Here is a 121,896-nt window from a genome sequence, read left to right on the forward strand (position 1 = left end):
ATATACCTGATCGGAATGGGTTTTCTCATGGCATTCTGGTTTCAATGCGTAATCCAAAAATGTGAGCTGGAGGCTAATTGGTGGCTCTAACATAGTGATTTGAGTTGACGGCGAGTTTGACACAGCAGATTGATGAATGTTATGTGGTTTGGGTCAAATGATAGTGAAGTGATTAGCACTTGATCCCCTGTTTTGAGTGTCGGGGTGATTATGTATGTGATAGTCTCTTGTGTCAGCCCTGTGATGAACGGCTGACTATCCCCTCATGCAGACTGCATTTCGGTCCAGTTTCCTCCGAAAGAGGCTCCAGCTCCAAGCACATCTAAGATAAAGCTGCTAAACAAGAAGGACTGAGGCTTTATTGTCTTGGAAATCTCTGTCACCTCATTAGCCTGAGTATTTTTAGCAAAAACTTTATGTAAGATGTGCCAGACATAAATTACTCAAATAAATCATCATTATCAGAAATTGGCCGAGATGTCCGCAGATAATCCGGACCAGCTGATTCATCCAAGTACCAGATGCTGAGCAGTCTTTGATTGTGCGGCAGAGGCAGACACAGGCCGCTCAGTGTCACAGCTACTTTTCAGAATGCCTCCTTTCATTCTAATTTCATGCTTACTGCAGCATATTCATAATTACTCATGCTAATCAAGGTGGGAGTTCACAGTAAGCCGTCCCATTATGTCAGCATCTCTGAGTGGCAACGGAGAGTCATCAGCCAAATCACATCTGTGCCATTTGGCAGAGATTACAGAGACGACCCGCGGCACTCCGCTGTCTCCTCCGACCACTTTGCCGTGTCAGACAGTCAACAACAAATCACACACGTGCTGACTCTGACTGGATGGACACGACGCAGATCATACATGACTCACTTACCTGAACAGGGAACAGATTTTGTCAGGCTTTTGAAGTGACTGAGTTGTTACTGTCACTGTGATGACAATGAGCTGTAGGAACAGTTAGTAGCACTAACAGCAGGACAGTGACACATTTGCATGTTGATTATGCATGAAAATGGTAATAAAGACTATTTATACGAAATGAGTTGCTTAATCACTTTCATAATATGCATTTATAGATGAAGGCTTGTCACATAAATGCTTTTCAGAGGTGCACCGAGGAACTATTACTTTCCTGGATTAAGAAGTGGTTTTCTTTATTGAGTTTTCTGTTCTTTCTCACTGCAACTGTCTGAAATCAGTGAATGTAATTTACTATCAGAGCCTCGATTAAAGAAGTCATTCTCCGTGAAATAGCATTGTGGCCAGCTCAAAGCCTAATGTCGATACGGTATGGCAAAATTCTACCTCTCTAATACGGCATGATTGGGAAAATTAGTATGCACTGATGTTAATGAAGATCCATATGTGCAATTTGGCAACCTTACTTTTGAATAACAAGAAAACTATTTCAATGCCCTCCTCAAAAATACGTCCTTTAAAACGCCACTCCGAGTCCTGACAAAGCAGGGGGAAAGATAATGAGTGTTAAAATCCTCAAATGTCAACAAATGACTTTCATTAAAGCATCAGTAACCATTGAAGTCTCAAGTCAAACTCCGTGAAAAATGAAACGGTAACAAACCACTTTATGATCTTAGACGTTACAGAGTGAGACACAGCTGACTAATGGTTACAAAATGGGAGAGTGCAGATGAGTCCGAAATGAGTCCCTTGAGTTGCATATTGATCTTCAACTACCGCCTTTTTTTAAATTCATGAATGAATTAAAGGTGATGTAAAATGAGAGAGTAAAGAGACTGCAGCACTTTATTTTCCTCAGACTGTGAGTCTTTTTGGAAATTTATACTGACTTGAAGGTATCTTGCTGAAGTAGACTGTACAACCCTATTAAAATTCATACAGAAGTATAACAGAAGCTATTTATCATAAATCAGCAGGCATGTTTTTACCTGGCACTTCATTACCAATATATTGCATTTTTCTACTTCCTGAATTTCACTACTGTTCAATAAACTGTCAGGACTGGTGGAAACAAATGATGAAGATGATGATGATGATAATGATAATTGGTTTACAACCAAACATTGTAAATTATTTTGAACCCTAAAAAACACACATTTGAGGCTCATTGATGGTTCCTACTCGCTGTGGGTGTGACTATTTCTCTGTGTTTGCCCTGTGATGAACTGGTAACCTCAAACCTGTCTTCTCTTTAAAGGTGCATTATTCGAAACAGCGTCCCCTGCAGGCCATGGGCGTAATGCACCTTAGTGAAAAACTCGTACCTGTGGCTTGCGTGCACGGAAGAGGGGAGCTACTTCCTCGCTCTTTTAGTAGTGCTCAAGTAAAGTTTAAGTTTCTTTTACCTGGTGGAGTCTGTGTTGGAGCTGTGGCAGTGCCAGAAGCCGGTCTTTTACTTTCTGGAAGCTCCTGCTCAGTTGTTGCTCACTAAGCATCTGGCGGAGTAATGGCGGACAAAACGAAACCTAACTAAATCAAGCCAGCCAGAGCGTGCATTACGTCATTCCTTTCAAATTCTCCCCAAAAAAAATTGTGGTGCCGGACCGGCACTGCAACTTTCAAGTGACAATTTTGGCTGTTAGCGGTACTTGCAATGAGTATGTCAGGGCACATTGTACACATCATTAAAAATGTGTAACATATTTATGGTGGAAAATAAGTATTTTTAAAGTTGAAAAACTCCTTAATGCACCTTTAAGCTTCCCACATATCTAAACTAGATAGTGAGGGAATATGTGGCTACCGTTTCTTATTCACATTTCTGAATGTTTTATCTATGGCTGCACAACATAAATGCGTTATGCTTCATTCTATCCTGTGCAGTGATTCTGAATTTTCAAAAAGAATTTTCTATACAATCCACTTCTAAAGAAGATATCAGGCTGAATACACACATTAAGTTGCACAGAGCGAGTAGCTCTACTCTGCTCAGGAAATAACACCGTGGCTGCACAGACTCGGGGCCTCCCGTGCCGTCTCGCCTGCAGCTCTGTAGTATTCGCTCTCACATCTGGTACCTGTCAAGCCGGTGTGCCATCAGTCATTACAATATAAGATAATAAGGCATTCAGGGAAAGATGCATGGAAGGTATATATTTCATCCTGCTCGTATCTTTCGGTGTACAGAGCCTGGCTACCCATAAAATGTAATCCTGATGATCAAGTGCTGTTATTGACTCGAGTTGTTACATCCAGCGTCCGATGGATTTGGACAGCCGGGCGCCTCTCAGGCTGAACTGCTTTTTATGCTCAGGGGTCTCGTGCTCACTCAAGTGCCTTTTAATCTCAAAAATAATCAACAACTTAATTAATTGGAAACCAAATATGGGATCCTATCTGGGCCCATCAGTTTTACTGTGCAGTTCACTGATGTATGGTATTGATTGCAACTGGGAGCCCTCTAATCAGAATCATGGTAAAATCAATACCTGGCATGGCCTGGAGTCCCGTTCATGCTTCAGTGTACACATCTGAAGTAAACTCCCCGGCGCTGAAATAGTCTGGTCATTTGCCTAAAGAAAATCGAGAGGCGCTGCGATGGAGAGGACTGCGGTGATAAACTGGATCAGACAAACAGAGATACGAGAGGAAAGCACGGAGACGTTCTGAAGGAGAGGGCCTCTGCTGTGATTGACATCTGTTATGGAGGTTTTTCCTCCCTAAACCTTCAATTCATCTCGTTGTGAGGGTTGCAGCACAGGACCGCCAAGCTACTGACCTCCACTTGATCCAGAGCCAACGTGCAGGCAGAGCGCGGTCCCACCGCTGTCATGTCTCCCTGCCTGTCTGCTCCAGGGCCTTGCTCTTTTCCCTGCCTCTTACAACCTCAGTGTGGGAATAAGTTAAAGCCTTCTTGCTGCGTTACGTATACTATGACAAGGAAGAAGCGGAGAGGGAATAGGTCTGGGCTTATCAATTTAAAACACAGGTTTATGTTTCCTGCTCAATGTATCCCATAAAGGGCTAAATGAAGCAGATCTCTGGCTCAGAGGCCCTGCGGGGAAACGACCAGGGCTTTCAGCAGCTTCTGGTGCGATGCCAGGGCTGCATCCACCCCCCTGGCATCCTGTACCAAAGCAACTCAACCTTGCAGCTCACCTCCACCAAGAGAGGACAATGGAAAAGTTGCACGGGTTTTGAACCAGAGAGTCCAAAAACATAAAGTGCAGGATTAAATGCATGTAAACCCACAAATACATGGCAAGAATATGCAAATTGAAAGCCAGGAATTTTAGTTTTGTGCTTTAACCACTGCATCACTTTGCAGCCCCATCTAAAAAAACACGTACTAACCGAGGCATGAGCAATTACACTTCCCAAGGGGGGCAAATGAAAAACTAGGACTACTGTAGTGCCCGAGTCATTAGTTAAATTCAAATCTTCTCATATGTATATCTCTAATAAAAAAAAAGGCAGCAAATAAAATATTTTCAATAGGCTATTGTTCCCGCTCTGCTCCAGTTCCTGTGAAGTTCTGATTTTTCTTTGAATTTTTTGTCTGACAATCATAATTCAAACTGTTTCTGACTTTCAACTAGTCAAGGTGGGTGAAAGTGCCCAATAACTTGATGCATATAGAAAGGAACAGGAAAACTGCTTATATAAAAGCAACGCAGCTGTACAGCATGCATCATAGACTATTAAAACTTGTCATTGACCTCAGTCAGTTGCGGCAAAAAGGCCACACTTCACCCTGGATTCCTGTGGGTGATGTTATGAAAAAACAAACTCCAGATAAAATCCTCCTAAATTTGTTCCTCCAAATAAGAAATGACTTTCACAGGTTGGTATTTAAATGGGACACCGTGGTGTGAAAACAATGATTCCGAATATAAAAACTGCACTGTTCTACAACGGGTCACTCATTACGAGATGATTACCTCCAGAACGCCGCAGTATTAACCGGGTTGGAAGCACCACCGACACTCAGTACCAATCTCCACAAGGGGAGCAATTACCGCAACATTAAATAGTGATAAACACCAGTGCACCGCGATCGTCAGAACATCAGAGCTGTCACCGCATCATCCGTCACAGGCGCACTTCGGGGTACCAACAGTCAGGTAGTGATACATTACAAGGGACAAAAACAGGTGCTGCTGTAGATTCTAATTACTTTGTTCTATCAATTATGTACAAATCCATGCATGGCCCGGGGTCTGCCACACACTGCTGTGCCTCCTACACACTCCCTGCGCCATCCCAGCTGTGGCGACGCGGCAGGCAGGCAGGCTTTCTTTTGGTTGTGGTTTATGAGGATGCCTTCAGGTGACTGAATCAGTTTATTTTTCCAAGGCTGAATTCATGCAGAAGAAACCCGTTCTGCCGAGGGAAAAAAACAAAAAAAACAAAAAAGAAAAAGTAAAGAGGGAGGGGAAAAGATAACATTTTGCATCTCCCACTGACATTTGATTGCATTATATCCTCTCTAGTAACAAGAGTGGATTCTTTTCTCTTCCACTCAGCGCCGTTCGCGTCGGTTTAGACACACAGGTGCTTCTGCTGTTTTGTGTTTTCAAGCTGTAACGGTCTTCCAGGCACTTGAGGTTTCTGCCTTTGTTTTGCACACTCCTCAAGTTTTTCTCCGCCACTCGGTGCACAACAACATTATGCTAATGAGCGGCTCGACATCTGCTTCCAGCGCAGGTTTTCTCTGGGTGTTTAAACATGTGTTTGTCACTCATATAGGGGAGCTGCCTTTGCCTACAGTAGGTCAAATCTTTAAAATGGATATGTAGGCAAAGGAAGCAGCTGCTGCAGCGCATTCGCCGCTGGTGAAAAATGATGTTTTGTTTCTCTTTTTTCCTTTTGCCTTCCCAACACGACGCGGCACCATAGCAGGATAATACATCAGGTTCAGTGTATGGTGTGAATTAATGATTCATGCTCCCGGCATGTCATTCAGCAGCGAACGCGAATGTCAAAAGTTTTACTGAAATGAATAATGTTGCCGGGTTTTTTTTTTTTTTCTCAAGGTTCCAGAGTTGTTTTTTGTGATGTGTCCAGCGAGTGTGTGTGTCTGTTTAGGTGTGTATTTGGCAGGCTATACAGCCAAATGTTCAAATATGCATGAGAACTTTTCAGCAAGCCAGTAGTTGTCTGTCAGTCTTTAAAGGATCTGAATATTTTTTACTAAATATAAATAAGATGATGAGAAAGTGGGGAGGTTTAATCTGAAAGTACAAGAAGAATGTGTGAAAGGAGACACACTCCAGATGCATCAGCAGAGCTTTAATCATGTAAATCTTGCCTGCAGAAGAGTGAATACTGCACACAACACAATCACAGTGCGACAGCAGAGAGTTCGTGTTAATAAAGCAGTGCTGTAATTCTGGCATTTGAAGGAGTGTCTTTCAATGATTTTTATTTTCATTTTCATTCTCAAATGGCCTGGTTAGTTATTTTACATGTATATTCATACCCGGACAAGCAGTGAATCTCTTGTCTTAAACTCAAATAACACATAAAGTTATTATGTTCACCCAAAACTATTATATCCACAAATATAGTAACAGTGAATAATATGACTTTGACCTTCAGTACCACAGTGAGGAACATGGGAGTAGCTTTTACCACGACTCATTCTTCAATTCTCACATTAAAGCAGTCTGCAGAACTGCTTTCTCTCATGGGTAATGTCTTTAAAATTAGGAACATCTTAGTTCAGATTGATGCTGGCAATTCAATCCATGCGTTTGTCTCTTGAGTAGGTTATTCTAATTCCCTGCGATCAGGATGTCCCAATAACTGCTTAAGAAGTCTTCAATTGATTCAAAATGCTGCAGTGAGGACTACTGGTGGGAACTAGTAAGAAAGATCACACTACTAGCTTCTGTTTGACTTTCTCATGAATACAGAGGAGAATTTGAAATCCTCGAACTCATAAAACCCTCAACCTGTCTCCATCATATCTTAAAGAGCTGTTAGTCCCATATCATCCCAGAACATTAGAGTGCTGGTTTGCTGGAGATTCCTAGGATAACAACCTGGTCTTTACTCTGAAAATGTTGCATTCAATCAAACTCCAGGCTGATTTCAGGCCATATTCTAGATCAGCTGCTACAGGCTTAGACTGCTGGGGGATCTTGACTGATCTTCTCTGCCCTCATTTTCCCATCATTTAATGTTTATTAAATCTCACTATTCTGTGTTCTCTCGGTACCTTCCTGCAGGATCTGAAAGTGGAACTGGAAGTTTGTGACCTGAGTGTCCTGTCCCATCCAGTCTGCAGCGAGTGGATTATCTTACCTTCTTATGACAGTCTGCTTGTTTGCTCTCCGTCTCTGTCGTACCCTTTACTCTCTTTCTGTCCTGATGCTGCTGGTTTCTCTTTGTTGAAAGAGAATTTTTCCTTTCCACCATTGCCTTTGCTTAATAATGTGGCATAGTTGTGTCGTCATTGATGCTACAGAAATGAGATTGAATTAAATTGAATCATCTACTTCAAACATAACAATAAAGAAAACATGATAAACCCTGCATTCAGGTGTGTTTTCTGAAATAAATTTGTCATGATCTGTTGATAAAGAAGATAGAAAACACAACATCTGTGATATAGTTTGCTTTTTAAATTATACAGAACTAAACGTGTTTTATTAATCCCTTTTCCACATTGGCCAATCCTGGTTCTGGAGTCGTCCAAGTGTTTCAATCTGAGGATATGAAAAGTCAGGAATTAACACACACACACATACACACATTAGAGGTGTGTCTTTGTTGTGACACTGAGGTGTGTGGCTCTTATGAAGTTTTTTTTTTTTTTTTTTTTTTTTGAAGTGTGGTCTCTCAATTGACAGCATGTGTTTTCTGAGCTTTGCTCATGTTTCATATTTTCATATTCCCTTGAATGAGTTTCTAAATACGCTTAATTTTAGTGTGACTTGAATACTTTTTGAAACAAATCATTCAATAAAATGTTGGAAGAGAGCAAACTGGTGAATCACTTCTATTTAATACAGATATATTCATGACCACCACAGAAAAACACACAAATACGTCTATCAATTATCAAGATATTTTATATCTTGGAATCAGTACATTCTCTCTAAAGCCCTTTTTGCCTGCCTCAGCATAACGTATATCATCTGATATGATTGAAGAGACTTAAGCACAGCAGTCAGTCAGCACACCTGCCAGTGAGGAGCAGTCACACACTGTTAACCTCAAGATCTGGAAGTGTTTGTGAGTCAACGGAGCTTCACAAACTCCAACGGCCTTCTGATTTTGTCAAACTTGAGCTGCAAAAAGAGCCCCTTAATTTCATCAGAATGGCCGTACGAGCGACACAAAGGTTATCTCAAGACTTGCTGTAAGGTAAGGACCCTGGAAATGTTCTATCATATTAACTGAATTAATGATCCCAGAGCTTTTGAAATGATACTGTGCTTTTTCAGTTGTGGATGTACAGCTCAGGTCATAATGTTACTGAAGCTTGAAAAAAATCTTTATTCTGCTGAGAATAGTGTCAATAAAGCCTCTCCCAAATGTATTTGTGCTTCGATCATAATGTGGTCAAAGGATTGTATACAAAGAATACCATAATATTTCAGGAAGAAAATAGAGAAAATGTTTCATAAAGCAAACTATTTTAGATAACATGACATAAATATCCTATTCATAACACAAATATGCAGTGTTGCTGATGTATAGCTTCCTTCAGATAATAGATAAATTGGGAAGATATTAAAATATCGGTTTCTGTATAGTAATGGAAATAAAACTGCATGTTACTGACATTAATTCTGGTTTAGTCCTTTAACATACTCATTTATATTTACTTTATATGCCATGAAGTATTCAATAGTGTTCAAAATTCAGTGTTTAATGACTTGGATATGGTCATTAAATGCTTCGTGGTCTCCCACATGTTACTTGAGCAAACAGGAAGTAAAAAAAATTTAAAGAGATCTGCATGAAAACAAACAACAGCTGACTTACACATTTTGTTTTTGTGCTTCATTGCTGTTTTGATGCAGGCACCTGCCAGAAAATGACCATGCAACCATTAACTCCAGTGAACTGTGCAGGCCTTCTGCAGCCCGGCTGCTCTCTGCTACAGCTGGATGGGGAACTTCTCCTGTTCGGCCAGAAAGGTTGGCCCAAGCGCTCGTGCCCGACGGGAGTGTTTGGGGTGCGGGTCAAAGGTGGCGAGATGAAACTGAAGCCCATCTGCTTTTCCAATGACTCGTGCTACCTGCCTCCGCTACGCTGTCCGGCCGTCTGCCGCCTGGACCCCCATGACGGGCTCCCAGAGAGCTACCTCATCCATGGCGGCCGCACCCCAAACAACGAAATCTCATCAAGCCTGTACCTGCTCACGATGGACAGCCGTGGCTGCAATCGAAAACTAACGCTGCGCTGCAAAGAGAAGGAACTGGTGGCGGAAGTTCCCGGGGCCCGATACGGTCACACCATGAGCGTAGTTCAAAGCCGAGGGAAGACGGCCTGCGTGCTGTTCGGGGGACGGTCCTACATGCGCGCGGAAGAGCGGACCACCGAGAACTGGAACAGCGTCGTGGACTGTCTCCCGCAGGTGTTTCTGTTTGACCTGGAGTTTGGATGCTCCTCCTCTCACACTTTACCTGAGCTCAGCGACGGGCTGTCGTTCCATTTGGCCCTGACTCGGGAAGACTGCGTCTACTTCATCGGCGGTCACTCGCTGGCCTCCGACTCCCGTCCGCCCCGCCTGTTTCGCCTGCGCGTTGAGCTCTTGCAGGGCAGCCCTCTGCTTTCTTGTGAGACTTTAGAAAACGGGTTGTCCATCTCGAGCGCTATCGTCACTCGCACGGGCCCCTCGCACAAATACATCATCTTAGGAGGGTACAAGTCAGATTCCCAGAAGAGGATGGAGTGCAACACTGTGGTTCTGGATGAGAAAACCATTCACTTCGAGCAGCTCCAGTCACCCGAGTGGACCCCAGATATCATCCACAGCCGCACCTGGTTTGGCGGCAGCGCTGGAGAGGGAAGTGTCCTGTTAGGTGTGCCAACTGAAGGAAGGCCGGCTCAGCCTGACATGCATTACATGTATCAGATCAGCTTTCAAACCGAGGGAGAGCATGAAGAAGAGCAGGGAGCACAGGCCTGCAGTCAGGAGTCGACAGAATACGATGACTCCACTCCTCTGGAAGACTCCGAAGAGCTCTACTTCGGCCGAGAGCCGCACGAGCTAGAGGACAGCAGCGATGGTGAAGGGGACACTTACAACGAAGACGATGAGGAAGATGAATCCCAAACCGGTTACTGGATCAAATGCTGCTTGGGCTGTCAGCTGGACTCCAACACGTGGGAGCCGTACTACTCTACTGAGCTCCATCGACCCGCTATGATATTCTGCTCCAGAGGAGAAGGGGGTCACTGGGTGCACGCCCAGTGCATGGAGCTGTCCGAGACGCTGTTGCTCAAACTCTCTCAAGGCAACAAAAAATTCTTCTGTTCGGAACACGGAGGGCTCCCGTACCAGGAAATGACCCCACCCCGACCAATTGCACCCCTGAGGCGCACTCCAATGAAGGTTATGGGCAGAAGAACCCTGATGGCGCTCAACATGTCCCCGGCCAAAAAGAGCTTCTTCAAAAGGCTTTTTGACTGACTCCCGTTTTCCTTGTGAAATGTGGATGATGATGTTTGTTCAGAATATTTGTTGTTCGTACATAAATAAACATGATGTCAAATGCATGTTGTGGTGATCTTTAATCAATGCGATGAAATTCTGTTAAGAAATGAAACCTTTTATTTTATGTATGTTCTCACTTCTGTTTTGCATTTTATAAATATGTAGGACTGGGCATTATTCCGAGTTGTGTTCCTTCACTGGCTGTAAAAGCGTCCATTGTTATTTTGTATTCTAGTTAATATCACAGGTTTCACCTCCACACTCTCCTGAAAAACTAAATGAGGCTAAATATTCAGACTGTTCTTTCTGTCATTAAACTGTCAATTTCTAAAGGACATTCATCATGACAATGATAATAAAAACAGCTATAAATCAAGTGTTTTCCTGTTTATTTTTCATTTCAATGCATTTATATCATATTTTTCAGCATCTCTAAATTCACACTATACCTACATCCCAGTGCATAATGTACCTGTATCTTAAAATAATTGTACAATTCCAAAAGTTATGCTGCCTGGACATTTTTTCATTTAAAAAAAAAAAAAAAAAAGTTAAATCTGGAATGAGATTATATATAAAGATTTCAGCTCTCTATCAAAAGTATTTGTGTATATTTACATGTTACATTTCAGCAGAGTTCTCTGCAGTGTTTGTTTCCTTTTTCATTAGTTGTCTAGCAGTTGATTATTTATTTATTAATTCCATGACAGTTGCAGATGTCAGTGATGTCTTTTCAAAGCAAATAAACCTAAATTCTGTACAACTGATGAAATTTTAATTCAACAAATAAATCATAGAACATTTCTTAACAAACTCAAACGTGAGGATCAAGTCAAAGTTTTGTCTTTATTTATTCTTTGAAGAAACAGAAACAAGGAGTACAAAAAAAACAGTTTGTCACAAAGAAAACAAGTTGTCTTGCTCATTTCCAACACAACAGAAGTATCCACATAGATGCTTTAAAATCAAAGTAAATTTGTAAATGTAGAGGAATCTTTGAGTGATATTTTGCCATTATGCAAAACAAATCACCAGAGGTATTCTTCTGCAGCTCCAGTAAACTGTTTACCTGATGTTTACTGTATGTGCGGAAGCAGAAAATTGAGGATACACTCGGAAATGTGCACAAGTGGGATTTTGCGAATCATCCATCATCCATCATATTGGAAATGCAATTCATTATGGCAAAAACAAATGTGAGACGAGTTGCAGCATAATGCACGGTAAAACATGGTGTTATTGTAGGACTGTGACAACTATTCAGTGAAAAATGAATATTTCATAACTGTCATTTGGTTAAACTTATGACAGTAAAATAAAATCAAACATTCAATCAAGTAAGAAAACAAAATTGCCTGTCACAATTCAAAATGGTGAGGGCAGAAAAAGACAATATAATCAATCAATCAAATAAATAAAGTTGCCAACAAATCAGTTTACATCAGGTCTTCCTGGCTCCTGCCCATCCCTCTCTGCTGTCAGCCGAACCAGAGGAGAAATATCCGCAGAGAAAAAGAGGCAGGTTAGACACCGAACTTAAGAAAAATCCCTGCCTGGGAGAGAGTCCATGGGGTATTAGGCACTGTAATGGACCATACTGTATTTCTACAATATCAACAAAAAGGTCAGTATATGCTTTATTTCAGAAGAAGGATTCAAATAAGCATCATCTATCCTCCACTGTGCAAAAACTAAAAAAGATAAAAATTGGTTCAAAGTGACCTAGCATCTATTATACCCCTCAGGGATCCCACGATAAAGCACTAAAGTAATCTTTTTCAGAGGGCACTCATGAAACAAAGAACATTTGGGTCTCTGTGATTGCATTTTGCTCCAGCAGAAGTGATATATTAATACAGTGGCCACAAATGTGGTCTTTTTAACACAATTTCACACCATGACTTACAGCGCTTTCATCTGTTTCCATAAATATCCTCTCTATATAAATTCATAAATGTGTCATATCCTTGCAATACAATAAAATGCACCATATTTCACAGACGATGAAGATAAAAAAAGAACTGGGGAGGGAAAAGCAATGAGACGAAACCTGTTTGTAGCTTACATAGTTGGACCCTTTGCTGGACCCTCTTTACAGTGCAACTGTATAAGTTGATAAAACAAGGAAAACTGACAACAGATAAATGCTCAAAACAAATTAAAAAGACAGGAAAAACTCGAACAACCTTACTCCTCATGAAATGTTCATCAATAAATGAATAGACTTGCCGCTTAAATCACAAAAGGAGCAGACAGCAAGAAAAAAATATCCCTATAGATACAGATAGAGAGAAAAAGAGAGAGATATAGCGCTACATATATAGATATAAATCTATAGATATATTGCTATCATCTCTTTTTGATAATGAGCGGTAACTGGAAAAATTGCAAAGTTCTCTTTAATCATCAAATGATAAAAACACCTGATGAAAAGTGAAATCAGGTCAAAAATCTAGAACATCCAGAGGCATCTCTTCATCATCCTGATTCTCGACGGGGTCAATAGTAGCTTGCATAGCTCTGGCCGAGTCCTTGTGAGCCTCCATAAATTTCTGCAAGTACTTGGAAGTGTAGAGCCAGTGATGTTTGAGCACATCCTCCAGCTCAAAGGCCTTTGACTGGCGTGCATTCATCTTTCGGAAACGCCTGAACAGTTTGTTAGCGGACTCGTTCCCCTCGCTGGCCCAGGCTCCAATAGATCCATCTCTCTCAATGATCTCAGGGACATGAGCCAGGGTCTTGTGCAGATAATTGGTTATCTTTCCGTTGTACCTGTATTTGAAGGTAGAGGAGAGGAGGTCGGCAAAGCGCTGTGAGTTGAAGCTGTAGCGGCACAGCTGGTCAGGGCACTCTTTCGCTGGGCAGGTGGCGCGCCACACGGGCTTCATCTGCACATACAGCCTCATGAGTTCCCTCAGGGCCTCCCTCCTCTCCTCGGAGGGCACCAGCTCACACACCACCTCCACAGCCTCCTGGGTCATTAGCCTGCGGGCGTAGTTCCCATTCATCCTCATTACTGGTTTAAGCTTCATCCTCTTCCTCAGCTGTTTATCTAGGGCTGCCCTCCAGCTGCGCCGTTCCTCCCGGCTGGGATTGACCTTTTGGTAAACTTCCCCAATCTCATCCTGGAAGATTTTGTAGAATTCAGTGGCATTGCCAATGTCACAGTGCAGTGCATCCAGCGTGGGATGAGTCTCCATAAAGGGCTTGGCAGACACCCCTTTGACTCTGTCTCGAAGCTCATCTGCAGACTCAGAAAAGGGGTTCGTTCTCCATATTTCATACCGCTCCAAGTTCTCTTCGTGATTACGTGTGATTGAGTGCAGCACCATGTTGTGAGAGGCCTCCGCTCGAGTGGCGTCGCACAGCGTGCAGACATATGAGGACCCCGAGGCTTCCAGTCCCTCCATCTCACGCACCATCTTCTCATCATACCCCGTGCCCCTAAAGTGGAAGCGAAAGGAGCGAAGTAAGCCTCCCATGGACAGGATGAGCCTGCTCTCTTTCATTGCGTTACGCTCTGCGACTATGGGCCCCAGGACAGCTGTGAGAGTCTCATGGTCTGACTCATCCACAAACATCAGGCAGAGGGGCTTACAGGACAGTTCTGAGTTTGGCTTTGGCTCAGTGAAAATGGAAACCTCCTCCTCCTCGTCCTCTGCCAGGACCGAGACAGACATAATGGTGAAAGAGTAGCGTACGGCCTTCTCGGGAACGGCTGGTCCCGCACCATGCTTCTCGCTGACATCGCCCATGCCATCACAGCATTCCTTGATCATGACACTAAAGCCTGAGGTGCAAGCGCTGTCTTCCAACCCGTTCTCTCTCAATCCGTCCATGATGTCCTCCTCCAGATCCTTTAATGCTGACACCAGTGCCACATCATAGCGAAAGCGCCGAGTGATGGTGTCAGCCAGGGCATCATCCACCGAGGAAGCACATCCAGCGAACCCATTAATAATGCCTACACTGCAAGTTGTCGACACATTCTTGAGAGCCGGCTGCCATTCAAACGGGTGAAAACCGGGGAGAAGTTCCTTCTCCGCGGCTCGGAGGGTGTGCAAGGGCTGAAAGATCTGGCGGCCGCTTGTGGCTTTGACGGTGCGGTACATCTTGTGATACTGGCTGCAGCTCAGGAAAGTGTTGACCCGAATGGCCAAGCACACAGCGGGACTCAATCCAAAGCCTCTGCCTGCAGAGAGAGAAAATGAAAGGGGAAAAAGTTTCAGAGAGAGACAGAAAGAGGCAAAATGAAAACATAAAAAGAAAGCGACGGGAAAGGATTGACACATGAAGGGAATTTTTTAGCACCAAACCGTGGAAGCCGATTTCTAGTTCTTTGAAAAGAGCTGCTGCATCTAACATTTCCTCATTTGATATCCCACCCCATTTGGAGTAATTTTTACTATGAGACAGAAAGAATCGCAAATTTAGCATCCAAATGTGAATGTATCATTGTCAAAAGCCCACAAGCCCATGATTACAAAATCCAATATTTCCTAATTTCCAAATGTTATAAGGGGACAGAGGGTGAATCAGTGAAGCTGGCAAAAGTGATGTATTGGCTGCAGATGAAAACAGACACCAGCTGGCTTCCATTCCCCAGAGAGGAGGATGGTGCTGTCTGTGTAATTTGCGGATACAAGAGCTGCTGATGTTGTTTTGATTCTAACAGCCCCTTCACAAGAGTTGTTATTGTGCATTAAAGGGAGTGTGAGAATGAGAGACTGACAGACAAGACGAGTGAGAGTGGGAGAGAGTCAGGGAGGAGCTGGGCGTGTAACAGCGTGGTTCAATAGACAGAGATGGACAATAATGAAATGCTTTTCAATCAAAAATCACAGAAAAACTTTCTTCTCCCTCCTCTACAGTGAACTTTTCAACTCATTGTTATTTATGAGATGACTGTTCTCCCTCAGAGGTGGGTGGAAATATTAATGAGAAAACACTATCATAATTTTCATTTGTTTATGTCCCTCTGCTGAGGCTATGGAGGGCTGTGATGATTGAACAAAAGGCTTCTAACGGTTCCTTACCTTGCATCATGGCCTCCAGCTCATCTGCCTGTCGATGTTCATTCCCAGATCTCAGCGCCAGCAGGAAGAGAGTCAAACACACAGACTTCAGGTCACCACCTTCCTCTTTGTCTGCGAAAATCCTCACTTGGTTCTTCACCTCCTTCAGCCGATGCTTCTGGGCACGTCGGGTCAGCGAGAGCAAGTGCTGGCGGGGTCTTCCACCTTTATTTACTAGCAGGTAGTTGTCAATTTCTGATGAATTCTGGCTTGCAACTTCCTCCCGCTCGTGGCTCAAACAGTGCTCCTTAAATGAATCGAGCCTCACCTGCTTGCAACAGCTTTCGAGAGGGCAGTGCAAAGGCAGGGAATACAGAGCGGATAAAAAGGTTTTGGCAGGTGGCTTGACATTGTCAGGGGCACAGGGCAGGTTACAGACAGGGCAGTGAGGTCCCAATACGTGGGTAAACTTGACAATACAGCTGCGGCAGAAGAGATGCCCACAGGGGGCCTGAACTGGATCAGAGAGCAGGTGGTCGCACACAAGGCAGGTGAAAGAATTGATGAAGTCCACAGGGAGCTTCTCCCGGATCAGCTTGTTGCTCAGGTGGTCATTCTGGCAGTGGGTGATGTTCCTCACCCACTGTTCCCTCTGGACACTGAGTTTCCTCCTGACCCGGTGCACAGGAGCACGATGATCCCCAAACGGTCTCAGAGCCCTCTTCTCACCAATGACAATGCTGTCGCCGTGGTCCCGCCTGATCCGTTTTACCAAGCCCTGGGTTCGAGGAAGAACTTTCCTCCTCTTTCTCCCAGTCCTCTGGAATGAAGTTTTCCTTGGGGAGCACAGGTAGCAGTGGGAAGAGTGAGGTTTCCACTCAGGGACTTTGGTTCTGGTGAAGCTGCAGAAGCCGCCCCCTCTTATGGCCACCGTCCAGCAGCGATGACAGAAGGAAAGAGGGTTGATGGCTTCTGTGTCCTCACTGACGTCTAGGTTAAAGACTTTGAGGATGACCTCTGGCCAGCGTGTGAACTTGCAGCCCATTTTACGTAGGGCGAATTTGCTTGTCTCGTCCAGATCTCCGTGAACGTCATGTACTGGCCCTTTGACTTTTGCCAGGGTCCTTCCACAAACACGACACAAACACCTTCACACAAGAAACACAATTGAAAATTGTCAGCATACAAAGTAAGAGAATAAAAAATAAGCTATAATATATTGCTCTTGCTCTATTGAAACTCATATGCCATCAATAATCTGATGTTGCAGATTAAAATAAGAGTGTATGATTACAAAAATCTACACAATAAAAGATCTATATTTGTATGTGGCATCGTGACATTTGATCACCTGAGGTGGTCCATGTGGGCTTCCATTTCCAGCAGTTTCGTGTCCACTCTCCTGCCAGGTCCCTCAACATTTTCCTTGCTTTTTCCTCCAATGCACATCTTCATAACACTCCCTGGACTCGCTCTCTGATCTGTGTGTGAAGCTGCAGGAAGTAAGACCTCTAATGAGAGCTCTTTCCCCGGCTGTGTCTCGCTGGGCAGAGGTGCTTTCTCCATGGACTTCACCCTAAACAGTTTAAACTTCCACTGGGAGTACTTAGAGTGGGGGTGGCAGAGCTCAGCCGGCATGAGGGATCTGGGACCATCTGTCTCTGGGCTTTCTGCCTCCATGATGCGACTTAGAGCTTAGACCCTGAGGAGGAGAGCCGGGGAGAAGAGAGAAGAGGAGAGGGGATGGGGGTTACAAATGATGCACTGTAAAAGTGGGAGAATGATTTTCAGCTGTCCATGAGATACTGGATATAGAGAAAAAGATTTTAAGGTTCAAATCCTCATAAGGGATTTGAACCTAGTGCCTTCTCAGGGTTGAGCCTTTGACACAATCTAAAAGCTTTACTTGAATCCAGTTGAATTTATACACCGTGTGCCCTGAAATCCCAAGGAGCAGAGAGTAGTGAGCCCTGACCCAGACTGCTGTATTATACCATAAGTGGCATTTAGATCTTGTGTAAAATGCATGAGACAAGCACTGTGGGATCGATACAACACCAAAATCTTCATTTCTTTCATCTTCACACACATCACTCAGAGAACCATTGTGACTTTTTTTTTTTTTTTTTTCTTTTGACACAGCAAGTTTGGTAAATGGACAACCTCATCCCTGCAAGACTGTCAATCATTTATATTAGTCATTTTCTTGGCTGGAGAAAGAATTGGAGCCCTGGGAGCCTCTGACGAGCATTTTAAATGCGAGGAAAAATCGGAGGCACAACAAACATAATTCATAATACATATATATTGACACAGCAGAAAGGGAAAAAGAAACAAGAAACCATCATATTGAATAAACATCATAAAGAATTATTCCAAAACACAACACATTTCACCAGTCAAGCTCTCTTTTACGGCACAGCGCAGGTTAGATCAATGATTCCGCCGTACAGACGAATCTTATTTCATCTCTTCTCATACTGTCTGCGTTCCATTACCAAGTCTGACAATACAGCAGTCGAACAATCTTAGAGACTATTACATCCAGTTGTGGGTCTTACCATTGCACCCCTATAGTGCACACACTGGAGAGTCTTCAATCTATCCATCTTTCAGCGTTCTCAGTGTGAATTCTCCTTTGGAGTCTTGAATCTGTCAGTCTCCTTCATTCCTAGGCTCCCTGTGTATACTTCACATGCTGAACTCTCCTTTGAGACAAACAGCTGAGCCCCTGTGCGTGTGTGTCAGCTGGGCTCTTACCTTGTTTTTCAGTCTCAGCTGGCGTCAGCTCCCTTGGGGGCCCTCTCTGCATGAGAGCACAAGGGAAGCCCTGGAGCCAGACCCCGCGCGTCGCATATACTGTATATGTTTGGGTTTGCCGCAGCTTGGAGCCTCTGTTACCAAGAGCTGTGGTTTCATACTGTGGGATTGCTCCTGCCTGTGTCCCCGTCTCTTGTATTTATACCCTTCCTTTGATGGGATCCCAACAGTCGATTCCTGCCACCTGAATCAGCCAGCTGCGAAAGAAAACAAAAAAACAAGGCCAACCCCAAAGCACAGTTGAAACATGTGCATTATGAACAGAATTCAACTGCACACCACAAACAAACAAGGCTTTGCTACATCACGCTGGTTCTCAGCTACAAAAACTTAAATGTCATCTTTATGTCCTCTTCTTTATATTAATATGCATTCAGACCGAAGAAAAAGCATTGTTCAACTTTTGCAAATAATGAAAGAGCAGAAATACGCTCAAAGCAAAGACAAACTTAATAGAAGTGCTTGATTTCAACAGCAGAATAAAAATAGTATGACTTGCAGCGAGTGTAATTACTCTTACTGCTGTTATTTTCATTTTAATTAGAGGTCCAACTTTCTCCGTTGTCATCGTTCTGGATTCGCGTGTGATGCATCAGCAAATTCACGTGGAGGCTGCTGTGAATCTGAATGACAAAGGCAGCAGCACAACTGAGTCATATTCGGTTGAATTCCAATTATCCCGTGTGTGTACTGTTGTGAATGTTTCATTCAGCAGTCACTATTCTGATAAATTAGCTTTCAAAAAACATACGCAACTTACTGAGGTGGAAAGTGGCAGCAGAGCCACAAACCACAAAATATACTGTCGGTTGTGATAACTCCCCCTCAGACAACTGTGTTGTCATGCAGGGTTTCGTCTAGTTCTACATTTTAACAAGCATTTCATCTTTGCAAATAATGTCGGTGCTAAAATGCCATATTTCATTCATCTCTTCAAATTCTGTCTCACTGTCACTATTCTGAATGAGTTTAATTAGACAACATTATTTGATGTAATGTCTCAGCAGGTACGGGGAGTATTTGCCCAAGATCATTCTTGTTTGTAATTATCCAGGGGATTAATCTGGTGTATTCGCCACGGGAGCCTGTTGCTGTTGCATTGGATTTGCCCGCCAAGTCATTAGATACACAGTCAGTGGGCACCAAACAACAGTTGGGTCTCTCCCACTCTTGTCAGCTTAACAGGGGAGCCGGATGAAAACTGGCAGGCTTTGCGGCTTATATTTCATGCATATGGCCAAGTGTGACCTTAGACCACACAAGCAGTTTCTATTTGTTGGGCTCTTTCTTTCTCTCTCTCTTTGACAAGCATACCTATTCACGAGAAATGCTGAAGAGTAAACAAGTTGGTGGCAAAACTGCAGTTTTCTTCGCCTGTTCAAATCCATCCGCCACAGCCGAGAGATCTGAAGTACAAAGAGCTTGATTCATTACTTTTCCAAGCACAAGCAAATGATGGATTGTAGCAAGATGTTCTGAGCCTATTTATAGTTGATATTTAGATTTATGATAGCCAAGTAGCCACATGTTTCCAAGGTAAACGGCACACCTAGCTCTGTGGCAGACAGGGACAGAGCTGCAGATGTCTGTCTGACAAACAAGCGCTGACCTCTTGAGACCCTCATCTCTCTACGCCTGCTAATTGACTTGTTATTGATCAACTCAAAGACAGTCTGATTTATGGGGAAAAGGACTTGTGGAGACAGCCACCTGGCATGGAGCGGAGTGTTATGAATGTGAGGAGCAGACCCTGTGGGACTGGAGGCTGCAGTTTAGGAGGACATGCAGGAGTTTGCAATGCACCGGTGAACTGCGTGTTTGTTTTTGTGTATGCATAGGAGCTTACAGCAGGTGTGTGTGTAGCGGGAAAAGATGAGTGTGAATATGGCTGGGCCCGTACATGTATTTGAAGGCGGAGGGTGATGCGGGTACTGTGAGGTTTTAGAGCAACACGACCAAATAAATATAAAATAATCCTCCTAATCCACCCTTGGGAAAATTCACAGTTGCTACTTTTGGTTCTCTTTGTGTAAAACACAGAAAAAGAAGGACGGGGGAACAAGAGTGAAGGTGTGCGAGGTGAAACACAGAGACGGGGGATATAGTAGTGATCTTGTGTAGAGGAGTTGCACAGGATAACAGGCTAAGCTCAGAATGGAGAACACAAAAGGGCTTAAGGCTGATTGCAAGCTGTGACAAGGAAAGGGGGAAAGAGATCAAGCCTTCCAGGCAGAACTATGTAAGCCAAAGGTCCAAAAAGATCCTCTGACAGCCGGAGTCGCATAGCAGCTTAAGGAAAAGTGTCAATAGCAGAAATGGACAATGAACGAATTCCACCAGCAGCACTGGTTCCTTTCTCACCGGGAATAAAATGTCAGCGATGTCCACATTTAAATACACCAGCCAAAATTGCTGCATGATATTTCAAAATGTCATGAAGAATGTGGGCATCTTTGTGATTGCATTCAGGGTAAAGGGGACATTTCGCTCTCATATTTCTGTGGTGCGATGTGCAGTATATTTGGTATGCAAATTCTTAATTGAAATTTCACAGCACGTTCGGTAACTTCTCCAGCTTCTCCCAGACAATCCACGTTGCGTCGCCTCCCACTGTCCACCACTTCTATCCTTCATCCAGAGACATGATTTGGTAGATTAATACTCGAAGAGGTAGACTTTGGTGCAGAGCTATTCGTCAAAGCTGGCTGCCAGAACAAAACCCCAGCCTCACCACTCAAACATCCCCTCATTCGTCTCTCCCGTCTCCCTGGTTCAATGTCTTGTTTCCCCCACATCACCCTTCTCCTTTGTAGGGTTTTACTAATAATCAAATATGTGTTTATTCCAATCAGGTGATTAATTGCTGGCCCTCCCTCCCGCTGTAGCACAGGTTGGAAGTGCTTACAATCACACAGTGACAGCCAGCTGAGCGATGCTATCTGGGGGCCTCGCATGACCCCGTATGACTCGGCTGCATTTGTTGTCGGCTCATCCTGACTGATGCAGCTTTAACAGAGAGCAGAGGCACACCACAACATCACAGCTTCTCCAAATAGCATCCCCCACAAGCTGCTGACAGCCTGACACCACAATATCTTCCATGTCCAGCTTTCAAAATATTCATTTCATCGCAAAGTCTAGTCTTGGGATCATATTAGTTCATTCCAAGTCTTGCATTAGCTGTAGCTTTCCCCGAGGCACTGCGGAGTTATTTTGGTTTTTTGGACCAGTTCCATCTCCTCCGTTCTGGTGAGTTTGACAATACAATATGGAGAACAACTTAAGCTAAAGCAATTGACAGAGCCTGCTTTTTTTTTTTCTTTTCTTTTTCCTTATTGGGGGGGGGGGGGGGGATTTAATCTAATTACAATGCAAGATAGGCCATGTAGAGGTCAATAGCATGCAGCGATTACAGGGCGAATACATGGCAGCATTGAGCAGGAGTACAGCCCTCCGGAAAGTGAGACCTGCATCTGAACAGACAATCCAGATGGATGTTGATCCACTCGAAGTATACCAAAAGAAATTAAACCCTAAGCCGCATTCAGGAGCACTAGAGTAGAATAGGGAATCAAGATCAGTGTCTTTAATCAAAATAACAATGCTGTTTAATTCCGTGTTGATTAAATGCAGATTTTGTGGACTGAAGAGCAGTCCTCTTTATATCAGGGGACCTCCAGTCACGTAAACATCCACTCAGTGAATTTGTTCCGTGTTTAACCATGCATTAGTTCTCTTTTCTCAAACTGTCTGGTGTTGGTTTACACAGAAGGTCTGTCAGCTGAGGGGTAGTATCTTGCAAACAACTCCGCACGATTTCAAGTATTCAACATCCTCAAAGCGGGATTTCTCGGCAAATTGTTAAACACCTTCATAAGTGGGTTACATCCACATTCTTTTTTTAATGAAATGGCAGCAACGGCAAATTCTGAGCCCTAAATTTCACACAGTTTGTCTCCTGACTGGTCATTCTGCTTATTCCTCTCCTCTCTCCCTTCTTTAGTCCCTTTCCATCAATGTAATGAGCAAATCATGGCCACTAGGGAGAGATGTAGAGAGAAAAATTGGTCCCATTATGTGTCAAGCAGTGTGAAAAGAGCAGCTCTGTTGTCTGTCAACCCTAACCCCCAACTGTTCCTGGTCTTAACTTCCCACCAAACACAAAGAGGCCTTTTCCCACACATAGATCTGCTTATTATTTCCCTGTCTTTTAACTAAAAAGCCCATTATAGGAAATGCCAGGACAGCCGTGCCCTTTTCTGCTCCGGCTCTGCCACTGCTCAGACAAGAGAACAATGGACACAGTAACATGCGCTGATTCAGGGTGATTTAGAGTGACTGCTCTTAAACCTGACTTATAGAGTACAGTAATTATAAGGGGTGAAAGGAGGGGCTGTAAAGGATGCATTGGATAGGAGGGGGGCCTGTGCAGGAAGGTTGTTGTCATTTGGCAGCCAGTCCGGTTGGAGAGAGAAACGGCTGCTGGAGCCAGAGCCCGGGTGGCGGAACATTTATCAACCAGTCATCACAGTGATTCACATGATGCAGCAGGGAACCATTATTTTACCAGTCCGGGCTCTCAAACCAACCTGCTGGTGGAGAGGATGATGATAGCTATGAGCTTTATGAGCGCTGAAACCGACACATACAGCAATTGTTTGAGTAGAATACTTTGGAAAGGCCTATCTCTTTCCGCACAATTGCGTGGATCCGGCGTATTTTACCAGAATTGAACAATTGAGCCCGACACGGTGGCATATGGTGTTTCTTTTTCTCAGAAGCAGACCACCGAGATGCCTCAGGAAGGGACGGACAAACATGTTGTCCCTGTACTTGGAGGGGGTAGTAACTAGCACTGAATACATAAAAGATCACAAATAAATAGACCATCCACCTGCTGTGGCACCGGGCAGATCAGAAGGATTTGACGCAGTTTTGCATTCGCAGGCCTGCCTGTACAAGCGAGTACAGCATAAGCAAATAAACTCCTAACTGAATAGGGAATAGGGGAAAGCGACGAGGCAGACTTTTGATAGCCTCCTCATAATAACTATGATAAAAATGCTATTCTTCCATTCATTCTCTCCCCTCACTTCCTCTTTACCAGCTTTCCCTTTTGGCTTGTGCGGGAGGCACATCGCTGTAATATACACACATTTTCATCCCATCTTTTTTTGTGAAAGACCTGCAGGAGAGACAGAGAGAGAGAGAGAAAGAAAGAGAGAGCAGTGGGGACTGTTTATTTAGTCAGATGGTCTAACGTGTGTGGAATAGATTTGAGCTGATGAGGAAGCTGTCTGCACAGTGGCAGTTGGCATCCGTAATTGAGTGAATGATGCCGTCTCAGAAGCTGCTCCGTCCATTTCCTACGGAGGTAACAAGGAAGTCATGCTGTATCCAGCGTGGCACATTGACAGTCTGAACACATATGAATCATTATCACTAATTCGTTTTGTAAAAACCAACGTTAGAACGTGTCTAAATTCATCATTTTGGTGAAATACCAGATTGCAGACCGAACTGGTCGCCTGAGGTCGAGCAAAAAAAAAAAAAAGATAGTCGTGCAGCAAGTAGTTCTGTAAGTTTCCAGTCATAAGTCATAAGTGTTGGACAGTTACAATTTCTAATCTGATCAGGGAAGGACAACGAGGCAAAATACAAGGCAAGCCGTCCAAAAGCTCGATGGACAGACATATGGCTGTCTGCAGTATCTGCTCAAAATCTGGTACCAATCCATCAAGTCGATGCTGAGATATTTCACAAATTCAAAAACTCTGCCCTGCTGTCACTGAAGGACAAGTAAAGGGATTTCAAGTGGTTATTATTCTGTCGGCTCGGACTGTTTGCACAAAATTTCATGGCAGACAAAATCCAGGAGAACAACATGAAGCGATGCACATCATGCTATGGAAATCCTTTGCTCTATGTGTCGACCAGGCGCCGGGCATGAAATTTTGCACTTCATATCAAAATAAAAAGCAAATGTGGTGCGAAAGGCCTGGAGTCTGAGTGATTTCAGGCATGGCCTAAGTGAATGTTGGTCTTTTGATTATCACTAATCTCCTCACTGCCTTTTAGATTATTCACCCGTGCTAAAACATGTTTTCCCGAGATGGCTGCTCCCGAGTTTCATGTCTGTCTTGTGTGTGTGTTTTTTTTTTTTTTTCCCCTTCTGCCTCCTCTTGCTTCACATCTCTCTGCCATTCATTGTCACTGTGAAAAGGTGTGTGACTTCCAAGTAGAGCAGAGCCCATTATCGTAAATAGGCCAATAAGTAACTTCACACAACGTGTCCCGAAAGCTGGCGCACTCTATATGCAAAGCAGAACCGCACTGTTAAAGAAACTGGCGCCAAGTGATTATATTTGTAATTTAATTTCCTTGGTCTCACTCAGATAAGAGAAGGGAGAGGATACAGTTGGCCAGGAATGAATAGAGTGAGGAGAATGTGGCTACAGCTTCATTGTCTGAACTGAGACGTCCAAAACGACACCACTTATGAACGAGGGTCCCGGCAGGGGGACGGAGTATACGCAGAAGAACCCACAAGTCGAAATCCAATGACACAAAAAAACAATGTTAATGCCAAGGACTTTAGAGAAAAGTTGAATAATGCAGAAACACCTGCACCCGCAAATCCAGTGTACGAATTTAAGTGCAGAGTATACAAGAGACTCTTTTTCTCTGATCCCAAGCTCTGTCGGTCTGTTTATCCTCGACACACTCAGTTCTGCTAAACAAATGTAATCAGCAGGGTGGTCTGGGTGGGGTGTCAGTCACAGAGACTATTGGCTCATTTCAGATTCTTCCCGCGAGATGAACTGAGTCAGTACAAGAAAAAAAATGAGTGAAGGACACAAAGAGTACTCTCCTGATTCCCCCCCCCCTCCTTTTTTTTATATATCCCTGAGATTGTACTGCAGACATCAAATTTCCTGACTTTTCCATTTTCATAGAGTGTCCACTTATACTGATGACAATGCAGTGGAGGGTACAATACCGCAGTGGTCAAACTCTGATTTGGCCGACGTCAGGCCGTTCAGGGCGACGGAGAGTCGTCGGTGAGAGATGGAAAGAGAGAGGAACAGTACAAAGTTCATCAAAATCTGACACTACACGAAGCGCCGCAGAGTACAGGGACAGTGTGAAACTATTTTGTGACATCTCAAATCCCCCCCCCCCCCCCCCCCCCCCCCCCTTTGTTCTCTTCTCCTCTGATCTTTCTGTCTGTTTCTCCCCTGCTGTCTTGTCTTTCTGTGTATTTCCTCAGTGTCTTCACTTTGAACCCAATAGCATTAACCTGTCAGGAAATTTACAAATGTTCTGAGTGAATTATGTAAACCACTGAGAAATAAAACTGCAAAAAAAGAAGAAAAAAAAAGCATGGAGTTCTTGCTTTATTTCATAATTCATCACGCTCCCACATCGAGCCAAATAAAACTTGACTTATTAAGTAGTCCGGCACATTCTGGCTCAAAATTCTCTGAAATATGCTCGAGAATATTAATCACACTTTGTCCACCTCACAAATATAAAAAAAAACAAACGCAGGCGTACACAAACACACACGCATATGCATACAGTACATGCCCAGACTTTTTGTGATTTCATTACTCATCAAATGAAAGCAGCCTCTCCTCCATTTTCCCAGATGCTGCTGCAAGACGCGCAGCTATAGATGTTACACCAGCACCATCAAAAGGCAAAAGAAGAAACAACAGCTTCTGGCTTGTCTTTCTCTCTTGTTTCTTTCACTTCAAAATACAAACTTACGGCTCTTAAAACACCATGAACAAAGCTTTACCCTGACACCATGCAACTGTATTTATTTATCTCCTTAAACAGACACGCACGAGCGTAGTTCACAGGGCGGGAAGGCATCGTGGCGCTGCAGCATAATTAGTAGGACATGGTTGTATAATTGGTTTCTAATTCAAATGAAGAGCCGCGCCGTAGCCCAGGTTGTGTTCGACACATGCTGCTCGCCACAGCCAGGAAGCACTCAATCTTCGTGCCATCTCCTGATTGATGTCTCTGTAGCAAATGCCCTTCAACAATCGGCCGCCACCATCTCTGTGTGTCTATCAGGCCACCGGTCTATCTGTGTGTAACATCTTCCACCATTCATCTGTCATTTCTCCCTTTGTGCCAGACTGTCTCACTATCTCTGTATTTTTATCTCCATATTGATTTGGCCTGGCCGTTCTCTAAAGACATTCTCAACCTTTGGTCTGCTCCTTTGAGGCGGGTGAAAGAGCAGCGTTTGTGGTCGCCGAAGGTGAATAGGGGAGGGTTTGTTTATGAGATACTGGCAGCCATAAAGAGATGAGAAAAAAAAAGTGCTGTGTGCTTTTAAGGGCCCCAAACAGAAACTTCCAAGGGAGATAAAGAAAACTTAAGATAAAAGCGAAAATTGATTTCAAAACTACTTTTATTTAGGAAAGAAAATTAGCTACCAGCGTTCTCATTTTGTCAAATTAGATTTACAAATGATTCCTCTGAAAATGACAGTGGGAATCAAATGAGCTGCCGCTGAGAGGCCCAGCTGGATACAAGAGGTCAAAGTCAACTGAATGAATTTGAAGTTTCAATGAGGAAGGTCTTTCGAGCAATTGTGTTCATGGATCGCATGCTGATGCAACACGACCTTCAAGGACATTCTCCTCATTTACACAGCAATTAAACACTACCCTGTTGGTAAATTGAAAAAGAGACAAAAATCCTCTGTGGATTTAATAACAAACTCATTACCAGGGCCCAACAGGGCGGAACTGCCTTTTAATTAGAGCAACACCTGATTAACGCCCAATTAACAGAGCCAGAGCCACTTAATTCTCCCCCACTTTGGCAGGTTGAGAACATAAACATAAGCAGCCCAGCAACAGAGTGCTTCCTGTTCTCCTGGGAAGGTGTGAGAGAAAAGTAAATAAGGACTTTGGAGACGGTCTGTTGTCTGGAGGGCTACATGCGCTGCAGAATCGGTGACCGTATGCTAGGAATGCATGAGGTGAGGTTTTTTTTTTTTTTTTTTTGAAGAAAGAGACAGATGTAGGGCTGGCTGACAAAAACTGTGCTTCAGTACACACACACACACACACACACACACACACACACACAAAGTCCTAGTGGGCTGGTGGTGGGTAACTTTCCAAACAGTGAACAGTGTTCAGCTGCACAATGTGGATTCTTCCTAAAATTCTGTTTCCTAAACAGTTTAAACCTTTGTAGAAGAAAATAGATGCATCGATTTCATAAATTGAAAAAAGTTTGAAATGATTTTCAAATTGAAATCAGTCTGCAATGCTTTTTTTTTGTCTTCTCGGTTTGTGAAGAAATTCTGCAGGTCGTTGCTCCAAGCATCGCTGAGGTTAACCACAGACGTTCTGGAGATAACGGCTTGATGGAGTTCCTCTGTCACTTCCAGGAAACACAGACATACTTCAGACGTACAACTGATCCACCGTTTTTGAAAGAAGTTATTAGTTTAGCTGCTCAGAGAGGAAAATGGAAGTTTGTCCCTAACTTTTTTCCAACTGTATGTATGCATATGATTGTGTTTGGAAAAAAAAAAAGTCTTTTCAGTTTAATCAACATGTGTTTTATGTAGGTCAATAGATTTCACTAATATGTTTTTCAGCAGTCTGAAAAACTCACACTCACAGTGCTGGTGGTTGTCACGCAATTAGGAGCATTTTGAATATTACTGTCTTTCTGAAGCACATTTGGACATTGTGATTGAAAGATGATATTAACTCAGAGTTTTCTCGCTTGGCGGTAGCACACAAGCTGTTTCCTGTATGGATATGTTTTCCTCTTTGGTAATGTAGTCACTTGGTTGAACTGCAGGTGAACTATTGAGCAGCATAAATCCAAAGTTCATGCACTCAGACTAATTTATTCATTCGCCATTTCCTGCAGAGTGCTGCAGACCTGAAAAAGACCCTTTTTTTTCAGTGATGAAAGCTTTGCATACTATTAGCAGCATCCTTATTAGTGTCTTCAGGGGCTTTTTTAAAGTTGTTGGGCTGCATGTGGTGTGGTGGTCGACACTCCCACCTCACCGCAAAAATCCCCTGGTCTGAGTCTGTTCAAAATTAAGTATTCAAGATGAAAGAAATGCTCGACCTAAATATTTATAAATATGAGTGTGCTGTCAGCGCAGGTAATGCAAATCCAAACTGTGATACTCATATAGAAATGAGACCGTTCATAGTGACATGGTGATACTTTCAATCTCTTAGATGCAGTGAAATAACATTTTAATGATAAGTAACCTATAATTACAGGTAGAAAAACTGAAAATACTATTATATCTCTTGTTTGTTGAATTATAATTAATACAAGTAAAAGTACTGTGGTTTCAGAAAGGTTTACTGCATTGTCAGGCATTTGGTTCACATCTGCACTTCTTAGACAAATAAAACACAACAAAGCAATTTGTTTTCTAAACAGATGTAGCTCACTGAGAGGAAATGTTCTCTGTTTAAAGAATAAACTCATTGCCTACCAAAAGGTAGATAAAAACGATGTAGATTAGTGAGTGAAAGTACAAGCACCCCTCTTAAATCCAGACATTCTCAAGCTTCTCAAGCTTCTACAAATATGGACAAAAACATAAATAAATGTGACAATAATATTCAGTCTCAAGGATGATATCAACAAAATAGGAAAATAAAACAAACTGACATCAGCTGTGGAGAAGTTCAGGGAAACTAGCAGCAAGACATCTCAGTCCATGTTTTCTTTTTTGTCTTGAGAACAGTTTGAAGTCTCTCATGATCATCACAAGGTGGCACTATTCTAACATTCATGAAGCGCACTGCAGCGCCTTCATGAAGGAAGACAGTCAGTGTTGTTTGATAGTGTTTTGTATGTCGGTGTTCATCTATTCCCAGCTGAGAATAAAACCAGACAAAAGATATCACATGTTTACAGTTAGGACCTCACATTCGATGCCCAATCGTCTCGCGGCACCGCTGGGCCCCACAGCATTTTCATTTCAATCCAAAATGGAAAAATAAAGCGGGGAATAGCCACAACAGTCAGTCATGCACGAAGCTGAGGCCTTCAATTCCTTTGCCCTTTAGGATTCAGATTGAGTCCGTGTGCATCAGCGTGCAACTCGAACACGTACTTTCATTTTCTCCGCCGTGTCCTTATTCCTGAACTCTTGCTCAAGGTGACGACATATACCTCTTTAAAGCCAAGTCGCTTCCAAGGTTGGCGGAGAAGTAACTGTCGCTGAAAGACCGCTTCGCAGCTTTAAGTTGAGAGGAAATCCTCCATGACTCCACGGCTTTTTCCAAGTCTGGCAGGATGTCCGGTACGATAATTTGCTCCGCAATGAAGACGGCCAGCTCCACGATCAGGAGTAATGTCCAACCTACAGCTCCCAGCCAGTACGAGGAGCCCAAGCTGGAGAAGTCCTGGCTGATTTCTGTCCGGTGCTGATAGGTGAAAAAAGCCCAGCATAGGAGGAAGAAGAAACCTGGAGACGGAAGAGGAGGAAATGAGTCACATCAAGTGTCACCGACTCCAATAAAAAAAAGTCATTAAGATCAATTATTTCATGCGAGGGCCGCCACAGAAGCGCTTGCCCGATCACGAACTTCAATTCCTAGGAAAGTGATAAAGTCCCTTGCTGGAGGGCATGTTAATGACGAGCGCATGAGGAATTCATGTAGGTGTGAGTTTGACACAAACAATCCTCCCAACGGAGGTTAGATTAGCATGAGTGTATTTTTACCGCTTTACTGTGTGTGTAGAGGATTGTTCCATACCTGTGGAGGCCATGGTGAGCAGCAGCAGCGTGGTGGGGTAGAGGGCCTGCCCAGCCATCAGCAGAGAGCGGGTGTTGGAGTAGGACCGCACCGTCTGAGACGTCCAGCAGAAGGCAAACACCAGGCACAGGACGCCGGTGCTCACGGCCAGCAGGACGGAGACAACGGCAAACACTCGTTCCGCTTCCAGAGCTGCAGAATGAATCGATTACAATCACTTTTTACATTATATCTGCGGGGAAATCAGCAGTAATAAACCACCACACAGATCTAAGAGTTCATGAACTCAGTGTGTGTTTTCTTTCTCTGCCTGACATTCTGAAAGTGAAATGAAAGAAACGCCAGAAACACCAGAAGCAGTGAAACTTTGAAAAGTGAGTTCAGGGGTTTTCTAGGTGGAGAAGGGACTTCCCCACAGAATTTCAACCATGATGCTATTATTAATGGTCATTGGGATCCACAGCCAAGAGAAAAGGAAAGCACGAATTTGTCTGAGTCTGTGTTGAGAGTCGGGTGCTGGGCTTTTCTAGTCGCTCAGTTTCTTTTCACAGTCCAAAATCTGTATTAGAATTTAACCAATGACTCCAAATTAGCCATAAATGTGAGGAGGTGAAGTTGTACGTCTCTTTTTGTTATCCTTGTAATGGACTGGAAACTCTGTCAGCTGGGATTCACAGAGTTTAATGGTTTCATATAGAATGTGGATCCATAAAAGGACATTCTCTCTTTTAAACTTGCAACAAATTCAATTATTCAACTGTGATTTATTAAAATATTTTACTGTTTTACCCTGGAAAAATGTCTCCCTCAGACCCCCACATTATTTCTCTGGTGCCCCCCAGGGGAGGCCAGAGCCACAGTTTATGAATAAAATACTGGCAAGTACATTTTATGCATATTTGATAACTCCGTTGTACTTTGCGTACTGCCTTATCATCCTTGGTGGAACATTTTCTGCAGATGCGCTTATTCATCTTTATTCAGCCAGTGATGATTAATTTAAATTTTATTGTGCTTATTGCTAACCAAGCTGCCCAAACATGTCTCCATCAATTACCATTCAACTTGCAGTGAACTCTGTTAGATTTTATTATCATACAACATAAAAACTGTTTTTCGTGCTTCCTCCCTGAAACATCGTATCTTGTCATTCACTAGTTTTCAATTATTTTTATCTGTTGGGAAAGTGATTTACTTTTGTCCTTTTTCTTTAAATTATGGAGGATATAATCCAGTAAAACTCTCTGGAAAAAAAGCCTTCAATCCTCATGCGAGTGAGTGGTTATCTTTTTCATGTACGGTACATCTGCAAATATATAGGGCAGAGGGAGTTTTATACTTGATTAGATTCCTGCTGAAAATGAAAGAAAAAATATCACCCAGAGAGCTGCTTTTATGGGGTAATGACAAGAAGAAGACATAACTGACAGAGACTCGGTTTCGGGATTGCAGTGTATTTGCCTTCAGCCAAGTGTAAGAGCTTCAACAGAAGAATGTAAATCTGAGAGACAGGAGCAAGCTCAAACTTGTTTACTACTGCTGGGAAGCTCTTCTGCAACCCAGCGTTTTGTCATGTGTTCCTTTTAATATTGATCCCCCTCCAGAGATCCAGAGAAATAAGCAGTTTGATTCCTAGCAGATCCTGTGCCTTATCAAAACAGCCTTATTAAACATGCTGCCTTCCCTCACACATATTAATTCAGTCGAGCGACAGCTCCAGACTGATCACACGCCTTATTTGTTGACTTGCAGAGAGATGCCGGAGAGATGAATGCAGCTGTTTTTTTCCCCCTCACCATTCAAGACAAAATCCTCCTTGCGGTTGGTCTGCTCGGTTCTGGTGTTGTTCCACTCAGCCCACAGCCCCCTGCCGTTCAGCCAGAAGGGGGTCCAGACTGCGTAGCACACACACAGACACCCTGCTAATCCCAGACAGGACTGAGCAAACCTGAAGCGACTGATGGAGTCATCCAGCTCGACAAACTTCATCTCTGCACCCCTGGGAGAGCAAGACAGAGAGAGGCGAGGGCTGGAATTAGATGATTTACAGAAGGAAAATGATCTCCTAAATTTATTATTCACATCATCATCATCAGGATTGAGGCTATAGAATTGTAATTGAAGCACATTCTTACCTTTTTTTCCTTGAAGTTGAGTTGAGCCGATATGAAGTTTTCCTTTGATTAATGCGTCCAAGTTCAACCAGATCTACTGTAACAATACAGTGCAAACCATTTCAACAGCCTGACACAATGTTGCTTCATGATCACAAACACTCCTCCAAAAGTCAGACCCTCGGTGTAACCCCGCCTCTGCTGCAGTGGAAACTCCCCCGGCTTGGGGTAAATATTTCCCCTTCTACTCTCCACTGTGACGCACCAAAGAAAGCGAAAGCTGCAGCAACGACTATTTGATATTTGAGGAAGCAGAAGTTTGTGTTTGCTGACAGGGAGTTTCATAAAATATCTCAACACGAACTGGAAGTTAAACTGTCAAAAGACGAATGATCAGTTTACAGTTTAGCGTAATGCATTACAAAGACATCTGTTAATGTCAAGTAGGAGCGATGTGTGGGAGAAGGGGGGGGGGAGGGGTCACTGGTTGATTATGCACGACTGAACATGGAAATCCCACTCACACTTTTTGCACACTGAAGTGCAATATGTTGTGGGTGATAGTGTTTTTGACCTCAGATATCTCCTCTACTCGTCAGAATACCACCACCTGAACCATTCCCCCCCCACACACACACACACACACACACATTTTCCTTCCATGCAACGGAACAGCAGCCCACAGACCACCCAAACAACCAAAGGCTTTCATGAACATCGCTATAAAAATTCCTTCGGAACAAGTTTCCTATAAAAAAAATAACAGTGCGATAATGCTTTTCCTATAAAACAAAATGAATGAAAGGCAAACGGAATAATAGAGAACTTTATTCATAGTTCAGTGAAGTACTACATTCTGATAAAACAAACCGAATATGACTGAATACTCGGTAAAACTGTACAATTCATAAGGTTGGCGACCTACAGGATTTCAGAGTACAACACCGGCTGATTTATATTTGGCATACAGTTCAAGTAAATAAAGTTATTTGTAATTCTACATTCCAAAAGCAAGATCCCAACGATAAGGCCTCAAGATGTGTAAAAGTTCATCAAATGTCATATGGTTCTTCACATGGTTCTCTTGCATTTCCACACATCAAAAACAAGTCCCTTACTTTAACTGCTGTCAGGCGTTTGTGTTCAGCTTTTAACCAGAGTTGCAGTGGAGCAAGCGGGACGCTGAAGTGCTGCCTTTCAAAGCCTGGCAGCTACATCCATGCCCATTTATCCTAAGCTTACTTTCTGGCTCTTTGCAGCAGAGCCTTGAATACGTCGAGAATTTCTGGGTCCTCCCCGGCAGGCAGCTCCGGAGTGTTTTTCTCCAGCCAATCGGAGGAGCCGATCTGATGCCTGAGAGTACCAATCAACGAGGCCAGACCCTCCGCAGGCTTAGAGGCTTGGCAGTCCAGCGACGCAAACTCCTCGGTGGCAGGAACAGGACTCTCCTTCTCCTTCGGCCAGGATGACGAGTTGCCGTTGGGCGTCGACGCCGCGTTGACAGTCGCGGCATTGTCTGAATCGGCACTGTCCTCTTTCACGGACTTCGAGCCGTCCTCAACTGCCTCTTTGATGGAGAGTGAATCAGAGCCTGTCTGTTTTGCCTCGGCCTCTTTCAGAGCCTCCTTAATTCGCTTCAGGCCTGAAATCACACAGAACATTACCATAAAACTTCCAGTAACTGTTACCCAGTCGATACCAGTTCCCAATAAAGGGTAGAAAATTACCTGGAACAACAAAAACTGATACTTTAACTAATGGATTAATGCTTGATCTGATGAATTTCTGATGTAATGCTGAAAAATTAAAATGAATACTAAAAGCATCAACTTTTCAGCGCATGAATTTATGAGAAAAAAAGCAATGAAAGAATAAAAGGAAGATCTTCTACAGAAGTCCTTGATCAATACAAAACTACTGCCATCAGGTAGGAGAAATTCTTTACCTCTGTGTGGATATAACAGATATAAACACTTATATATCTCCCAGTTAATAAAATTGAACACAGTGTGAGATGCCACACACTGCACTTCTCTAAGTGCAATAGATTTTTGCTTATATGGTATTTCTTGCAAATAAAGTAAACCTTCAAACTCCATTTATAGGGAATATAAACAGCAGTTGATGCACCATATGTATAAACACTTATTGATCACTTCAGCCGGTTTATTTCACGACGGTCAAGTATGAAAGCTACACCGTAAATTCTGCCTTAAGTTGCAATTCACACTGGTCTTAAAACTCGGCTGCGCTAATTCAGTGTAATACTTTGGCCGGACCACTAAAATAAAACGAAATATCATGAACACCTCTCAATATAATGAAGCCGACTTCAGCAACACGACTTGAAAAATAAATCCACTTCTAAATTAAAAGCTCTTCAACGATTTTAAAAAGCACATATATTACAGACTATAGAGCAGAGCAGCTGCACTTATTCAAATCAGAACATACAAGAGGAACTAATGGAGTGGACATGTGTCTGTTAAAGAGCCAGACACAAGAATGCTTCTTCTTTTTCATTATTTTACCTTTTTTGCTTTCACTTGATTGAGAACCTTTAAGGAACTGGCGCCGGACTAGAATTTAAGAGCTGTAAAATTGATCTTCTCTATAGATTCAGCCTTGCGGCACAGTGTGCGGAGGCTGTTTCTTTTTATTTTTGATACCGTCTGTAAATCATCCATATAAATGTCCTGTGCTTAAAGCTTGCCGGAGAAATACAAGAAAAGTCTGCAGGTAAACGAATGTCACAGAGTTGTTTTGAGAAGCTGACTGGCTGCGATTAGAGCATCTTCACACTTTTCGCATCCTTCAAAGACAGGTAGAACAACTGCATGAGGGTGGAAAATGGTTTTAAAGAAATGTCAGTGTAGCGAATGTTGAAAGAGAGACTCACCAAGCTCAAGGTGATGGTGCTGATCTGCAAAGACGATGCGGAACCACCCAGGCGTGGAGCAGGAAAACGCCTGGCCGCAGCTCAGCATCACTTTGTGTCTTAGAAAACACCTCCACAGCGACAGCTCCTCCTCGAATGAGGACTCTCGCAGATACTACAAAAAAAAAACAATTTTGAAGGCGTGAGGAAAACACAGGGTTCGGGTGAATTTTCCCCCCAATGTGAGTTAAAACTGAAGGTGGGAGGTAAGTCATCAAGTTCTTACCTTTCTGAAGTCGGCCCAGAGATACATGGCGGCGGGACTGTTCAGGTAGGAGATGCCCATACTGAGCAACTCTCCGGTCACATAGCTGTGTGCGGCCTTCAGTCTGCGTCTGTTCACCGGCAAAAAGTCCTCACTGATCCAGTCTGCAATGAAGGAGGAATGTGAAAAAGATAGGAACTGATGGAGGAAAAAAAAAAAAAAATAGGGACACTAAAAACAACACATACTCAAACCGATCGCTTTGCGGTGTGTAACCCAGTTGGCCTGATGTTTGATTTCTTCCCCCAAGTTGTGTTAAAAATACCCAGCTTGGCTCGTACCTCTGTCTTTAAGCAGCTGTGCTACCTGGTGCTGGGTGGTCCCAGGAAGCCCGTGGAAGGAGCCCAGCTGTGCCAAAGCCTCCACCAGGTCTCTGTTCTCTGTGTACAGGGTGCCTATTCGGATCCCTGACATTGCAAAGTCCTAAAAGAAGCAAGATTGAATGAATCGGGGGGAAATAGAAGCGGGAAGGCAAACATTCGAGGGAGGGAAAAATCCTGGTGGTGTCAGCAGGGGTATAAAAAGATCGGCGCTCTCAGAGCGGAGCACAGAGCGTACCTTACTCATTCCCCACATTACATGTGTCCTCTGTGGGTCAGGCAGCCTGAAATAAGGGGGAGTCATTAGGAGACAAAGGGGAGTCTTCAGCCATAATTGTGATGATGAAGGGTCTAATGGAGTAATCGGGCTGAGGTGAGGTTCATTCACTACCTGTCTGCACCGAGGACACTGTGAAAGGTGACAGATTCATCAAAGACCGTCAGCATGTACACTTCATCAACGATGGCGTGGAGCTCATTTCTGCGGGAGGAAAAGACCGCATGAATACAGGCGCAGCATTAATAAGTCTCGCTTTATGTTTTTAATGACCGTTTACGGCAAAGAAATTGTGACACTAACGTCAAGTGACTCTTTGTACGTCTTATGTCAGTTTTAAAAGTGCTGTGGTTCATGGTTCCAATAGCTCAGAGCCCGGAGGCGTCTATAGAGGGAATCACTCTCGCAAGATCATTTAGAAAACAATAGATGATATGTGGGGGAGGGGGCTCCTTGGCACATGGCTGCACTTGACAATATGCTGATGGTTAAAAAGAGGTGATAACCCCCCCCCCCCCCCCCCAACAAGTCCGTTTGATATTCCACACACGGGACAGAGTCCTTGGCGGTAAAATAAAAGAGTTCACTGTAGGAACGACTTGGCAAGGTGCTTAAAGGAGCCACAGGACTGCAGACCGGGAGGAGTCCAGCGTCCAGCCCCGGTGAGAGATACTAGTGGGGAAAGGTACCTTTTGGCAAACTCCAAGAAGGCAGTCATGTCCTGCGGGGTGTAGATCTCGGCCAGCGGGTTGTGGGGGTTCATCAGGATAACGGCTCGGACATTTAACCCCTTCAAACACGGTTGGAACTGAGTAAAATGATGGACTGGATCCTCACAGTGATAAAGTTAAGCCATAAACCTTAAGGTAAACAGGAACACTGAAGGAATTTATTTGCGCCAAGAACATTTTCTGCAATGATTCTGTCTGTCCTTGAATATTTGTTAAAGAGAACGAGCGTGTGTGAAGTACCTCTTGCTTGGCCCTTCTCAGACCTTGTTCTAGTTTCTCCACAGTCAGGTGGAAAGGTCGACTTTCTTTGCCATTTGTCTATCAATAAACAAACAATAAACACATTCATTGAGATCTCAGAGTATTCTCTATGCTGGGTGTATAAAGTACAGCATTCTTACCTCACACTCAAGAGGAACGTGAAAGAGTTTTACTTCACTGTATAAACCCAGATCTTCAGTGATGACGCCATAGAAAGGAGTAGGAATGAGGATGGCATCTGCAACACAGAAAAATACATATAAAGCATGAACACATGTATTTATATATGTCAAAAGAATGTTTATCAGTCCATCACAGGGCAAACACAGAGATAAACAGCTACACAAATACAAAACAAATAGTTGATGCCAGAGAAGAACGGCCAGACAATATAAAGGCAACATTAACTCACGACTAGTCTCAAAAGTCATGATTTGCAAAACAGATCGAACAGAAGAATGAGGCTACAGTTCACTCAGGATTGACAGAATTAGACACTGAAAGAGCAGAGAAACACTGCCTGGTCAGTTAATTCCCAATTTTGACATCTTGGGAGGCAAAATCCAGAGAGACACGCCCTGGAAGGCGTGTGCCATGCCACACCTGATGGTCATGTAAATCATTGTACAAAAACATTGAGGAACTTCCTGTAATTTAAATGTCAATACTTACGTAGAACTGCATTGTTTTTCTAAATTTTTACATTGGTTTGTGAAATATACTCTCTGTATTTCAATTTTAAGTTAAAAAATTGAGTTACACATTTTGTGGTTTCCACAGTATAAGAAAATCTAACTTTTTCTAACTCTGATTGTTAGTGGTTTGGTGAGTCTGTTAGTTATTGTGCAAAACAGACAAAATATATTGCTTCTGAGAAGGTCCTCTGTGTAATCCTGATAAAGAATGTGAAATATATTTACACTGCCTGAGTAATTGTCGTACCTCCATAAGATGCTTTTTTTTTTTTTTTCTCCAAAAAACAGGCCAGAAAATGTGACTTGATTACCACACACCGGTGCACGCACATTTATATTCCTACAGCGGAATTATGGGTGTATTGTACGTGTGTGTAGAGTATGTCGGCGTGTTTATGAACCTACCTTTCGGGTCACAAATTACTGCAGCAATACACGAGAAGAGGGAAGAACAGCCATTCATCACCACAACCTGAACAAACACGCACATCCGCCGCGTTATTAAAGACCCAATTAGGACGCACAAGGAGGCCTGATAAATACGCCACAAATTCATCCAGCTCGTAAAACAACTATTCATTACCTCTGTAAATTAAGCTGGTCAACCCTTAAAACATTGTTTGTTCAGTTGTAGCATTTGGCATTTATATAATAGTGGGCTCATCAAATGAATTACTTTGGCCCTATTGTCTCCGCGTTTGATAGTGAAAGGCTGGGATTGAGAGCGCTGTCGGCAGGAATTAGTGCAACTGTATAAAACTGCGGAAGAAAAGCAATTATGCAATATGACGGACGTCAGTATCAATAAGAAGAGAACAACTTTCTTTTCACTACATAGATTCGAAAGGACAGGGACATTTTTTTTCCCTTGTCTTCTGTATTTGTGGAATAAAAGCTATTTAATTCATTATAAACAACCAGAAGACATGGTATGGGTTAACTACAATACTTTAAACTCTATTAAACAGAAAGAAAACAATTTCCACCCTGTACGTTATGCCAGTAAAATATATTGTTATAGTAAATCCACGTTGTAAAATGTGCTGAATTTCCCCTACTAAATTCTGGAAATATGGTAAACACTCCAAGAAAGAACTTTATACTAGTGCTTACAGCGCACACATTTCAATAGGAGTTATATATGTTATTAGTGTGTAGCCTTTTCCCCCAAACTCACATCGAAAGCTAGAATGTACTAACATGACTGTTTTCTTACTCCTGATATTCATTTCATTGATGCCGGGTTTCAGTAATTGCGGCCCTACTCACGTTGTCAGCATCCAGCGGGCGTGGGGAACGGCAGTAGTGACTCAGGAACTTTGCAACTTCCTCCCTCAGGCTGAAAAGATGACAATGGAATCACTGTCAGATGGCGAACCTCTATCCCAAATTGTTATTGTGTCTGTGTCGTTTTATTATGAGCTGCACGACAGTTGTAATTTGGAGAGAAATGCTCCAGTAAAGGTTGGCGTACAAACGGCGTCCCCTCCAGTCTGAATACTGCAGCAAGGATTCCTCCGCATACAGCATGTCAGGCTTGGTCAACTGGAGCAGAGGGAAGAATTCAAATGTTATTAGTGAAGGTATATTTATTGTATTTGACAAAAACACAAAATAACATATTAGAGAACATTGCACTTCACATTTTCACATCAGGATATGAGTAAAATATTGAGCGTACCCGTCTATGCAGTAGATCAAAGCAAAGTTTGTTCTCACTGGTACCCATGTTGATTATTCCCTGGAAAAAAAAAAAAAAAAAAACAGTCATGTGTTTTTAGAAATGTCAAATCATCTATGACTGACATTTCTAACAACAAGGATGGAGGCTTACATCAGGGTTGTCTGTGTCATGGTATTTGTCAATTCCATACTGGATGAAACCCTCCTGCAGAATGCCTTGATGCTGTCGAATGCTATTACCACGGTTGGACAGGTACACGCTTTGGCCAGGTGCCTTTGGGCCTCTCAGCGTTACCAGGAGATTTTCAGACGTTTTGGAGGTTGTGACAGACGCCGGCTGTGGCTCTTTTATCTCCTGAGCGGAAGCGGCCTGCGCCGCAGGACTTCCTGAAGGGGGCTTTGATGAAGATGACGAGGCGGACAGAGCAGCTGTGGTCATCTGCGGAGCTTGGGGTGAGACGGAGGGGTCGCACTGCGCTGCGGTCGGAGTGCCTTGTCTGACAGCGAACAGCGCGCCGGTGAGCATGCTGAACAGGCGGAGCTCGTGCTGGCGGTCCTGCTCGGCCCTCCTGTCCTCCCGCTGCTCCCTGCGCTCCTCGGCCTGCAGCTCCCTCTCCAGTCGCTCCTCCTCCAGGGAGAGGAGCCGCTCCTCCGCAGACTGCTGCCAGCTCAGGAAGCTGGCCAAGGCTTTGTCCAGGCTCTGCTGACCGCCGTATCTGCAGCCCCTGTGGCCCCAGGATGCCATTCCGCCCCGCCGTCGCTTCCTCTGTCTCAGGGAGGCTGGACGCTCCCTGACGGGCTGGTCGGCTGTGTTCTGTGATGATGGACCTCCACCTGCCTGGCAGGGAGCCGCCCCAGAACCAGCAACGTTTAGGTCACTGAAACCTGAAAATACAAAGCAAAGAAAATACTTTTTAACAATTTTTTATGTTTAGGTAATCTAAAATGATTAATATAGAGATAATAGGATTTGGACTGACAACCTGAAGGGGAGATCCTAGGATTTGTGGAGCTCCCCGCCTGGCCCAGTGTGTCCTCTGTGTCCTGATCGTCTCCTGATCCATAGTACATCTCAGGAGGAGCAACCCCGGAGTTCAGCATGCTTTCATCCACATTTTCACATTTGATATCCAGCTGTTCCCCGGGTTTAGGCGGCTGGCCGAACAAAAATCCACCTGAGGACGTGGGGCCAAAGGAGCCCACCGGGACGCCCTGCAGGTATGCCTCCTGTGCCCCGGAGCTCTGGAACACCTGTTGAGCGATGACAGCTCCGCCCAGGGAGGAGTAAGTGATGGCCGGGCGGTTCGCCAGCACCCGGTCCATCACGTCGTAAAACTTCCACGACCTCAGCTTGTGGTTGTCCTTGATGCGTCGGTACTCCAGCTTCATCTTCTTGATCTTCTCCCTGCACTGGTCGCCCGTGCGGTAGATGCCCTTTTCGCGCAACACGTGCGCAATCCGGTCGAAGACGCGCTGGTTGCGCAGCGAGCTCTCCAGCTCGATCTGGACCGACTCGTCCGACCACAGCTGGAGCAGCTCCACGATCTCCGAGTCGGTCCAGTTGCTGCCTCGCTCGTGCCTCCTCCCGCAAAAGTCCATCATCTTAGTTGCAGGGCGTTAATCTGCAGCACAGGACGAGACGCCACACTGAGAAAAACGAGCACAACACCGCTGTCATCTCCAACTTCCAGAGCCCAAACAAACACGGGGCTCTCCATGCACTTCTAATTTGTAGAATGCATTAGTTTGAGGCGGCACAAATTGTATATTTCACCCTGTTGTGTTCGCTCACCGTAAAAATAAAGTGTAGCTCTTCGGACACACACTGTTGTGGAGCTGTCACCCTCTCGTGACATCCGCGCAGGTCGACACATGTCACGGTCTGGACGGGTTTAGGACGGGACGGTTCTGCCCAGCCTGTGCTGAAATAAATGTCTCTGTTTCAACAGCAACATTTGTCATAACTTGGAACAAATCGGGGATTATGCGCGCTCCGAAAACATCTACATCCGGGTTGACGGCACATGCGTGCTGTCCTTATTCCGGGATAACTTTGGTCCGTGTTAACGGAGGAGCCTCGGAAAGCGAGCTTGTTCGCATTGGTGCCAGGCTGTAACAGGGTAGACACAACCATGCGAGTCAGACTGGGGCTGGAGAGCTGCGCTATGGCCCCCTCTACCGTGCGGCATGCTTATCTGCGGGCGCGCATGTAAGTGCAGCCTGCGTCCACTAGATGGCGCCAACACACAGCGGTGCTGGTCAGATGCCGCCACAGAAAGAGTATGTCTGATTTATATTTAAGCGTAGCCCGGATTTAATTTGCCACCAGAAAATACACACAAAAAAGAATCAAAGCAAACATAAGAATGATTAAATTGATTTTAAAAAAATTGGTTTATTCTTTTAGAATATTGCTTATGTTGTGGAGTTATTCAATTCTCTATTTACATGACTGAAATCCATGTATTCATTAATACCATGACATTGTTGATCACCGTGTATCATTTAAGTCCCCACGCTTGGATAAGAGGGTTTGCTTTAAATATGGAATTGATAAATGAACTAATAGATGAATACAGGTGTTCTAAGGTGAGCCCATTTGCTCTCCATTCCATCTGAGAAGACTGATCCGCCCCTTTCGGCGACTTGGGCAACAGAAATCAAGCACACACAATACTCGCCTCGGCTCCACCGTGACGTATTTCCTGGAGAAAAGGGTTTGTGGCATTTTGTTGTCATCTCCGTCCAATAGTGAACCGCTTCGTTGTATTGGCACGGAGCCGCGTATTGCATCCTTTAAACCCGTCTTATTTTTGATCATTATTACTATTATTTCGCGAGTGTGAATTATTGGCAGCACGGCGTGGTCAGCCCTCGGTAGAAGTGAAAACCTCTGAAGAAGTAACTGGGTGCGGAGGCTGAAGTTAACTGTTAAATCAGAGCCATGGTGGTTTCGGTGGCAAGTTGGTGGCGGATGGAGAGCAGGACGGGATAGCTGGATCCGGCACTTTGGGATGAGGATGGGTGCGTGTGGATAGCATTATAACTAAAAAAAAAAAAAAAAAAAAAACCGGAGCAAGTGGAGGAGGCACCGCGTCAGGTTAGATGTAAAGTTGAAAGTCGGATCGCAGGAGAAAGGGGAGTCTCCGACCGGAGGAGATGTGGAGGCACGCCGTCTCAATCTGCTCTCACGTCTGAGGTAACTATCAACGACGGACAATTATCTGTGTTTTTCTCTCTCTCTCATTAAAATCCACGAGTTTGGCGTGTTGGGAGCAGGGAGGGGAGCCGTGGCAAAGTGGGTGGGAACAATGGGAGTATTTGCGAGGATGATTAGAGTGTGTGTGCCAGGCTGCCAGCATCCCTGTCCAGTCCTCCCAGTCAGGTACCAGCTTCCAGCTCCCAGTCTGGAGACCCGCGTCTTTTTCTCACTCACGCGCAGGTTCACCTTTTTTTTTTTTTTTTTTTTTATTATTTGTTGAAGGCAGCGTGACAATTGAACCAGCTTTTTAGACGAAACGCCTCCTCCGTGAAGTTTATTGTTGGTAAGATAACAGCATGTTTGTTTTAAGTGGTGTATTTACAGTGTTTGTTCTCCGCAGCACGTCTCATTTGACTCGCGGCTAATTGACCAATTATGCGCTTTCAACCCTCTTCTTCTCCTACATTATCTTTCTTTTTATTCACCCCGAAGCTTTAATAGGCTAAAAAACCCCTCATCAAGTACTTTTATCTGTGTAAGGTGTGAATTGGTGTAATAAATTTCTGTTAGTTCTGCTTCCCAGGCAAGGCAGGGATTGTGAATACATTGCTACGCACTATTCCTCTTTACAGCGGCATCAAACACAGAAGCAAATGCCCCTGGTTTGTGGAAACAAGCTGAATAACTACATCCTGAGTAGTCAAACTTGTCTATTGTTCTAGTTGTCATTGCTCTTACCTTTAGTTTATATGCCAAAAGGGTCTCAACAGGGGAGAAAGTCAAGGTCACTAATTATTGAGGCAAACAGCATGGCTCCAAGCATCTCTCCCAGTGGGATTTCTACTGTGAAACAAAAATTTTTGCTCCTTTTCTTTGTGATGCCTGCTTCTTCTTCAAACCACCGACGCTGCCAAAGTAACTATAAGATGCTGTTCTTATGTTGCTGGAGGAAGTTTCATTGTCTGGCCAGAGCAGCGGCTGTCTGGCATCATTGGTCCAGGCTTAACAGAGCTGAACACAAGTCTGAACGGCGCTCGTACAACCATGCCTTTTATATAAGGCATAAAACAGGGAAGCAGTGGAGGACAAAGAAGCAGGAAGACAAACTTGTCAACAATATAACTCATCTATAAACTAGGGCAGACAGTGTTGTGGATGAGGGGAAGTTTTACACAGGGAACAATGCCAAGATTCAGATCGCTGTTAGAAATTGGGTTGGATGTCTCTATGGGACATTACTTATAAAATTGATTCTTTCTCCTGGACACAGATTGCCACCGCCCAGGATAACATTTTATCAGGCTTTTCCATCGGACAGATCATGCTTTAGCGGCACTCAGTCATCGCTTGCTCGCTCTGTTCACGGTGTGTCTCAGGTGATCACCTCCAGCTGTGCACTGCCGTCCTCACACAAGGCAACATGCCTGCGCAGTACTTCTGCGTTTCCAATCGCACTTTCACTTGGAGCAATTTTCTCTCTCAGGAGAGGATACTTGGCTGTCAGTGATACTTCACAAATGCTGCAGCTCAGTTGTGTGCCTTGGTTTCTCAGTGAGAGGGCAGCCCAGAGCACATGGTGGGTGTTGATTTGGCTGCTGGGCAGCCTGAAATAGAGCCTGAGTGCCGCATATGGTCTGTCACAGCTTCGTGTGCATGTCATTACCCATAGAAATTGCTTGTTTATCCCGATCAAGAGTAGATACCTTACTTTCCTTACTTTGTCACATTGTTTTCTTTTTTTTTTTTTTTGTTGTTCTCTCAACACTCCCAACTGGAAATGCAGAAAAAGTGATGCACTGTGTTTACTGTATTGGAGACGCTCATGTGGCATTCAGCTACTGTTGTTCACTCTAGAGCAGCTGGGGACAAGTGTTTTCCAGATGGATGTTGGAGAATTACTTTGGCAACCCTGTGCTTTCATGTAATGTGTTTGATTCAGTGTCATGACATCCATAATATGGCAGCATTTGAGTCACTTTTGGGTTTTTTTTTTTTTTAATTAGCCTTGGAAATAATGAGCCAGTCATTTAAAATAGATTTCATTTAGCCACAAATATATTTTATTTATTTATTTATTTATTTTTTAAATTCATTACTGGTGCGAATGTCTAAGAGGCATAGGCAGGAAAATGATTCACCGAAGAATATCGTTTCTTTGGTAAACAGTTTCTCAAGGATTCCTCAAATTTAACAAGGCCAATTTTTTCAACAGTTGAAATAAAAAAACTAAACTAAACTTTTCTATGTAGAAAAAAATCATTTCCAAAAAGTTAAATTAATGCATACGTGTCAGTCTGTCTCTTTGCTAAATCCTCATCCAGCTTTGGTCCAGACTGCCGACAGGCGAAGACAGGGCACGCCCTGCCAGTCTATCACAAGGCAAATACAGAGGGACACACACACACACACACACACACACACACACACACACACACACACACACACACACACACACACACACATACACACACACACACTTCATTTATAAGGTCAATCATGAGTCACCAATTAAAGTTTTTGGACTGTGGGGGCGGACAGGGAAAAAGCGTGCATGCAGAACCTTGAAACTGCACTGAAAGGCCAATCCAGACTGATAAAGAAAGAGCAATAACCACCAACTAACCCAGCGTCAGTGACAGGAACCGTTCCCACATATTAGTCTCAGCCTTTAACAGCAAATGTTTGGTTTAGACCTTGATATGACGCTGAATAATTGCAATAAAATCCGTATTATAATAAAAAAAAAAACAACCTAATAATATCTGTCCATTAGCAATGTTGATAAGAATCCCGTCAATATATTTATATTTCTGTAACAACGCTGTTAGACCTTGTGTTAGAATCAGTTCTCAGCAGTCTGGATTACAACGTTCTTAAGTCTTCCTAAACCTTCAAATCTCTATTCTGCAGAGGCTGTTGCCTTCGGGCTTAATGAGGTTATTTAAACAATAATTAATGTATTGTGTTGGTGCACCGTGATGATCCGTCTTCCCCCGCTTCTCGAGGCAGTCGGACAGTTAGCTGATGTCCAAACCGAGGATTTATCTGTGGTTAGCTGGTACAGCAGAACCTTGTTCTGCGGGGCCACAGTGCAGCTCCACTTGAGCAGTTTGGAGGTGAATTGTGCTTCTCAAGGACACATCAGCCGTGGATGCTAAGGGAGAGGAAAGGATTGTTCGTTAGGAGCTTTCTCAGCAGAAGTTCTGCTCTGAGTTTTGATTTGACGGCAGAAACTTGCTGTTGGATTTTTTTCTTTGTGTTTCAGTACTAAAAGGAAAAAAAAAAAATAAAGAATCTTTGATCAAAGTTGCACTCCCTCCTCATCATCATGACATATGAAACCATATTCAATAGTCTGAAACAGAAGGTGCAGGATAAATACAACCGATATAAGGAAAAAAATGGATATTATCATTGTCTCAAAAAAAGAATGAAAATGCTTAGCAGCTAGAAGCCAGCAATGTAAACTGAACATGAGAGAATGTATATTAATAGTGCACAGACCAGAACTGAGGACTTCGTTGCACTTCACTTCTTGTGAGGGAGAGTTGAAAAAAATACAATTTAAATTTAGCATACCATCGGTCACTTATCCACCCTTAACACTTCTACTTTACTTCAGTTTGGAGGTTTTCCAAAAGACACAATGCAGCTGACTTTTTGTTTTCACTGTTGTTTAGATTTTAAAGTCTTGACTCTTATGCGGTTCCAAGGTTGAAGTTTCATCTCAGTTTTAGGCCTTTGATGTATATTGTAGGAGTAAGCAGCCTCTTGTTAACGCCTCTCCGGGCTGTGTTTTGGGAAAAAGGCTTTTCGGGGTGTGTTGTGTTATAATGCGCTCGTTATTTTCCACGACGCTGCCTGGAAAAGGCCTGTGGACCCTCACCTGACTCTCCTCCTTCCCCTCTCTCTCACTCATTTACTCTCCCTCGATTTTTTTTTTCCTTTCTTTTTTAGCCATCTCAGTGACAGCAGACCCTTTGCTCTTGTTTTTGTAGCTCCAGCATAGCATCTAATGAGCTCAGAAGAATTGCTCCACGGGAAGAGTGACAGCCCCCCGGTCATGTTTTCACCACTTTCCCTGCTGCGCTCGAAACACACCCACTCTATCCATGAAGCCGCAGATCTATTCAGTGTGCTTATCCTATTCGAATAGTTTGGATTCACCTAAATCTCTTGAAATTGAATAATTGTTGTAGGATTGAACAGCGGGGGCATTTTCTGTGATACAATTCAACCAGTTTGGGTTAAAGCTTTTCAAGGGAAAGTTAATGCAAAAACAACTGGCTTCAATAAGCCTACCGCCCGTGGCCATTAATGGCTTTTGCATTGAAACGTTTTGTTTTTTTCAAGTCCTCAAATAGGAGCTTGTGTTGCAAAACCCATTTGCTGTATGGACGATCAATATTTATACACTATAAATTCATGTAAAAAGAAGGGTTTGATTAAAAACACAGTTGTCCCTCTTTAGCCGGCAGTGTTGTGTTGCCTTATGTCCTTTGTTGTACTTTTCCTACTGCCATTCTGTGCAATCTAAGCAGCCAGACTGCTCTTAGGCACAGCCACCTTTCTATTTACAACATCTACACTGACAACAAAAAGTCCTGTAACAGATGGCGTGTCTCCCTGAGAGCTATGATCTCAACATCATTAAGTCAGTCTGAGATTGCATGAAGAGACTGAGCAACTTCTCCAGTGTACTCCAAACAACCCGCCTAAGTATTTAAGAAAAAAAAAAAAAAAAAAAAAACTGTGCACAAGCGTGCCTTGGAGAATGGGGTGGTGGTGCGTCTCGAAGAAAAGTGTCACCTTCTATTTATAGAAATGTGATGGTGACTGCAGATGACATTGGCGATGTGTTTCGCGTCCCATAGAATGCAACACCTGTAGGCCTGTTCAGACAGCGCCATCCATCACTGATCAAGCGCTTGCCCGGGCATGTTAATAATAATGTATTTATTTATCAGCGTCTTTCAGCACAGCCAAGGTCGCTGTACACAATGAACATGTGACATACATGTCGAGGTTATTTTCAAAGCTTTCGCCCAGACATCTTGATATATTGCTGTAACTACTGCTGTCTTCCTCTGTAAACTGATTTGTTTTTCAGAGGGATGAACTTGCCATCATTGCATAAGTTGAAAAACAGAATGACTACAATCCACTCTCTCTTTTTTGCACCGTCTGAGAGTTTGAAATGCAGCTCTTGTTTTCTTTCACATCAGTTGGGGGTCTTATAAGGTTCGACTCACTGAATTGCATTGTTGGTGGGACAAAACAGGCATTTATTCTGGCACTATCCCCCTTCTCTTCATCTCGTTCAGAGTGGACTGATATACGTAGTCGTAACCCAAACCTTATCTTTTTCGCACAGTGAATCAGTTAACTTACCTCAAAGCGCTCCGTTTTATGGGTGACTTATAGGCTCCTTTGCTGTGAAAGTGCTACAAATCAAAGGCAAGGAGAGAGCTGCAGTATGAAAATCTGGGAGTTTTTTTTTTTTTTTTTGTTTGTTTTATTTTTTTGAACATCTGCTCAAATAACAGTCAGTTGTATTGTAGTTCTTATCATTGCTATTCATTTAATCTATATAATACTGAACATTATGACGCCTAATAAGTAGTTGGTTAAATTAGCCCTTTGAAACATCATAAAATTAACAGCAGGGACTGAATGAGAATTAAAAATGTCCTCTCCCTCTGAAGCCTTGCCTCTCTTGTAGCCATTAGCTGCATATTGGTTTGCTTGGAGCGTTTCCTGTATTGCAGCAACATGCCTGCTGTATATCATTATCATATATTACCATTTTCTGCCTGGAAAAGATGAAGGAGAATTGAAAAATAATTTTGTTTTTGCCAGCGCTTTTGTCAGTTTTGACCTAATATTTATGCTTTGCACATTTATTAAGTTGTGGTGCTTTGGTGCTTTTTTTTTTTTTCTCTCTCTCTCTCAGCTTGACAGTGGACGTTGAACTGAGGTTGATGGGCGATAAAGCCCCTGGTTGGCTGGTTATTTTCGCTGCAGTTTTCGGTCTTTTTTATGAATAATGTCTGCAGTAGGTATTTCAGGTCCAAGAGCGACCCAGTTAGGAGGGCCACAGTTTTGTTTATAGCTTGCTCTGTCCTCTCATCTCTAGGCCGCTGTTCTACTTTGCCGCTGTGAGGTAGAGCAGCCCCACTCTGCCCGGGAAGCAGCGACAGACGGACGGACGGATAGACTGGCCCCGTCAAGAGTTCTCCTTTTAATGGATGCCAGGGTGGCCCTGCTGCTCTTACGGACAGGTCTTGTCCTGCTGACGCTCGAACTGAAGTGCACCGAGGCTGCAGAGGTCTTCACAAACACCTGGGCTGTCCAGATCAACGGGGACTCGCAGGAAGCTGACCGCATCGCCAGGGAACATGGCTTCATCAACCATGGAAATGTGAGTTCTTTATTATGAGTATCACGATCACAAAGCTGCTGCATTATACTTTTACCCACCTGATTCACCTCATCGGCAGCGATGGCTTGTACAGTAGCTAAACATCGCTATTAAAAAATGATTGCACATCAAAGCCGAGCATCAGAGCGCCTGACACGACACCTCCAGGCTTTCCTGTTTGCGCAGCAGATTGTTGAAGTGTGGCCTCCTCCACTTCTGGTGGAGTAAGTGGGGCATGCGTGACTTCCGAACCGCCTGGCAGACAGTAGTGTTTACAGAGTAGTGTCAACAGCAGTTGGGGCTAACAAGACTGTTGTTTTAGGGTCTAAGAAAGTTTTGCCGTATTGAATAATTGGATGTATAGGTAGTCTGACGGTATTGCTGCGACTTCTGTTTTCCCGTTTATTTTTGGTTTGCTAAGCCACTTTAATTAGTTGAATTGCTGTGTCACATAGTTTTCACATTGGAGAAAGAAATAAAAATTGTCAGGAGTGAAAAATGTGGAGGACCGAGAGAGAGAAGCAGAAGTGACTTATTGTTTTTTGGGGGTTTTTTTTTTTTTCCAGTGATGTGTTAGGTCCCTTGAATATCAAAATGCTTCCAAGGCTAAGCTTTTTCATATTTGTGCTCAACACTTGACAGTGAGTTGCTATTTGGTCCCCCCCTCCTTCCCCTGTTGCTCCACTTGAGACTTAAGTTCATTTGCATGTGTCTTTGTGGAGCTGCCTGAGCACTGCACACACCAGTGAACAGCCCTCTGGATTACTTCTTAGGAATATGTGTGGGAGGTTCCGCAATATCCCCGTCCTACCTCTACCCACCTCAAATAAAGAGGATTTTCTAAAAGAGAGGTTTGCAATATTAATACAAGCTTATCTTTGCTTTCCTTAGTTTGTCAAAGATAGTTCTTTCTGGCTTTCACAGTCCGGTGTTTTTTGGTTTTTTTTTTCTCCTCGGTGAACAGTTGTCCAATGGGTTTATCCCAATCTGGACATGATTAGCCTTGTGCTATTATAAGTCTGTGTTTTTTCTTCCTTCAGCTTGTTATATTAAATTATATCTTAGAGCTTGTCTAAGATTTATATTCTGTTCAAATCTGGAGCTCCTTTAGTATTGATCTGGATCACTGCAGTTGTTTTGGGTAAAACTGAGGAAAAAAACCAGTGCAGTGCGGAGTGAAAGAAAAAAAAAAAAGAAGCTTACATTAGGTTTATTGTCCCATAACAGTTTTTGCTTTCATATGCTTCTGTTAATTCTCGATGGAGAATCAATCCACAGTCCCAGTGAATTGAGTGAAATGCCATTTGGTATTCAGCTCACAGAGTACACATACATATTCTAGACACACAATACAATAGAGCAAGAAAGGAGTCTCTCTCCGCTGAATGAGGCAATTCTTCCTTCTTTTTCGCATATTTCCCCTACGTGATCACTTTCCCTACATAAACTTTAATTGCCTTCTTTCACTTGTTTTTCTCTTTCTCTCATTTTCCCCGACCACAACGACGGTATCGAGCCGCCATTCAGCTGATTTAAACCCGTGATTAATGGATTCATTTTTAGCTTTTTTGTCAATTACTGATTGCATCAAAGGAGGAGGTGCCGGAGGATGTCAGAGGAATAAATCCTCCCCGTTGCCGAGTCTGTGATGCCATATGGCAGCTTGTCAATTTAGTGCACATGAAAAGACAAACCACTCGTGTCACCCCAACCAACCGCAGTGGTTTTGGGTTCATGACACACCCCGAGGGAGCCCTTCTCTTCTCTCTTGTGCCGAGAAACAGATATTCCAATAGTGGGTGCAATGCCTGCAACTTTGGGGGGGGAGGGTGAGTGTGGATAATGAAAGCAGAATTGGAAAGAGTGTAGAAAGAATTCAGACTGTTATCATCATTTTCCAAAAAAAATGAGTAGCAGTAGGAACGAGACGCAGGAACCGCTGGGTGACTGCATATGAAGCGCGTTATGGAGGAAACTATAATAAAGCAGAAATATCGACTGAAAAACTTGAGCACCGAATGACTGGAAGGTTGAAAATTAGTATTATCCACTCTCTGAAATTAGGTTTGGTGGGAGTACTTCTTCACTCATTGTTTCGCAGAGGCACACAAATAAGTTTTATTTTAGTCTTTGGTCCCTGAGTGGGTGCAACGAGAGAATCATGATCTACAGGCTGCGCTCTGACTGGATCGTGTGGGTTATATGAGGGAATGGGAGAGGCAAGCCTTTTCAGGGCTGGGGGCTCAGAGAAGAATCGGCTTAGTCATTTTCCCATCATCCTTGGTGGCCGCCCTACAGGCCACTTGATGAGAGCAAAGAGGTTGACGTATAATCGGAACGTAATGGGATTTTTATCACTAATGTGATTATAGGCTCATCATGTGACAGATTTTCTTATTTACTGCAGTGCCTAGAAATATCATATTGTCTTGTTATGTCTGTCAGTATTTGCATTACCACCTTTTATATTTCAGGCCTTTTATTTGAGTAGGTGTAAGGAAATGAAATTATATGTGCCTGACTCTGTATGCATGTGTTGAATTTCAGGGTTTAGGAGTAAATGTCATTGAGACATCCCAGTGTGCATCAGCATTTTGCAGCTTGTCACAGAATATTGTTGTATCTGTTTCTCTGTAATGTGTTCAATTTTTTTTTTTTTAACAATGCTTTGTGTTTGTGTGGGCGTTCCAGACCAAGGTTTAGAGCTAAATGTCATGTTGTGCTCTTGGTGAGCCGAGTCAGAATCATTGTTTTTATGAGGATGGGCAGGCTCTGTGGGCGTTGACAGACTGAATCACCCCTGAGTAGATGTCTGATGCCAGAGCCGCTTCCCGTGTCTCTTTGTCTCTCCATCTCTTTTTACTTCCCTCAATAGGGGTCTTCTGGTCTTCTATTTATAGCTAACACAGTTAAAATGCTTGGCATTACTGTAATTCCTGGTTTCAAAAATAAAATTAAACTCTATCCTCTTTGTGCTGACTGCTTTGCAGGTTGTGTCTTTCCTCTAGCTGCATGGGTCTGTAATGTCGATCTAACAGGTCGTTTCCAGGTACTGTATGATTACTTGATTACAGTAATCCTGTTTAAACCGATTGAACTATATTATCCTTTCAGAACCCATTGACAGATAAAATGTAAAACAGTCCAAGACCGCTGTCCACGCTCAGCATGATACCTTGCCAATTGGGCGAAGCACCGACCTGCCGGCTACTTTTTACTCAATCTATCTTCATTTGATTCATTGAGTTCTATTGGGATGAATTGCAGCAAAAAAATGATTTCATCAAAATAAATCCTTCTCCCAGTCGATTTCTCTCTGTCATTAAGTGATCCGAGGGATGTGAGAGATGCTGGAAACGCATCAGCTCTGGGAGCATGCAGAAATGATACTGCTGCTTTTAATACGGGGCTGTGGGGGGGGGGGGTTGTGTATATGAGAAAACTTTGATTACTTTCTATTCAGATGTGGTTTGTGAAGTGAGCTGTGAAGTGAGCTCGCAGATAGACTGGTTACATCACGCAGCGTCGCTGCTTTATATCTTCTGTGTTCATTTGCCTTAAGTGGGATCGGGGATCCCGTGCTTCACGATCTGTCAATACAGGCATGTGTGTTTCCATTACTGCTCTTTTTTTTTCTGCTAACCCGTGTTTTTGTCCCTACTTAAAGCTGATCACTTCGTGAGAGGATCATCAAAAGCGTCTCCCTTCAGTTATCCAACACACTCCCGCTGTTTCCTCTGCAGTGCGTACTTACTCGGAGATGTTCGTATCCTCGAACTTCAAGACTTTTGTTTCACATATAAAAACTCAGATTACAGCATTCTGCAGCAGCTAGACCGGCACTCCCTGCACCTGCAGTATTTTCAGTCTCCTGTTTCCCACAGGACTCTAAAGGGGAAAATAGAAAGTGTCTCAGTGGAAAGCTCACCATTGGCGCTAATGAATTTCAGTGCAGACATGCTAATGCATCATAATGGTACCAGGAGATTAACATGAGAAAGAGGAAGATTGTTTCCTTCCCAACATCCAAGGTTTGTTGCAAATCATTTTTGAACAGCTTGTTTATGTTTTTCTTTGTTTCTTTATTTTTAGCATGTGAGCAATTTTGCTTTGGAGAAGTAAAAATTTAGGATGAGTTTGTGATGAGTCTGAAGGCCCCCAATAAAAAAAAGCAACCCTAATTAAATTCAATCACTGTATCGCATTTAAATCAGTTTAAACACGTTTTTTTGGCATCGTTTTTCTTTGTTGTTTCCGGCTTGTATTGAATGGACGTGTTTCTTTAAAAAGTCTTGGATGATGAAGAACAGAGGTGTTTGCCAAGTAGCAGATGCAGTGTTGCTGGGTAATGAACTCCTAATGCATTAATCGTTAGGTCAAAATATTAACATTGAGTCTGATTGATTGACGGAGACCTTCATAATTTATTTGAGCTTTCTCTGGGCCATTACCTCCCAAGCATCATTAGGCTGCATGAAATGAGCTTCCAAAGCCATAGTAATGCCAGAAGAGCTCCAGATCACATCTCATAAACATCAATTGTTTTTAATTCATCCTTTATTTATTTTTTTTTTTCAGTTGCTCATTCTGTCCCGGCTTGTCTTTGCTCAGTGATCTTCTGTGCATCACATTCTTTACTGCTCAGAAAATCAAGCATGAGCTCTTCTTCTTGTGTAATCTCACAGCCGTCTGTGACTGCAGATTATACACATACACATATTATCACAGTTTTATTTGTCTTTTCTGCTAATGTCCAACCTGCTCGGTTGTTCAGTAACCCTTTGTCACGAGGCGGTGAACATTTTACTTCTAATTTTCTGTCCTTGTAAAGTAATTTTTATTCTGCGTCCATCAACAGCTACAAAACCCTTCCTGGGAAATTAATAGTAAAGAGATGGGTATCATGAAAACATTTATGTCTCTTAAAATATTTGAATATATTCCTCCTTTTGCATAACATCTTGAATATTCATGAAAATCACAGCTTTTTCTTCCAGACGCTGCCTCATTCTCAAATCTTTGCGACAGATGAATTTTAATTAGCGTGTTTGAAAATGTGATCAGATGTTCGAAATCTGCACCACATGATGGAGTGGAAAAAAAGTTTAGTTAAAATTTAAAGGACAGAGCCTGTTTAGCATCTCTGCAAATGTTTGCTGCAATCGAGAGGCTGTCACTGACTCCGACAGGGCTGCAGGGTATGAGTTAAACATGAGATATGCTATAATCCTGTCCAGCATTGCAAATGGCTTTCCTTTATTAAACAAACAGAAGTCTATGAGGCTGATATCTTTGTGTTTTGTGCTCTTTTTTGTGTGTGTCTTGAATCTAATTTTAACCATTTCTTTTTTGCTTCAGCATTTTTCACCACTGTTGTCTCAGAAGAAGTGGAGCAGTGTGTTGACTTTGTTGTTTTTAGTTTAAAAAAAAAAAAAAAAAAAGTGTTTGTGTTTGTACTTATGAGTTCTGCGTGGCCACCATGTATGAAATGACGCTGAAGGCTTCCATCGAATATGCCAAACGTGTTGGCATTCAGAGCATGAATGCACAGTGAGCGGAAAGATAATTTAACTCACCTCAGTCAGTCTTTAGCGATATATAATTGTATATTTTAATGTCTGGGTGATGATCAATTTGCAATATGCCGTGCACAGAAATTCCACACTATCTACACTTAACAAATGGAGATGTAGCTTTTGCAACCAGTTATGTTTGTGACACTATTTTTCTAAATAAATTATGTTATTACTCTCACTTCAACTTTGCAGTAATGCGGTGCTTCCCAGTCCTGAGAACTGGAGCAGAGAGACGTCTCAAGCACGCAGCACAGTGGTCCTCGAGGAGCAGGATCGGAAAGTGCTGCATAAATGCCATGAAAGAAAATGTTGAAGGAAAAAAAAAAACCCAAAAGGATAGTTCTTAACTGACATTATTCAAATTCTAGAAAGTATTCAAGCTTTGGAACTATTATCATGCCGACTGGCATGACAGGTCTTTGTTACACCCTTTAACCTCGCTTCTCTCTTCTCACGCCGGATGTACTCTCTCGTCTCTCTTTTCCTGCGCACGCTTGTATTATTCATGTTGAGGAGACATAAATGTCTTTTACAGAGCTTTATTGAAGGTACTCAACTTCTTTTGAGAGACTGAAAGCAACTGCCCATGAAGCGAATCGATACGTCATTGGGTGAGAAACCTGGGTTTAATTGTAGTGAAATGGGTTTCAGTTAGGTTAAGGTCAATCGCCTGGAAATTGATACAAGTGAGTGCAAGATCCTGGAATTGAAGGAATGTGTGCGAGTGCGTGCGTTTCTTCTTCTTTCTTTCTTTTTTTTTTTTTTAATGTTTTGTTCGTGGAGGATTTGGCACAACCTTTAGTTTCTGCTCTGTGCCCTAAAGCCAGCCTGTAAAGCCCATGTGACTATCTGCAAACTGGCGTGCCACGCTGCAGCCTGTTCTGGCATTGGGTTGCCATGGAGAAAATTGCCAACTTATTATTTCCAGCAGATTGACTCCAGTGTTGGGAGGGGAGGGGTTCATTTTTTGTTGGCAACACTGTCTCATGGCTTCTTTTTTTTTTCTCTCTCTCTCTCGACATCTCATGGCCACTGTAGTCCCGCCAAAAGCTTGCAGGCTATGGGTGAGAGCATTGTGCACTGATAAATTCTATAATTATATATTTGAAACCACAAACTGATGAAATTATTTAAATGGAAAATAAGAATATTGCATATAATTAAAATATCTGTATATTTTCATTGTGTTTCAAGTTGTCTTTAATTAGCTTTGAAATAACACTTAATATTGTTGGAAAAAATTATATAAACGTAGACTTTGATTTCTACTCCTGTGTAAACATTACAGAACTAGTTTTTTTGGTGGTGATGGTCTTCTGCGGACATCGTATTTTTCTGTTGACTGTTGGTGACGTTTCAAACAAACCAGGAGGTGTAACATCTTCCTGTGAGTAGTCAATTGGTGTAAAATGTAGGACAATTGAAAATTCCTCAATATTATGTAATTTCCCCACCACATTCATTATAATCACAAGGAAATTATTTTTCGCACATATTTGAAGTGTTTTTTCTCCTCATCTTCATCTTTGAATCATATCCTATATAATCCACCGTAAAAAACTGTTTTGCAATCCTTTCATATCCGTTATCTGATCTTTTTGTGTTTCTTGCCTGCTGTCCCGTCTTTAATCTTAACTTCCCTCAAAATGTCCAATATTCGCTGAATGTTTGCAGGCCAATTCTTCTTTTCTCTGTCTTCCTTCTGAAGCCTCTTTCCTTTTCTGTTTCTTCATCCTCGAGTCTCTGCTTTATTCCAGTGTTTACTGATCTGAGTGAAGTGTACCTCCTTGTCCCCAAGCTGTCTCTCATTTAAATGCGCCACTTCATTATATGGAGCCGGCAGCTTCAGACCTTTTAGCTATTTCCAAAAATGTCTTCGAGAAATTGGTGGGCGCGATGCCAGAAAACCACTGAAATGATTACTCAAAATGTTCTACAAACTATGTTTTATAACTCAAGAATCTTTGACCTATAAAACTCTGACTCTACGCCGGATACTAACAGTCCACCAGCCACAAATTTGCAGTCAGCATTGGGACTGCAGGAGAAGTGCGGTTGTTTTACTGAAATAGGTGGCTGAATGTGCTCAGAGACCAAACTGCATAGATCAAGTGTGTGGAAAAGGATTAGGTCTATCAGGCTGCCTCTGCTCCTGTGTGAGACGGAGCCAGTCATGCATGTGCATTGTCTGCCTTCTTTCAAGTGTCTCTTGGCCGTGAAGCTCGAAAAAAAAAGTACCTTCATTTATAATTTGGTCATTATTTAGTGGTTTTGAGTAAACTTTGCTGAAACTCCACTTTTGCTAGCAGTTCTGCTTGCTGAAAGAGAGGAATGTCAATAGGTTGTAATTCAGTTCGTCTTCACTCCCGGTGCATTGTGCTCTTCCATCAAAAACCGTCAGTAAATAACTTTCTGAAAAATGTTGTACCTCGTTTAATCAGATGATCTGGTATATACCACCGGGGACCACTAGATGACACTGTCTGACAGCAGAATGCTGCTACATTACCACTGAAAAGCCTTCATTTTTACAGATTTGTCTGACAATACAAGCAAAATGTTGGGAAAAAAATGAACTCTAGACAGTGTCTTGTACGGTATAGATCCATCCATCTTCTGCACCACTTTATCTTCTTCGGGGTCATGGGGCGCTGGAGCTGATCCAACTATAGGCAAAGGCAGGGTGCATCGATCACAGGGCAAACACAGCAAGACAGACAGTCATACACAGGCAGTTCAGGCTTTTGGACTTCACGACTAAACGTGAGAACCTCGGGAAAAGCCACACACGCAAAGGGATAACATGCAAACTCCACACCATTCTCATGATGAGGTGAGACCACCCTTTTTTTTAATGCACATGTCTTTTCCTCTTTTTACAGATGGCTCTCATATTTATGGGTGACGACTCATAGTCTGAATATTATAATTCCTGGCGGTTGTGGGAGGGAGACTCTAAATTTAAAGATGGGATTATCTGATATGTTGAAGCAAGCTGTCAACCACACTGGCAGTATGTGACGTCGCTCCTGTGCCGCTCGGATTGAGAAGTCAGATTGAATTATGAGACACTTTTGACATGAAAATGAAAAAGCAAGCACACTTTTGCTTTTTCTTTTTAGTTGTTATATAAAGTGTGCAACCGAAAGATGAACATTAAAATGCAGTCTGCATGATTGACTCATAATTTCAATTATGGGTCACATAATGCAGATATAACCGTAAAATGAATGTGCATTTTGACTAATGCTTTTTAATTTTCAAATTTGACATTTCAAACTGAATTTTGACACCTTTTTGCTGGGGCATGTTTTAAAAAGTAAATGTCAAATGTTATTTTCTTTTTTATTTTAATTAAGTCACAAAATAAGCGGTCTTGAAGATTAAAAATAAAATGCAGTTTGTTTGATTGATTATTAATTTTAATTATGAGTCACATAAGCAGCCATAACCTTAAAATGAAAAACCAAATTTGGTTAGTGCATTTTAATTAGATTTTTGATTTGCTTCCATAATTACACATTTTCACTTAGCTTACCAAAAAGGTGGAGATTTTGATACTGCTGTAATTGTAACTTTATTATTAACCTGGTAGCTTTAGCATCAAAGTTAAGCTGTGAGGATGAATTTGAGCAAATATTTTACCCTGAGAAGTGACTTTTTTTTTTTTTTTTTTTTTTTTTTTTACAAGATTGAGATCTTTTTGAAGTTTGGCCAAAAAAAGTAAAAAGTGAAATCATTTGCTGTAATGTTAGATTCAATAGAATTCAAAAGGAAAATATGAGTCAAACGGAGGACGTATTTCACTGTATGAAGCACAAAATAGCACATTCAAATACATTTTCAGGCACAGTGAAAAGGTTTGCACTTGAATGGAAACCTTTTCATAATGTACTCCTCAGTGAGCTAAAAAGATAAACATCTGAAGTTGTTTTTAGGTAAATATGAACTAAACTGTTATTAATTTGGTCCCTCTGCTTTAAGTTATTAAACTATAATAATGTTTGTTTTTTTTTTCTGTACAACTTTGGTTTAAAAAAGAAACGAGGTGTTTGGGAACCTCAGGTAATTTTAGGTTCTGGGATAATTTGCAAAGTAAGATGTCAGAATTTAATTAGCTGGTTGAAACTTTGACTTGTTCAAACTCATTTGTATGAAAGACCAGGTGATTGAAATTCCAAGGCTGGGATAAATGCAACTATTTACACAGCAATTAAGTAAAGTTTGGAAGGCCAATGAAAGAGATTATAGCATTTATTTCGGCAATTAGTAGTCAGGGGGTTCTTTTAGTTCAGTGTCTGTAGTTTTTGGCTAATTTATAATCTTCTGGAAAGAACACAGTAAAAAGCGAAGGTATACTTGGAGGAAATGAAAATGTGAAGATTGATGAAAAGCACACCTCTCCAACTGTTAAGCACGTGGGTGGATTGGTCATGCTTTGAGCTTGTGTTGCAGCACTGCACACATCTCACTGGAAAGAAGAGTGGGTTCAATTAAATACCTGCAAACGCTAAAAGCAAACATGGTGCAATTAAAAATTAGGTTGAACAGAAAACCTTAGTACTTGTAAAGCATGAGGTGTATTGCAAGTGTTTTTCTTTTTTTTTAATGGTACAAAATGGATATGCAAAAAGAACTCTTATATTATAATATAAATCAAACTGGAATACCCCAAACCTGTTCTATCTGCTTACTGCCTTTTGGAGAAATGGTAATCTTCTACTCCCTTAGCTCTTCACAGTACTGAAATATGACGGGTGGAGCCTATGGTTTGCATGTTCAGCCATTAATTAATCCCCTATATGGCTTAAGGCTCATTTATGCTCCACACTAGACACCCATACATATTTCCACAGAGCCATCCTTCTGCGCGCTGCATTCATTATATCCGTATTTCTGTCAGTCTCCACCACGCTTACAGATACAGAGCAAAATGTAGCCATGAAGTCAGTGTCACCATCAATTGCAATGCTGCCTCTGTGTTTGCGTGTGTGTCAAGCCATTCTTCTTGGCACCACATTGTGAGACGTTAAAGATTTTACGACTTTGTTGCAGTTTCCCCTACAATCTGGATTGATAGTTTTCAATAACAATTTCAATCAGTGTCCTCTTCATCCGCAATATCTTGTTAAAATCCTCTGGGAAACTTTTACTGCCCGGCGAAATAACGTACGCTTGAGTCATGTCACTATAAAATGCTTCAATGCAAAATTCAGCATCCCTGCTTTGCTCAAACGGCCACATCATTTATTTTTATGACAGCGTGTGGATCATCATACACGTGTGCCGCTACATTCCCTGCCTATATTGCCCGCTCAGCTATCTGCTGATCAGCGCTCCTCTGTCCGCCCTGATATGAGACACACGGCTGCTCATTCCAGCTCACTCCCCCACGCACTCACTCCCCCGGTTTGCCATTACCTGGCCCGTCCTGCTTCGCTATGTTTTGCAGCCTGCGTCTCCATATCCTGACCGGCACCCTGCCGACGTGCCCACTCAACCTCGCCACTCACACTGCCGTGTGACTGTAGATGGACTTATTACACTAAAATCCCCAGAACTGTGAAGTTTTTGAGTCCCGTTCAAGGTCAGAAAATACATCTAAATGCGATCGTAGGAGAACTTGCTAAATTGTAGCAGAGTATCGGATGAATGCATAGATGGATGGTGCAACCAGTGAAAATGCTTACTTTCACATACTTGGCATTCACTCAGGCAGCCTCATGAGGTCTTGAACTGAAATGCATTTCCAACGCCGCTGAAGTACACCCCACATACTGTATGCTGAGCACTCGTCGGCTGGTTTTCCTTTCCTGTGTGGCCCAACTCGTTCCTGAGCTTATGAAGCTCCGGTCATGTACTGCAGCACTCTATCACACTCTTTTCTTGCTGAAAAAAGTCCCCCATAGCCGGGAGGTGGGCTTTGTCACTGCATAATGTTGTGATAACCACGCTCACAAAGTGTTGCTGTGAGTTCCTAATAAATGAACAACACTGTCACCAGCAAAGCTTCTTCATTCCGTCGCACCTCCTCGACTGTGCTTCGCGGTGGGCACCACACATGCAAATACCATCCATTCCCGTTCTTCCATTTTCACAAAAAAACACCCATCTGAAGCTAAGAATTTCCCTTTTGGACAGCTCACAATGGAATTTACTGCTCTGTTGTTCAGGTATTGTCTTCCTGGGCCAGAGCACTCAGCCATAAGTCTGCAGTGAAGGCGGGGTGTGTGCGTTGTTGTGGGTTCTTATCCGAGGCTGCTGAGTCTTCCAAACTCTCATCTCCAATGAGAATGAGCCATAAAATGACTAAACGATAACATTCTTCTTTAGTGCCGCTGTCATCTTTAGACCCGGTTAACTTTTACATGGTATTGATGGTCTTTGCTGCTCTGAAATATATTTCACAATTTTATTTTTCACCAACTTTATCGCAGCAACAAAAGACTGCTGTTTTTCCACTTTGCAAAATAGTTTCTGTCATTACATGTGCTACAACCCGCCTCCCCCCCAACCCCAAACAGAGGATTTAATTGTCTGGCATTTCCTGTTTACCTTGTCACCTTTCCACTGATTTCCCCTAATGCATTAAGCAGATGATTCCTGCCATTACCCTCAACAAGGCACATCTGTTAATTGAAAGCCACCGCAGCAGACGGTCTAATGAAGCTGGTTGAAGTTCACTCAGTAGTGTGCAAAGATGTCATCAAGGCAAACAGTGATTACCTCAAGGAATATATTTTATTTTATTTTGTTTAACACTATGTGGCTCGCCACGTTTGTCAGTGTCTAATCCAGTAGTGTCTAGATTTAAACTCATAATTTAAAAAAGAAGGATATAAATCCTTCAAAGTGTGTGCTTGTGTCTGTACATCCAGAATTGTTACTAGTAATAAACATCATTCTGCAACAGAGTACATTTTTTATGAACAATGTCACAGACTACATCTGCACGCTGGTTTTGTTCTCAGAATAAATGTAACTGTCACGGTGACGGTCTTCACATGCAGTACAATTGCTTTTGCAACATTCGACGACAGCATCAACAGTTCAGCAGGATGCGGCGTGACGCGCCGTCAGGTAAACGTTGCCGCAACGTCTCAGGCGTGTGAAATCCCGCGTGTCAAAACGGTCTGCAGACAGTTGAGCACCACATCTGAATTGAAATTGTAGAGAATCTGTTGTGGGAGCGGGCCATTAATTTTGAATTATGGCGAATCAATACAATTGAGCTCCTTCGAAAAATGAAAAAAATCCTTTGGTTTTGGCAACAGTCAGTAGGAAAGATTCTAAAAGGCAATAATAAATGGAAATGGAAAAAAAAAAAAAAAGCTATCTTGTTTGCCAGGTTTGAACAGCTGAAGCTGGCACTGTCATTGTTAGCACCATTACTGTCACTACAATCACTGCCACTGTCAGTAAATGTTATGACTACTGCTGCTAATGCCGCCACTAAACCAAACCATGAGTCATTTTATTGTTCAAAGTCAAATTTGTGCTTAACCCACTTTAGGCTCTCGTAAGTACACACATTTCTTTAATGTGTGTAGATTTTGGATGCTATATTCATTAATCAGTCGTAAAGAAACAGTTTTGTTTGGTTATCAACTTGTGTTAATGTTGAGCCACAACATATCAATAATGTGATGTGACAACAATTCCTCTTGAAGTGAATTGCCAGTTTGTATAATTAAATTAGATCAGATGAAATTGCTGCCAGGCGACCAATCCGCTATGTTTAATGTCTGATAAAAGCTCCACTTTTCACAGTTCTGCCGCCGCGCCTAGGAGCTCCTTTCTTCATCCTGCCCACAGGTTGAAAAGCACGGGCACGGCGATGGCCTCCGGCTCTAGATATGAGCTGTCACCTCCAAGCACTCTGCATGCCAACAACAGGACGGTGCAAACTATAACAGCTGCATGCAGAGTTTGTCCTTTGCACCATGAGTTTTGTTTCTTTATTATTTATATCCAATTGAACAGGTTCTCTGCACATTTTTTTTTATTATCATCATCAGATCTCATCACATTTCCTTCACCATTATTTCAAGGGAGAATTCCAATTTTAGCTTCCACAAAATATGATTACAAATGTAATATGTGTGGGTATCAAAGACGGGGATTAGACCATAAGAATTTGAAGTATGACGGTTCAGTTGTAGGTGAGATGAGAATTGTTGCCCAGAGACATGAGTGAGAGATCAGATTAGTGCTCATTCTGCTGAGAACCCCTGAACCACCTCATTTCATCCCTCTTCCACTAATGAAACAGCAACAGCAGTGGATTCTGAACCCTGAGAGTGTAAAAACAGTAAGTAATTTGACTGAGGCTGAGGACAGAGGGCAAGTTATTACGAAGTTATTAGTTTTTTTTTTTTGTGTTTTTTTCCCCCGCCGTGTGCCCAGATTCTGTCCTCGATCATGAAACCTCTAATATCTCTGAATAACCCATGTTTTCTTTAATTTGATATTTTAGCATCTCATTTTTCACTTTTTTTCCCTGCTTTGGTTGCCAATATAATATCCTGGATTCCTCTTGTGAGTATTTTTTTTTTTCCGCATGAAACCAGTCATTTGGGAATGAATATTTTAAGACCCTTATGAATTGTAAATCAGAGCTCAGAACACAGTTAATTTTGATAAAAGAGATATGGACAGGAATTCAGTGGGGGGTTCACGGTTTGATGTGTGCACTGCATTCAGAATAACTTAGGCTCCCTTTTAATTTTAGCAGATATTGATTAAATCCCCACCAGCAGTGATGAGATATTATAGCCGAATAAATGTTTCAGGAATTTACTGGGAGCGTTGGCACTATGTACTTTTAAATAATTTGCACACGTTTCTCCTCATTGTACATTCACAACGAGCTCTCGAGTTGACACGGGTTTTTCAGCGCGACTCTGACGCTTCAAAGTGGCAAATGATTCATCTGGCACACATAGGGAAGGAAAAAAAGCTGGTTTACATGTCATGACTGAATTCATTTATGATGGATTTCTACACGTTTTGATGCCTGTGATGCTTCATAAGAGACACGCTCATCTGTCAAGGGCCGGCATGCCCTGTGTGTGTGTCTGTCTGTCTGTCTGTCTGTGTGTGTGTGTGTGTGTGTTGACGTTGACATATCGGGAAGCAAAAAAGAGCGCATGGCAATCATACGAGTGACCGACGATTCTGACCTGCCTGTTGTGATCTGCAGTGCTGAAGCGATCGTGTAGGAGGGGAACAATAATGTATTCATTTTTCTTTTGATGAGCACAACAAAAATAGAATGAATGCTTCACCAGCCAGTAGCAGGGAATATTCACTGTCATACACAGGAAGGCTCCAAACTACAGTCTCCCAGCTTTTGTTCTTTCCCTTTTTACTCAAATACTAAAGAAAACACTGACAAGTCGATACGCTGGGAAAAAAAAAAAAAAAAAGTTGTGCAGAGAAACGTGGGCTTTGTGCTGCTGTAAAAGTATGACCTTTTGAGGAAAGCAGAATGGAGAAGTAAAAGGTCTGCGAGGCAGGAGATATCAGGCTATCCTGTGAAGCGTGACACTTGGTCAATTGGAGACTGATGCGATTTAGCAAAGACAAGACAAAGAGTGATGGTGAAATAACAAGGCTGCTGGCCTTTCCTGACGGTGGCACTATTTGTGATCATCAAGCCTCTTCCTGGAGTTTACAGGAAGTAGGTGGATTAGTATAACATCAATAACTGATTACAGTGTTGTTCAGTATTTATTGCAAAGTTCTAGTAAAATGTATCTTTTTTGTTCTCTTAAAAAAAGATGAAAAGACTCCTTACGTCTATGCAAATTTGAATATTTTTGTAATTAGTGGCTAATGATGCCTGGGGGGCTATTAGGAGGCTCCTCAGTGTGGACGGATGGGTGCGTAGGTGCCGTTACGCGCCGCTCCGCTCCGCACCCAGAAATTGGAGTTGTGTGTGGCACTTATAATCCAGCCAGATCATTCTCAGTCTGAATAATGTAGAAAGTGTGCCTGCCATGTGGGAAGAATACAATTTGCAGGAGAGGATGAATGCAGAATAGTTTTGCAATGTTCACTCCATTTTCATTCCACTTTTCACTCCTTTGTTGGCAAAAAGCGAGCGTAGCGCCGCTTGAGCAGTTCTCTGAAAATTTTAAATGATGCAGGAGTTCTTCAAATTATACTCAGCAAAATAAAAGTGACTTGAAAGAGTGGAGTATTTGACCCGGAACATATCATTAGTTCCTCATTCAAATTGTACTCCAACCTTTGGGAACCAAGTTAAAGAGTTCTCGATAGAGAATTTGTCTCAGTTTTTAAGTTATTTAAATGTGACCGTGGAGAACGTCTTCTTTGGGGTTACTTCATTTAAAACATAATCCTTACTCTGTAAAAATTCTTGTCTTCTTTGTTCATGAAGGCTTTGAAACTACAGCACGCTTTTGATTCAGACTGAGTTCTAGTGCTCTCATGAAAAAAAGAAAAATCCACATGATAGATTCATGGTTTTTTCCCAAGGACTGGACGGCGAGTTTATTTATATGAACTAATGGATCTCGCTGAGGAAAAGAGCTCCCACTGCTTATATGCTTCTTCATTAAGAAGCTGTGTAGAATATAGCAAGCGCCATGAATTTCTGGACCACATTATGGGGAAGATGAGTACATTACTCATGTCTACTTTTTTGTGTACAGTTCGATTGTGTTGAGGTGTTACCATCATAATCTAACCTCTGATTTACTTTGTGTTGCATTGGAGGCTGCAAGCTATTCTGGTGTAGATGTTGCTGTGTGTGACTGACTGGGAGCATTATCACACAGAAGTCGTGCTTTTTTTTTTTTATTTGAACAATGTCTTTTAAATTGGAACACTTTCACTTCATAGACGTCGGGCATTATGCGGTTTTCTCTATAACTGCATTGTGTTTATTTTGCAGAAGGCTTTTGACAAAGAAACGCTATTTTGGTTTTGATTATCAGGTCAATAAACATGATGGCCACAGCAAGTATTGCGTACGCCCACCTTTAAAAGGCAGAATTAATTTTAGTAAATTTTCTTGAGACGCAATTTCACCCAACCGAGATCTGTTTTTGTGTTTTTTTAATGCTTCTTTTGATTAGGTTTCATTGTACATCTAATGGCATTCTGTTCCTGGTCCCATTGTTGTTCTGCATTGTGAAAGAACAAACGGCACGGCACGCCAGGCTGTTTCAATCCAGCCCCTCACAAAATGTCACTTATGGATGCATAAAAACGAAATTGAAAAAGCAAATGAGGTTAAAGAAAAAATAATGGATCACAGATGTTAATCCCCCCCGTTCTGTTTTGCAGAAATTCCTCCCTGTACTCTCATCCTAAGAGCAATGGAACAAGCCCTAAATGTACAAGTCGCATGATGAAGCTTTACAGAGCGCTACAGCCATTTATCATTGTTATGACGGCTATCATGGGACCTTGCACGACGGTCCTTTATTGGAAGTGCTTTCATGTTTTCTGTGCTACCACACAAATTCATCCGCCTCACACAGCTAATACGAGCGCTCGTTTAGTCCCCGTGTTTCTGCCGCCTTGGATTTATACACCCCTCCGTAATGCAACATCCTTAAACTGTTAAATCATAAAGAAAAACCTGCTATGCCCGAACTCCGTTTCCCCCTATGAAAAACAATATGCTTCTGAATTATAGTTCACCAAATGTAACCGTCTCACTGTTCTCTACTAACCTTTGTGATTCATTGTAAAATGATTATTGCCATTTAGCCTATACAGCCCTGCTCCTGCTGATCGCACGATGTTGGGATCGAAATGGGGAGAAATGTCGTGACCTTTGAGGGGCCGTGCCTCAGATAGCACAATAGCGAGGCTTCCCTGGCACAGCTCAATGCTACATGGGAAATCTGTCTTTATTAGTGTAAATTATGCATGAACACTTTGACAACAACACCGTCAGAGTCCATGTTAATGCCTCGATGATAATAAACAGAAACACAAAGAAATTATGAAACAGAGCAATCAAATGCAAAATGTCTTCCTCCCTGTCAGCTCTGGTGTGGGTGTGAGTTAAAGGGCAGGGGCTTCACACTTGGATGAGCATAACTATTAAGCAAAATGCAATGTTCTCTTGTGCTGTTGTGCCATTGAATGTCCGTGTAACAGTCAATTCTGACCGGAGGACCACAGTCCTATTTAAAGTCCTCCTGCTCCAGCACACCTGAATTCAATGACTGTGTCATAAAGCTCTGCAAAAAAAAAAAAAAAGCCCAATAACAAGCCACTTTTTATAATCAGGTGTGATTTAGCAGGGACACATTGTGACCATGGAGGAGGCCAGGAACGTGTGCTTGTGACTGCTAATGATGTGACACAGCTGGAAACTCTAATCCTGTCATGAGAAATACATTGAGTATGAAATGATAATATGGACTGAAATTATATATATATATATATATATATATATATATATATATATACATATATATATATATATATATACATATACATATATATACATATATATATATATATATATATATATATATATATATATATATATAGTTCCTATTGCACTTGTTGCCTACATTAATAATGATCATTGAATCGATCAGACTTGAGGTTATTTACTCTGGTCATTTCAGGCTGTAACAAAGATATAGATATGTAAAATTCCAATTCCTGTTCTCAGTACACTGAGACCCCAATTCTCGATCTCGGAAGACGTTGGGTTTTGATGTCGTCAACAGTCTGTACTTTTGAGGTTCAAGGAGGGGCCGTAATGTTCCATGAATTTGAACGAGCTCTTGGTTCAAAGGCAGAGGCTCCTCTCTTCCAGTCAGCATGCTCTTCTGGTTCACTCTTCGCTCTTGTTCGATGCATCTTGGAAAAGAACTGGAGCTGCAGACTTGATTCATGAGAGTCTTGTTCTTTTGTCTGTGGAGCCACTGTGAAGAATCTTGTTTTTCTAAGTACCCACTCTTTGTATGTGCAAGTTGCTGCAAAAATATGTTATGTAAGCCTTGAACACTACATTGTACGCTTGGTGTAGATCTCGGGTTTGTCACTGCTGAAATGCAGTGATATTTGGTTGTTTTTTTATCACATTTTTCCCATAAGTTTTTGTAAGGTATTCAAACCTTTGCAGAGTTGGGTATATTAGGTGAAATCCATTGAGACACTCTGGTGGAAAAACTCACTTGCATCCAAAGTCTTAAATATTGTTTGCAAGTTAAACTTTGTGATATGAATATTTTCATTTAGAGGTGGAGTCTTTCCCAGCTGACATACATTGGAACTCATCAAGGAAAGACTTCACTTGTAGTTTCAAACTCAGAACCTTGTTGCTGTGAGAGAGCCATGCTAAAAAATCTATTAATGGTTTCCTGCAAGTTGTTCACCCTTTTCATACATTGAGCCGTCCCCTGTACAGACTCTATTATAATTGGAGTTGCAGAGGAGGAGAGCTTTAGCCAATACTGTTTGAAAGGAAGGGCAGGACCTCAACAGTTCGCTGGTCATTTTGAAGTTAAAATGAATAAAGAATAAATTAGATATTGAATATGTGTTGCCTTTAATGAAATGATTTTAACAAATTGAATGTGTTTTTTTGTTTTTTTAATTTGTAAGCAATGATAATATTAGAGTGTGGTTAATGGTGCACTTGACTATGCATGTGCCGTATGCATAAATCTATGGTAGCAGTGGCACATACACAGGATGAAAAGAAAGAGAAAATTGAGCTGTCACTTCGTATAATTAACTCTTCGGAATAGGCTGCATACCCCTATCTGCATTTCCTGCCAACTCAATTATGTAGCATCTTAGTATTAAAACTGGGAACTCGGGGAGACGCGCAGTGCAGTTAGATTTGTGAGCGAAGGCGCCAGGTGAGGGCCCGCTCTGCCAAGAGTGCCAAACATGGGACACGCATGGCAACAGGGTGAGATCATGATCAATTATGATGTGCAGCGAGCCAGTTTGTCAGATGTTTGTACCAGTTATGGCTAAACGGTAAGACTTTTTGTGCTTTTTTTTTTTTTTTTTTTTTTTAAGTATAACAGCAGCATGTGCAATCAGTGTAAACAAAGCTTGTTGTTTCAGGGGTGGACCGTCAGGGTTGAATCACTTCCAACATTTGCTGTAAAGATCAAAACCACAAAGCAATAAGTCTGCTTTTATATATTGAAGCTATTTCTAAGGATGTTGAATGTGTCTGTTACCATGGTTCCAGAGAGCATTGGTGTCGGAAAAACAGTGTTCCACGATGTTTCCTACAGAACCGCAGTCTATTTGTGGCGTGAGCTCCTATGGGGTGCTCATGAAGGGAGGCACACCCACGCTCTCACAAAATTAAACATTTAACAATGTTGTATAGGGTGCGTTACTAAAACTTTTCAATTGCCAAATGTCTCACGACAACTAGATTTTCCATTATTACACAAATATTGCTTCATCTTGTATCAGACCAATATCACTTTGTTTTTTTGTCTACATTTCTTTGCTGCTAAAAGGCATTTTGTTTTTCTCCCCCCGTTTCTCATTCTCTCTTCATTAGCTACCGCCATCCCTTCCAGAGTGTATTTTGCTGCCTCAGCTGCCACGGCAGCACTGGTTGAAGCCTGAAAATACTGAAATTGAGTTAATTGGGTAGCTAATAGCAGTGGTCAGTCTGTCAAGCTTTCCCATGTGTGGTTGTTTTAGTATCGGCGATCTTTCTATTCTTCTTCAAACAAACATTCAGCGTCAAAGTTGGATAGTGAATTCTGTTTTTCTCTCATTTATGATCATGATTTTCAGTAATGTTAGACTTGTTACCCGAGGCGATCATGCTGCATTTAAGCATTAGCTAAAACCAGTCCTGTCAAAGCGGCTCAAACGGCAACATATCAGTGATCTGAAGTGGTCGACTTCAGAGATTGAAAGCAAAGACTTAACAAGTTCAACCTGAATGTGGTTTGAACCAGTTTGTACGGAGAGGAATACTAAACATTTATGATCTCCATTCTCCAGACTGATTGAATTCAGGAATTTAACCAGCAGCCCTCTCATGGGGAAAATCTAAAAACCGTTTTTCTCCCTGCATATCATCTTGTGTAGATTGAGTGTGTGCATGCAGTGGCGGGGTTATTTACTGATCGGTCTGTTTCTCTGTGTGTGTTTGTGCAGGAAAGTGAGTGAGCAACAGGGGAGTTTGGAAATCAACACGCCGTCTGCTGTTCCGTGATAAAATAAGATTTGACACCTTTTAAATATGCAGAAAAAGAAAATTAGTATGTTCCAGTTATGTTGATGCTGTGGCACGCTGTCACAAATAAATAATTGGGTGTGGAACACTCAATAAGAGTTGTGTGTTATGCCTGAAAGCAAACATTGCGATATGGAAGTTATCGATCTGTCAGTCGTGGTATGCATTGGAAATGTTTATTTTTGTTTTTTGTCGAAATGCTGATAACTCCAAACTATCACCAATCTAATAGTTATGTCACTTGTGTTGAAACTGACTATCATTATTACTTTTCTTTCTTGGCCATTCAAATTTGTCTTGAAGGATGATTAAGGACAGTGAAGCAGACATGCAAATTATTGCTGATTGATGTGCTTTTTCTTTGGTACTCTTCAAAACAGTAGGATGATGAATCCCTCAATTTGGTGCTGCGGTGAAAGAACTGACCAAACAATAGATGTGTGCTGTTGACTGCGAGCAAACTTGCAGCAGACAGCACAATCTCAGGGCTAAGAAAGCAGTGTGCAACTGGATTACCAGTGACAGAGCTAGCCTACTGCTCTCTTTGACCCATCGCATCGCTGCAAAGTGCCAAGGCAGAGTACGCAAGCAGTACACACTTCAGAAAACAAAATCCACGATGTCCAGGAGTACTACAGATAACGCTATCATTTGTAATCTTCTGCGCAGTGAAAATCAGGGTCTCAACATGGGAGAAATAAAATAAACGCAGCAAATGTGTCAGTACTAATACATGAAAGCGGAGGAAGAATCCGTAGTGGGGCTGAGCAAAAGACAGAGTAAAGGGATTAAATTGACGAGAGCTGAATGGAAATGGAAGTGGAACCTATTTACTTCAGTTGCTGAAAACTAGTGTGACGGAGTCTGACAGAGCCTGTTCTGGCGCCAGGGAATTCAACATAGGTGATGTGGAAAAGAGCAGTGGGCTGAATTACACTCTTCAAATGAATAATCCAACAGCCTCGCGGAATCCCAGCGCTCCATAGCAGGCCACCGTCTGAGGAACAAGCCGGAGGGGACAGCTGGAGGGCGGAGTTGTTTTTTTTTTATTGACCTCATCACACGTAGACACACGCAGAGGTGCGAGTGTGTTCCTATGTGTTGTGCGTGCAGCTTTTTTCCTCATTGCTTTGTGATGGTTAAGTGAGAATGTAAGGTGATTTTGCTCACTTGGGGTTTGTTGGGGGTTTTTTTCTTCGTGGGGTTGCATCGTCGTGCTGTATGTCTGGAGGTGCTGACAGCTTCCATTTTCCCCAGCTGAGCCCTTGAAGTGAAGGGCACACACTCGGCAGAGGACGTTCTGCACAAATTTCTTTTCAGCAGTCCATCACTGCGGCTATACACCCACGGTGCTTTTCTCAGTTCTTCTGACTCCCCTCTTGCATCCATTGATAGATTGACTGATCTGAGTCTATGAAAAATCGATGGGACAACCCTTTTGAGTGCCCTTCATATTGATTTTTCGCGGACTGTAGTTTTTAGGCTAACAAGTCGCAGGATATTCATTCTTGGGGACAGTGTGCTCTTTCCTGACCTTGTGGACAATAGATTTGAAACAAAGTAATACTGAAGCATGGAGGTACTATTAACATAAATAAGTGGAGGAGGAAGAGAAATATTTCTTTGCACGACAGAGTCAAGTGCAGCCTGTGTGTGCTGTGCACCTGAGATAGCGAATGCTTTTAAAGTTTTATGGCATGGCAATCAAGGCAACATGCTGCCTTCAGGCATAAACTGAAGGCCAACAGCACTCAAGTTGTACTTGTGCAGTCCCACACTTTTGAATACCAAACGCAGCAGCCATACTCAGGATTTCAGCTAATCTCGTGTCACAATGAGGTGTTGTCACTTATTTGAGATCAGTCGAGCGTTTTCTCTTCATTTGCATGATGATATACTTCACTGCCGGAGCTCTCAGCTGGGCGCTCTCATCGCAGCGGCATATTTGTTGCCATACCTCATTCCGTTCTTCTGAGCAGATTGTGTGTTTTTTCCACTCCTTCTCCCAGTGGTTTGAAAATTAACCCGGTTTGATCTTAATCCTCAGTCTCCTGCTGTAGGTGTTTTTTTTAAGTATCAGGAAATCTGTTTTTCCTCGCGGCAAGACGAAGGACTGAACCTGTTTGAAAAAAAAAAAAGAAGTGTTTACCAGTGCATTTAAACGTGTATTCATATATCTCTCGTTCTCTGTCTTAGTTTTTTTTTCCCCAACATGATGTCCGTCATTCTTTTTTGCCCGCTGTATCTACTTTCTGCTCAGTGGATTGTGGCAGCGGCATTTCATGGACCGATGCCGTGCTACCTCCGTCCCTGGGCTGATGAGGCCATCGCTCAGAACAGGTTAACGCTGCGATTACTGATATTACCCATACAAGAAGAGACAGCCGCGAGAAGTAATGGATTCGACTCTCCCTTGGCTACATGAATATTCAACACTCGAGTAAAACACAGTTAAAGATGAATCTGTACTAATTTGGTTCGCACGTTTCCTCAACCAGTCCGGGGATTTGAGACTTGCGTATGTCATAAATTTCAAATTAAAGCACAAGGAGTGATTTGAAATGTCTCTTTCTCATACACACACACATTCTCTCTTGCTGTTTCGCCTGTGTGTGTGTGTGTGTGTGTGTGTGTGTGTGTGTGTGTGTGTGTGTGTGTGTGTGTGTCTTTGTGTTTATTCGGCTTGCACATGTATGAATAACTTTGAACCCCAGCATGCCTGTGAGTCGGAAACGCTCGCTGGCTGGATGTATCGGTGTTTCTGTTCGCAGAGTTTGCCTGAAAAATGATGTAGCTCTACACCTGCTTGTACATGGGTGTGTGTGTGTGTGTGTGTGTGTGTGTGTGTGTGTGTGTGTGTGTGTGTGTGTGTATCTCACTGTGTGATTGTGAGTGTGTATGGGGGATTTTTGATAAGCCCCCTCTCCCTACTCCGTCCCTTATCTGTTCTCTGAAAAATCACACCACACAGATAAGCTACATCAGGAACGGTACTTTTTTCTACGCGTTTTCACGTCTGCAGCAAATGCATAAGATTCATAAACTACAACCATTTAATTTCCTGTTCTAATCTAACTCTAAGAGTCGCTGCAGTGAGATATAAGAGATCCTGTTTAGATTCATGTTGTCTATTCATGTGTATAAAAACAAGAAAGGAAACAGGATGATATACTCACTGAATAAGCTTTCAAAGCAGTAGTAACTTAGAGCCAGAACAGAGTAAGTCCGTATTTATAAAATTAGTGAAAGGACCGGCATCAATAGCGACTAACTATTTAAGCCCTCTTAGTGACGCATGCCTTTTGAAGCCATTTCTTACTTTATTTTTCCTTTTCTCCATTCATCTTTTTACCTGTGACGCATTGTTTGTCCTGCCTTTTCAGTTTTTTCCCGGCCATTTTCCAATATGTCCAACACCCCCACAATAGGTTGAGGAGGTCTTGGTCAATACACCAATGATGTAACGTCTCTTTACCTTCAAGAATATATATATATTTTTGTACTTTTTCGGTGAGAAAATGTGTTTAATAGTTCATGTCTTTTTTTAGAGCGTTCATACTGCTCCTATCTTCTTTTTTTTTTCCTCAGAACTACTGCAGGGACAGTCCTCGTAACATTTTGTTCAATATTTGCTTTTCAGCCACGTAATTAGCCAAAACTGTTTTTGTGGCTCAGCTTTTCCCCAGACAGTAAATCTCCTGGGCTGGGTGAGTAGAATAGAGGCGGGCAGTGTTCAAAATTAGAGTTAAGATGCAAACAAATAATTACCCTTCATTTGAAAACACTCAATTAGCATCTATTCCAGTGTAAAATAATGAGCTTCTCCCACTAAGAGGAACCCCAGTGCTTCAGCTGTAATTAGTCCTGAAGATAGCCCAGTGGCTCAGTGGACACCAACAAGATGACTGTTTTAATAACCAAAGCGCTGAAATCACACCATACAAACATCCAAACAGAACATTTGCCATGTAGTTAAATTGTGGGCTACCCAGAAAAGCACCCGTTACTCTCGATATTGCGTTTGAGTGTGTGTTTGATGTAAATAAGTAACATAAATAAAAGGGAAGGCAGCAGGGAAAAGCAAAGGGGCTGGTGAGCTGTGTGGCAATCAATGAGCGCCGCTGTGCCGTTGACATTTCTATCTCAGATGTGCAACAGAGGCTGCTGAGTGCCTTCCTCGAAAGAGGAGAGCATTGTGCTTCTCACACATTTATGTGCCTACCGAAGCGTTTTCCATCAAGGTTAGAGGGAATTATATAAGGGATCATAGGTTGGGGATTACGGTCCTCTGTATTTAGAGTGAATTACTGTTATTGCCGCTGTGTGTCTAACTGTCCATTGATGCCTGTTTTTCTTTGAAAGATGGGCGTGATTGACGCCACTTCCAATATGGCTGATTTGCCACGGTGCACTTTTTCTAAGCCCGAGGGGAATACGCTTAATGTAAAACTCTGTCACAGTCAGTATCAGCATATTAGATCTTTAAGCCTCCATGCTGGGTACTGAATAATTGTATTCAGTCAGTGTGCTGAATGCATACAAACACACACATCGTACTGTATTAGCCACTTGGAATATACACACACATACTTTCATTCTCCCAGCTTCTGCTCTGAATATTGGAATTCTTTAGAGTCTCCCTGCAGATTCACAATTTGGTGATAACAAAAATTAGATTTCATTGTGTACCTTTTCCAGCAGCTCTCACATGAGACAACTACAGAGTGCCGAGTGTGAAACGAATTTCACGCACACCTCTCAACAAGCGCAGGGCATAATTTCATCCTTACCATTTTAATGATTGTAAAAAGAAAACTTTCCTTCCGTTTGAAACCAGGTTGTAACATTGGAAAGTTGCCGAAACACTTGTCTGCACATACAGGGCAATGTGAAATAACACTAGATTACATCCCAGTGAAAGTGTGCTACATTTCTCATTTCAGCACCACTGATCTGAAGCCAATCCCCCTAGCCAATATTTACCTAACAACTGTAGCTGGAGGTGGCTGCAGACCAAAGCAGCCGCCATTGTACAGATCAGGACAGAATGGAGCAGAGCGTGGGGTGCGGAATGGGACTGTGACATCGCGTTCAGTCACCCTGGCGTCTCAGCCCTCACCCCTGGCTGATAAAGTCAGCAGATTGCTTAAATTCTCTGCACTGATGGCAGTAAAATGGGTCCTCTGATATTGAACGTCCAGCAGTAAACGGCGTCTTTTAAATTTCACTGTCCAACAGTGAATAGTGGTTTGAGAAAATTGCATTGGTAAGACATTATTAGAGAAAAGAAAAGCCCAATTGAAAACATTGATCTGGTAAGTGGGCTGAGAAAATTGTGAAAAAAATAAAAGTGCAACTAGTTGATGTGTCTTTCATGTCTCATGTAGCTTTCAGACTAAAAGGAAGCTGTTGATGAGCGATCTTAATGTCGGCTGCTCTCAAACTCAGCCAACTTGTTAACTCCCACATCCATCTGTATCACAGAAGTGCACACTCTTGTAAGTTCAAAGTAGTTCAAGTACCAAACTCCAAACACTTGACGTGCACATCAGATGAACCCGGTTTAGACAACTGTAAGTTCAGAAATAATGTCATTTAAACATGCACAGAATTCAAGTCCTCCCTGTGGTTGCACAGGCGGATCCAGCAAGAGCGGACTCAGATGAATAATTTTTCCATGCTTAATCCTAATTAACATAATAGCACTGATGTAAGAGGATCTGTCTTGGCGTACGCGCCTGCAGACTCAGACGTATTCCCGCAAAGTCCACGAGAAGAGAGCCTGATCCCATTGTGGCAGCTACTGTTGCATTTAGATTCTAGTGCTGCTTTATGCCTTTTATTCGCTCTTAATACAAGTCTGGATCTCAGGAGATGGTCTTTAAGTGAATCAACCAAAACTGACCACATTGGGCCCTTTTTATATTTAGCATTCAGTGATATAATTCAGACCTTTAAGGTGCCATAGGAGAGGAAATTCAGAGATCACTGAGAAGTCACAGAGCTGGATTTTATCACAGGTCATTTGGTATTGCTGACTTGAAGACATAAGTCTAATATACGTTACCATTTCACTCTGCTTTTTGTGTCTACCAGCTCCACGGGGAAATATGCGGCTCCCTAATTGCTACATGCTCTGCTATATTCAACAGCTAGTTACTGTGTCTGTTTGCTGTGTGGTAGTGGATGTTATGCCTGCTCAGAAGTGCCTCGTCTCCTCCGGGCTGCGAAATGTTTGACCAGAAAATTCACCGCTCACTGCTCCTGGTTTTTAATGTTGTGGTCACACGTTTCGACAGCTTTCCTAACTGCTTTAAATTGCTGTTTCCCCATCAAATAATAGACCAAAGGGATTTCAGAATACAAAATAAGAAAGATGAACACTATAGAGATCAGGTGTTCAGAAGACATGAAACTGTTTATTTTCTCTTTTTGTTATCTTTCATAAAAGTATACACTCTTTTCACTGTTTTTGACAAGGAGAGTTTTGCTGTGATCCTTCCTTTCTACCATCTATACTCATTTGTGAGCATTTATGTGAATAAAACATGGTTTAGGATCAGATGAAGGGTGGGTGATATAGCTTCTTTTGAAATGCAAATCCACTCAAGAGCCGTTCACACTAACTGGATGTTCTACCTTTGTTTTCCTATAAATGAAGATGAAGGTTGAACATTGAGTTTAAAACGAGTGAAGGTCTGTTTTAGGATGACTTAACACATATAACATATGACTAGGCTCGTTTAGCCAAGGGTAAAAGCCTTGGTGAGGTCAGTAGATTTCTCATGGTTTTAATGTTTCTGTCATTGTGTAATGCAGCTCAGATTTTACTACTGAGGTGATTGAAATCACGAACTTACATTAAAGGGAAGGGATCTTGTTTAAAGCTGTTGTAGTGGTGTGTCTTTAACAACATAAGAACGAGAAAAAAATGATAATCCCATTGCAATGGAATCAAAACTGTGCTTTATTGTGGTGATGATAGCTAGTGTGTACCAGCAGCCTCAGGCTCTGCAAGTGCACTGTGACCCAAGTCATGGATCAGAGTGTAACAATTTCTGAACTCAGCAAGCAAGTGACAGAAGAAAAGCAAAGCAAGTCCAGCCCCCTCTTTTCACCTCAATCTTTAAAAGCAGCGCTGCTACACAAAGCAAGAAACCAAAGCGACAAAAACAAGTTTGGATAAAGCCAGAGGCCAGACTGGTGGCATTTCAACAGAGGGACAACCAGGGCCCAACGTTAACACCCACAAACTCACCAAAAGGGAAGGAAATGGTCTTTGACAAACCTGACTCGTCACGACACCAGATGGAAATTTTCTCCCCCACTTTCTGTTAGTGTCATTTTACACAGCAAGAACCCGACAACCTTATCACAACACATCGGGAAGGGGCCACAAGTCCGATGAGCACTGGCTGAGCACATGACTGCTTATTTGTTTTCTCGTGGGTTAAGCTGACACAAAAAATTTCAATCTGTGGTTAGAAAACAGAGGAAAGTTGTCTGATTACTGCCTCAGGTGGACAACAAGTAACATCACACCATGAAAGTGTCTGACAGTTAGCGGAACAATTAACTCACTGCTGTGAAGGACTCTACCTGTCCAGGGTGCAAACCTCACACCTGATGGGAATCTGCTTTGTTTTAATGGAATTGAGTGGAGTCGTTGGAGTACCTACAGGTCACATGGAGTTCAGAGGAGGTAATTTATGATTGATCATTTCAAGCTGGGTTATTGAATTTACTTGGCAGAGAAGACAGAACAATTTTGTAAATGGGGAAGAGATGGTGGCATAACACCAATAATAATAACAATAATAATAATTGAATTATCCTCTTAATTTAAATGAGTTTTCAGATAAATGGTAACAATGGAACCAACTTTATTCGAATAATGATTGATTTTCAATACAAAGTTGAATCTAAATGGCCAGTAACTTTTGGAATTACACGCGCGCACACACACACGCACACACACACACACACACACACACACACACACACACACACACACACACACACACACACACACTGTGGCTAATGACCAAATAAATTAAGTGTTGAGTCCTGGCAATAAGGACAGAGCTGAAGGGAATGAACATAACAGTTTTATGTGAGTCTAAATGATGACAACAATATATGTTGCTCATTTTTTTCTCACTTTGAATCATCTGCACCTGCAGTCAGATGTTTATCACGAAATCGTGGCATGACATGTATCGCTGACAAGAGTGAATGGATTTGTTTTGTTTGTTTGTTTTGCCTACTTTAACTTCCGATCTCAATTTAGTTGGATAAAATTTGATTGTTTCTGTAAAGGGAGTGATTTATTTTTGAACAATGTGGCGATATTGAATAGCAGAGCACCAGTAGGAAACTTCAGGCAAAAGTGAGGGACGAGCGTAAAGGGCAGTGTGCCTCTAATGCAGAGTCACAGTAAAGTGGCAGGGTGACTAATGACCTACGGTGCTCTCAATTATTATCGCTCACACACACTCAGACACGCACATACACCTCCGTATGATTTCCTCTGGTTCGGGCCTCGGTGAGGTATGACTCAGTCGCTCTCATGGGCAGTTACACCAACATTTCTATCTTAATCTCAATTTCCCAAGACCCGTATCGGCTGGGCCTAAATGAGGACATCGGCACTCTAGGAAATGGGTTGTCCCACAGAGAAGTCACCCCGGTTGAGGCGCGAATTAGCTCTCTGCCCCGACGCAATCAGTGTGAAAGCGGGTGTCATTAATTTCTGGGTTCGCATCTTTCATCACGCCTTGTTCTCCGCATCATTCGGGGGGCTTTTTAAGCTCTGACAAATTTTAAAGACCAGGTGTCTGTAAGGTCGTTTGCTTATTGTCTAATTTAATGGCGGTGTCATAAAGTCAGGCTCAGCTGAAGACCTGGCACCGTGGCGTCTCCGGGGGGGAGTGTCCTGTTAGAGTAATATGAATTCACCTTTATGCCCTCCTTAACTACATTACTTAAATTACTCTGTATTGCTTATTTGGCATGTTTATATCTGCTCGCTTGCTTTGGGTATTCGATCAACATCTTTTATTGAGGGATTTAAACACAAAAGCTGTTTTTCCATGTCTGTATAAGTTAAACATTCTTTTCTGTGGATTTTTTTTCTCTTGTCTTCCAAATTTTTAATCACTCCATGATTGTCTCTTCGCAAAATTGTCTCCTCACGAATGGCGCCTTATTCATCCTTTCAACCATAATTGCATCTCGTCTGGACTCCAAGGGGAGGAAAAAAAAAAAAAAAGATAATTTTCAGAAAAACACTGAGTAATTTCAGACTGATACGCACTTTTTAATATTGGAAATATCACACTAAGTGATTCAAAACCAAGTCCTAATTACAAATATTTGACAAATGAAGTCAAATTGGCTGGCGGAGGATGGCAGCTTTATATCAGTGCTGCCAGACTGGGCCTCTAAGCTCCAGCCTCCAGTCTGCTCGCATCGCAGACAGCCTGCCTGCGCAATCAGCTCGCAGCCCCAGGAGAGCCTTCCATCCTGCTGCGTCTGCTCTTCTCCGTCCTCACACACATCCATCCTGCCTGGTCGGCCTGTCAAACCCTGCTTCACCCCCCTCCCTCTTCCCCCTCTTGCTTCCCTTCATCCCCCGCCCTCCTCCCCCTCTTCCTCTGCCCCCCACTCTTCCTCCGCTCCACTGGGCTTGTGAAGGTGAGCCAGTCCCCAGTGGCACTACTGTACAGATTGCAGTGCTTCCTCCTCAAATGGACGCCCCTCTCCCGCGAATTCCCGTGTAAAGAGCGGCCGGGATGTTGTTCGTCGTCCTCTCCTTCCACTTTTCGTTTCAGTTATTTTCATCACACTTTTACCGCTGGGCATCCTCATTAATTAATTGCTATCTTGCTCCCCGGTCGGCTGTCCTTGACATGGCCGGGAGAGGCTCGGACCGCTTGGTGTGTCACTTAAGAGCAGAGCTGATAAAAAAAAAAAAAAAAAAAATACAGCCCCCGAGGTTTTAGGCCTGTTTGGTGACAGCTGTCAGTTGTCCTTAAGAGCTCTTTTATGAGCAGGACGTGTGAGCGAACAATGACAGCCATACGCGACACGCTTCCAAATAGCTCTAAAGTGACTTCAGACTTCTAATAGATGCCTCTGATCACTTTTGATAGATAGTGTCCATCTGCAGCTGTTTCATGGACGTCTTTAGGTTGGTGCACTTCTCTACGTGACATGTTTAACAATTTGATTAAAGCTGAACTCACATCCTAATTCCAGGTTAATCACATGTTTGCTGCCGTGTTGAATAAACATGTTCTGTTTTCGTCGTGTGATTTAAAAAGGAAAGGCCACATCATTGGTTTTTTTTTAAAGTCTAACAAGTCGGTTACAAGCACTGTGCTACCAGTAAACCTCTTATTACCAATATGCTGATATGACTTTGCTGATTAATTAAACCAAAGCAGCACACATCCCACAACACATTTATCTCCCGCTTTATGAGATCCACAGGACTGCAATATATTGAGAGGTGTTCCTGATATGCCGCCACTCTCATATAGGTTATTGAGTTTCCAGTATATTAGAATTCCCTCCCAGGCTGATACAGACCTGCTGAATGCCACTGCAAGGTAAAACCTCTTGTATATGTTTCAAATAAATCCTTTCTGATTGCTTTAAAATAAAACTGACCATTGTATGGTCAGTATTTTCAGCAAATCTTTTACTCTACATCGTAATGGACTGCAGAAGTCAGGCTAATGAATTGACCAACGTGTTTCCATACAACGCTTCCAAAGGTCAGAGAGCAGGAGGGCTGAAGTGTTTTCCTCAAGGACAGCAGAGTTGGAACCATTGACAGATTTTTGTGTCCGGTCAAGCCGCTTATTTGCTGGGTTCACATGTTATTTCAATAGAAATTAGACACAAAGAGAGAGACTCAAGGTCCAGCAACTGTCCTGTGGATGTCCAAAGACTCTTCTAGATGTCATGCGCATGACATGTTATAATAAAATACTAGTTAATTTGTAGTGACACATATTTAGACAGCCAAACACAGAAACAGATTCTCGTGTATTTATGCGTACCTGCAGGAAAAGCTACATTGTGAAGTCTGAAAATGAACACGTCTGGTTTAAGCTCTTTCATGAAGAACACCCTCTGCCCATTTGCTTGTGTGCACATGAATGCCTTGGTGAGCACAGAGTGTTATCCGGCCATCCTGTTGCAGCAGGTGAACTCATTGCCTTTCTCTTTGTGTTTGTGCAGGTTTTTGGAGATTATTATCACTTCAGGCACCATGCTGTGGAGAGGAGGGCTTTGTCTGGCCACCGGGGAATGCACATCAGACTGCAAAAAGAACCACAGGTAAACTATTGTCAGCTCTCGCACACCTCATTGTGGAAGTCCGTGTCGGCAACAAAGGCCAAAAGACAGATTGGATTACACACAGACAGAGCGTATATCACAAAGGAAAAGGGAATGCCAGAATCAGTGACAGCCTGTCAAACTCTGTATTCTTTGCAGTCCTTACTTGTCCTTCCATCTGTCCCTCTGACCCAGTCCAAGGTACCACATCGCAGTAAATATGCAAAATAAATTCCTCCAACAAACAGCAGCTGTAGCTGCCTCTGTGTTTGGCGCTGTTTTTTTAATAGTCTTTTAAAATCATTATGTGCAACTATGTTAATTAAAGAAGAAAACTGACTTTAATCAAACGTCCAAAAGCAGGAGCATTTTCTAAATCATAAATTCAACCCTAATTTGGACATCTGGTTCTGGATTTAAACAGTGACAAATCACCGATTCATAAACAATTCATAAGTGGTTGAAAAAAATGTGTGTTTTAGTATGTACCGGGCATAGTGCCACCAGCATTTAAGTGCCAAGATAGAAGGGAGGGGTTTTTTTTGTCTCTTCCAAGGGATTACAAGATAAAAAGTTTCACTTTACACTTATCTACAGTGCTGTTGCCTCACATTTGCTTCACTTTAGTATCCACTAATCAAAACAGCCTGTATTGGTTGGGTTTTTTTAGCTGAACAATAAACTTTCCCAAATTTTTATAATGGAAAATTGTTTTTGTTTTTTTGTTTTTCTGCAAGTTTATGTACTTGAGAGGAACACATTAACCAGTATTGCAAGATAACAGTCTTCACACTGGTTCACATTATCAATATTACACTTGAGTTTTGAATATATCTAAATATGCATCTCCAGCCTCCAGATCAAAACTCCTTAGCCACAGAGGAAATACTGCTCTTCAACGCGCTAGATATGATCTTTACAGAAACATTTCTGAGTGACTAAAAATGCTAATGAGATGAAAAATTTATAGAACGCTACACTGCCGTCTTTTGAAGGCAGCAGGAGCTTTTCTGAAAAATCTAATTGTGCTGTCTGTGCCACGCTCTCGTTCTTTGGGTTTATTATTCAATAAGGAATCCACTGAAGGGTTGCGCTTGAAAACAGAGCAAAAGCGCTTTATACTCTGTGTATTTGTGTGCTGAGGCAACAACTATTGTAAGTACCAAGGTTAATACAGTACATTCTTGAGTCCAACAATGTCTAACCTTTCGCAAACCCTGCTCTTGACCTTTTCTGTTTGTATAAAGATGAGCTGCTGACAGAAGAGATGCCTCTCAGACCTGGGTGGGAAAAATGGCACAGAGGTCAGATCAACAAAAGCAGAAGAGCTTCACAAATGTCACTCAATCTTTCTTTGAGATCTGAAATGATGCATGAATCGGCAAGTGAAAATGGAAGAATAGGAATCTTTTTTTTTTCTTTCCTCACATAAAGAGTTAAGATCCTAACATTCACAAAATGTCATCCCAGCTGTATCTAATTTGGAACTGCTGAGTTCAGAATAAACCAATTCCGAATTAAAAACCACCCACGTAACCACACAGCGGCCTGATCGGACAGGGGGCGGCCGAGACATAGTGACGTCTGCCGGAAGTAAACAAAGCAAAGTGCTTTGCTTTGATGCAGCCGTGGGCCGCCATCTTGGAATAATGCGTCATCGCGATTAACAAGCATGCACAGAACGACCAGAATAAAGTCACACCTAATTTCCATGTGATTCCACTCTCACAGGAGAATGAACCAGTTGGTTTATTTGCAAACAAAGTTTTCAGGCATTTAATGGTTATTTTTAGAGCGGAATCAACCTTTATTTTGATTTCAACAGGATTAAAAAGCCCCATATAAAAGCACTGATTGATGCAAATCAAATCATATACTGCAGCTAAAATGTGCATTAAAGGAGCGCATACCTTTTTCTACAGCTGCAGGGTGTCGACCGACTGTGGAGGAATTCTTAAAACAGTGTAAAGTAAAACTGGCTGGCCAGGTAAAGTTCTATCACAGGGATAAATATAGATAAGCTTTTTAAAATCTGCCATACATAAGGCAAGCTTTGGATTTTAAACCAGAGAGATCAAGCATTCCTTCACTTGATGTGAAAAAAAAAAAAAAAATGCCTCTCTCAAGTCAGGGCCAGACTGACTGGCAAGCTCCAAAAGTCAAATATGTGTCAGGCCTGGGCAGGGCAGCATCACTGCGTCTGCACTCATCTGAATGCGCCCTCTCACTATTTTCAGCATAGCTGGCACCAGACTCAGCAAGGTGCTTCCGCCATGTTTACTCTGGAAACAAGGGAGGTAGCAGTGGTAATTGCTGCTTTTAAAGTGAATTAAGAAGCACTTGACTGGCGCTAAAAAGGGGGCAGTAACTGAGTGAGAGCGGACTCGGGCCATCTGTAGCGAGCTAGATCTGCCAAAGAGAGCCGGAGGACTGCAGCCCAAGACAGGCGGGCTGAGGAAAGGACTGGTGTGGCCTGACAAGCACTGAAGCCTCAAGACATCATTAGTGAGATATGGTGACATTCCTCAAGACCAGTGGTGTCAGGGGTCAGGCTAAATGGACACTAACAAGTCTCTCTGAGCACATGGGTTCACAGGTATCTGTCTGGGCACCGCAAGAGTACCATGGCTCACAAATGGTTATGAGATTTGTTTTGAAATCTACAGAAAATGAGATCTGGTGTTGTAGTCACAGAGGTATAGATTTTGCCATTGCTATTGTGGTGGGTTTAATGACTTGAGATGCTTGCCTTAAGCTTGATACGCAGTAGAAAGGGACAAAAAGCAGACTGGATTGCAAGTGGACTGCACAAATGAGAAGCACTTAACTGAAAAATGATGTGTTCTTAATGCTTGACAGATGAGGGCTAGAGCCAATCAGCACGATGGACATTATCTATTCTGAATGTCACTTAGCAATACTAAATGAGAGATGGCATCTTAGAGTTACAACTTGAGCCCTAACAGCAGAGCCTCTGTGGTAAATCCTTATCTTTTTCTAAAAGCATTTTTCACAGAGGAGATTGTATCTCACAGGTTCATCACTGCCAGAAAACCATTAGTTCAGGTTAACACACCACTTGAACCTTCAGCTTTTCATGGCATCGGATTTCTGGCTGAGAAACAACAGTTTACTTACAAACCAACGCAGCCAGAAACAGACAAAACCTCAACAAAATAGAAAAGGAAGCATGGCCGTTGCCAACAACGTTACAAAAAAAAAAAAAAACTAACCTTGTGAGGTTTATGTGTGTTTATTCAAGTTAGTATTTGTTTGTGTCTATGAGACCATCTGATCTTCGGGGGGAACGGGAGAGAAAAGGTTCTGCTTCACTTGATTCAAAGAAGCCAGATTTAAAAGGCAATAAAAACATAATGCCTGGATTTGGATTAGTCATTGCTCAGCTTTGAGCTTGTTATGATGCTTCCTCCCAGTAATCCAGCAGCTGTAGCTCACATTACCTCCATTGTCTCCTCTTCCCTGCTCCATGGCGCTAACCTGCCACTTATCACCATCCCCTTTGAATAATCACACAGTGGCAAGATGACATTGGCAGCGGCGTAAGCTTTTACCATTATGCTTGCAAAGGTTGTTTGTCATCACCGCTCCACGCCCCGCATTCGCTCTGTGAAAGGAAGAATCGATTTGCTTTTGGGTGGCTGGTCTTGGTTTTGTAGAAGCTGCACTGCAAGGCAGCTTACCACATATCATAATTTGGAGGGACCGGCATTACATCTCCCACATCCGCTCCCCATTTAAAGCAGTTGGTCCGTCTGTGTAAGAGCACAGGGAGCTGCTCAAGGCCATGCTGGAAATAGTCAGCAATATTCTAAATTTATTGTCAGCAGGTCCCAACAGGACAGACTAAAAACCAATAATGCATTAGTTTGTGTGTCAATATTCTCTGACCTCCAATGCTCCACCCTCCCACCCAGTCACAAGAGAAAATAAGTTCATTGTTTTATGTGAGTTGGTTCATCTGACTGAAAAATGGAAATATGACAGTCATTTCATGAAGACCCTCTTTAGTATTATCAGTAAGTTCTGCCCTCCTGGATGGAAATCAGTGATTTACTGTGGCAGAAAAGCATATGAGAGACCATCTCAAGATGAAATACTCAGAATAAAATCATCATAAAAGTGAAAAATAATTTGAATTATTTGCCAGGAATACTGGTAATGGGATGCAATTTATCATGTGGCAAGCTGTTTTTCATCGACTTACCCCCGGGTCCACTGGCATATGTTATCTCTCTCACACATTGTCAGAATTAGGGAGTCAATTTCTGTTTTTCAGTGTACAATTTACACTACCAATACCGGAGAGGGCTAATTATTGAACCTCAGTGTCCACCTGTGAGATTTAAGTGTATTTCAGTATACAGAATATGCATCATCTCTTCAAAAGGTTTAGGAAATACTAACAGAGGATTGGCTGAAATGAAACATCTATTAATCACCATGTGAAGCAAAACATGTTGATGTTTGTGTTTTGCTGTAGCAATGGGCAGATTCATGTTAGTATTTCAAATATGGGTGATCACAGACACAACAAACCTTTCATTTCTATGGAATTCAGTCCTAAGCTGATTGTGGCATTTCTTGTCAGAATTCAAATTAAAATGCTCCCTGTGGAGTGTACTGGTAAACAAGTGTGTTTATGTTCACTGCTATTCATGAGAACACGTAGCGGGGTTCCTTTAGCTCCAACAGGCATGTTGCACGTGTTTTTTTTTCTCGCTATTGATTATGAAAAAGTCTGTTGTGAGGGTTATGAGCAGCTATAAGGAATGTCATGAATGCCTCTGTTTTTTATTTGTAAAGTCTATTCTCTTTTATTCGTAAAAAGGAGTTCCTTGTTATTTTTGGGGTCTTCATTTCATTTGGTTGTAAAAAGAAAAAGAAAAAAACCTCAGAATGTAGTTGAGCGTACACTTTGACATGGCGCCTTTCTTTTTTGCAAGCTTTGGTAACAGTTTCAGATCAGAGCACCGCATGGTTTTCCCCCCATTTTTTTCTACATTACAAGCAATACCAGCATGGCCTCCTCTTAGTCATCAGGCAGCAGGAAAGCCCTGAGGACACTGTGCGAGAGATGGAACAAACAGTTTATTGCTCAAGCAGATTACAGTCCTCGCCCATGTGGAGATCCCTCCTGTTTCATGATTGCTTCTTCTGTGCAGTTGTGTTTGTCTAGTCTTTGTCCTTGTCCGAGACCGCGGGGTAGTGCTTATTTCTCTGTCTTGTAATTATCCTGGATCACTTGGCCTGCAGGAAGCACTGGTTTATACACCTTATCTTTTTTTTTTTTTTTTCCAAGGTTTCGAGAGTGTGTGATCTTACAAAAAATCAAAAATTTGCAATCACCGAAGAGCTTACGCACCATAAATTTTACTTGATCTCAATTTTCCCAAGATGATGCTAATTGACTCATCTGTAAAGTGATTGCGCTGATGTTTAATTATCAGCCGTAATTAATTGTATAGATGAAACCCTTCATATCCTACCCTATATGGCATTGTCCAGATTATCATTTGATTCATGTATCAGGTTGTAACTCCGTCCTGTTAATAACGTGGTGGACAGTGGGCAGCGGTGCAATGAGGTCGCCCATGTGCAGTTATAAATGTAATGAAATAAGATAAATGTTAATTAGCTGAGGGTCGTTTGAATAAGGTTAATGGTTTCATTCTCTAAGGCTAACTTTTCAACTGTGTGCGGCGCTCCAGTCATGGCAGCTGCGCCGAACACATTTCCATTCGAGCCATGCACTTTATAGAAGCGTGAAATCACGAAATCAACCAAGTAGAGGAGACTCGCCACGAGAACTAACGCCGAGTGAAGCAAAGAAATAGCCCAAAACATAAAACTATGGGGGGGAAAAAAACAGTGAAATACCTAAATAACAACTTGTGCTGTGACAATCTGCCAGGTATTGTAAAAGAAATTCAGTTCTGAACAGCTTCACTCCAGTGTTCTACACAGAAAAACAGGAGCGGGTTTAAGCTTCGCCACCTTCAACAAAAATCCAGAAAATGAAGCGTTTACCGTTGACAATAACATTTTCGGCAGTGTTTGGCTACACTGCTGCAGAAGATGAGGCTTTGTGCCACGAGCTCTCTCTATCTTCTATATGCAGGTTCCCTTTGCTAGACTGTTGCATCAGTCGAAGTATTATTTTGAATGGATTCCTCATTAATTTACTAACAAATGGCTGAGTTGCCTCCTGCCTAATTAGAATAAACTGTAGCAAAAGGCACATTAAATCCATCTTTTCTCTGATGTTTGCTAATAAGTTCACTCTTTGTTCTTGGATCACACTAATTCCACTTCGATTTATGTCCAAATCAAAACACAGGAAAATTGAGCAACAACCCGTATTCCTCTGTTTGCAAGACAGCACTGTTTAAACATTCACCTGTGTCCTCCCTTCTCCAGCTTCTCTAATGTGCGGCACAACAAACAAACCAGATGTTGTCTTTGTTAATGAGAACTTGACAGATGTTTGTTTTGGAGATGCCAGCGTTCTGAAACACGTCCCCGATGAGGCATCACCTATTAAATTTAGAGAAATGGCCGCAGTTGTCAGTCATGTTTTCCAGCTGAGAAACGAAGTGCTAAGATGTTGCCTGTACAAACGGTAAAATGGATCAAATCCTCATGTCCTGCGGCATCTTTTCAATAGCCCGTCGTGACCACGGAGGAATATACCTGTCAAATTGTATAAATGCAAGCCTGAGTGCTAAAAGTGGACAAACATTTAATTGCTGTTTTTCACTCTTGACTTTTGACAAAATTGTGTTAATTTGTTTTCTCGCGTCCTCAGATGCTGGGAAATGGCTGTCGCCTTACCTTACCGAGCCTGTGCAAATCACAGCGGCCAGGATGACTTCAAAGGCCTGTACTCAGGCTCGCCGTACAGTCGCCACTTTGCCTTTGCATCTGAGCAATGAAATAAATGAGATTTTCCTCACATCTCTGCTCCTCTTTCTAGTTATTGCTTTTTGAACACAGCTGGGACCGTGCTTTTCAACGTCTTCTTCTGTGGGAAGTCGCTGCAATGTCTGAAAATAGAACATTAGTAATGACACAAAATCATGTGAGAATAAGTGTTTAAACTGTGAATTTTCGCTTAGAGGGTTTTGTCTGTGTGTGTGTGTGTGTGTGTGTGTGTGTGTGTGTGTGTGTGTGTGTGTGTGTATGTGTCTTGGCATCGCAGGTCCTGTGGGCAGAGCAGCAAGTGGTGAAAAAAAGGAAGAGGCGGGATGTCTACGAAGACCCAACAGACCCTGATTTCTCCAAGCAGTGGTACCTGGTGTGTAACGCTCTCTTTTCTTTACATAAAACGGCATACATGATGTAATTTTCAACAGCACCCTTGCTGATGTATAAAAGTGACATCTAAGCATTATGAAAAAGAAATTCAAGCGGGTCCACAGCCAGGGAGCCTGTGTAATGATTTTTCATCTTTATTTAATTCATTCAGAATGCCACTTTAAATTGTGTGGTTCCAGAAACGGGCCCGCTCTGCATTGAATAACAGCTCTGAAGCCACATCTATGCATACCTGATTGAAAGATGCGTTCGCTGTTATTGTGATGGAAGTTATCAGTTTGGGTACGGTGCGTCAGATAGTCATAAATTGAATGGCTGGATGTCGGGCCAAACCTCATTCTTGTCATCTTCGCCCCCTCCACAAGTTTTTCTGGGTGTAATTTATAATTCAGTGCATCCAAGGATGTTAGGTTGAAAGTAAAATTACACGTCAGGACGGATCCCCCACCGAACTGTATCACCTGTGAAACATTGATAGCAAATGGTCCTGGCACTATGTCTGTTTCATTATTCACAGCTTTTCTCTGAGATGCTTCAATTTGCCCTAATCTCCCCCTTTCTTCCTTTTTTTTTTATGTGCACGAAACCTCCGTCACAGCAGCGGATTAATGACAAGATTGACTATCCCAGACATAAATCACCAATGAAGAGAAGTTGTAAAACAACCTCTGCCATTCAGCATTAGGCCCTTTATCGTCTGGGGTCTTAAGCACTTTTTCTCCTTTGTGAAGTATTCTCCAGAGCGCTGACTTCAAAATTAATTAATTAATTAAAATCAATAGAACACGATTAGCTGAAGGCACAGAGTGTGAAGTTTTGTCTTGGTGGTAGACCAAGTTCTGTTATTCTGGAGGGGTTTTTTTAGAGAGCATTCCCAAACCTCCATCCATATTTTACACCAACCCTCTGCACCCACAGTCACACACACCACACAGAGGGGCAATTTAAAATCACCAGTCGGCCTCAGATTCACGTTTTTTTTGGACTGTGGTGAAGTGCACAATGACTGACATGCACTCGAACTGGGAATATTCTTGGTGTGAGTGAGCTAGCCACTTAGAATATGCATTGAACAATTATTTCAAAAGATCAATGCATTGTGGATGTTGCAGATATCCTGGACCTTAAGCCGCTTAACCAAAAACACTGGTTCTCCTCCCAGAAGTGCACATGCAGGAGTTGTGTGTTTTAGAGGAAGTGAATCAGCAGGAAAAGGAACAAGGGGCAGAGAGGCTTTTCGAAGATGTCTTTCTGTTCCTCCATTCGTCTATGTTTATCTATAAACATCTCTGTCACCTCTGGCACTCACCTCTCCTCACACCGCTCACCGTACAAATTTCCCCTTATTCACCCCAAGCACGTATTACCCCCAGGTATGGCCTATTTGTCTCCCTTCCCCTCCTCCCGAATGCTTGGAGACTGTTGTTTCTTGTGCAAGAGGTGTTCCCACCATGATTCCTGACCTGCAACAGGTTGTCTGTCTTTTTTCCTGACAGCGTAAATGGAGTAGGATGTTCACACTGGGCAGGCCAACCTGAGCAGCTCGGCGCGTCGTGTGATGCATTAAAATTGGATTTTAAGTGTTGAAGAACCGCCTCCCTTCTTGCTTTTTACGTCTTCATGCTTAGTTTTGTTGTGGGCTTTCCTGTGCTTTTAATTAAAGAAAAAAAAAAAGTAATAAAATCTCTTTACAGATGGTTTAGCTGCTTCATCAACCGATTTCAAGAAATACTGACAGCTGAGTGTCTTTTACAGTTCAACCCAACGCATCAAGACCTGAATACACAAACCGCCTGGGCTCAAGGCTACACGGGGAAAGGTGTAGTGGTCACCATTCTGGATGATGGCATTGAGAAAAACCATCCTGACCTCATCAACAATTATGTAAGTAAAATAGAATTGCTCAGAAGTGTTAATAAAAAGAGAGAAAAAGGGTGCAACTGTACTTGTATTCGCCCCAAATCCTTTGATACTTGATGCCCTTTGAAAACAGCAAACAAGATGTCTTCACCGCTGCTGAAAAGAGAGAAAGGCAGCATTAGTTTGAGCAGTTCTGCAGCTGAAATTGCTCTTCTGGCCTTGGAAAAGGGAATTTGTTGTGGGCACTTTGTTATTTTATTTACTTTGAGAGAAAACAGGTCAGTCTAATAAAGGAGCAATATTGCCAATATTTCTGCTTCTCCTTCTTGGTGTTATTTCTGACTGATTGCATTTAGATGGTTACAGCAGGTGGGATGTTCATCAGTGTTTCAATTTTGTGACGTACATGGTGAAAATATTTAATCCTTATTTCATCTCAGCTGTATCCAAAAACCAGCTGACCCCAAACCGGGCACATAGCAAGCAGCGAAGGCTGCGTATTGTGAAAGAAAAGTCCCTATTTGATGCTAACATTTGCAGTGAATGGAAATTAAAAACAGCTAAATGACATAAATGAGGGATGGCAGCATTATAAATGAGCACTTGAAGAGCTGCGTTGGCGTCTTCACCCTCTTTTGTTTGTCTGTAGGACCCTGAAGCCAGCTACGATGTCAATGACGACGACAATGACCCCCAACCGAGATACACGCAGAGAAATGAGAACAGGTAATTTGCTTTAACTTATTCCGCATGAAATCATGCAAATGCAAATATACCCTGAAGCTTGGGAACGTCTTTCTAATGGGATGCCCATTTTTACTAAGCACCTCTCGTTCAACACCGCTTGTTTTTCACTTCTCATTCTCTTCATTTAAATGTCCGTCGACGGGGAACGGCGCCGGCGAGAAGGCAGGTTTTTTAAAGCTTTTGGTCCAGTGCTTTTGGAGGAAAAAAAAATTTACATTCGGAAGCCAATTATATAAGTTTGAAAGCACTGGTGCAGTCTTTTTGCAAAGTCTTGAAAGACCCTTGCCTTTTTTCCTGCATCAGTACACAAGCCAAGCTGCTGTAGCAGCATTTCAAGGTCCAGTTTGTACAGCCCCACAGCTACACTGCCACATTTGCTGCTAATACAATGCTTGTTTACTTGCCCCCAGCGACTCGTGCGTCTCCCTCTCCATCTTTGGCGATCACTTTAAAACACGTTTGCCCCATTTAATGACGGAACGCTAAAGCCCCCAAGTTTGGGTGAATCCCGGCCATTCATCCCCTCCGCTACTCCCATCCCTCCGACTGCTATGGTCTCCTGCTTTAGTCCAATCCCCCCCGGAGCAGATGAAAAGCTACATCCCGCTTTCGAAATACACAGCAGGATTTGTCTCAAATCTCTCTCTTTTCTAGGACGATGCCGCTAAGCCTTTTTGTTAGTTTGTTTGTCTTTATTGCTGCTTCAAAGTGCAACATCAACAAGAAGTTGGTCTCAGAGAAAATAAAAAACTAAATACTGTAGGTTCACCATTTTCTTAAGAGATAGTAGAAGCCATTGTATGGAAATAAATTCATTACTGCATAGTTGCTCTGATTTGAGCTCTCTCACGGCTCATCTCTCTAAGCCGCTTTAGCTGCACAGGTAGCGTTGTTTGTTTTTCTGTCCTCCACCAAAACACGATCTATTCATCTACAGTATTTATTAATCTTGAAAAGGAAAACATCAGTAGTCCTCTTTTTAAGCTGGGGCCTTGTTTCTTGTCCTTGCCGACAGCTCGGGCAGCCATGCAGAGCGACCCCGGCCCTTTCTGTCTCTGCAAAAGTAGATCCCACTCCGTCCTGCTGATGGAACAAAGCTCTACTGGAGGGGATTACTTCCTGACCGCGGTTCACTGCAGCTCCACGACTGCATCATGCTATTACTTCACAAGGCACACGTAATAGTAAAAACACAGTAAGGAGGTTTGCGCTCGCACATTCGCTGTTTTTCCCTGTCAGTGGAAGCGCCTCAGCAATTATCTTAGACGGGATCAATTTACGGGCATGAAATGAAAAGCAAGGGTGTGTCACCGTGTCTTCGGCGCTGAGCTCCGGCGTTTCGAGTGACCTGCGGACAAATGATCACCAGAGTTATGTGAATCACCACACAGTAATGCAGGCTGACAGTGAGTAATGCTCGCAACCTCCTCACAACGAGATTATATGAATATATTCATAGAAAAACAACAAGCTAAGAAGCCTCTGATGCGGGCATTTCCCAACAATTGTGAAGGCGGGTTCATTTGTACTGATGAAACCAGAGGATAATTTTTGGATTCTCCCTTCTGGCTTTTTCCACACTGATGCTCTGTTTTTGAGTTGGTAGTTATTTGAAGGGGGATGCAGGCTTTGTTGATGGCAGGTGGGAAATCTGGTCAAGCAGGTAATCCATTTATGCTTAATCATGCTTTTTTTTCTACTTCTTCTTCTTCCTTCCTTTCCTTCCCTCCAGTCTCCCCCCCTGTCATCTAAGTGTAATGGAAAACGTATGGTGTTGGAATTTATAGTGGAGGATATCAAGATTAAATTCAGCTCCGGTATACAACCTGCCGGGAGGCCTGAAGTATTTTTTTCATTAATCACTAAGAAAACAGAAGCTTTGCAGTTTACTATGTCATGTATTACAGAAAACTCCGAATCTCTAAGAAAAAAACAATTCTATCTATGGTGCTTGTTCTGAAAGTGATTGAGCAATAACGTGTCTAATTTCATTTATTGGTATTCAATTCATAATCTAAGCCGAAAAGTCAAGTCTGATGACATCTTTATACTGTGCATTTTACTGTTAAATTACATAATCACAACATGATATCAATTCACTCGTCTTAATAATATGATTTAAGGTTTGTACGCCACAGTTGTATATTATTAGAAAAAAATTAAACTGAAACATAATTTTAAGGCAGTGAACCAGATTTCCATAAATTCCTGGACTAAATATGTAAATATTGTGAGTCAGTAAGTTCTCAGCAGCTTGATTAGCTCTGCTGTATTTTCGGAACAGGTTATTTTTTTCTTCCACTATTTGACAAGGTGAAATGAGCGATGAAAAACAGCACAACTATTTCTATACCTGTAGCCATGCTAACCTTCAATTTTACTCATTTTTTCATTTATGCAAGGACATTTTTTCCCCTAGATTGTCTGTTAAGGCATATTTATCCCAAAACAAACACAAACAAAGACAAAAAGACTTTTTGTTCCTCAAAACCAGACGGCTTGCTCACCTCGCCTCGCTTTCTTCCATGTTTTTCTCCATGCACCATACACAGCATCTGTCTCTTTAACTTGTCTATATACACCTAATAACTCCTGTGGGGGAGATTTCATTAATAGACATCCACATACCAGTTTGAAAGACTGTGTAGTGACAAGCTTTATTAAAAAATGATTGGCATCCTACATAGCCTTTTGTCCTTCATTACAAATCAAACCACCATCACCTGCATACTAACACTGGTTAAACTCAAGGATACAGGAGTGTGCGCAGTGACAAATCTGGATGGCGGCCTTGCAGAAGACCAAGAAAAGTGTTTGCACACTTCTCTTACCCCAGAAAAATTGATTTCCCCTTGGTAGCACGTGGCAATTTGTTTCTGTGACCATGGAAATGCTTCTTCAGCAGAAAGACACCGGGGTAGGGAAACGGTGAATGGACCAGTTGTTTCAGAAGACGCACGGTTTTTATTTCATTAAATTCTTAATTTCTTCTGACATTAGTCAAGGCTGGGTAGACATATCTGGCATTAGATGGTGACGAGGAGCCTTAGGGTTATTAAGTGGTAAAACAGCAAGGGACTTTTCTATAGGGGACTTTCTTAATGTAGCAGAAGCTGATGTCTCGGGGTACTCGGTGATCAGTAATAGTCATGTATGCAATTTAAAATTAGAAGGATGGCACGTCAGTAACAGGAGGTTAAGCGTCTGTCTGTGACTCACACGTAATCTAAAATTATTTTTTTATGTGTCAGTGGGGCTCATTGTGGATTTACTGGGCAAAAATAAATCTCAATCCAATTTGAATTCTGACTGCCACACGGAGGGGAAAGGAAAAAAGCAACAAGGTTTAATACTGTTTGGAGACACTGTTTGCGAGAGTGAACAGTTTTCTGTAAATCCGTACTCCTGCTGTACATATACTGAGTATATTTTTAAATCTGTTGTTAAGGGAGTGATGCAGGCTGGATCAGACGAGCAGGGCACAGAGATCAACGACGGCAGCTTCCTCCTGCGTCGTCTGCTTTAGCGCCTCTGTTACAGTGTTTGACACTTCGGGTCGCACCTGCGCTGCCTTGACTTTGCCGCTGACACATTTTAAAACTCCACATTTTATGAAACTGGCGTTCCTCAAGAGTTCACGTTCACACTCAAGTTGTCAAGTGTGTTTTTTTTCCGTACTATTTTTTTCCTCTCTGGTGAAGAGGTTTTTTTTTTTTTTTAATTGATAGCATTAATTGCACTATGATTTGATTAGTTGCATTAGTTTATTAAAGTGACAGTACTTTATAGAAGTTGCTCTCCGGAAACAGATAAACAGAAACTTTGCTGTCAGCAAGTAAAAAGAAATCTTGATTGAGCCTTATGGTGAGGTTTAATTTGTAATGCTCAGTCCACTGACAGTTTGATAAAGGTTTACTCAGACTCATTTATTGCTCCGAGAAATGACAAATAATGACATTTAACACAGAGAAAACATTTTCCCTTTTTTCAGTCCAGACCTTACAGATGGCAGATAAATGCTTTCCACTATTTATAGAGTTCATCAATTATTGTTTATAAAGCTGCCACTCTTTGTCTTGTCTGAATACTGTAATTCTGCTTTTTCTCTGTCTTGTTTATTCTGTTGGGGACAGTTTGTTTATTTTCTAGACAGCCGGATTAGAAGTTTCAGAGATGTTGGCAAGAATTCCCCTCCTAAACCCAATCCTCTGTTGATGCTCTTTTCTTTCTTTCCCCGCCTGCTCTCTTGCTCCTGTTTTTACCCGAGAAAAGGTCCGTGTGATTGAAAGTTTTTGTTCTCCAGGCATCCCTGGAAAGTATAGCCTGCAGTGATTGGAGGTGACAGTCCTAATCCAAACCCCATTACCGATCACCTGGAGTCAATCAATATTACTCGGCTCAGCTGACTAGATACTGATGAATGGGATGTTAAACCAATTGTGTCTGCAGTATTTGGAGAAAGTCCAGGTTGAACATGGTGCTCGATGCTGAGTTATTTGTTTTTCTTCTGTGTTATTTACATAAATTGGGGTAGAGACGTTTGAAGTCATTTGAACATTGTTATTTGGACAAAATGATTTGACATCTTTAGATGGATGCTGGAGATGTGCCTTTATTTTGTAGCTTCTGTTGCTTTATGTCATTCATTGCTTATTCAAAATACCTGTAGTTTTATTAAATAGCTGTATATTGCGTATACAGCTTTTATTTTATTAAATAAAAGCTGTATAAAGCAGAGTAATTTTATTTTTAAAGGAGCACAGCTGTTACTCTGTTCTCTCACAGTTAAAAGAAGACTTTTGATTTCTGTCCATGGTTGTGGAGATTTTTATTTCCTTCCTGGTCCCCAAAAGTTTTCACCCATATAAAAACTGCCTTCAGCTAGGAAGTCCATGAATAGTTACTGCGTCTATCTGTACTTGCCTCATGACGGACTGGCAACTTTTCCAAAGTGTTTCCCTGCCTTCTGCCTATTGCATTGACGAATGAGTCGTCGTTGCTGGAAGTGGGCGGAAAATGAAAAAAATAAAAAAGTTTGAGCCTTTCCACACATCCCGGTTTTTAACATGTTCACCAGAATCGTCTGACCATCTCTTCAAGGACTCAGATGAGAGACCGACTGCGTTCATCCACACAATGAGCGTATCTGCACTTCACACTCCAGTGTAACCATTTGAGCAGACCAGCCCGCGGCCACAGCTGAACTGAGCTGAGTGGAGCAGAAAATAGCCTAATCCTTTTGGCAGCTTCAGTGAACGGACCCTATTCAGTCCCTCTAAAAACAGATATAAACTAACAGAGCAGTGCCAAAAGACAGATCCCACAGTTTAGCCAAAGCGCGGTTTAGGCATTCGTCATACTCGGTGATGCATATTTCAACACACATACGGTATACAACAAAAACACAAACAACGCATGAATGTGTATGTAGCTCTAACATAAATTCTCCACGCTCAAACACACATCTTTCTTGTTCTAAGGACTGCATAAGAAAGTACGTCACCTCAGCTTGGAGAAGTAATGTATCTTCTTTGCCTCCTTGCCAATAGTAATGCCTGCAGGAGTTTGAATCATTTGGGGCCACCGATTTAGCTTTGCGTCTGATTGTAGGCATGAAATTCAGTTCACACATGATAAAGAGTAACGCTCAGCCTGGCAAATTACGATCACAATATGTTCTGTGTCTCAGGGGCTTTTGGTTTTTCTGTAAACATAACCTTAATGATGTCAGTTGGGTTTAGGCCTGGAACTGCAGCATAAATCTGGAGGTGTGGCGTCTGAAACAAGCGAGCATTAAAGCAGACAAGTGGGATGTATTGAAAGTAGTTTGAGTCTAGACAGAATTCTCAGGATATAATCCCAGATTCAGGGCTTGGAGGCAATTTCCAAGTTAAAACAAGTTTATTAGAAAATTTGTATCAGTGAGGAGAAAAGTTGAGGAAAAGGTCGGTAGGTAACGAGGACACTGAACCCCGTTAGTTGGAACCATGGGAAGGATTTACGGGGAGAATGTGAAGCTGAAGAAAAGCTGCCACGAGACTCTCACCACCTTTGCAACCAGGAATAAACCGAGAAGCGCTCTTATCAGTCAACCCAGGGAGACAGACGGTGAGCTAACAGCCATGCACAGAAAGGTGAACAGATGTAGGAACCCAGTGGCCGTCAGGTTGAATCGAATCCGGAAAACTCGGGTCAGGTTAAATCCTCCGATGAGGACTTGAGTCGATAAAACACTGAGCGCAGAGTTCAGGGCGACGCAGGCACTGGAAAGGAGAGAGAGGCTGGTGTGAGAATGCGATAACATGTTTTGCTCATGCAAAACTCCGATGGGATGCTTGACCCATGAGCAGTGGAGTGGGATCTTCAGACCTTGATTCATCCTCTCTGTCTGGTCACCGGACAAAGGATGGCAGGCCGAGCACAGGCTGGCGGATGCTTCTGCTGAGCCGTAGAACGGGAACAGACTGAACGTGATAGTGTTACTTTCCTGCTCTGAAAAAGAAGCGGTGGTCACAAAAATAAAACACTGTCTAACCTGATAGATGTGCCGAAGATGAGTGTTAAAACTCTTGGGGACAAATATTTTCAAGACAAATCGCTTTTTACCAAAATTACAAGGACCCCAAGCAGAGGTCAGGATGTGATTATCCCAAATGACATGACTTGATATCTATTTTGTCCTGACAGGTTTGTTTAAAGCAATTCACCTCTGGTTTCCCCTCCAGATATTAACAAGGTGAAACGTGTTGATGACAAAGAACAGAGTGGAAAAAAAAAACTTGGCATGAGCAGGGATAATGCTGAAAAGAAAACAGGAACTTCCTGTCTCTTTAGTCACATTACTGTGTGCACAGTACAGTGTCTAAAAGTCCTATCCTTCTTTTAATTTTAAAAAAAGAACATCCTCCACAGGAAACAGGTAAGAAATTATGCACTTAGTCTCATGATGGTGGAATCTGGAGCAGAGAGAAGACAGAGGCGCCGACACACTAAAGGGACAATAGCACTCTTTAAATACAAGTGGGAGGTGGGGAATTAATACGAGGCATACCGATACAGCTGGGTAGAGGGAGAAGTTATTAACAGGAGGAGGACGGGGGCAGGAGGACAGGAGGACTGGAGAAAGGAATGGAGTGAAAACATACCCGAAGAAAGCATAAATTTTTGAATGAAAATCGATGAGAAGGCAGACCTAAAAAGACCCCGGTATCTACAGGATCCAGTGTTTGTGAAGATTACGGCGACCGGGGAATTTATGTCAGATATTCAGGCCTCTGTTGTTTTATTTTCTACCATCATTCCCTGTTTAATCACTTTCTCCAAGGTCTCCAAAACTTTACCTCGCTTTACCCACCTGAAGAGCACTGTTACATTTTTTTTTTGCTGCGCCTGTTACTGACAGGCTACCGCAGTGAAGACGATACACAGAGACAGCGAGAGCTGTGATTGGCCAGCATGGGCCGCTTGTGTTTACTCCCTTGAGTTTCCAGTGGCAGAGAAGATTGCTGAGGGTAAAACCTAAATGAAAAATGTAACAATAAAACTGTTATCTGCTGCTTTTCAGGAACACACTTCATAAAGCGTGTGTGAAAGAACATAAATATTGAAAACTGCTTGAAAGTTGTTCAGTAATAAACCAAGGTAAACACTCCCACCGTCATTCACAGCAGGAAGTTTGAAAACATAAAGAAAGCACACACAATAAACAATAATTCAACTTGTTTGAGTCAAGTATAATGTCAGGTTTATAATTAAATATGGGGCACGATGTCAATTCATTGCCTTCTCTTCCTTTTCAGCGTGTTTTTATGGTCTGTCTTCAATCTTCTGAGGAATGCGATTTAAGTGAATTTGGGATAGTGGAGGTCAAGGTTTTCTGTTTTAATAGCAGACAATCCCAGTCCACCGAATGTGCTTTGCGTCTTATTGATTCATGGCATTTATTTAAAAGCACATTAAAAAAAGAATCTGAATTCCATCCTTTACTCGATGAATCCTGAAAATAGAGATGTGATCACTACGTTGAGCTCATAACTTTTTATAACAAATAAGGTCAAGGTAGACTTTATTATCCCCAGAGGACGATTTGAGGTACAGCCAGCTATAAAACATACATAAAAGTAAACAGCATTCATACAATACACACAGTGATACGACTATTTACAGTTATCGAGCAGAGAAATGGCTATTGCAGCAAAAGTGTTGACCAGGTCCCCTTTGGTGGGGATCATTTATAAATGTATATTGTCGCCACCAATGTTTTATTTTTTTTAATCGTGCCATCGCTCACAGTTGTCCAGCTCGAGAGAGCCATGTGTGAATCCTGCTGTTATCTGATGCTGCAGGTACGCGGTGGCCTTGGCGAGAAATCAGACCGCAAAGCAAACAACTGGGATGAACAAACACGTCTTTAGCTCCCGCTGTTTGTGGAAACGTTTGTGGGTAACAAACTGAATGCACACACATTGCGAGCCGCGGTTCTGTGTAGCACAACGTTGAAATGAAAAATGCAACGATTTTCTGCTTTGCGGAGATACCAACATGCCAGCACTTGACAATGCCTTATTTACCTGCGCAGAGATGAAGGGAGGGGTATTTGCTCTTTAAAAGAAGCAGTGCTGGAAGGGAAATCACATTTGTCTTTTACTAGAGAAGGCACACTCCGCTGCACCGGTATCAATTCGCACCTTTCGCAAGATAAAAGCTTCAGTGAGACAAAACCATAAAAAGCCATTTAGAATGTTTAAAATACGGTGTCATGAAAATGGGCATATTTTTTTTTTCTTAAGTTTTGAATATGTATTGTGTGACATGGCTGTGTTGAATTTAAATTATGTAAAGGTGTCGCATTAGTGAAGCTGGTGGCATCGTGTGTGCGTATGTAAATGCTGGATGGATCATCTACTACTATTAATAGACTGTGGACTTGAGTATGTATTGACTCTGCCTACATTCTCCAATAAACGCCGGTGCAGTGTCTTCACCCAATAGGCTGGAATGTCCTGAGGAGGAGAGATAAAAGCTTTACCTCGCCTTCCCTTTAGCTTCCTTTGATAAGATAAGAGAGGTAAAGGAGGTCACATCGGTTGTGTGAATAGATCATCTCTGTTTCAGTAGCATTTTATCTCAGCTTTGTTTAAGCTTGGCCAGACCTTTCTTCTTTGCTTGTGTATGTGAATAGCCAAGGCTATTCAGTAGTCCTCATACTAATGATTTATTTAACTTGGTTGTCTTTCTCCGAGGTGCTGTTTCACTGTTTTGAGGGGGGGGTTTTTTGTTTTTTTTTTAATTGTCTTTCCATGTCCTCTAGTGCGGAACTCCGTTTTCGCATTCTTTTCAAAATATGCCGGCCTCACTGTTTGTTACGTCTCTGACACCTCTCCCAGTTTATTTTAAACGGATATGTAATGGAGGCATTCAGTAAAGTGTCTCGGAAATCATTTAATTTCATGGACATTTGAAAGATAAAATTGTGGCCTCATCGCAAAGCCCGTTTGTCTGCCTTGGCACGTCTGACTCTCTCCCTGGATATATTAAGCTGTCTGGCTTTTCTTTTCTTTTTTTTTCTGAATTCCATCCAGTTCAATCATTCACACGCATACATGTGTGTGTGCGTGTGTGTGTGTGAGCATTTCAGATAGTATTGAGAACAGCAGAACTGTGTTGCATATGGCCTTTCTAAAAACATCTTCCCAGGCCTTGGCTCTGTGCTCACGATGCCTGCCCTGGCTGAATCCTCTGCCTGGCATCACATCTGTGACTCAGTGGTGTGAGGATATGTGCAGTCCCATGCATAAAGGATTTTTTATGATGCTCTGGATGAAACGGGAGCTGTACCTGCTGATAGTTTCAGCCCAGGGAGTTGTAGACTTCCATTCAAAGCACTGATTACCACATTCTCACATTTGAAGTGTTAAAATACTTCGTCCTCATTTTGTTTGATGCAGTTAAGGCTGTGATTCTTTTCTTTTTTTTTTCACCTTGTTGAATTACAGCAATCTTAATGTTACCTAAGATTTGCATATCTTTTGAACAAAAGCCATTGAGAGCTGGCGCACAAAGAGGGGTGTTTCACTGTGCTTGAACTGAAAATATCTGTTTCCTTTCATGCATGTAGCTTTTTGGGCCGAGCCATCTGACCAGCCACAGTGCTGAATTTGTATATTTTTCTGTATTGTTGATTTTTAGTTCCTCTGCTATGGTTGCTCAGTTCGCTTGAACTGCAAGAAAATTAACAACGCTGCAAAAGATAAACTGTAAATTGGCCTAATGGCTGAAGACGAACTCCTCTCGAAAAATTTATCAAGTTAGCATCATTACCAAAAAATATTGCGCGTGAATTGGAACGTGCGTTGGCCGCCGTGTGACTCGCCGCTACTCTAAATCACTGCAGATGCACTTAGTGTGCTGTGTCACTTCAGATATTGATTTCATTTATGTTTACTCTGAGTGGATGCCGGGTCTACCGGGTCTCTGCACAGTTTTTTCAGTCATTAAAGACAAATACACCCTTGCTGCCGGTGCCAACATAAAATGTTATTACTCATATTCCTGTGGTGGAATGAAAAAGTATACTCACAGTGAGACGAGTGGTCTAATCACTCGTTTCTGTGATTTGCAATGACTGACAGTCACTATTCAGCACCCACACCACACTGCTTTAGCACATAATAACTTGATTGATTTATGTGGATGAGTTTGTAAAGCCAGTCAGTCAGACGTTCGTCAGACACGCAGTTGTGAGCTAAACAGTAACGAGTGGGCAGGCCGGAGCCTTTTTAGTGCTCTGATTAAACAAAGGCGACTGCCTGGTGCTTCACACGCAGGCAGAGATGCCCCGCCAAACGGAGAACAACATATCTGGAGTCTCATTAAAATCAGAGTGTGGACTGCGCCTCAAGCTTTTTCGTATGCTAAACGCGTCTTTAATAATCAGATAGACGAACAGGTTTATTCGTGTGATTTTTTTAATGATTTTCTGGGTTTTTTTTTTTTTTTTTTGGTCAATATGGGCTTTGAAGTTTAGTTTTTTTTTTTTTTTGTTTTTTTTTTTTTAAGGAAAGAAAGAAAGCTAAACACTGCATCTCTGCTTTCTCACACATGTTAGGAGATACCATGCTGTTGAGGTTGTGGAGGGTTATGTGAAGTCATGACCGCTGCCATAAGGGACCTGTTAGCGAAGGAATAGTGCAGTTTAACCTTTTGGTTTTGCAGTGTTAACATTTAATTGCCCTGCTGATGTATTAGAAGCTGCCATGTGCTTGTAGGTCCTTCTGTAAGGGCATATCAGTCAGTGAACAATAAGTGCTGTCGTGCTGCTCGATTGCCTTTTTTTAAATAATCACCGTACTGTTTGCAGTTGTTGACGTCCGCCGTCGTGAAATGAAGGGTTTTCTTTGAGCCGACGCATTTGGTTCTGTTATATAAAATTGAATCCGTCAAAAATCAAAGACGAAAAAACGGAACAGACAGTGAAACAGCCATGATTGGTTCCTGAGATGTTTTAAAGTGAGAGAAGCTGAGAATTAGGGGGAGGGTGATACTTCACAGAGCTACATGCGGTTCAATCAGGATCCCAGCTGGAGGTGCAGCCTTGCTTTGACCCTGTAAAATGACTTTGTCCTCCGTCTCTTCATCAGTGAAGTTTTTAGATCAAAAAAGCAGACAATTTCGGCCCTCTTAAACAGCGCCGGGGATGTAATTAGCATCGTTCCGATAACATTCGCACGGCGCGTCGCAGAGACGGGTGCGAAACTGCGCACCTCCTAATCAGATATCTGTAATCAGGCGGCAATCTTAATGACCTGTGTTAAATGCCAAACGCTGGTTCTGCGCCATCCATTCATAGTCTGATCACACCGTTTCAACAATGAAACTCAGGAGAAACTAATGGAATCCATCACAATGACGATCACCAGTTTTTTTTTTTTTGAGGTCCTGGCGCATTCAAACCTGCAAAGATCGACATTTAAACACGTCCCTGTCTCTTTCTGAAGACAAATCTGAGAAAGGTCTTGATAAAGAGCGTTTCTGGGGTCGGAGTGGTTTCCGTTTGTGAAGTGTTGTGTTTGACATCTTGACAACACTCAACAGGGAACCTGTCGGTTCTCCGACTCCCGAGACCGGCTTGAGGAATTAATGAGCGACTCTGTGAATAATTCACGTCCATCAATAGCATCTCATATTCTACTGGAATTGCCTGTGGCCAGTGACTGCTGAGGTAAAGTTTTAGACAGGTCTTTGTACCGTATTTATCCTCGGGTTTTAGTCTGGTTATTTTTGATTGGTTGAGGCAGCCTCTGGTAACCCTGTAGCTCGTGTCACAGGAGAAAAGATTTCTCTTTTTTTCTCTCAGAAAAATGAGTGGAAGTCAAAAGAGGAGCTCTCCAAGGTACTTGTGTTTCACAGAAGAGGAAGGTGAATGTATTGTAGGTTCATGGTTTCTCTCAAGTGCACAGAGATTAAGTCTCGTATGCTGATGGAAATACGGGAAGACACTGTTCCATGAATGCATTTATAGAAAACTTTTTAAAACATTTTTTTTATACTTTTCTAATATGAATCATTCCTACTGAAGTGAATATTAATAGAGTCTTTTGTTGATATTTATTGAGTTTCTTCTTATTAATTCAGGCATTTTTGGGATTGTTTGATCAGATGGAGTCTCACAGATGTCATTGCATATTGATTAAAATATTACTAAACTCTATACTAGTCGATAACTATTGCTGTGCAATAAAACATGAGAATCTCTTTGAAACAAGCCCAGTGTTTGTGTTATTCTGGGACTGCATTGTCGATCAAAAGCAGCTGAAAAGATAAAATACTTTTCTAAATCATTTACACAGAAAAAGACAAATGGGGCTCCTCAGAAAGAACACAACATCCAAACAACAGTGTTGTCAATTTATTTATTAGAGTTTCAGTTTCTGTGCTCACTGCAATTCTACACACTGGTATTTTTTTTTTTTTTTTTTTTTTTTTTATCTCTTTGTGTGACTGAGATGCACGGGAGTTTTGTAACCTTGTACTTGTTTATGTCCAGAATGCTATTTACTCGTCTTTGTCTGCTGTTGTTGTTGTTATTATTGGGGGGAAATGTATCCTTGATTCTCTTCGTAGCGTATCATTCTCACCGCAGAGCTCGTAGCTCTCCGTCTTGTTTTAAGTCTAAAATTATAATCCTCCATAAATGAGTCATGATGCCATGTAGAAGGCATATCATGGTTTATTTTGACATCTTTTGTTCCAGCTATCAGGACTCTGCCGCAGTTAACAGAGGGACCATTGGGTTTATGTTTCTCTCCACTTTGATGTAATTATAGCAACAGTTAAGCTCCAGTATTGTTTTAAACCAGCATAGTTCAGCAAATACAAACATCAATTGCTTTTATACCAACTGTATCTAGCAGTCCGCTGCTTGATGTGCAAATTCCTAATCCTCTTTCTTTTCTTTTCTTTTTTTTCCTCTCACTTCTCTGCAGACATGGAACTCGGTGTGCCGGAGAAGTCGCTGCTGCAGCCAACAATGGCGTGTGTGGCGTAGGCGTGGCCTATAACGCTAAAATCGGAGGTGAGTGAGGCGTGCAGCCGATGCTCTTAATCAGACACAAAGTTTTATTGGTATGGTATTAATCTGAATGAGTTAGCCAAGATTGATTCAGTCTGGGACTTGAGTAACAATCAAAGTTTAATAGAAGCGGTGCAGTAACATTTTAATGAGTCAGTAATAGATTTTAAAGCCTAAATCCATAAGGATCTTTGTGGTTCAGTGAACTTTTTTTTTTACTGGAAGACTGGCGGTATGGTTCAGAAGTGTGAGCGTAATGCAGAGATGTGTCATTGGGAAGAGGAGATTTTGTTTGGATTTTTTTCTGTAACGGTTCATGTTTACCAACTCTCTATTCATGTTTGAAAACGGGGAGCGGTTGCTGCAGTGTTTTTCTTGGTGGTTTACACCTCCTAGCAGCTTAACAGCCCTCAACCACTGCTGTCGGATTTTTCATGATGCTCCCAAATATTTCCTACCAGTAAAAAAAATTCTGGACTTGTCTGCGATTTGCTGCGGCGAAGCTGTTGTGGTGGATACAGTATGTAATTTAGCATCGCCTTGCTGAAATATGCAAGGCCTTAACTGAACGTGAGATTTCCTGGATGGGAGCAAGCACTTCTCTGAAATCTCAATAAACTTTAGACATTGATGGCGCCCCTCCATTAAATGGTAAAATCTCCAAGTTTATTCATCTGACATGTTATTCATGTTTTAATGGGAATGCAGAACAGATTCAGTGGGCAAATGACTGCATTCTATTCTTTCACATTTAACAAAAACCTCCCGAGTTTTGAAGAATTAAGGTTGTAAATGCTTCAATGGTGTTTCTTTGTGCCTGTAAAAACTAATTAAAGTGTCACTTTCATGACTCATATTTGGTTTTAATGTCTGAAGATAAATGCCTATTCTTCTAGAAATTATTGTGATGATTTCTTATTGCTGACTGAGCGTACAGTATTAATATGTTAATGTCCTTATTAGTATGACTTATTCACTATTTATGACAGGGTGAGTCTGATTGTTCTTAATTCATGACTCGGTCCAAATTCTTCTGGATTTTTGCCTAACGCTTTATCTTTTTTTTTTTAAGCAATTACATAAAGAGCACGTCCAATTTTTAAAGTGTTTAGTTGAGTCGTTTTCTGATAAGGGAACGTCTTGAATTTATTCGGATGCCAGAAAACTTGATTTCCTCATCTGGCGGACCTCTATTCACACCGGCGTGTAAATCATCTGCCTAAAAATGCTGGTCAAAATAAGACTGGAAGGGCGAGCTCTTGTTCAAACAGCAATAAAACTGTCAACGTGTGAAGACATCCATTAAGAAAGAGGACATGTAGCGCAGCTCGTTTAAATGAAAGTCGTGATCACAAATTAAGTCTGAAAGGAGGCTTGTTTTTTTTTTTGTTTTTTTTTGCCTTCCGAAAATCTTCGTAGTTGATAAAGTATTCCAAGGAGGCTTTTAGTAACTTTTGTCATCAAACAATCTGTCAATGCCACGATGGCAGCCAACAAGACTCGGCGGAGCCCTGAGCAGTCCCATCCACAGATGTTACTCATAACTCTCCTTCTCTGTCTTCATTACCGCTCATCTCCCCACAGATCTGCACGCTGGCCCCGTTTCTCATCAATTACTCCTCCGTGAACGTATTCGCGTCACGGGGTCAGCGGATCGTTGATAAACAGCTGCGGTTTGGGTCCGGTCGTCACGGCCTTTGTGCGCATGTGAGCGCTGGTGTCTGCAAGGCCGCTGAAAATGCGCCTCTGCTTACAGAGTAATGAGCAGAGATAACGCTTTAAAACCTGTAACTGAACCTCTGCGTTTACTTTCTCTTCTGCCTACTGTACCTATATTACACACACACACACACACACACACACACACACACACACACACACACACACACACACACACACACACTTAAGAGCTGCAGCTCTCCCTGCTACCTCTGACTTTGCGAAGCTGCAGGGAACTCACTCAGCGCTGGCTTAATAAGGAATCGAGGAGCCACAGGAAGTTGATGAGAATTGTTACGACAGTAATTATCATTACTGCTGCAGTACAACCCCCGCATAACGATAAGCAGGAAAACATTCTGCTTTATGTTGCATGTTTAGCCAGTTAACTTTATTTCCATTCGCTCAGTATTCAAACTTGGGTTACGTGGAATCGAAATGCCAACAGAGTAATTACCGCCTCGGCCACATCCCCTCGGACGTATGTTTGTACCTGCAGGGCTGTCTGGAATGGATTATTGAAGTCTTAATGTGGATGTAGTCGGTCATAGTGTTGAGTCTCAGGTCCAGCGGTCCTCTGCTAGTAATGGACCTTATTTGAGGGTGGTTTATTTCATGCCTCTCTACAGATATTAATGTTCAGACTGCTGATCTGAGGCTGCTTACTTCAAAGGCTCTGGCAGGGTTGCGTTCAGGTATGATGAAAGGTGGCATTCAGTGGTACGCCGTGGACACAGCAGTCTGTTGGCGGCTCTGTAAACTCTGCATATATATATATATTTTTTTTTTATCCGTGTGTGTCTATGTTTCTCTTTGTAGTGTGATAGACTTGTCCACTTGTCCTTTCTGTATACATCTGTGGGGTCAGAAAACAGACTTTCGTATTCTAACAGCCATATGTTTTATGTAGCGGTAAACTAGTGTAATATCTGCTGCAGCATCTGCGGCTGAAGCTTTGTGTGCTAACTCATTAAAACTGTGACTCTGTTGAAGCCTTTGTATCTTCCTGTGAAGTCTTTTGTTTCTCCTGTTTTCTGTTTTGTTGTTTGTTTTCTCCTTTTTGTAGCTCGAGATGAAATGGGAATCTGTGTTCCAACCCATTCCTTTCAATCCTTTTATGACTAGTTTTCACATTTCATCACCTCGTGCTGTTTTCGCGTCTCAGGTTTTTACATCTCTCCACCTATCTCGTGGCGAAATTCATACGCAAGCTGTGTTGAGCATCTGTCATGCTGTCATTTTTCCCTCAACCACTTTTCAGGTTTGGTAACCCAATATGCACCATATTGCTTGTTCTCTCTTGCAGGAGTTCGTATGCTGGACGGCGAAGTGACAGATGTGGTGGAGGCTCACTCTCTGAGCCTCAACCCACAGCACATCCACATCTACAGCGCCAGCTGGGGCCCCGAGGATGACGGCAAGTCGCTGGACGGCCCTGCCAAGCTGGCTAAAGAGGCTTTCCTTCAGGGAATAACCAAGGTCAGGACAAGCTCAGACTTTTAATCTGCTAATATCTCCTGTTTCTCATCAACAATATTGCCATCAAACTCATATTAGATCTCTAAAGTGTTTGAGCTACATTCTGAGAGACTCTGTGCGTTACAGTAGATTGATTCAGCTCAGTTTCATACAAAAACTGGCAATATGCATTTATGTCTCTTTAGTTTTTGTTCACCAAATACAATAGCTTATGTGGATTTTTAAGGTCTCCTTTCTTTCTATTACTCTTATGTTGAGATTACTGTTGGGATAACCTGTGTTATTGGGATTTGAACCCATTAATGTGAAATTTGTCTCATGCCAATGTGTGACAGATTAACTGTTTAAAAAAAAAAAAAGGGCTTAACGGGTCTTTTTCAGGTTAAAAACGATATATGTCAGTGTGTTTATTGTCACGGTTTCATCCTAACATTCACTAAATAGTCTTTCCTAACCAATGCGGCCTTTGACCAAGACTGAGCCTGAGCAGCATCAGATTCCCATAATTTGACACCAGCTTCATCTTCATGGCAGACATTAAAAGGTTCACCCTAAAATATTCAATACATTTAACATTGAGATGAAAATTCACAAATGTAGTATCGGAGATGTGACCTAAATTGTGGGAAAGTTCACTTGAGGCATTGCAGAAAATCACTAGTGATAATTGACAGGTTCGTTCGGGTTCACATCAGGATACAGGAAACATAAATCAGAGGAGAACAGAGATCAATACATCACTGAGACCTTCAGGATCTCACTACCTTTCTGATATTCGTTGATAGTCACCTTGCAACCGGACCTAGCACATTTTTTTATTTGAGGTATAAAGAATTAATCTGTGAGCCTGAGCAATGCAGGTAGGAGGAATTTTTTTTTTTTTTTCACTTCTAGTCAGCTGCTGGGTCCAGCCTCAAACGCATTGCATCGGCCTGAGAGTCATATTGATCTTCTCACCTAACTCCGACGCAAGAGCAGCAAATAAGTGTGTCTCAAAATATAAAACTGTTCGTTGGAAGCCACATACACGCAAAGCAATCTATCATGTGAGCATCAGAGGCAGCCGGGGAAATTGTTGTTCTTGACATTTAAGTATTTCTGTTCCAAATGGTAAACCAGAGAGTGTCTGTCCATTTTTCCATCCATACAATCCCACTCTACTGGTGTCTAATGGCAGATTTGAAACTAACTATGAGAAAGGACAAACTCAAGGTTGTTTAGTTAATTACCCTCTGAATCCCATTTTAGGGTTGGATGGAATAAAATATTAACAATACAGCATATTGTCTAAGTGTAATGACATAATTTCTCATGTGTCAGCATGAAGACGTGAGCGGAGCATCTTTTTAATGATGAACGGGAGAGAAAAGAAGTGGAGCAGCATTCACTGATGCAGACCAACAGTTAGATTCAAACGCAGATGTAATTGGCATATAAATTAAGAAAAGAAAAAAAAACTTCTACATTTCCAGTGGGAGAGAACATCACATATCCAAAACCAAATGCTGCGCATACCATAAAGTTTTGGTGAGGGGAAAAAGCCGTCAGACAGCAACACAACAGGACCCCTCTGGATCGCCGCATGTTGTCCTGGCAGTGCGATCGCCCTTGGCACTGGCGCGTTATCGTCTGGCCTCTGCAACCTGCAGCAACGGCAGCGCCGGGTCATAAATTGGACATGAAGGATTTCGAGCAGCTTCGAGACTCGAGCATTAGGGTACGCTTCGATTCGGATGGCATCAAATACTCAGTGGAAGGATATTTATCCCATCTTCTACAGAGAGATCATTTGCAAGATGGAGCCGTAGGAATCCATTAAGAAAATTGAATGGATAATCCTTTTAAAAAACACTCTGAACAAGCTCATTTAAGGTCGGCGTTCAGGTCCAATTAAGGTGCCTTTTTACACTTATGAGCTTAACATTTTAGTGATTAGCCATGCCGGAGAGACAGCGCAGCAATAACATGGATGAGGAAGCCCGTATTCCAGTGTTTTTTTTGGAATTTCTCATAACTGTAACCAACACTGACACTGTTCTCATTTATCCACCGGACTCGAGCAGACCAAGAGAACAGCGATCTTGAACAACAGCTATCTTCCTGTCAAACACCATGACAGAAAAAAGATAGTTTTTGATGCTATCACGAGCATCTCTGGGCGAGATATATCAGTTTTATTTTTCCACTTTATCGATTCTGTTTGGCCATTTAATTGTGTTATTTTGAAGGGTTTTTTTTTTTTGTGTGGGTTGTATCAAAGGTCTCTCCTCTTGTTTTTGCTTCTGTACTTCGCCATACATGCGACCCTGTATGGTTTGTTATGTTAAATGCCCGTTGTCCACCCACGTGGTTCAACGTGAAGGTGAAAAAGAGAAGTTTTTTTATCAGTCCTTTTCATGGTGAGATTCACTGTGTCTGCTTTTACACTTTGATTAAAAATTAATCTTCCATTGTTTCAATGGTTTTGGAATTAATGTGTTATAATAAAAAAGTCAACTGAAGTCAAAATCATCACTGCAGATAATTATGCAGATAATAATACCTTGATTTAGTAGACCTCTGCAAATGAATACATCCTTGGACTTTTAAACAACCGCAGATGAAAGACAGACAGACAAAAGGGTTTTCAAAAGATAATCTCTGCTGCCTCCATGAAGTTGTTTATGAGAGGAACATTATGATGTAAGATGACAAGAGCCAATTAAAACCGGCTGAAATAATAAGTCTGGAAGTCGTTTCGGAAAGGGACACTGAGGTCACTGTGCACCCGGAGGCTGCTGTAAGGCTGCGGAGTCCTGACAGCACATGCCCTCCTGCCCTGCGTCTGCAGCCCGGCCCTGGGGACGGGCAGCGGGAACTGGTCAGCAAACCTCAAGCTATAATCGGCAACATATCGAGAGAAAGGAGGTCAGCCGTGTAGGAAGCAGACCCACCAAGCCCAGTGCCTTCCAGGCAGCGAAACTTTCAAATCAATTCTAAAGGTCGTAGGTAAGCAGAGCAGGCAATACAAAATTGTGCAAATGTGAACAAATTTTCCACAGTTTTGTGTGTTTCACAGCAGCAGCTGTGCTTTGTACTGACTAAAGGCAGTCTATCGATTTTTATGAATCTCTAGCAAGAAGCGAGTCACAGTAATCCAGTCGGCTGGAGACAAATGCATGAAAGATGGTCTGTGTGTCTTTGAACAAATGGAGCAAACTAATCTCTGTGGTGCTCCTGAGTTAAGAGAGGACACCCTTTGTTACTTTGCTAAAATGGTCGGGGAATTTTTAATCTGAGTCATAAACCTCTCCCAAGATCTCCAGCCTGCTGCCGGCTCTCCATATCCACCCGTGCTGGATGTATGTCTCTTATGCTGTCTGCTTTACTGGCACAGTGTCTCTGCCAGATTGTTCTTGTTGTCATTTATCAGCGTTGTAATTATATTCAGCCTGAGTAAATTTGGTAATTACATTCCTTCTATTTGTTATCTGATGTTCTGCTGCGGTAAGTCGCCTGACATTATGATGTATTAATAGGAGTTGTGCCTACAAGCGCTCCAGTGTCTCTGAAAGGAAGCGCTGAGATGATAAGGCGGTTAAGCAGTGAGACAAACGTCTTCGTCAAAGGCAATTCTTCACACTTCAACCACCTCCTGTTACCGTCGTTCTCTGGATCTCCTCCGTCCGCGATTCCATCTCTATCGAGGTGTGTGTGTCTCTCTGCGCCGCAGGGCCGCGGCGGACTGGGCTCCATCTTCGTCTGGGCCTCGGGTAACGGCGGCCGCGAGCAGGACAACTGCAACTGCGACGGCTACACCAACAGCATCTACACCCTGTCCATCAGCAGCACCACGCAGTCCGGCAACGTGCCGTGGTACAGCGAGCCCTGCTCCTCCACCCTCGCCACCACCTTCAGCTCTGGAAACCCGGGGGAGAAGCAGATAGTGGGTGCACACACACAAACAAACACACACACACACACACACACACACCAACACACAGGCTTTGATTACGTGTTGGGTTGAATGTCAGATCTTAGAGAAATAAACACGATTCCGCCACTTGCCAAAAGTTGACGCCGCTACATCCGGAGTGAACACTGCTTGAGAGTGTATTTCCATTAATCTTGTCGCTCTCGAATCAAAAATAAGCATCAAACTGTCAAAATCGGAGTGACTGATGTGGAACATACAATGAGCCGAGCTGACAGACATGGGGAGATACCACATGCTTCCTTCAAGCTGCCTGTCAGCTGAAGAAAGCCTCGCCTCGGGGACACAGAACAACATAAAACAACCATAAATCTGCCATCCCCTCCAAAATACACCAGAGGCACGCTGCAGGCAAGCAAATGCTGCTCATCAAATGGGTGAAATTGAAGTCATTTGAAAATATACAGCAGCTCCGGCTTTGTATTTATGCTTCTGCAGTCAGAGGCTGCTGTTTGATGTATTAGTGCGCCGCCACAATTTGCTTTTGTCCAAAACTAGTATTTATGCTGGTTTTTTGTTGGACGTCGGCGCGCTACATTTGCAGACTAGCCTTTCAAACAGATCTGGCGCAGACTAGCAAATAGCTCATTTAGTGGACAGATTTGGTCACCTGTCATCTCGGGAGATTACAAAAAATTGGCGACTGCAGACACAGACAAACAAATTTGAATCCCAGTACCTCTTAACTAGCATAATGCCTTTTACTGCACTCCGCTGTAATTAAAGCTTTCTGCTGTTCGCACAAAGAAATAACAAAATGTGATGGTTTCCAACAAAAAAATACTAAAAAAAAAAGGAATAACAGTGTTCCAAAGCCCCACAAAAAAGCTAACAAATTGCCATTCAAGGCATTATTGTTATCACAGACCACAAACTCTACAGAATATAGCTTTTTTATCGCTCAGACTGTTCAGTTACACCCTGATTGTTCTTTTGTTTCTAGATGCAATTTCGAGAAATTTTAAGTAATTGCTTTGGCAATTATGTTTGCAAATTTAAAGCAATTATCACTGTTGGGATGAAGCTAATTGTTGTTTTTATTGTTATTATTATTAAAAACAAAACATACAGAACCTTGTTTTCTTTTTACTTAATCTGTTATTTTGTCTGTTTTGGTTTTGGAACGTTCAAATACAGTTAAAACAAAAAAAAAAGGAAAGAAAGAAAAAAAATCACCTTTCATGAGTTTTAAACTCCTGACAAAATGTTATAAAATCAATAGAGAACCCAAATAGCAGAAAGCTCTGCAGCAGTTTAATTCTGTTTCACTGAGGGTCAACTGAGGATGGTCGAGACCTTACAATGAATTCTAGCAGAGAACAATCAATCCACATGTGAATTATTCCCAACTGAGCAACAAATACTCACTTTGTTGGCAGATTGACTTTATTCTGTATGTGACGAAACAAATAAATTCTAAAGGTGTGAAATTATAATAGTTACACATTTCCATATGAAATAATATATTGAGAAAAATCAACTTAAAGATCGTTTACATAAAAAACGAAACAGGAACCGGGGACTAAATCCTTGATGTAGGAGTGTTTTTCGTGTTTCCCTGAGATTTACAGTCGGCGTCCGCGGGCCCCCACCCCGGCTTTGTTTACTCCGCTGCCACGGAGACATCCTTCCTCAGATAATGGTCATTAGTGCCACAATCTGTCAGGGCAGAAGTTGCACTCCAAGAATGCGTCCCTAACCTTCACAGCTCTTCCCGGCTCCTGGCTATTTTCTCAGTTCTGACGCATCCTCGCCGTGACCCAGACGGGCCTCATTAGCTTCCCGGCGCTGGCAGGGACCGGGAGCAGAGGTGTACCTGGAGTGCTAACATACTTTGTCCCGCCACACCCTGACCTGGCTGACATTCCCCCCCCCCCCGGCTGGGACCTTTTGGCTGCCGTCCACAGACCCGAGACTGGGTCTACCTATTCATTCAGTCTCTCTACCGCCACCGCCCCCCTCGATAGCTTCAGTAGAGCTCCCATTTGTCCCCGACCTTTCCCTCGTCAAACAGTGACACTCTCTCACCGTGAACTTTGCTTACGCTGGAGCGGGGGGAACTCCAGCTGTCACATTGAATGTGCAACTCCTCCCGTATATCTCTACACCCCCTCTCTCTCTCTCTCTCTCTCTCTCTCTCTCTGTTCTCGTCTCCAAGGTGACCACAGACTTGTGGGAGAAATGTACAGACTCTCACACGGGGACGTCCGCCTCGGCTCCTCTGGCGGCCGGGATCATCGCTCTGGCTCTGGAGGCCAAGTGAGTGCAAACGGCTCCGCAGCACGGCTGTAATCAGTGCTTCTAAATTGGGAAAATAACCGTATCAACCCTTTTTAATTTTCATTTTATTGTAATCTCGGTCTGTTTGCCATTGTGTTCTTGAGGGAGGAACATGTACGCTTGTGCAGTCACGTGTTGAAGTGTGCAGACACCTCTGGGAGTCACAATTTGGCTAAATCCCTGCGCAGAAATTCTCTCCACAGCAAATTAAGCTTTTGATAATCAGTTAATTAGCAAGACAAATCAGAAGCGGCAGCCCGCACACACACATCTGAATACCTGTCGGGCCGGTAGGGAAGATTTTAAACTCCACAGTGTCTCTCATTATCGCTCACCGAGGACTTTAGGTGTTACAATCCAACTTCCTGTCAGCAGCGTTCACGTGTTCTCCTTTACGGCCGTATCTTTCATCATCTCTGGCACGTGTAAAGTCATTCCTATCAGTGATCTGACCTCTGAATGTGTTTTTCCTCTGATTTCCACATTAGAATTATCTGACAGACGTCACATCAAACCCAGTCTTATACCTCCCAGGCTGGTCTCCGCTCAGGCTTATATCCCGGGCCTCCCCTGTCATTTATCTCAGCTCTGTCACATACGATATCATTGGAGACGGGCAGTAACTGACAGAGCTCAGGTTTCCAGCGCGAAGTCTATCGCTCACTTTTAACATCAAGTCGCTGTTTGTTCGTGAGCAGCATCTCCGTCCTGACAGGAGGCAGTAATAACACTGCGGCGAGCTCATTGGACTGGGACCGCACTGGAATTCACAGAGATGCAATCATTTAATAGGCTGAGTGTTTTGGCTTATTGGCGTTTTATTATTTCATTATTTTCCCCCTTGCACTCTTGGCGGAGGTGACATTGAGTGGATCGGGAGGATCTTGTCCATTAATAACACATGAGCGAGCGTGAGATGTGAATGCTGATGTGGAGAGCGGCGGAGGTGATGCGCCTCGGTGCAATTCTGTGTTTCTATTTCTGTCGATGGTGGTGTTGCACTCGGTAAGCGCCGTGATTCATGGTTTGATTATCTTAACCCACAGAACAGTATTTTTCTCTCTGGCAACTCCAAAGCTTCTCTGATGGATGTTTGCGATGTGTGTCTTAATAAATCTATTTGAAAAAAAAGTGTGTTTTACGGGGCCTGTGCGGCGTGGAAGGTGACCTCCGTCCCTCAGTCCCACATCTCATTAGAAACTATCATCACAGAAAGGTCTGGACACAGTGCTGCATCCACTGTTTTGCTGTGTTCCCTGACCTTTTAGCACACTGTATCCTTGAATACCGGTGTTTTACTCTAATGCTAAGACCTTAATGTTAGCCCATTCCCGTCCCTCGGGGTTACCTCTCTTCTCAGTATCGTATTTTAAAAGCCCATGATCATCTTCACTTTGTACTCTGGCATGGATTTTATTTCAGGTGTGTCTACAGTCTCCTGACCGCTGTGTTGTTGTTCAGTCGAGGTCAGCAAAAAAAAAAAAAAAAAAAAAGCCCGACTGCTCTCATAATGCACATAATGTAGAAAGTAGTGTCTTCAGCTATAATGTGACAGAAAGTCAATACGCTGATGTTGCCTTTCCTTCCTGTGCAGCATGAATCTAACCTGGAGGGACATGCAGCACCTGGTGGTGAGGACGTCCCAGCCCGTGCACCTCAGCGCCGGAGACTGGAAAACAAACGGAGTGGGGCGCCGAGGTACAGACAGGGTGGAATCATTCATTCTAATGGAGCGCAGATGGTTTGGGATGGCACCGAGTTCACGTCTCAGTCCCGAGCAAAGGAAATCTCTTTGATGCACTTGAATGTCAAGTATTGGATGAAACAAAGAAATGTTCTGTGCACGAGATTTTCTTTCTTTTTTTTTAGTGAGCTTTACCTTGGCTTCTTGACAACTCCGTAATTTTCCAGCGACGCAGCCGCGTCTGCCTGAGAGTAATCTACATATATTCTATCTGCAGCAGAACACACACAATCTGCAGGGATCTTTGGTGTTTTGTGCTGCTTTAGATGAAGGAGAAATGCAGTCTTTTTATTGCTTTGTTGCGCAGTAGCTCAGTAGTAATGTGTACACCATCGTTCCTGTTTTCTATATTCCCATCAAAAGAAACCGTCTTTGAACAAAGCGGTCAATTTTTCATAAAGAAATAGTCACAGTGAAAATAAGAGCCAGCTACACCATACAAGAGCTACAGACCTTGAACAGTAGCCTGCAGGAGCTGCAAAACATCACACCTTCACTTCTGGATAGTGCCATCAAAACACGAAGAAAGGACAGTGTTTACACAGATTTTCCATTGAGATGGATAATTACGGCACATTAAACGGTGCGTTTGTTTTAAGAGTGTCCTTCAAATATTACTGACCACAGACTGGGATGTATAATTGTGTAATTACAAGCTCAGACAGAGGAGTGAAACATTGACTGTGGTGAATTCACTCATGGTTCACACCGTCTTTTATCCTAAATAGCGCTCTTGTCTGTACCTGAGGGCGGTGGGATGCTGGAGCCAGTCCCAGGTTGGGTGAAAGAAAGGGTAAAGCAGGTCGCCGGTCCATCACTCGAGGCGGACAACCGCACACTCATATTCAAGCCTGCAGGAGAGTTAGTCACCGATTAATCGCAGGCGTATTTTTGAACTGTGGGATTAAATCGGAGTGAACAACACAAACACACAAGGAACTCATGCAGAGCTTATTCAACTCGTTCATAGAACAGAATAGAAATATTTTCTTAATCCAAGAGAGAATGTCTTTGTAGCATAGCTCCACACAGAACAGAACACAGAATTAACATCCTATCCCAGTGCAACTGGTATCACTGCCATCAATACAACTGTCGGATTTCCATCCTGAGAAGAAAAGCATCAAGCGAAATTACCGGCAGCAGCCTGGACGCCGGCTGCAGGCGCTGCGCACAACAAGGGTTTGTTTCGAGTCGGTGAAAACGGGGTGGAAAGCAGAGCTCTGGAGAGTTTTCTGTCTTTTATGAGGATGAAGTCTGAAGTCGGGTCCTATTTTTATAGGAGTGCTGAGAGGAACTGGATTGAGGATGTTTGCTCTGTCTGTGCAACATGCAGAAAGAGAATCATCGCTAAGGGGGCAACTTTCTGGCGCCCACCGGTCCAAGTCGCAACAGTGATGCCTCGGCTCTCTGCAGCGGCTTCAAAATAAAATCACTCATTTCAAATTAAGAGCCCTGAGGCTCCCCACATTCAAAGGAATTTTATACAACAGTGCGATATAAAAAGAACATGTATTAGTAATATATGTTTATAGAATAATAATGAATTTTCGGATGAGTGCCAGTTTTCATTTGTTTTGGTTTTTATTACATAAGATGATGAAATTATTTCATAGCGTTTCTTCAAGAATGCGTTCACAAAGACGCCATACTGCTAACAATCCTCAGAGCTTCGGTCACAATTATTGGAAAGATTTCGTGCTGTAACACCTCCGGAGGTTCTCGGGAAGACGCGGGCTCGAGTACCGCATTGCTTTATTCCAGAGGATTGCTGGTTGTCATTTCTCTCACTGTGCAGATTCCTCGCTGCCACCCACCAACATGTCACTTGCTCTTCCTCCCTCCTTCCTCCTCTCTCCACAGTGAGTCATTCGTACGGTTACGGGCTCCTGGATGCAGGTGCGATGGTGGCTTTGGCGAAGAATTGGACGACAGTGGGGCTGCAGCACCAGTGTGTCAACGCCATGCTGTCTGAACCGAGGTTAGAGCGAGGACTCGGAGCTGTGTGTGAAGCACAGAGACTTTTAGTTTCATTAAAAGCCCTCGCTCCTCTGCCTTCCCTCTCAGCGTGATAGATGTCAGAGCGTTCTCCTCGGAGCGCCGGGGCTCTCCGCCTTTAAAATCTGTAGCCCGGCGCTATTGTCTGTGTCCATTTCTGCGGCGACACAACATTAACTGTTCTCGCCTCCACTTGTCAAAACCTGCAGAGACATCGGAAACAAGCTGGTGTTCAGCAAGAGCGTGGACGCCTGCTGGGGACGGCCGGAGTACGTCGGCTCTCTGGAACACGTTCAGGCTCGCCTCACTCTCTCCCACAGCCAGAGAGGAAAATTGGCCATTCATCTCATCAGCCCACTGGGCACCCGCTCCACCCTCCTGTTCCCCAGGTACACAGTCAAACACGGCACACCAGCAGCTCAACTCTAATATAAATGTCCCCTTTATTTATTTATTTTTCTCTCTGTGCCACAAGCCCAGATAAACTCAGCGTGTGTGTGTGTGTGTGTGTTTGTGTGGACTTCAATTTTAGTTGTACACAGATGCTCCCACAGGCGTACTTTTGGGAAAAACACTCTTTCTGGATTCAAACATAAGAAAAAAAAAAAAACAACAACAACAAATGTGCTGTATCTGCTCTCTCCTTCAGGCCAAACGATTTCTCCGCTGAAGGTTTCAACGACTGGGCCTTCATGACCACCCACTCCTGGGACGAAGATCCTCAGGGCGAGTGGACCCTGGAAATAGAAAACGTGGCCGCTAATGGACGTGACTATGGTAACCCCGCTCCTGTTCGCTAATTGTTAAGTCTCGTCACATCATGTCACGCCTACACCGACTCCCCCGTTTGGAGTCTTCTTCTGTGTTTTGCTTCTCTAACTATCCTCTCCTCTGCTCCTCTTTTTCTCCGTCTGATTACTTTCCCCATTGATCTAATTTGAGGTTTTTTTGGTTTTCGGGGATGAGGCTCTCTCAAACACATTTGCAATAAGATTTAACAGCCGCTAGGCAGAGAGTGATTTTTACTGCAAAAAAAAATAATTAAAAAAAAAAACATTTTGGCAACGTTTCTGATTATCAGAATGTCAATATTGTGAGCGAATATTTCTTCATGCCAGCAAGTGGGCAGCGTTTCAGTTCAAAAGGCAAAAAGGCAGCATATTGTCAAGAAGAGTTAAGATGTTACATCCTAGAGTTTTCTCCTGGTTTTGTTTACTCTGAGCTGCAGAGGGAAATGCGATGGGGACGCCTCTCTTCCTCTGCTGGTGTTGATCCTCTTCCAGTGTTATGTTTGGCCCGCTCACATCTCTTGTTTCCTCTCTCTCCACCCCCATATCCTCTCCCGAGCCAGTTCTCTCTGTTCCCTCTCCGAGAAGTGCTAAATTGATATTCTCTCCTAACGCCCTTCCTCCTCTCTCCTCTCTCCTCTCTCAGGTGTGTTGAGTCAATTCACCCTCATCCTGTGGGGCACCGGGCCCAGCGCCGTCAACCCGTCGTCCCCCGACTTCCCCCGGCCGTCCAACAACAGCTGCAAGACGTTCGACGCCCAGCAGATCTGCATCGGTGAGGCCGTCCGCTTCCTGGAAGCCCGCGGCCGGAGCCACCGAGCGCCGCCCGGGCTCATTTGTATTGGCGCCGGCGAGCAGGTGTTGTGTCAAGACGGGGCTTTAGGTCAGAGCCCGTCGGGGATTCCAACTGCCGAAAAGCAAATCTCGTGAATACAGATTGGCCGTTTACAGCCCTCTCGTGCATCTGCATTTGTGTACACAATGACTGTGCACATCGCCATATGTCATACCGGAGTGTGGGAAGTGCTGAAAGCAGCAGGGGAGAAAGAAACTGCCTCAGAGCGAGAGGTGAACAGTGAGGACGGCGTTCTCTGAGAAAACAGAAGATAGAAAGAGAAGCTTTTGTCTCAGTGATTCCACACTTCTTGATGATTCAGTTTATGAGCAGGTATATATCTTAAAAATAAAACTGAATGTTTTTGAAGTTAATTAGAGTCAACTCAGTCCTTCTCAGTATAGAAGGTTTTAAACTGTGTGTGCGTGTGAGCATAGAGATACTATAAAGTGTGAAACAAAATGCAATCAATCTGAAAAATAGGGATATTTTGCCGTGAGAATTAAATTATAGGAAAATGAACATTTTTCTTTCTATTTACTTATAATACCAATGTATGCTTATTATTCGTAAAGTTTCTAGTTTTCTTTAAAAAAATTAAAAAATAACCTTCGCTTCCTACGAAAAAAAAAACAATGTTCATAAGAAGTCGCATTTCACATTTCAAGGACAAAAACCACTGCAGTAATTTCAAGTTTCTCTTTGAGCTGTTCGTCGTTCATTTCTTCAGGGATCGAAACAAACATCCTTTCCTGATCAAAAACACTCCTTATTCAGGCTGAAAGCGTCGGTCGATTAATGCAGTTGTCTAAAAAAATAAACACACTAAACTGTTATTAGTGATTAATTTCCATTTAAATTCTTTTCGAGGAAAACATCAAATGTTTCCAGCTTTTAAACAGGAGAAATTGGCTCTTTCGTGTCTCAAATTATTACTAGTTGAATTATTTTTGCTTCGCAAAAGAAGCAATCACTTGACGCCGAGCTGGACTTTTTATTCCTGTACTGTATTCTGGACGCTCATTACTCAGAGCTGTACTTGAATAATCAGTAAATGGGACGAGAGTCTCGTTATTTGGCTGTTTTTCTGGGGCTGGTGAGTCGTTCTCGGCTCTCATTTTCGTTCCTTGCTCTTCTGTCTCCGTGCAGAGTGCAGCCCCGGGTTCTCGCTCTTCCTGCAGGGCTGTGTGAAGCTGTGTCCGCCCGGCTTCACGTCGGGGCCGCAGCTCCTCAACCTGTCCCTGGAGAACTGGGTGGACCTGTCCTCCGTCCAGGCCTGCCTGCCCTGCAGCCCCGCCTGCCTCACCTGCTCCGGCCCCGGCGCCGCCGACTGCCTGTCCTGCCCGCCGCACAGCCGCCTGGTCTTCACCTCCTGCCTGCGCCAGAGCCAGGTCCAGAGGAAGTCGCCTCTGACGGGGGGCCTCCGGGCGGACGGGGGTCAGCCGGAGGGGGAGGTCCCGGCCGCGGCGGACCACCGCGGCGAGGAGGCGGAGGAACCCCCGGGGCTCGGCGCCCCGCCGTCCAACCCGCTCCCCGCCGTGGCGGCCGTCCTCAGCTGTGCCTTCATCCTGGCCGCCTTCGCCGGGGTCTTCCTCCTGCTGCAGATGCGCTCGGGCGGCGCCTCTCTGGGCTGGAGGACCAAACTGCCCTCCGGGTTTTCGGAAGGCGGGGGGACGCGGGTGGGCTTCGGTTTCGGCCTCCGGCAGGGACGGGAGAGGAAGGCGCGGATATGCTACAGAGGGATCCCCACTGTGTGGGCGGACGAGGACCGGATCGGCTGCGAGTCTGAATCAGACAGCGAGGAGGTGGACGGCCACAGCGAGAGGACCGCTTTCATCAAGACGCAGAGCTCCATCTGACCCCGCGCCTCCCGAGCGGCGGCGGCGGCCGTCAGGTCGGACTGAGTGGAGCTGCTTCATGACGGAGAAGCGCACAGGATGAGAGGAAACACACACACACACACACACACACAAAACGCAGGCCTTACTGTCCCGTCAGCACCTCGTCCACTGAAACCATCGCCGCCCTCATCTGCTCGTCTATTTATTTAAATTTGCTTATTTATCTGATTAAATTGATACTTTATTTATTGCCATTTATTTCTTTGGGAACCATTTGACTTATTTTTGCTTCAACTATCTTTTTTTTTTGTTGTTAATTTAACCTCATCTGAAGCTTGAGTACTTGCAAGAAATAGATTTTAAGTATCCTGCGTTTTAGCAGCAGGCAGAGGTCAAGCACATAAAACACCCTGCAGCTCTCTCACCGCTCCAGTCCGGGTCAGAATCATCGT

General features: G+C 42.7%; 5 protein-coding genes across 9 annotated transcripts; 2 read left to right on the forward strand and 3 right to left on the reverse strand.

Moving 5' to 3' along the window:
• The first annotated feature begins 8,979 nt into the window (after positions 1 to 8,979).
• On the forward strand, positions 8,980 to 10,581 carry rag2 (recombination activating gene 2). The gene has a single exon (XM_030096532.1). The coding sequence runs from the start codon at positions 8,980 to 8,982 to the stop codon at positions 10,579 to 10,581; it is 1,602 nt and encodes a 533-aa protein (XP_029952392.1).
• Positions 10,582 to 11,454: 873 nt separating this feature from the next.
• rag1 (recombination activating 1) lies at positions 11,455 to 18,534 on the reverse strand. Of its 2 annotated transcripts, none has more exons than XM_030097231.1 (4): positions 18,381 to 18,534; positions 16,972 to 17,322; positions 15,642 to 16,768; positions 11,455 to 14,797 (listed from the first exon to the last, which is right to left on the reverse strand). In XM_030097231.1, the coding sequence occupies exons 2-4, from the start codon at positions 17,298 to 17,300 to the stop codon at positions 13,050 to 13,052; spliced, it is 3,204 nt and encodes a 1,067-aa protein (XP_029953091.1). In that variant the 5' UTR covers positions 17,301 to 17,322; positions 18,381 to 18,534; the 3' UTR covers positions 11,455 to 13,049. The 2 variants fall into 2 exon arrangements, with proteins under 2 accessions (XP_029953091.1, XP_029953092.1); XM_030097232.1 differs by lacking the exon at positions 18,381 to 18,534 and adding an exon at positions 18,182 to 18,292.
• Positions 18,535 to 28,799: 10,265 nt separating this feature from the next.
• LOC115392013 (uncharacterized) lies at positions 28,800 to 32,494 on the reverse strand. The gene is made up of 4 exons (XM_030096495.1): positions 32,356 to 32,494; positions 32,017 to 32,219; positions 30,221 to 30,412; positions 28,800 to 29,928 (listed from the first exon to the last, which is right to left on the reverse strand). The coding sequence occupies exons 2-4, from the start codon at positions 32,207 to 32,209 to the stop codon at positions 29,615 to 29,617; spliced, it is 699 nt and encodes a 232-aa protein (XP_029952355.1). The 5' UTR covers positions 32,210 to 32,219; positions 32,356 to 32,494; the 3' UTR covers positions 28,800 to 29,614.
• Positions 32,495 to 33,160: 666 nt separating this feature from the next.
• On the reverse strand, positions 33,161 to 41,499 carry accs (1-aminocyclopropane-1-carboxylate synthase homolog (Arabidopsis)(non-functional)). 2 transcript variants are annotated; one of them, XM_030097054.1, is made up of 16 exons: positions 41,297 to 41,499; positions 40,488 to 41,126; positions 39,656 to 40,389; positions 39,503 to 39,562; positions 39,296 to 39,366; positions 39,091 to 39,160; positions 38,227 to 38,293; positions 37,267 to 37,364; positions 37,106 to 37,183; positions 36,824 to 36,924; positions 36,249 to 36,338; positions 36,096 to 36,141; positions 35,819 to 35,960; positions 35,499 to 35,641; positions 35,234 to 35,387; positions 33,161 to 33,976 (listed from the first exon to the last, which is right to left on the reverse strand). In XM_030097054.1, the coding sequence occupies exons 2-16, from the start codon at positions 41,104 to 41,106 to the stop codon at positions 33,573 to 33,575; spliced, it is 2,877 nt and encodes a 958-aa protein (XP_029952914.1). In that variant the 5' UTR covers positions 41,107 to 41,126; positions 41,297 to 41,499; the 3' UTR covers positions 33,161 to 33,572. The 2 variants fall into 2 exon arrangements, with proteins under 2 accessions (XP_029952914.1, XP_029952915.1); XM_030097055.1 differs by having other exon boundaries at positions 40,488 to 41,151.
• A 759-nt stretch (positions 41,500 to 42,258) lies between these two features.
• On the forward strand, positions 42,259 to 121,667 carry furinb (furin (paired basic amino acid cleaving enzyme) b). Of its 3 annotated transcripts, none has more exons than XM_030095359.1 (16): positions 42,259 to 42,703; positions 48,843 to 49,127; positions 81,177 to 81,275; positions 88,495 to 88,590; positions 90,366 to 90,494; positions 91,120 to 91,196; positions 104,702 to 104,790; positions 107,813 to 107,985; positions 111,698 to 111,910; positions 114,117 to 114,217; positions 115,833 to 115,936; positions 117,846 to 117,963; positions 118,190 to 118,369; positions 118,630 to 118,757; positions 119,415 to 119,543; positions 120,753 to 121,667. In XM_030095359.1, the coding sequence occupies exons 2-16, from the start codon at positions 48,951 to 48,953 to the stop codon at positions 121,460 to 121,462; spliced, it is 2,523 nt and encodes an 840-aa protein (XP_029951219.1). In that variant the 5' UTR covers positions 42,259 to 42,703; positions 48,843 to 48,950; the 3' UTR covers positions 121,463 to 121,667. The 3 variants fall into 3 exon arrangements, with proteins under 3 accessions (XP_029951219.1, XP_029951220.1, XP_029951221.1); XM_030095360.1 differs by lacking the exon at positions 42,259 to 42,703 and adding an exon at positions 42,824 to 42,889; XM_030095361.1 differs by lacking the exon at positions 42,259 to 42,703 and adding an exon at positions 43,022 to 43,049.
• Positions 121,668 to 121,896: the final 229 nt, after the last annotated feature.

The sequence above is a fragment of the Salarias fasciatus genome, chromosome 7 (genome assembly GCF_902148845.1).
Source record: "Salarias fasciatus chromosome 7, fSalaFa1.1, whole genome shotgun sequence".
NCBI lineage: Eukaryota > Metazoa > Chordata > Actinopteri > Blenniiformes > Blenniidae > Salarias > Salarias fasciatus.

Excerpts from the sequence above, each read along its gene's own strand:
- rag2 (XM_030096532.1), top strand. The coding sequence starts at position 8,980 with ATGACCATGCAACCATTAACTCCAGTGAACTGTGCAGGCCTTCTGCAG.
- rag1 (XM_030097231.1), bottom strand. The coding sequence starts at position 17,300 with ATGGAGGCAGAAAGCCCAGAGACAGATGGTCCCAGATCCCTCATGCCG. Across the intron at positions 16,769-16,971 it reads GCCCACATGGACCACCTCAG|GTGTTTGTGTCGTGTTTGTG; the intron begins GTGATCAAATGT and ends TCTTGTGTGAAG. Across the intron at positions 14,798-15,641 it reads GCTGGAGGCCATGATGCAAG|GCAGAGGCTTTGGATTGAGT; the intron begins GTAAGGAACCGT and ends CTCTCTCTGCAG.
- LOC115392013 (XM_030096495.1), bottom strand. The coding sequence starts at position 32,209 with ATGAAGTTTGTCGAGCTGGATGACTCCATCAGTCGCTTCAGGTTTGCT. Across the intron at positions 30,413-32,016 it reads GGAGGATTTTGTCTTGAATG|CTCTGGAAGCGGAACGAGTG; the intron begins GTGAGGGGGAAA and ends TTCATTCTGCAG. Across the intron at positions 29,929-30,220 it reads GCTCACCATGGCCTCCACAG|GTTTCTTCTTCCTCCTATGC; the intron begins GTATGGAACAAT and ends TTCCGTCTCCAG.
- accs (XM_030097054.1), bottom strand. The coding sequence starts at position 41,106 with ATGATGGACTTTTGCGGGAGGAGGCACGAGCGAGGCAGCAACTGGACC. Across the intron at positions 39,563-39,655 it reads ATGACACAGACAACCCTGAT|GGAATAATCAACATGGGTAC; the intron begins GTAAGCCTCCAT and ends TTTTTTTTCCAG. Across the intron at positions 39,367-39,502 it reads TTGATCTACTGCATAGACGG|TTGACCAAGCCTGACATGCT; the intron begins GTACGCTCAATA and ends CCTCTGCTCCAG.
- furinb (XM_030095359.1), top strand. The coding sequence starts at position 48,951 with ATGGATGCCAGGGTGGCCCTGCTGCTCTTACGGACAGGTCTTGTCCTG. Across the intron at positions 111,911-114,116 it reads ACCCGGGGGAGAAGCAGATA|GTGACCACAGACTTGTGGGA; the intron begins GTGGGTGCACAC and ends CTCGTCTCCAAG. Across the intron at positions 115,937-117,845 it reads AAACGGAGTGGGGCGCCGAG|TGAGTCATTCGTACGGTTAC; the intron begins GTACAGACAGGG and ends CTCTCTCCACAG.